Raw genomic sequence first — 109,901 nt, 5'->3', positions numbered from 1 at the left:
TGAAAATAGTATATCTACATGCTCACAACGCGTCACGATGTGATGCGTTGTGTGCTTGTAGATCTGCTATTTTCAAATAGCTGATGTAAAGTGGTCAAACTTAGCTTAATCGCTGGCAAAATCTGGCAACACTGCAGATTACCTGCATTACACCGGCAGTAGCCTACTAGGGCAGAAGTGAACAGATATTGAATGAAGTAGCACACAGAGAATAAAGCAATGGTGCCGCCTTGGAGAAGGGCCAAGAATAAGGTGAATAAACTGCTCAAACAAATTAAGGGAGCACTTATTTTCAACCTAATCTTCATGAAGTTGGTCCTCTTTACTAAAGCTCGTTAAAAGATGGCGCAATTTCCATCTACTCACTGCGTCTCATTGGTGGGCTATGGACAGCGATTGATAGAAACTAAAGCCTTTCTCTGCCTAAAAAGTTGGTATTCGGAATTGGAAGCCATTGTTCATGCATTAATAAAGGATTTGTATCTTGTTTGTAATTGCCAAACCTGCCTACGATGTCATTGGTAGGCAGGATTCCTAGCTGTCCACAGCTCTCCTCTGAGACAGAAATGGTACCATCTAATCTCCGCTACGCGTCGGTGCCTAATTACCCTGTCGGGATTTATAAATCCTCAATAATGACCGGTGACCCGTCAATTATCCAGCTTATTACATGGCTACTTAATAACTAAATTAATACATTTACCCAAAAGTAACAACAAAACGAAGTATTTCCTTGCTTACGGCAATGAAAGTATTCCGTAAGGGCGGACATGGTCGCCGCGGAAAGTGTTGATCAAATATAATCAATTTCCGGTTATTGCATTGTCTATTTCTCGCTTTCAAAAACATTCCTGACAGCAATGTTTAGGTGTAAATGACATTGTGTGTGTGTTTACATTGCTGTCATGTAGGATACGGCACAAAGTCAAGCAGCGCAGATTAATATGAGCAGGTGCTTGAGCCTTTGTTTAGACAGCGGTCTGTTATAGAGCTCATCGGTCATTATCGAGAAATAACACACCGCTGATTAAGTGATTGACCAATCAGAATAAAGCATTCAACCAAACCAAGCCGTGTAATAATGAGCATTAGTGAGGACTTCTACGAAGATACAGTAGGTTGACAAACGGTGAAATAATCCCTTGCATCCCTTAATTTTTTGAGTATTGTTGTATACACCCACATAAATGTATCCCTTAATTTGTTTTGCATTGTATATGCATTCCCCCTCCCCAGACCTGCCTCACACTGCCATTGTACAACAGATTTTTGACAAGACAATTAATTCACCGCGCCTCTATGACCATTACATGACTAGCTTCTACACTTTGTGAATTCTGCATGGCAGTCAGTTTGGTACTTAAAGGAAAATGTTGTTTTTAGTACAACCTGTGTGTTGTTTGCCATAATGCGTATAGATTATGCCAACATTTGACTCACTGGCTTCATAGTCGAGATTGTTCCACACAGGCGTCTTGTCTATTGGGGTTACGGAACACAATTGTTGTATAATTACTGTACTTGCCTTGCAGCACACCTGTAGTTTTGTTTGTAAGTTGTAAGAAAGCTACATACATAGAAAATGTGGAAATAAGGTTTGGCTTTACAAGCTTAAAGTTAAATTGGACTTGTTAACCACCTGATGACCCCAGTAGATAGTCATTTGAAAGTTTTGTGTAATGATGTCTCTGTGTCCAAAATCTCTATGAAGTTGGTGTGTAAAATGTTATCATAACTGATAGCCATGATGGCAAAGGCTGGGAAGATTTATTTTTTTTTAAATGAAAAAAAAACATGGATGTTACTTTGAACTCACAATGTTTTGCTTCTGCTACTGTTTACTGTACTTCTTAATACCTCCCCCTGGTTCAAAAACCTTAACCTTTCCTTCTTCCTCCCCTTTTCTCTATTTTATCTGCTGCTTCTGTACATAGTGCATATTTGTTATGTAATAAATGAGTATTATTCTCGTTTGAATATGTTGCGTCACAGAATGAATTGTCTCTGCCAGAAGTTGTTTGATCAGGCTACTTACACCTGGGCTATTATAAATTTAGTAACCTGCTACTGTTACTTAAAGCTGGAGAATAAGTGAAATAAATAGTGTGCACCAACCTAAAGTATTTACCTGCTACCCCTGAGAGAAGAGAAAATCATTATCTATACTTAACTTGGTTTCCTTTATTATTATTACGGGGCCAGGCACTTCAGTGCCAAGGCTCTGTTTTGTTATTGACATTATTCTGTCACTTCTTCTGCCACTTTTGGCAGTTCTGGTTTAACCGTGCATATGCTTGTTACGAAACTCGGCCATATGGTAGATGGTCATGAAAAACGATCAAGTCTTTCGTGAAAAGGTGGCGCTATAACACTCAATTGAAAAATGCCAACTTCTATACACACATGCGTCTCCTCATGCCTAACAACTTTCATACTCTGACCTTTAGATCTCCCACCATTTTGTTTGAATTATATGAAAAACAGTTAAAACTATCTCCTCCTGGGATTTTTGAGCAATCTTTTTTCCCATGAACTTTGGACCAATATCTAAAATCCCCAGTTGAAGAGAAAAGTAAAACTAGAAAATGGCGCTCCTCGGAGCACAAGTCTCCGCCAGCAGACCTGTGCTATTTTAATAGCACAGGTCGTCTTGGTAGAACGGGTCGTCTTGGTAGAATGCGCGTGGTTTTTGGTGTTCTGCAGGGGCGTCTGAATATGTAGTGTCTGCATCTAAAAAATGTTCTTCTTGAAGCAATGTGTCATATGGGAGTCGTCGTAATTGACTGGTTTGTTCAAATGCTTGTCTGTCTTCTTCATCTTCATTGTCCTGAACAGTTTCAGCAGTTGATTGGTGTGTTTGATCTATGTCAGTTTTCTCTAGTGCTACATAATGTATTTGATCAAGGTGGCCAATTGTTACAGTATTAAGACTTCGGCCTTGTTGTGGGATCAATTCAACTCTATAGTCCTCTTCTGTGTTACTGTTGTAGATGAGTATGCTTTGGCCTTCTGCGCCTTTGCTTGACCAATGTTAGGTGTTCTCAGAGGGACACACACACTGGAAGGTACTGAAGGTACTGTTCCAATCAAGACTGATTGATCCTGTCTTACCTCACTTCAAAAGGCCATTTATGTCTTTTGAAGTGAGGTAAGACAGGATCAATCAGTCTTGATTGGAACGGTACCTTCAGTACACAACAGTGACACACCTATTTATAGGATTTTATTTCGTCATGCGTCCCTCTAGCCAATCAAAGGCATTGGTGTCAACATATTGACACGTGTCCAAGCTAACACACGGCGGGACGAAGCGAAAACATACTCTCCACCTACGGCGGAGACAAAAAATGTAGCTTTTAAGAGCCTATCTCTATCACTTTGTCTGTCTGTATTTCTGTATCACTTTCTCTGTCTGTCTTTGTGTTATATGTGTTAAATATAGACACAATTTATAAAGAAGCTGATGAAAGGCTACTCTCTCCTGATTAGAGGGAATTGACAACGCACCTGGAAATGTATTGTACTGTGTATAGCAATGATCAGAATATAGAGTTTTAACGCTGTACTTAATCAACCGGGGTTCGACCCAGGGCTGTGGGTTTATTTGATTTAGTCAGTCTTTTGAATAAAATTCTGTTCAGTTTTAGTCACCTAAAACTTAGTCACCCATGTTATACTTTTAGTCGACTAAATATCATAAGATTTTGGTCGAATGTATTTTTGGCGGCCGTGATGTCATCAAAATGGGTGATTTTCACTTGCATGCCGAAAATAGCATATCTATAAGCTCACAAGCCTTTGAAACAAGTTAGACGGTTATTCTGCCTACTAGTACTTTTACATTACTTTTGTACTGTGAATTCCGGACTTTTGTACATTGCAGTATTGATACTTTTACTTAAGAAGTAAAACATTTGAGTTCTTTTTCCACCACTATGATATTACTGCAAAATTTCAGCTTATATCTTTTCCATAACCCCTCCCCTTTATTGTCTGGAAACCAGGGGGAATAAACGCCCCCCGCCCTCCCCGCTCTCGCATGGTCGGGACAATCTTCAGTACCTTGCTTTATGGGACTTAGCTGGATTTGCACTTAGTACGGCAAGCGGTAGCAACTCGGGTGTACTAGGCTTGGTGACTCTGACTTAGGTGCAAACCAGGATTCGAACCCGCGGCCCTTAGTACGGCAGGCGGTAGCAGCTCGGGTGTACTAGGCCTGAATGATTCTGACTTAGTCCGCTTCACTATGGTACCGGCTAATCCTCACTGCTTTCTGTGTTGGCTTTGACTGTCATGTCAAGGACCCCCAAATTGACACTTATTACCCCGCGGACCCCCATTTGAAAAGATATGCCAAGGGGAGGGGACCCCCATGAAGACTTTTATGGCTCGAGCAGTATTCTCAACCATTATAAATTTCAAGGACCCCCAGTTTGACAGGCGTTAGGCTACAGACCCCCATCTAATGGCATTTCTATCTCTGGGACCCCAATTTATATCGTAAAAATATATGTTAATTGAACATATTCTCTCTCTGAGTTACAGACCCATAAGGGTCCATTTGGTTCCTAACTACCATTTAGCTGGGTACCCCTCAAGGACCACCACTGCTGTAGGCTACCATATGCGTCACCTGGTCGGTACAACTTCCTCCGCCGAGTATGTAAGCTTATCTGCTTGCGCAGGGGGTTGTAGCCGGACTGATGAACCGTGGGTCTGGGGTTCGACTCCGTCTCTTCTGTCATATCAATATCATTCATAAAATGTATTCTGTGAGATGTTCAAATCATTACTATTCTAGTTTGTCAACGATGATTGTAGCCGATAATGCAACATTAACCTGATCAAACTAAGCACAGTCATTGTCATTGCAGAACGAGAGCTTTTACTGACTGACTTAATGTTCCTGTTTCTTTCCGACAGCTAAACATTGTCCACGTTTTATTCCACCCATCACATTTGGCTCTGTAGGCTACCGGCTATTTTCGCTGAGGTTATCATAGATTTGGCGCAATTTGCGGACCCCCTGGCTGTAGTACTATGAGGACCCCTGCTCTAGGATAACGTATGCTATGGTTTAAAACATTATCCAATTCGTTATTCGAATGCTTTGTCGTTTTTACATCATATCAGACGGCAATTCATTCATGTCTCTCTTGTTATGTAGCCTCTATTATAATGTGAACTCTTGTTTCCCCTAACTAATAAAATAGCCTACATTTTTCAGTCATGTCATTGTTATCCAAGTTACTTGCATTTAATCATCGTGGAAAAAGTATCATACCTAAAAATGAGTAAATGTACTTAGTTACTTTCCAGTAGAATTTTTTGACCCGTATGCAAATTAGCCATGCGGTGTTGTATGCAAATTAGCCATGCGCTAGCCATCACGGTCTTCTGTGTTAGACCGTCATGGATGAACTTCAACCTGGTGTTTGCACTTTCTCACTTTTTGCTCCATACATGTTTAGATTTCAAATATAAAGTGTTTACCCCATGGCCACGGATGTTACAATTATGTACGGCTCCTCAAAAGTACCTGTATCGTTCAATAAAACGCATTTTAATCCGATTGGTGGCCATTTAGAATTATAACGTATTAGAGTGCAATACAGTTGAAAGCATATGGAGAAAGTACATAATTGTAACATCCGTGGCCATGGGTAAGCACTTTATATTTGAAATATCAACGTTTATGTACGGACCAAAGGGAGAAAGTAGCCTATAAATACCATGTTGAAGTTTGATGTACTTTTATTTAGTAAGACATGAGAATCACAGTACATGGACGTAAAAATTCACAATACAAGGTCTACTAAACTGGAAGACTCATTAAGCACTTGGCTTGTTTAAGATGAGAACCCCATGCACACAAATCATGATGACATATAAGAGACAGACAGACAGATATACACACTACTATACAGAATGTCATACAATCAGCTTTCAGGTTACTGGTATGAAGAGAGAACAAATATATATAAAAGAGGGGGGGGGTAGGTTAAGACTTAGACAGGGGCCATTTCCGAATTGCAGCCTCCTGAAGGTGTATCTTTAGGGGAGTTTTGAAAGTGAGTAGGGTTTTACACTCCTTTACTCCTTTTGGTAGGGCATTCCACATTTTTGATGAATAGCATGAGAACGAGTTCATTCCCTGAGCCAAATCTGGGTTGAACATGATTTGTGGAGCTGCCTCTGGTGTTATGATCATGGACTTCATTAACATTTTGGAAGTATTTTGACAAATACAGGGGGATCCCAATGTTGTGGTGTATCTTGAAGACCAGGCCCATAGCAAGTTGCTGTACTCTGTCCTCAACCCTAAGCCATCCAATCCTAGCAAAATGAGCAGGGGTTAGATGGGTTCTGTGATTGAGGCCAAGAAGTAGCCTTACAAGTTTGTTTTGGGATGTTTGGAGCCTTGTTTTTAAGGCCTTGGAGGTGTTGTGATACCATGAAGTGCATAATGGCCCCTGCAAGAATCTTCAGAGTATTCTTACTGACTAGACGATCAATCCTCCACAAATAGCGTGTTGTTTGGTTGACATTTTTGATCACTTTTTCGGCGTTTTTGTTACCAGAGAGAGGTTTGCCTCCAAGATGGAACCCAGGTAGGTAATTTCATCCTTTCTTTTGATGACATCATTACCCACTTTGATCGTGAAACTCTCTGCCTTGCTAAGGTTAGGACTGGACCCAAAGAGGATGGATTCAGTTTTACTCAGGTGTAATGAAAGTTTGTTGTCAGAGAGCCAGATGCAGATTTTGTTGAGTTCAGAGCTGATAGTTTTCTCAACCTGCAGCCTGTCCCTGTCCGAGACTAGCAACCTGTCCGAGACAGGGCCGAGTCATCTGCGAACAGGAACAGTTTGCAGTCGCAGGCTGAAGGATCATTCACATATATCAGGAACAGTAAAGGTCCTCCAGTAAAGGTCCTCTTTTTTCTGGCCCCACAGTGGTGGAATGAACTTCCCACTGATGTTAGGACAGCAGAGTCACTGCCCATATTTCGCCGCAGGCTGAAAACCCACCTCTTCAGGAAACACTACCCTTCCTCTCTGCCTGCGCTTGGTTTCTATTGTTGTATTGTTTAGTCGATACACTTATTTGTTTTAGCTCATGCTCATTTGATTTAGCTATTTTGTCTCATCTGTTTAACGAAATAGGTAGCTGATATATTGCACTTTTACCTTAGCGCTAGGTATACTCTTGGTTGCGTGTTCTTGCAGAAAATGCACTAAAGACTTCTGGTGATTAGTAGTTTTCGTTCCCTACCTATGTTGAATACACTTATTGTAAGTCGCTTTGGATAAAAGCGTCTGCTAAATGACTGTAATGTAATAGTATACTTCCTTGAGGAAACACCACAAGTCACAGGGAGGGGGGGGGGGACTGGGTGCCGTTTACTTCCACCACTTGCTCCCTCCCTTCCAGGTAGGATCTCATCCAGTTCACTGACGTATCATCAAAACCTATTGCTTTGAGCTTATTGATCATGATTGGGTGATTACGGTGTCAAAGGCCTTCTGGAGGTCCAGCATGACCATGCCGCAATATTTGCCCTTGTCGACATCTTGTTTGATAGAGTCGTTCAAATAGAGAAGGTGTCAGTGGAGTGGTTTGTTCTGAAACCAGATTGGAATTTGTAGATTAGATTTTTCTCGGCAAGATACTTATCGACCTGTTCATAGACTATTTTTTCCATGACTTTCGAGATGGAGCGGTAGTTGCCAGGGTCTAATTTGTTTTTCGTTTTTTGTACAGAGGGGTCACCCTTGCTTTTTTGAAATCGTTAGGGACCCATCCCTGTATGATGGAGAGGTTTGTTATGTGGGTAATGATTGGAGCAATGGAGGCGGCTGAGTCCGAGGTTTGTTATGTGGGTAATGATTGGAGCAATGGAGGCGGCTGAGTCTTTTAGAAATTTGGCGGGGATATTGTCGAGGCCTGTGGCTCTGTGTTGATGAAGAGCACTCAATTTTTTAAACACCTCTTCTGTTTTCACAGGGGAGAGTCTAAAATCCTCTTTGCGTACACCCTGTTTTTCGTAAAATGAGTCAACATACTCTTCACCATAGCACCCAGAGTGAGGGGGTAGTTTTTCAACCAAATCTGAGGTTATGGTCGTGAATAATATGTTGAGGATTTTACTCACTTCAAGTTCATCCATGACGGTCACGTTTCAGGCTATCCACTCATGCAGGATCACTTTTGCTGTTCTCAAATAGATTACCCACAATAAATAAAATACTGGAGCATAGCTTGGGTCTGCACGTTTTTTTTATACAGTACTTTGCAATTGCGATGTTTCAACCAGTGTTTACTCAGACTATAACGCCAGTCCATGGCGTTATGATCAGTCAATCAAATACTAAAGAGATGAGGGCCACAGTCCGTATTTTGGCAGATCCAGTGCCAAGCTCCTTTTCAGGAAAAAAATCAGAGCTAGATGTGTTTTTTTAAATCTCATAACATGGGAGTGGATGGACTGACAAATAATTTTTTTATTGACTTGTCGATGGCAGGGAATGTGTTAAAGTATTGTAAGTGATCATAACAATACTAATGAATTACTTTTCTCTTTCACTGTAGAGTGTGAGCCTGACTCCCTAAACAACATGGACGTGTGCGTAAGTAAAAGTATCAATACTGCAGTGTAGAAATACAAGTAAAAGGTACTTGAGTACAAGTGTGCCAAAGTAGACTACTCATTATGCAGAAATCATTTATACAAAATAGCCAATCTATAACGGCTATTTTGCCGAAATGTATATAGGGCTGAAGTGATTCATGTATATTTTGCAATAACTAAAGTTTTCAATAATTGCAGTGGACTAAAAGTATAATATTTGCCTCTGAGATGTAGTGGAGTAGAAGTAAAAATATTGTTGTACTTAGTTACTTTCCACCACAAGGTCTGATACAGACGGGACAAGTGATGTTCCTTTGGTACATCATTCACCTATTAGGCAGAGGTAAGTACATACTCCACCACTGGGTGTGATACAAACTGTTTAATTTATCACTCTTATAACATATAACATCAGCAGTGAGTTAGGAGTGGGGCAACAGCTTGCACTGTCCTACAGCACATACATTGCAGGACGTTAAAGACAGAAACATCTTTACTTGAGTATTTCCATTTTTCTCTCAGATACAAATATTGAACTTTTACTCCACTACAATTATTTGAAAATTTTAGTTACGTTTGCTTATTAACCACTTCAGCCCATAAACCTTGGCTATTATGAAAATAGCAGATCCATAGCTTTGGTGCCAATACCTTGAATTGAAAGTTGAAACATTAAGTATTTCTACATTGCAGAGTCAAGAATTTACTTTAACCGCTGCTGCTGCTTTTAGAAAACACACAGGTATGGAACTCCTGGTTTGCCAATCTATGTTACTACTACAACATTACTACTAGTATACTACTACACTATGTTACTCACATACTAGAACTCACCTTACTAGTATACTATGCACCAGTAGTAGATCCTATCCCACTCCCTAGCTCCACCCATCTCTGCCCCTTCCTCCCAAGCCCCACCCCCTTCCTCACTAGCTCCACCCTCACCCTTTCCTCCCTCAATCTTTCTGTAATATTTCAGCTGCCCATTTATATTTTTTCTATAACCCCCTCCACTTTATTGTCTGGAAACCACAGGGGAATGATCCCCCGGGCCCACCCCGCTCACACATGGATGAGATGATCTTCGGTACCCGACACTGGCACGACTTATTTCGACTAGTACCTGGCAATGCCAGTCCTTGTGACTTGAATTTAGTCCGCTAGGCCATCAGTACCGGCTGAAATTCACTGCTTTCTGTGTTGCTTTTAAGGGTTTCTGGGTGTGTGGGTTCAAACCTCACTCACTCCTTACCCTGAACCTTTCCTTGTAAAGGAAAGATTCATGGTAAAGAGTGAATGGGGTTTGAACCCACAGCCTCTGGATTATGTAGGCAGTGTCCCACAGCCTCTGGATTATGTAGGCAGTGTCTTACACATTGAGCTATCGACTGCCTGCTCATGCTATGGTCTTCATTCCTCTTTGACGGACAACACACAACAATACAAAAAAAAAGATCTTAAAGGGATACTTCACTCTCGGGCCGGGGACACATTTAAAAAAAATATTAAAAATAAATGAAAAAAGTTATGGAAAATTCATGGCCCCCTCACGCATTAGAGTGTCCTACTAATGCGTGAGGGGGCCATGAATTTTCCATAAATTTTTTCATTTATTTTTAATAATTTTTTTAAATGTGTCCCCGTCGGGAGAGTGAAGTATCCCTTTAACAGCATATTTTGTCTATGGTTTGTAGTACTGTTGCTTGTCTAGATATTGAACGTTAATGAACCCCAATGGAAACAAGCCTTTGGCTTTTCTATTTGGCCTTCAATCCTTAGCACAGCACAGTGGTCCACTGGATTGAAGAGCCTGCCTGAGAAACCAAAGGTTATGAGTCTTAACTCTGACAATGTGTGAAATATGAACACATTTGGAATAAATATATATATTATTTTTTTTAAAGTTTTAAATATAAATCTTTTTCATGGGGGGCCCTGACACTACATAATTTCACAATGAGGTCCACTGCCAAATAAAAATAAATGTCAATTTGGGGGGTCCTCCACAAGAAAATGTTTTAGAACCACAGATTCCAAGAACAGCTGTAGGTGACTGGTTAGTGTGACGGCCTGGTGAGACGTAGGTCACAGGTTTAAGGCTCAACTACAGTAATGATTAGATCAAAATCCAGAATATAGAGCTTTAACTTGGCGGGGGGGGTAAAATGATTATTTAACACTTCACATTAGTTAATCAATTGGTATAGCCTTTTTTTTGTGTTTTACAACTTACATTTTGTAAAGCTTGACGTCTGCCTTTTGTTTCGTTTACATTTTAACATCATCTTAATGAAAGTGCCATAGCTGAGAGGTTATTGGGCCTGCAATATGGTGTATGCTTAGAGGCTGCTAGTTGTTATAGTGAAGAGGACACATTTCACATATGTGACTGTGGCTAGAAAAAAGTTCCCCAGCTAAATAAGTTTGATTTTAGTTTTATTCCCCCATATTAACACAGTTTTCGAATGTTGAGTAAGGTTTTAATTCCAACAGATATCCGTTTTAAAGTCATTAAATGGTTAAATTTGTATGGTAAAGTAGGCTGCTTTTGTGCGTTTTGGGGGGTGGAGAGTTGCATAGTGGTAGGCATTGTACCCAGTCACATATGTGCATTACTGTCATGTACAAATCAAGGGAGTCCACACAAAGTCAAACGTTTTTATAGATCTTAAACAATCGGGTGTGAGAAAGTCAGTAATGTCTGCAGTGTATGGATGTGTGGAATGTGCTGTGTGAGTGTTGTATAAAAAGGTGTTTAAGGCAACTTAAACAAAAGGGTTAGGCCCCACAGGCCAGGTGATGGCCTGCTCCACTCCGCCCTAATCACTCATTGTGTGTGTTGTGTGTATATACATACACACATACAGTGAGTGATTAGGGTGGAGTGGAGCACATATATTAGTGAGTGATTAGGGTGGAGTGGAGCTTTTTACCCTAAAAAAATAACATGGCCAAAACATAAAGGGGGCTGTTAAAGCGCCACCATGAGGCCGACTGGTGTAAAATGTTTTATAATAATTTTGCACTAAATTATGAACCTCCCCTCCCCTGCAAGTCTTGTAAGGTATGGTTTCTGAGAAAAAAATACGTGAATGGGAGTTTTTTCATTTTCCCATTAAAATGAATGTCAAAAATGTAATGCACTAATAAATCAATATCAATTAAACTATACGACGTATGCCTTAGCAAAGTACAAGCACAGCATTCCCGGTGAAGCCGGTCGTTTTGACATATAAAACTGTGGGAGAGGCACGAGTGTGTGCCGCAAAAACTGTGGGAGAAATAAAGTGTACAGGGAAGAATAAAGATGATCTATTACTATAGTCTCCACAATAATAAAGTCGGAAGAGTACTATAGTCTGGTTGCCCTACAGGGCAACCACACTAATAACTGGATGGAAGCTTGTAAACGGCAGTTTTCGGGCATAAAATTCTCCTACTATGTTCGTTACAAGTAAAAGTCCGGAATTCAAAATTTACTTGAGTAAAAGTACAGGCATCAAAATGTACGAAAATGGCAGTTCTACAAGCTCGTAGATCGGCTATTTTCAAATAGCCCATGTATAAAATAGTTTCATAATTTATATCTACAAAGTCTAGTAACTAAAGTTTTCAAATAATTGTAGTGGAGTGAAAGTACAACATTTGCCTCTGAGATGTAGTGGAGTAGAAGGAAATTCTCAAGTAAAGTACAAATACCTCAAAATTGTACTTAAGTACAGTACTTAGTTACTTTCCACCACTGTAAATACGGCTGAAAGTAATCATGTTAATTGTAGGTGTGTATAATTTGGCTATTACTGTTTGAAGATAACTGTACAGAAACTGTGAAGATAACTGTACAGAAACTGTTGATGGTTGCAAACAGTAGCAACTAAAGAAAACGCCAACAATTAATGTTGTTCAGTTGTGTTCATCAGTCACTGAAAATGGTCTAATGACTCCATTCTCTGACTATTCAAATAATTAGGGCATGTGTCTGAAATGTGTTAATTTGGTAAAACTCTGTCTATAGGCTACATGTGTCTGTCTGAAACACCAAACACAGCCACAGAACATGAAAGGAAAGAATGGACTGTTGAAGATGGAGTCTTCGGTGGCCATTATGTCATAACGTCTGCAAGAAGGCCTGAAAGAAATGTCTTTGGAATTGGTGTTATTTCTTTGTTGTTGTTTTGTCCAAAAAAAAGCATTTGACCCAGGACCCGTGTGGCTCAATGACTGTTTTTACACAAATGGCAAGAAGGGTGAATAGTTTGGGCCAACTGAGACAAGCCTTTCAACAAAGAACGCTGAAAAATCTCACAGAATTCTCTTCTGACATTTTGCCATCTGTAGACATCACTGCAGGCCAGTGGTGGAAAAGGTACTCTAAGTAAAAGTATCAATACTGCAATGTAGAAGTACTCTGTTACAAGTACAATTCCGGAATTCAAAATTTAGAAAAAGTACTGGTATCAAAATGTACCACAATGTTTGAAAATAGCAGATCTACAAGCTCACAACGCGTCGTGAGCTTGTAAATCGGCTACTTTCGAATGCCCTAGGTATAAAATGGAAAATACTCCAGTAAAGTAAAAGTACCTCAAAATTGTACTTAAGTACAGTACTTGAGTACATGTACTTAGTTACTTTACACCACTGCTGCAGGCTGATTCTGAGTCTCATGCTTCAATGACCTCCCCATAAATACATCAGTGTTATCAGTGCCTTATCATACACCGTTTTAATATTTGAATCAAACTCACGCATGTAAACATGTACAGTGTCTCCTTATCGCTGCCTACACAAGATTCTACTGCAGCCTTCTTTAGCTGTATCACAAGAGGATTTTGATGCAACACAAACGCTGTTCCTTCCAGTCTAGTTCTATGTCCGTGCTGTCCTCAAAATATACACAGACTCCTTACGTACTTCCTTGCTTCGTTGAATGACTCAAATCCTTTCCAAAACTGTGACAGATTGTTTTAGTATTGGGTCTCGTAAGTCTTTGTTACCCGCTCCTTCGGTCTCCGTGTGGCTGTGAGGGGGAGCTTGTGGGAGCGGGGGGGGGGTGGGTTAGATTTTCCGCAGGCTTCCCAGGACACACAGAGTGACAGCGGTGACCACCAGCACCCCGGCAATGAGCCCGATACGAACCCACGGGATGGACTCAAGCCTCTTCTGTAGTGAACCTGAGAGAGAGAGAGAAAGAGAGAGAGAGAGATTGAAGTTCAATGATAAGCAGAACAGCTAGTATACATTAACCACTTTATCAATAGCGAAAATAGCCTAGAATCTCGCAATGCTTTGCTCACGTAGCTTTGCTTTACTGCGTGAGCTTGAGAATCGGCTATTTTCACAGTTTTTTTTAAAGGTTTGAACAAAATTTAGTTTTGCCCAAAATAGGGACACCAGGGTTAATGTGGTTAACCATAATGACTTTGTTGACCAGAGTCCACCAAGGGTCCATACTTTTTTTTTTACATTGCGACGTGTTGTGAACAACACGTTTGAGTGAAGAATGCAGGATCCTTTGAGTCAGTGGTTCTCAACCTTTAGAATTTTAAATCAAGGACTCCCCAGTTTGATATGCAATATCACCGACCCCCATTTGATTCCTTTGTTTTTGTTGTTTTGTTGTTTTTTTATCTCTGGGACCGCAATCTACAATATAAAACCCTCAGTGTTTAGTTAACTCTGAGAGTGTACAAATGGAACCGTACTTGGTTCCATTTGGTTCCACACTGTCCAAGTGTACACTATCAGAGTTGCAAGCCCATTAAGTGTGCATTAGAACTAAATGATTGCATCCAAATTCCTCCCAAAACAAATGCTGACATTTATGTTCTACTCAAACATGAGGGAGCTAAAAGCAGGCACCTTCTTCCTCAGGAAATGATGTCGCCGTCTCCTCCTGCGCTTCCATTGGCTGTGGTGTGGTGCCCACTGTGAAAGGAACACATGACACATATTGTAGTGCAGGGTTATTGTACTGTATAGTGGAATTGGAAAAACATTTCAGTTAACTGAAATAAAAGGCTTTACAAAAACAAATGAACTAACTGAAACTGTAATGTGTTTACAAAACTAAGTAAAAGTAACTAAAATCATAGAGAAAGTGTACTTAGTTTTTTTGTTTTAGTCTTTGTCAAAAATAGCAGATCTACAACTACAAGCTCCCCAGATAGCAAAAGTTGTTAAATCAACGTTGAATTATGGTCAGAAATGTCGATTTTTGCTTAAGGTTAAAGACCTTAAATGTTTAAAAGGTGTCATTGTATTATGGTTGAATTTAATGATTGAAATGCCAACATTGAATCACAGCACCTCCACACATGTTTCTTTTAGGGCTTTTAAGTGTTGTTTCTGGATGTTAGTTTACAAAACATGCTTCACAGTAAAGCGGCAGGAGGACTTGAACCCTCGACCTTTGGATCATCTAGAGTAGACAGTGTATTAACACAGTGACCAACCATGCCGCCTGCACTGAATCTGTTTTCCTCCTGCTTTAACTAACAACGATACAAACAAAATATATCAAGATATGCAGTTGAATTTATGCAGTGTTATGTATCTCGTTTGTTGTGCTGTTGCTTGTCTGGATTGTTTATAGCGCAGTTTGGAGCACAGTGGAAACACGCCTCTGGCTTTTTTGTGATGAATCCATTTGGCTTCTAATGAGTCACAAGTTCAATAGCTCACCGTGTAAAGACACTCTCTACGTGATCCAAAAGGTCCTGGGGTCAAATCCTACTAATAGCTGATCAGCATAAGTTTTAAACACAAATCTTTCTTAAGGGGCCTTATGAGTATGTGTACTTTACCTTTTATTATTAACTTATGACTTTCAGTCCATTACATTTCAAAGACAAATATTGTGCTTTTGACTCCACTACATGGGGGGGAACAATACATACAAATACAAACATAGTAGATCTAATACAGTATAGTGAAAATAGCTTATCTACAAGCTCACAACACATCGCATTTAGACGCGCTGTGAGCTTGTAGATAAGTTATTTTCACATTAGTTTTTTTCTGTCATTTTCCCCCTGATTTTTATGAATCAGATTTGAATCACATTCCTAAGTGGTTTGAAATGAGATTCTAATAAGATTTCTGAACACTCGTACAATGAAGCTTGATTCATACTTTGTCATACAACGGTGTCATTGATTCAATATAAAATCAACTAAAATGTGCATGTAGATTACCATTTTAGAGGATGGTTGAATCAACATTGATTTAGAGTCAGTTATGGTTGAAAATCCAACAATTAGCGCTTTCTGTATAATTTCAATGTTAGGTTTCAACATGGATTCAATATTTCTGCCTAACCATATTTCAACATTGATTCACTCATATTTTGCAATCTGGGTCACAATAGGTCACATTGCTACATGTTGTGAGCTTTTAGATGTTCTATTTTTGCAATTTTTATGAACTTGTTGAATCTTGCCCATGACAGAAAGAAAGAAAGAAAGAAAGAATTACACTAAAACTAATAAAAACTAAACTAGAACTGAGCCTTTTCACAAAATAAATAAACTAAACTAAAAAAAACACATTAAAACCTAATCAAAACTAAACTGAAATTGAAAACAAGTCAAAGCGAAATACAAATAAAATATAAAATATTCAAAACTATAGTTTTTACTATAAAAATGCATTGTAGGTCAGCCAATGTGACAACCAACTGCAGATATTGTCACATTGTATTAACATACAACTCATAGTGTTCTTTAATTCATAGTTTGTGTAGTATTTATGTAGTTGTATTCCATTTCATTCTGTTTAATTCAAGCAGGTCACCTTGTTCTGCGTGTGTCCAATCGTCCAGAAACACTGGAGTGGGATGAGCCGGGCTTTCAGTGGTTCCGACCGCTGTCCGTCCCTCTGTCCCCATGTCTGCCCAGGCGTCTGTCTCTGTGTTGTGGACAACAGAAGAAAGACCATGGCGTGAAAAGTATTTGTTCAGGAAGGACAGGAGCATACAGAGGCCTGTGTTCTGTAAATGTTCGTTTTTTCTTCACACATTTCCATTTTTCTATATTTTTATTACATGAAATAAAAGTCCCCAGTATTCATAATAATAAAACAATGTAGACTACCTCATCACATTTTACATGAAGACACAGTATACAGCACATAGACAGACTGCAGTTCAATTACAGTCTGTGTAACGATACTACCGGATACTATACTGCAACAACTACTACGCCAACAATGACAATGATAAGAATTATAATAGAGAGTAAATACCAGTAGCCTCTTGTCCCAGTACAGCCACATTGATGATCTCTGGGAATCCAGGCTTGGCCTTTTCATTCGCTCTAATAATAACAAAATAACAATTGACTTAAATGTATATGGCAGGTATTTATATTAAATACTGTAATGAGAATGTGCAGTACTTCAGTTAATAATAATAATAATAATAAGGTCCCCACTCCTTTGGAGTATTTTTTGTCATAGTACATTGCACAGATTTTTTTTTTATTGAATACTTTTAGTCAGAAATGTAAACAGCGAGAGGTACAGTCAGACATTTAAGGTCCTTACACACCGGGGCGATTTTTTTCATGCGAATAATAAGTTTTCTTTTAAAACCTTATAAAGTCAATGCAAGCTTCCACACCAGTTACACGGAGCGAAAAACGCGTCTTTTAATTATTCGGAACGAGTCCGAATTTTGTGTATATTCGCATATTCACCGGTGTGTAACCGCCTTAAGGCTAAAAGGATAACACAAAAAAGTCCATTGTGGTGTATTCAATTCATCAACATAGCATAAAGAAATAACACAATAATACATGTCATCAACAAATACAAAACAATGTGAATGACACCTCCTTTCTATGGGAACTTGCATTTACCTCCCCTTGAGGTCTCCTGAGATAGATGGGTTTTCAGGCTTGTTTTGAAATAAACCAGTGATTTACATCTTTTAATGGATGGTGCCACATTTTGGAGGCAGAACAGTAGAATGAGAATGTTCCATTCTTGGCCGCTCCCTCTAGTGTTGTGGCTGTGGGTGTCACTCACTTTGGAGAAGTAGTTAGTCAGGTATGAGGGTATTGAGGGCACGGCCCCCTTGACTATCTTAAATGCTCCCAATAGGTAGGAGCATTTAATCCTCCTAACTATTAGTGCAGTTAGAGGTTATGTGTCTTGCTCAGGGACACCTTGACACATAGACCGGGGCCAGGGGGACGAACCGATAGCCTTCTGATTCCCAGACTGGCCTTCAGTTGATTCTGTAACATATCGCTATTGTCGGGCAGAAACCTTGTATCTCCAAGTTTTCTAATTGTAATGTTTTTTTTCGTAAATCTTGTGCGACATAAGAGTGTCGTACAAAAGTAGTGAAAAGAGCAAACCAACAAGAGGTGAGCTTGTAAATCGGCTATTTTCACTATTTTAAAATGTTTTAAAAATAATAATAAAAAAGGAATGGTTTTGGACATACAAGGTTTCCACCCGACAGCAACGACATTTGTCTTTGTAAATGGAACACCAAGGGGATGCTTGTGCATTGTTGCACTGAATCATCATTAATGACTCCTTCATTAAGACGCTCTCTTGTCAGGAGTAACCATTACCAGTTCAACTGGTACTCACCTGGTCTTGTAAAAGCAGCGGTACTCTCCCTGGTCCTGAAACAGCACTGGGTTGACGTACAGGACAAACTCTTCCACAGAGCGGCCCATCTCTACGGTGAACCGAGACGTATCCTCGTCTTCAATCATCACATAGGACTGGGGGGGTGAACAAAGATTTAACAGACGTTTAATGTACTGTAGTTATTGAAATAACAAACTATGAAATGACACGATGCAGTGTTTGAATTAGGGTTTCGACTGGCTAGGCCCAAACTCCTCCAGTTTAGTGAAAAATAAATTTTACTCATGGCTTTATCTGTATGTCCACACATCCTCCGCAACCACAGTGTTTTCTTTATGGCAAAAGATCTCATTTTCCCTGCAGCCATAGTTTGGGACGAAACTAAGACACTGACAAGAAAGCAGCTGAAGCACTCAAAATAGTTCCAACACAATGTCCTATCAGATCGTTGATATGCCCATCAATGTGTTAGTTAGTGATACAGCAGATTTAGGAGAATCATCAAAACACATGAGTAAGGGGGTTCTGTTAGGCAATAAATGTAAAACAGCACAGTTACATTTAAAATACTTTGTCTAAAAGGTCCGTTCATAAAAGTCCTTGCGGTCTTGTTTCCAACGAGGTCCTAGGTATTCAGTTCATAGACATATATAGTCTGTAAAACCTCCTTTTTTCACCTCAGGAACATCTCCACACTCCGCTCCACACTCACCCTGCCAGATGCTGAGAAACTCATCCACGCCTTTATCTCCTCCCGGCTGGATTACTGCAATGCACTACTCATCGGGATCCCTAGCAAGAGCCTCCAAAGGCTCCAATACATCCAAAACAGCGCTGCTAGGGTCCTGATGAGAGTGCGAAAATATGACCATATCACACCCATCCTCCGCTCACTACACTGGCTCCCCATCTCCTTCAGGACCGAATACAAGATTTCCCTTCTCACCCATCAGTGCATTTACGGCAACGCCCCCCCCTACCTCAAAGAACTCCTCACACCAAAACCCGCCACCCGAAGCCTCCGTTCCAACAACACCAACCTTCTTGTTGTGCCTGACACCAACCTCCGCACCATGGGCGACCGGGCCTTCTGTCACACAGCCCCATGTCTGTGGAATGCCCTCCCAGACCACCTGAGAGCCCCACAGTCCACTGATGCTTTTAAAAATGGACTAAAAACCTACCTTTTTAAAAAAGCATTTTTCTAATTTTTCATGGACTTTGTTTTTTGTTTTATTTTTTCGTACTGAGTTTTAATTTCTAAATGTTGGCCCTTTAGTTTAGCCTGGTTGGGTCTATTATAATTGTTCTGTTGCCTATGCTGTTTTTATACTCTGCTTTTAAATCTGTAGCACTCTGAGATTCGCAAGAATATAAAGTGCGTTATAAATAAAATGTATTATTATTATTATTATTATTATAGTGGCACCACACACAAAAAGATAACAATATGTACAACAACAACAAAAAAAGTCAAATAAAAAGCTATATGTACAAGAACGGGGGGGGGGGGGGGTCGTCTGTCTAACGGGAAAATAGTACTACCTCCTTTTTTGGCCTCCTGAAAGGTGAATTTTCAGGGCTGTTTCAAAAGAGCCCAGCGAAAGTGAGTGAGTGTATGTTACCTGGTTGTAAGAGACCAGAAGGTGATCGTTTCGGAGCCACCAGACACTCAGCTCCTTGGAGGACTGGGATCTCTGCACCGACAGGATGCAGGGCAGGTGCAGGCTGTCACCCAGCCACGCCGTGACAGATGTTTCCACACTGAGCTCTGACAGAGGAAGGAAAGAGGCTGAGTGGGTTCAATGAGGCATTGTGCTATCAAAGGTTATTAAGAGGCAGTTCAAAACACGCTTCTGTGACCTTGCTTTTTAACTGATCTCCTTCTGACTGAATTCTATCCTTTCTAAAGGTAGTATCGGTAGTATCGGTAGTTCTAAAGAACTACCGATTTCTAAATCGGTAGTTCTCACGATCTCGTTCTCAAGATTTTTCAAAAATGTTCCAAAAATAGCAGATGTATAAGCTCGCAGCGCGGCACATAGTGATACACTGTGAGCTTGTATATCTGCTATTTTTGAATAGCCAACGCAAAAATCTAAAATGACACAGATGCTTTGATGGTATCGTTTTAACTTCTTGACTACATTTTCACTTATTATTGCTTTGTTCTTTATTTGATCTTTGTTTTCATTTTTAATGTAAAGCACTTTGAACTGCATTCATGTCTGAAAGGTGCTCTATTAAAACCTACAGTAGCAACACTCATACCCCTCTCTCTCTCTCTCTCTCTCTCTCCATCCCTCCCTCCCTCTCACCATTCACTTTGAGCCATACTGTCGACACAGTGCGTCTTCCTCTGAGGCACTCATACATGTCAGCATCAGTCTGTCGGACTCTACCCAGAAACAGGGACCAGTCTCCTTCCTTCAGCCTCGGTTCTGGGGCAAACCGTACCCGACCCTGCAAGGAAAAGTTCAAACTACATTAAAGCTCAGTTAGACACTTTCATCAAGATAAGTCATTTATTGCAAATTTGACAACGATGATACAACAGATTAATCTGCACAAGCATGACACAGAAATGCACCAGAGTTCACAGTACCGTAATTTTCGCACTATAAGCCGCACCTGAATATAAGCCGCAGCAGCTAAATTGAATGATTTGTACATATATAAGCCGCACTGGACTATAAGCCGCAGGTGTAAAATCCATAGATTTAGGAGGTCCCCTAGTGGCCGTTAGCTGTAAAAATCCATAGATAAGCCGCACCGTTATATAAGCCGCAGGGTCCAAAAATGGGAAAAAAGTCGCGGCTTATAGTCCGAAATTTACGGTACACACAATTAGCATGCTGAGATAGCGAAGAGCTACAGTAAATACTACTACAGGAAGAGTCAGGGGAGGTGGAGGGAGTTTGATCACTGACTATTAGCAGCAGCAGTAGAGATATCAGTGAGCTATACTGAATGACGTGTAACATGAAAGAAGTAGTCACGTTTCTGCTTAATAAGGCCGCCTAGACTGAACCATTAGGATTGAGGGTGCATGCGTTACATTGTGGGTGCACCGTACGTGATAGGAGGGTGCACGTGGGACCGGCTTGACTTCCATGCCTGCCTGAACTACCACGATACTTGATAGTTTATTGGCTCACCATCATAGGAAACTATTTTGGTGCTACCATTGGTTAGGTAGAACCATTAGAGGTGCCTAAACCAAGCTAGAGAAGAACCAGTAGAGAATCTCTGAAGAACCATAACTTGTACTGTAATAGTGTTATATCTATATCTAATATAATATATTATATTATTATATTACACAATCTGAGGAGGCAGAGAGTACAGAACAGTACCTCATATCCCGGACCCTGGACCAGCTCTCCTGACTGGAAGAAGGCCACGTCTGATCCCACGGCCTCCCAGCGGATCTCACCCTCCTCTCCCTCCTCCAGTTGCAGCCCTTCCTCCACGTACGCTGAGCCGTTACAGGGCAAGGTGACCGTAGAGCCATAATCCACCGACAGAGACACAACCTGGGGAAGATGAGAGACTGGAGAGACAGACAGACAGACAGACAGACAGACAGACAGACAGACAGACAGACAGACAGACAGACAGACAGACAGACAGACAGAGAAAGAGAGAGAGAGAGAGAGAGAGAGAGAGAGAGATGAGCAGTGAAGGATTGGTGAGGAAATAAGGGTACAGATGGATGGGAGGGTGGTGGTTAGAAGAGGAGGAAGAGGAGGAGACAGGAGGAGAGAGGAGTGATGGTCCATTGTGGAACCTTGGGCCGTCAACCTTTACTTTATAGAGTGCAGTCAGAAGACAGGCCTTGATAGCCACAGCGTTGATATACTGAATGTAATAGATAAGAACTTCAGAATTCTCCAGGCGCTCAACCGAGCGCTTGTTTGCATGCAGACTTAGATGTGGAGCGAATTGCCTTCGTGATATATCAGGTCGTATTGTGTTAATATCATTAATTTGCTGTTCTTTTATTCACATAGTATAGAGGGAATCTCCCTTGTTTGTCAATAAAGATGCCTTGCGCATGTAAAAGGTAATTTCTGTGTATGTCGTCTATAAACTGGACTTTAGGGTTTATTGAACCAAGAGTGACAGGTCTGTCACGGCACATCAGCTGGTGACCCCGACCGTGACCCTGTCCAGTCCAGACGACCGCTGGATCCATAAGATCCAAATAACAATTCGCCCATACACTATGTGCTACAATTCCTTGGGGCCCCAGGAAGGGTACACGCGGTGCTATATGTGAATTGTATTATACCAAATTTAGGTCAATTATTAAAGACAATGTGTAAATATGATTGCATACATGTGAAGTCACCACTGAACAGCAGATTGAATGACCTTTGTGTTTAATACTTAGGCTCTGTACTTCCTATACCCCATGATGTCCTGTTAGCGTGGCTGGGTGGACCGAGTTGATCCTCCCAGCAACTGTCTCTGTATATGTTTATGAGACCACCGGAGACACCCCGACGTTTTTTTTACACGGATGTTGAACTATCAGCTGTTACTATCAGTTATTTGTCTTTATTTATATATATATTCATGTCAAGGCCTCTAGAATAACCCACGATTCAACTTGGGTGTTCGAGCAATGCATGGCTATATATATAAATATATGGATTTATTTTTGTTGTACCTCGAAATACCACTTTTTCACGCTTTGGTTTTCGGTGCGGGTGAATTTATCTAATATTAGTTTTACACTAGATGTAGGGGGTTTGTCTGTGTGCCTGCATGAATATATCCTTACAATTGTCATAATGTACTAATAGTTTACTGAGACACTACACTGTTTCTCTGTATTCTGTGGTCCAATAGTTTACTGAGACACTACACTGTTTCTCTGTATTCTGTGGTCCAATAGTTTACTGAGACACTACTTTGTTTCTCTGTATTCTGTGGTCCAATAGTTTACTGAGACACTACACTGTTTCTCTGTATTCTGTGGTCCAATAGTTTACTGAGACACTACACTGTCTCTCTGTATCCTATGTTCCTCTGTGATCTTATAGTGTACTGAGACACTACACTAAGTGGGCTTTACACGGCTCTCTAAACCGCAAATCACAACGGGTTCATGGGAGAAGATAGCGTGTAGCCTAAGTTGTGTACGTTATGTGTCGTTAGGTTAGGTTTAAGCTGAGACTGCGGCTAAGGAAATACTACAGGTTAGGTTTAAGCTGAGACTGCGGCTAAGGAAATACTACAGGTTAGGTTTAAGCTGAGACTGCGGCTAAGGAAATACTACAGGTTAGGTTTAAGCTGAGACTGCGGCTAAGGAAATACTACAGGTTAGGTTTAAGCTGAGACTGCGGCTAAGGAAATACTACAGGTTAGGTTTAAGCTGAGACTGCGGCTAAGGAAATACTACAGGTTATGTTATGTTTAAGCTGAGACTGCGGCTAAGGAAATACTACAGGTTATGTTATGTTTAAGCTGAGACTGCGGCTAAGGAAATACTACAGGTTATGTTATGTTTAAGCTGAGACTGCGGCTAAGGAAATACTACAGGTTATGTTATGTTTAAGCTGAGACTGCGGCTAAGGAAATACTACAGGTTATGTTATGTTTAAGCTGAGACTGCGGCTAAGGAAATACTACAGGTTATGTTAGGTTTAAGCTGAGACTGCGGCTAAGGAAATACTACAGGTTATGTTATGTTTAAGCTGAGACTGCGGCTAAGGAAATACTACAGGTTATGTTATGTTTAAGCTGAGACTGCGGCTAAGGAAATACTACAGGTTATATTATGTTTAAGCTGAGACTGCGGCTAAGGAAATACTACAGGTTATGTTATGTTTAAGCTGAGACTGCGGCTAAGGAAATACTACAGGTTATGTTATGTTTAAGCTGAGACTGCCGCTAAGGGGCGACCCCAAAAATACTACAGGTTACATGCACGTTATGTTTAGCTCCAGCATCCGAGCGAGGTGACGTGAACGGCTGGCTCTGCAGCCTAGGGTTGCCCCCTAAATAGTACTACAGTGTGTCATATATGTTGTCTTTATATGTATGTTATATGTATGTGTTCCGAATGAATGAAGGTCTCTATATGTTTGTTTGTTTGTTTTGTCTTGTATGTAACAAAGTTGGGATATTGTGTCATTGTTAAGTGTACATGTTTGTATCTACTGTAAGCAGGAGGTGTGCTGCACACAGACTGCTGGTCCGTTCTGTATATGTTCGTTACGCCACCGGACACATCCCCAACTGGTTTTTACACTGAACGCCTGACAAGTGGTGACTGACCGTGTGACTGCTGCAGCTGTATGTGTGTCCCACTTTGGGGTAAGTGTTGGAGGTGAATGCTTTGGAAATTGTGAGCGTATGAATGACAGGCGCACCCATTTTATACATTAGGGCTGTGGTTCAACATATTTCATATGTGCCACTCGATCGTTGCCGTTCCTGGGTCCATATATGTAATTGGGTTGGGGTGGCCTTGTAGAGTACTACTGATTCTGGTTACTGTGGTGCATTCACAAGTGCATGGCTGCGTACCATTTTGAGTCTGACTCAGTGGGGCACAGTGATTTACTTCTGAGTGAGCGGCGTGAAGGCCTGAGGACTGAGACACTAGGGGAATATTTTCCAGGGGGAGGAGAAAGAGAAAGAAACTCAGATATACCCCACATTCACGTAAGGTGCATCCAAGACACCTACTACTGTTCTTTTTTGCTGGATTAAATTTTTTTAGTTATATTGAAGCCTATACCCCTGAGAATTTACATACTGCAGTGATCTAACGTCATTAATTAACGTATTTAAAATAAGATGAATAAATAAACAGTGGCCACCAGCTTCACATAGAGGGAGAGAAATAGTCTTCCTTCAATCTATTAAAATAGACAGTTGAAAGAATGGGGGGGAAGGAAGGCGCTGTGACCTTCACCCATTACCAGATGCCTGTAGCAGTGGCACACACACACTGATAAGATTCCCACAACACTGTCAGTGGAAAAGGAAAACAATTTTTTTTTTCATGAGAATGCTCCCAGCTAAAATGTAGTCATGGACAGTGGAAGTAAATCTGGTTGAAATTAGTGACCCAACATAAGTGTGTAGATCAACTAAATTCTCTGTAGAATAATAAAATAAATGCAGAAATATTGTACTGTGACCAAGCCCGCTTATATCCTTAATACTTCTACAAGCTTGTAGATCTGCTATTGTTGTTACAGTTATGAACAGTCTGAAATGTGCGATAACTATTTAGTAATCCCAGAAATTAAGGACACTGATAACTAGGGAATGCCACCCTTAGATTAGATGATTGGAGTCAGTTATAAAAAATAAAATAAAAAAGCGAGGTCAGAGGTGAGAAGAGAGTAGAAATATGACGTTCAAATAAATTAGTTTCTTCAGATAATTCTGCAGAAATATAGAGAAAACAGTAGCTTGCATACAATAATATTCAAATTAATCTGTATGTTTAGGTATGGGGCAACTATATTGTGTAATTATATTTTTGCTCAAATCAATTATGGTGTACAAAAAGTCAGTGTATGAGTGAGTGACATAACTAATTATAACTTTAATAATAATAATCATAATAATAATAACAATAATACGTTTAAGAATGTAAGTGGGCAGAAAGCCCAAACGCTTGTAGTGTGAACTCTTAATTCCTTGTTTCATTAGCACGGCCAAGCTGCATAACATATACTGTAGTGGAGAGTGACATTTTGGAGTGCAGTGATCATAAAACATTAGTTGTTATAGACCAAACATGGCTTGCACGCGCACATGAAGGCCAAGAGCAGAACAGAGGCCTTACTGACATCACATGCACCATAGCGAGATTTGCCACACAGACTGCAGTATCAAAATACATTCAAGTGCCACAGACACAGTGCCTGTAGGTAATCCATACACTAAGTGACATATTCCCAAAATGGACCTTCACAGAAGTTAGAGATGTATTGATTCCACATTCGACGCTAACTTACAGCATGAGTGGCAGAGGTTCACTTCCAGCTGTGACCTGATGGGACATGGAACTGTACTGTGTGCGCTACAAGTGAAACACCACAACATAAACCATCGTTCTGGACATGACGTAGAGGGCCAGCAATAGATACAAGCTGTGACGTGGTTGAGACTCACTTCTGATGACACCTACGGGGAACAGACACCAAGCCTTGGGGAAGCTTGGGTTACTCAGACTTTGAATGTTTCAGAGACTTTACACTAGTTCACTACTATGCTATGGTCACGGACACATGACCTCTCGTCTCTTCAGCCAATGGAATATACGCAGCCGGGGTTGACCTCTTGCCCACTCTCTGTTGTTGTAGCCTCGACATGTGCAAATACATACATTTCTATCGATCTGGAGAGGACACAACACGATTTACGTTTATAGATACAATAGCAAGGGAGACACACACACCAGAGCTATTAGTGCTTGGTCGTATCGTTATCCAAAACATAATTCGTTCTGTTTTGAACTTATACAACAAATGACTAAAACAATTACAGAGTGAACTTTAATAATGTAATAAGTGAGAAAAACAACCCTGTTGAGGGAGGTCCAATGGACTTAATTGACAAGTGACAAACTCTTGGAATTATTGCTAAATAGAATGCCACATTCAAACTATATTTTTTTCAAAGTAATCTAAGTATGCAAGGCCTGTTGTTTTTCAGTTTTTCTAAAGCTGAAACTATGAAGGCACATGTAACGACTAATTAAGTTATAAGTGTGAACATATTATATTTGTTCAAAACCAAAGACAAGACTTAAGTGAAAAATTAAGGGAGGACATTAAGATGATTTTAGTGGCGAGCAGCTCTAATTTTTTCCATATCGACACTGTGCAGTAGATGTCCTTTCTTATCAAGATGTTTACAGTTCAGCTGTTTCACCCAATTCAGTGGCTGTGTCAACAAGACAGGCACAGATGAACGAGACTGAAGTGCACAAGGGAACCTCAGAGTTGTGATAATAATTAAGTATAAGTGATTGAAATGAGAATTATTGCCTGGTTATAGCTAAAATAGGGCTTAAATAGAGTTAAGTGTTTTATGTTTTTATGTTACGTGAATAATAACATTATTTAAGCGAAGAGGTTTGCATTCCAACATTAGAAGTGATAGATTTTTTTGGAGCGATAAATTGATCACACTGTGGCAGGGTGGACAGGGTGAACCATAGCAAGATAAGTTTATAGCAGAAACACTAGATATCATACCTACTGGGGACATTTAGGCCCTTACAAGATACCAAAAAAATTTGTGTATCTAAATTTGTTACGTGAATTGAAAGGTAGTTGATTTCTGTTGCAGTTGAGTTAAGTGGTTGTCAAGAGACTCACGAGCACGTTGGGTGATGCCTAGCAGAACATTTATGACCACGGGGGTAGCTGCACGGTCCATGGCCTCAGAAGGGTGCACACTTCGGGGCTGTGCGCGTGTTGGCTCCTTTTGTGCTCTGGCTTGATTTGATTCACATACAGCGAAGTGAGGTGTTTGTGTGTGCTGCTCAAAATATCTCCCCCTTATGGTAATGGTCAGTGCGTTTGGTGTACATTATGAGAACATGCCGGGTTTTGGGTGCAGAGTGGATGTCAAGTGATTTCATACATTGCTGACATTTGCTTTACAGTTTATTGCCAGTTGCGGTGGACTGACTGAAACCTACACTAGTGTCAAAAGAATGCATACTTTACATCATCGATTTTGGTGCTAGATGTATCCAATTACCTTGCTCATCATTGACCTAACGTTTATTTCAATTACCATGTGACCACTGATTGACCAAGGTGTGATTAAGGTTATGTAATTTTGCTGTCATTAACCTTCCATTTCTCTGAAACAGGTCATGGGTTGCAGAAGAGAAGTGTACAATTTTGTACAGCCCGAGGATAATGTCAATTGACCTGTGCATAAAGCACAGGAAAGTTGTTTTGTTGTGTTTCCAATTACATTTTGTGTATGGTATGTGTTGTTGTGTATGTCAAAAAGGGTAAAGGAGGGTGGCACCCTGGCCTCTGCACATTCCTATGCTGTGTGCCCTGCCGGGTGTCAGGTCAAGGAGGGAAATAATATAATAGCAGATTGATATTGAGATACATAGTATAATGTTAAGTGACTTGTAGAAACTTTCATGTCGAAGTGTTGTAATGTTGCCGTTAATTTTTGTTAAATGGATATGCTTAGACTTATGGCAGAGTGACCAATACAGAGACACTTAAGTGTAAGGAAGGAGAGACAGTGAAACGCACACACTCTCATACACAAGCACGCCACAAATTAGATAGTATAATAGTACAAATACAGTCGATAGTCCAGATAGTATAATTAAAGTCCAAAGCATAATACGGGCCAAAGACCTAAGTGAAAGACTTGCCACTAGACAATATTTACTACACAATTTTTTTTTTTATATCAAGGAGGGTGACTACACAATAAATTTGACTAGTACCCATATCACTCTCAGCCAGACAGGAACATACCATTGTTTCATGGGGTTTAATCAGAGTGATTCTTTAGAGACAGATGTAGTATTGAGAGACCAAACAGAGAGATTTTTACACGGCCCGACATCTATGCTGCCCAAGGCCACTGAACGACCCCAGAATACATAATAAGTTTGATTTTGATTTTGATAGTAATGTTGGGGGACGTAATCTGATCGTAGCGATCTCCCTGGCAGCTTTAGGCACATTAAATATGGGCTATCCCAATACACACCACAGAAACATTATATTGCCACCTGGGCCCCAATGCTGAACTTGACGAAGAACACCCCTGCACGATATCTACGCCCGACCTTTGACCTCAAGGAGGGTACGGATCTGACTGGCGCTTGGGGGTTGGGGCCCCTGTGTATAATACGGGGGGCTCCGGTCTCAGGCCCCAGGAGGGTACGGACCCGGGGGGCTCGGGAGTGGGACCTCCGCCTCTTAGCTCATTCAGTGCCAAGTACATTCGTTAATGGCACTGGATGGGTTGGGGGGGGGGCCTAGTCTTGGGCTCTGTCGGAACCTCCTCCTCCGGGCTCGGAAAAGTGACCACCTCAACCAGAGGAATTGGAGAAGAAACCAAAAATGCACACAGAGAACAAGATAAATGATTTTTTTTTTTTAAATATATATATATTACACATGTTAGAATAGTTGCTTGTAAAGGAAAACTCAGTGGGAATGCCCCACTGAGGGACCCTAAGTTTAGCAATGCAATATGGAATCAAATGATGTAATTGTCCCCAATAAGAGCTCATGTCCAGATGGTAGGTTTTGGACTGCCCCAGCCTAGTTCAGAGTTTCCCCTTCAAAGAAAAGGGTTTTCCTCGGCTCACATGACTCAAAAAGAGAATAATGGGACCTGATTTTTTTAAACATGAAATATGTTATGCAAGTGGATAATTTCTATAAAGTACTGTTTAAGTGTTTAATCTTGTGTTGTTGTGGGTACTAAATTCGTACCCAAGGAGGGCTTGATGGTCCATTGTGGAACCTTGGGCCGTCAACCTTTACTTTATAGAGTGCAGTCAGAAGACAGGCCTTGATAGCCACAGCGTTGATATACTGAATGTAATAGATAAGAACTTCAGAATTCTCCAGGCGCTCAACCGAGCGCTTGTTTGCATGCAGACTTAGATGTGGAGCGAATTGCCTTCGTGATATATCAGGTCGTATTGTGTTAATATCATTAATTTGCTGTTCTTTTATTCACATAGTATAGAGGGAATCTCCCTTGTTTGTCAATAAAGATGCCTTGCGCATGTAAAAGGTAATTTCTGTGTATGTCGTCTATAAACTGGACTTTAGGGTTTATTGAACCAAGAGTGACAGGTCTGTCACGGCACATCAGGAGGAGACAGGAGGAGAGGAGAAAAGAAGGAGTGAAAGGGAAGAGGAGAGCAGATGAGGGAATAAAGACGGGAGGAAAGGAGTGAGAGAAGTGGAATTAAAGTAAAAGATTAAAGAAGGTTAAGTATAATGAGAGGAGGATTTTAAATCTTATTTAAACATTTTATTGTTTAAAAAACATGCAGATGCGTAGAAAACATGTATTAAACATTTATTTTAGAAACATTTATTAAAGAAAACAACGTTTCCGTCACCTTCTTCAGGCGAAATCGACAAAAAGAAAACAAAGTGAAAAGCAAGTAAAAGATGCAACGACTCACCACTGCAGATCTGTCCAAACTGAAGAGAAGCCAACGTCACCACAATGCCAAGAAGAGACATCATCTTCTACCTCTCTCTGTCTGCAGTATAGAACATAATATGAACAAAATATTCGGTCAAAGTGGCTTGAAGACAACAAATGACAATCTTTAATCCATGGTCTGGTAGACAGCTCGCCCTGAAACATGACTGTCATATCATGACCGTCATGGATGAACTTCAACCTGGTGTTTGCACTTTCTCCCTTTTTGGCCCATAAACGTTCAGATTTCAAATAAAGTGCTTACCCCATGGCCATAGATGTTGCAATTATGTACGGCTTCTCAGAATTACCAGTATCTTCCGTATTGTTCAATAAAAAGCGACCCTTTTGGTTGGAAGGTGTATTGCACTCTGATACATTATAACTCCATGAGAAAATGGCCACCAATCGGATTAAAAGGCTTTTTATTGAACAATACGGACGATACAGGTACTTCTGAGGGCCCGTACATAATAGGAACATCTGTGGCCATGAGGTCAGCACTTCATATTTGAAATCTGAACGTTTATGTAGATGTACGGGCCAAAAAGAGAGAAAGTGCAAACACCAGATTGAAGTTCATCCATGACGGTCGTGACAGATCCATGGCTAGGTAGAGACAGCATGCCATGATTGCGGCAAAGGGCTGTGTGTCATTCATGCTGCATGCATTGCATCCATGATCCTTAAAATGTCCAACGTGCGTAAAATGTCCAGCGCGCGTAAATGTTCCATCCATGCGTCCGTCGCCAAGAAGTCAACAGCCAAAAACGGGGACACCGTGTGGTGTGCGTGTGGACGGTCGTTTCTGGTCCTTACCGAAAATAACCACTAGATCATCAGATGATAGATCAACCCAATCCACACGGCGTGTCTCTCACGTACACGGGTCCACAATAACAGATGATATGCCGTCTTTCTCTCTGTTTTAAACTTATGAAAGTAAGTGTCTTTTGTCACTTGTCGCGTTTCCAGCCGTGGTGCATTCATTACAGTATATTACTGTACGAACTCGAGTCCCGGTTTGTGCTTAGTTAGCAGCCAGCGCACAATATTTTGGCAGAGGACACACGGGGAAACACGCGCGCAGCGCGTCTCGGGTGTCCATACATCCATACAGGGGGATTTGGCAGCACGTCAACAGAAGGTGGTTTCATTTTAACATATAATTTAACTTATATATAGACGAGGAGGGATGGAATTGCAAAGGAGATGTTTTTAGCCTGATTATTATCAGCCTGAAGCTGCGAAGAGGCAGTTCACTCAGAGAGTGGGCGGGGTCCAGGCTAAGATGTTTTAACTCTGTGAATGAGCCCTGAAGCGCGTGCGCACACACACACACACACACACACACACACACACACACACACACACACACACACACACACACACACACACACACACACACACACACACACACACACACACACACACACACACACACACACACACACACGGCTATGAGACATGAGTTATGTCTTCAGGTATTATAGCCTTGGATCAAGACTAACATTTATGAAGTCTGACTTTTACTTTAGTATCATAGATATGTAAATGTCAAAATCGATCAAAAACATCTATATTTCTCTTTTTTTACGACTCGTTTATATGATGTTTTTACACATTTTGTATATTATTGTTTGTCTTTAAATGTCTCGATGAATTGAATACACAGGACCCCAATGGAAACAATCCATAGTGCTTTCTTGGTTTTATCCTTTTAGCGTCCTTTGTATAAAACTGATCTGTGCTTTTTTTTTATAACTGTTAAGTATTCAATCAAAATAAGACATTGGATAGTGAGGCAGAAATCACTTCAAACGCAGGAGAAATCTGTCAGCATGAGTGCATTCAGTGGTGTAAAGTAACTAAGTATTTACTCAAGTACTGTACGTAAGTACAATTTTTTTTTTTTAGTATTAGTTAGTATTTCCAATGTTCAATAATTGTACCTCTACTCCACTACATCTCAGAGCCAAATATTACACTTTTACTCCACTACAATTATTTACTAGTTACTTTGTAGATTTTGATTACTACAAAACATACAATAACCAATAATCAATAATTGTACCTCTACTCCACTACATATCAGAGCCAAATATTACACTTTTACTCCACTACAATTATTTACTAGTTACTTTGTAGATTTTGATTATTACAAAACATACAATAACCAATAATCAATAATTTTACCTCTACTCCACTACATCTCAGAGCCAAATATTACACTTTTACTCCACTACAATTATTTACTAGTTACTTTGTAGATTTTGATTATTACAAAACATATAATAACCACTGCAGCCCTATATACATTTTGAAAATAGCCGATCTACAAGCTCACAATGCGTGTAGATCTGCTATTTTCAAAAGATTTTTAAACATTTTATACATTTGAAAACTTGTGAAATGGGACATCCTGCATAATGAGTACTTTTACTTGGTATTTAAGTACATTTTGATACCAATACTTTTGTACTTTTACTTGAGTACATTTTGAATTCAGGACTTTTACTTGTACAGAGTATTTCTACATTGCAGTGTTGATACTTTTACTTTAGTAAAACATATCAGTACTTTTTCCACCACTGATCACTGATCACTGATCAAATGATTTCAGTGACCTCATGTCTTTCCTTCTAGTGCCACCCTTAGGACAAAGGTTCAAGTTGCAGTTGACTCCGTTCACACACAAATAAACACTGACTATATTATATAAGGCCATCCAGGAGAAGAATTACTGCTGTCTGCAGTTTGAACAATTTGATGGGGACAAATGTTGCCTGTAGGATCTTATTCAGGTGCGATTAAACCCATAGATAAACTATAGCATTAGCATAACATAAATAAAACATAAAATAGGAGATCTACAAGCTCACAGCTCACCACAACACGTTGTGTTGTGAGCTTGTAGATTTTCACTATTTTGTACCCGGGTATAATTTTCACTATTTTGTAACCTATACAGAAACTCCACCATGCTACAGTCCAATGGTTCTTAAAGTTTTCTTCCTTTTTTCAAGGACCCCCATAATTCAGAGAGTACTTGAGTTACAGACCAGACCTGTATCATGGGTCCATTTGGAACACCCTCAAGGAACCCTGGGCTGAGGGTCCCCGGACCCCACTTTGAGAACCACTACAGAATCCACAGGGTTTCCACAGAGCTTGCAGGACGACCCAAACACTAAGCGTTTGGCTCAAATGGGCACACAGGAAAATGTATAATTGATTTATACTCATTTGTGCAGCGGTGTTGCACACCGAAAATAGCAGATCTACAAGCTCAGCGCAACATGTTGACGAGCTTGCGCAACATGACGCAGCCAAGTATAAGTTTCTATTGTAACACTTGTGATAGCCAAACTGTCTCGAGGAACACTTAGTCCAGAGAGCCATAACAGCACTGAGGTGTTGAGCCAAATAACAGTCCAAATAACAGCACTTGATATAATCCTCAAAAATATCATACAATTTAAATCTTCATAATGAAGCTGAATGAATGAATTAGCAATGAAAAACATGTGTTTTGTTTCTGAAAGCTGTTTTGTATCTATGGGAGTGGTTCCATGTCATTTGGACCGTGACCGTCACACCACAAGCTCTAACTGTACATGTTTAAATCACAGCAATTTCAAGTGATTCAGGCATTCAGCTACAAGAATTTTGACTAATCACCCCTCATGAAACATTTAGAAGGACCTGATATGAATCCATACAGTACAAATCTAGAGACATGGAAACACAACACAGGAAATAAAAAAGCTGCAGGGTTGCAGAAAATATGAAAAAATATGTTGCTATAATCAGTGGTTCTCAAACTTTTTCATGTCAAGGACCCCCAAAATTAAATGAATTTTGGCCGCGGACCCCCCATCTCAAAATAGTTTGTTCCCCAGAAGTTGTAGCAGAGTAAAAAGTGTTCACTACATAAACATATTCAAAGATTTGCACACATTTTCACGATTTTTCAAAAAATAGCAGCATAGTGTGGCACTCGGTGCCGCGCTATGAGCTTCTATGTCTGAGCTTGTATATCTGCTATTTTCTTTTATAGCCAAAGAAATCTAAAATGACACAGATGCGTGCGTCCCCGGTCTTAATGGGTTAATGGTTGCAAACAGTAGCAACTAAAGAAAACACCAACAATTAATGTTGTTCAGTTGTGTCTAATGACTCCATTCTCTGACTTTTCAAATAATTAGGGCATGTGTCTGAAATGTGTTAATTTGGTAAAACTCTGTATATAGGCTACAGTAGGCTACATGAGTCTGTCTGAAACACCAAACACAGCCACAGAACATGACTGGAAAGAATGGACTGTTGAAGATGGAGTCTTCGGTGGCCATTATGTCATAACGTCTGCAAGAAGGCCTGAAAAAAATTTCTTTGGAATTGGTGTTATTTCTTTGTTGTTGTTTTGTCCCCAAAAAAAAACATTTGACCCAGGACCTGTGGCTCAACGATTGTTTACACAAATGGCAAGAAGGGTGAATAGTATGGGCCAACTGTGACAACCCTTTCAACAAAGAACGCTGAAGAATCTCACAAAATTCTCCTCTAATGTTTTGCATCTGTGATGCGACATTTTAGATTTTCCGCAGGCTTCCCAGGACACACAGAGTGACAGCGGTGACCACCAGCAATGAGCCCGATACGAACCCACGGGATGGACTCAAGCCACTTCTATATAGAGAGAGAGCGAGAGAGAGAGAGAGAGAGAGAAGTTCAATGATAAGCAGAACAGCTAGCATACATTAACCACTTTATCCCCATATTTGTCATACACTGTATGACAAATAGCGAAAATAGCCTAGAATCTCACAATGCTTTGCTCACGTAGCTTTACTACGTGAGCTTGAGGATCGGCTATTTTCACTTTTTTTTTTAAAGGTTTGAACAAAATTTAGTTTTGCACAAAATAGGGACACCAGGGTTAATGTGGTTAACCATAATTACTTTGTTGACCAGAGTCCACCAAGGGTCCATACTTTTCATTTACATCAAATCTGTTCGCTGAACATACAGTAGCTGATCTACAAGCTCACAACAACATAACACATTCTGAGCTAGTAGATCTGTTATTTCTTACCAAATGTTTGCCTATTATGACGTGCCCAGAAGTGGGATACTAGGGTCAATGTGGTTAGGAGAGACTAGCCCACATCCACACTCAAAACCAGCCGAAGAAGCTTCCACAGACATGCAAAAGTGTCACTTTTCAGCTACAGTCACCTTTTTGAACCCAAATAGGGCAATTGTGTGACACCTAACCCGAAAGAAAACAACATGTTGTCACCTTTTTCACCTCGGGGCTGTTTGCATGCCTGTTCCAATTTATTTCCAAATTTCTGTACTTTTACTTCTACTCCACTACATCTCAGGGGCAAATATTGTACTCCACTACAATTATTTTAAAACTTTATTACTAGTTACTTTGCAGATATAAATTATTATATTATAAAACACACATTAACCACTTTAGTCCTATTTTATACATAGGCTTTTGGAAAATAGACGATCTACAAGCTCACAACGCGTCGCATTGCGACGTGTTGTGAACAACACGTTTGAGTGAAGAATGCAGGATCCTTTGAGTCAGTGGTTCTCAACCTTTAGAATTTCAAATCAAGGACTCCCCAGTTTGATATGCAATATCACCGACCCCCATTTGATTCCTTTGTTTTTGTTGTTTTTTAGTTTTTTTTTATCTCTGGGACAGCAATCTACAATATAAAACCCTCAGTGTTTAGTTAACTCTGAGAGTGTACAAATGGAACCAAATGGACCCGTATGGGTCCATTTGGTTCCAAGTGTACACTATCAGAGTTGCAAGCCCATTAAGTGTGCATTAGAACTAAATGATTGCATCCAAATTCCTCCCAAAACAAATGCTGACATTCATTTCATTTATGTTCTACTCAAACAAAAGGAAAGGAACATATAGTAAACACATATAGTAGTGCAGGGTTATTATACTGTATAGTTAACTCAAACTAACAAAATAACCAAAAGTGGAATTGGAAAAACATTTTAGATAACTGAAATAAAAGATAAATAAAAGGCTTTACAAAAACAAATGAACTAACTGAAACTGTAATGTGTTTACAAAACTAAGTAAAAGTAACTAAAATCATAGAGAAAGTGTACTTAGTTTTTTTGTTTTAGTCTTTGTCAAAAATCTTCAAAAATAGCAGATCTACAACTACAAGCTCCCCAGATAGCAAAAGTTGTTAAATCAACGTTGAATTATGGTCAGAAATGTCGATTTTTGCTTAAGGTTAAAGACCTTAAATGTTTAAAAGGTGTCATTGTATTAAGGTTGAATTTAATGATTGAAATGCCAACATTGAATCACAGCACCTCCACACATGTTTCTTTTAGGGCTTTTAAGTGTCGTTTCTGGATGTTAGTTTTCAAAACATGCTTCACAGTAAAGCGGCAGGAGGACTTGAACCCTCGACCTTTGGATCATCTAGAGTAGACAATGTATTAACACAGTGACCAACCATGCCGCCTGCACTGAGTCTGTTTTCCTCCTGCTTTAACTAACAACAAACAACGATACAAACAAAATATATCAAGATATGCAGTTGAATTTATGCAAACAAAATATATCAAGATATGCAGTTGAATTTATGCAGTGTTATGTATCTCGTTTGTTGTGCTGTTGCTTGTCTGGATTGTTTATAGCGCAGTTTGGAGCACAGTGGAAACACGCCTCTGGCTTTTTTGTGATGAATCCATTTGGCTTCTAATGAGTCACAAGTTCAATAGCTTACTGTGTAAAGACACTCAAGTTCAATAGCTTACTGTGTAAAGACACTCTCTACATGATCCAAAAGGTCCTGGGGTCAAATCCTACTAATAGCTGCAGCATTTTGAAGAATCTTGAAATTAGTTTGACAACTTCTTAATACTTTTTGAAAGTTTTAAACACAAATCTTTCTTAAGGGGCCTTATGAGTATGTGTACTTTACCTTTTATTATTAACTTATGACTTTCAGTCCATTGCATTTCAAAGACAAATATTGTGCTTTTGACTACATTTATACGAAGGGGGGAAACAATACATACAAATACAAACATAGTAGATCTAATACAGTAGTGAAAATAGCTTATCTACAAGCTCACAACACATCGCATTTACAGTAGACGTGCTGTGAGCTTGTAGATAAGTTATTTTCACATTTGTTTTTTTCTGTCATTTTCCCCCTGATTTTTATGAATCAGATTTGAATCACATTCCTAAGTGGTTTGAAATGAGATTCTAATAAGATTTCTGAACACTCGTACACTGAAGCTTGATTCATACTTTGTCATACAACGGTGTCATTGATTCAATATAAAATGTGCATGTAGATTACCATTTTAGAGGATGGTTGAATCAACATTGATTTAGAGTCAGTTAGGTTGAAAATCCAATGTTTAACAATTAGCGCTTTCTGTATAATTTCAATGTTAGGTTTCAACATTTCTGCCTAACCATATTTCAACATTGATTCACTCATATTTTGCAATCTGGGTCACAATAGGTCGCATTGCTACATGTTGTGAGCTTTTAGATGTTCTATTTTTGCAATTTTTATGAACTTGTTGAATCTTGCCCATGACAGAAAGAAAGAGAATTACACTAAAACTAATAAAAACTAAACTAGAACTGAGCCTTTTCACAAAATAAAACAAAATAAATAAACTAAACTAAAAAAACCACATTAAAACCTAATCAAAACTAAACTGAAAACAAGTCAAAGCGAAATACAAATAAAATATAAAATATTCAAAACTATAATAGTTTTTACTATAAAAATGCATTGTAGGTCAGCCAATATGACAACCAACTGCAGATATTGTCACATTGTATTAACATACAACTCATAGTGTTGTTTAATTCATAGTTTGTGTAGTATGTATGTAGTTGTATTCCATTTCATTCTGTTTAATTCAAGCAGGTCACCTTGTTCTGCGTGTGTCCAATCGTCCAGAAACACTGGAGTTGGATGAGCCGGGCTTTCAGTGGTTCCGACCGCTGTCCGTCCCTCTGTCCCCATGTCTGCCCAGGCGTCTGTCTCTGTGTTGTGGACAACAGAAGAAAGACCATGGCGTGAAAAGTATTTGTTCAGGAAGGACAGGAGCATACAGAGGCCTGTGTTCTGTAAATGTTCGTTTTTTTCTTCACACACATTTCCATTTTTCTATATTTTTATTACATGAAATAAAAGTCCCCAGTATTCATAATAATAAAACAATGTAGACTACCTCATCACATTTTACATGAAGACACAGTATACAGCACATAGACAGACTGCAGTTCAATTACAGTCTGTGTAACGATACTACCGGATACTATACTGCAACAACTACTACGCCAACAATAACAATGATAAGAATTATAATAGAGAGTAAATACCAGTAGCCTCTTGTCCCAGTACAGCCACATTGATGATCTCTGGGAATCCAGGCTTGGCCTTTTCATTCGCTCTAATAATAACAAAATAACAATTGACTTAAATGTATATGGCAGGTATTTATATTATATACTGTAATGAGAATGTGCAGTACTTCAGTTAATAATAATAAGGTCCCCACTCATTTGGAGTATTTTTTGTCATAGTACATTGCACAGATTTTTTTTTGGATTGATTGATTGAATACTTTTAGTCAGAAATGTGAACAGCTTTTATTAAGGCTAAAAGGATAACACAAAAAAGTCCTGGGGACTTCTTCCATTGTGGTCCTATGTATTCAATCCATCAACATAGCATAAAGAAATAACACATGTCATCAACAAATACAAAACAATGTGAATGACACCTCCTTGCTATGGGAAATTGCATTTACCTCCCCTTGAGGTCTCCTGAGATAGATGGGTTTTCAGGCTTGTTTTGAAATAAACCAGTGATAAGGATGGTGCCACATTTTGGAGGCAGAGCAGTAGAATGAGAATTTTCCCATGTTTGTTCTATATTTGCGTAGTACCAGATCATGGCCGCTCCCTCTAGTGTTGTGGCTGTGGGAGTCGCTCACTTTGGAGAAGTAGTTAGTCAGGTATGAGGGTATTGAGGGCACGGCCCCCTTGACTATCTTAAATGCTCCCAATAGTTAGGAGCATTTAATCCTCCTAACTATTAGTGCAGTTAGAGGTTATGTGTCTTGCTCAGGGACACCTTGACACATAGACCGGGGCCAGGGGGACGAACCGATAGACTTCTGATTCCCAGACTGGCCTTCAGTTGATTCTGTAACATATCGCTGTTGTCGGGCAGAAACCTTGTATCTCCAAGTTTTCTAATTGTTATGTTTTTTTCGTAAATCTTGTGCGACATAAGAGTGTCGTACAAAAGTAGTGAAAATAGCAGACCAACAAGCGGTGAGCTTGTAAATCGGCTATTTTCACTATTTTAAAATGTTTTAAAAATAATAATAAAAAAGGAATGGTTTTGGACATACAAGGTCTCCACCCGACAGCAACAACATCTGTCTTTGTAAATGGAACACCAAGGGGCATTGTTGCACTGAATCATCATTAATGACTCCTTCATTAAAAGGCTCTCTTGTCAGGAGTAACCTACAAAACTTGTAAAAGCAGCGGTACTCTCCCTGGTCCTGAAACAGCACTGGGTTGACGTACAGGACAAACTCTTCCACAGAGCGGCCCATCTCTACGGTGAACCGAGACGTATCCTCGTCTTCAATCATCACATAGGACTGGGGGGCGAACAAAGATTTACCAGACTTTTAATGTACTGTAGTTATTGAAATAACAAAACTATGAAATGACACGATGCAGTGTTTGAATTAGGGTTTCGACTGGCTAGGCCCAAACTCCTCCAGTTTAGTGAAAAATACATTTTACTCGTGGCTTTATCTGTATGTCCACACATCCACCGCAACCACAGTGTTTTCTTTATGGCAAAATATCTCATTTTCCCTGCAGCCATAGTTTGGGACGAAACTAAGACACTGACAAGAAAGCAGTTGAAGCACTCAAACTAGTTCCATTCTAAAACAACACAATGTGTTAGTTAGTGATACAGCAGATTTAGGAGAATCATCAAAACATTTGAGTGAGGGGGTTCTGTTTGCAGGGCAAAACAGCTCACAGGGTACATACATAAGACAAAAATGTTGGGAACCACTGGTGTAGCTTATTGAACTAACTTTCAAACTTTGATTGACCCAGGCTACATCTTGAACCACTCAAGCAATTAAAGAATGAATAGTCTGGTCTTGGTCTGCACAGAGAGAACTTGCAGCACCACCATAAGAAAGAACACAAGCAGTGAGTGTACAGTACAGTATGTTACCTGGTTGTAGGAGACCAGAAGGTTATCGTTTCGGAGCCACCAGACACTCAGCTCCTTGGAGGACTGGGATCTCTGCACCGACAGGATGCAGGGCAGGTGCAGGCTGTCACCCAGCCACGCCGTGACAGATGTTTCCACACTGAGCTCTGACAGAGGAAGGAAAGAAGCTGAGTGGGTTCAATGAGGCATTGTGCTATCAAAGGTTATTAAGAGGCAGTTAAAAACACGCTTCTATGACCTTGCTTTTTAACTGATCTTCTTCTGACTTATTTCTATCCTTTCTTAACCCCTTTTAAGACGTGAGGCCGATTCTACAAATGCCTTCTAAATCGGTAGTTCTCACGATCTCGTTCTCAAGATTTTTCAAAAATGTTCCAAAAATAGCAGATGTATAAGCTCGCAGCGTGGCACATAGTGACACGCTGTGAGCTTGTATATCTGCTATTTTTGAATAGCCAACGCAAAAATCTAAAATGACACAGATGCTTTCCCGGTATTGTTTTAACTTCTTGATTACATTTTCACTTATTATTGCTTTGTTCTTTATTTGATCTTTGTTTTCATTTTTAATGTAAAGCACTTTGAACTGCATTCATGTCTGAAAGGTGCTCTATTAAAACCTACAGTAGCAACACTCATACCCCTCTCTCTCTCTCTCTTCATCCCTCCCTCTCACCATTCACTTTGAGCCATACTGTCGACACAGTGCGTCTTCCTCTGAGGCACTCATACATGTCAGCATCAGTCAGTCGGACTCTACCCAGAAACAGGGACCAGTCTCCTTCCTTCAGCCTGTATTCTGGGGCAAACCGTACCCGACCCTGCAAGGAAAAAGCTCAGTTAGACACTTTCATCAAGATAAGTCATTTATTGCAAATTTGACAACGATGATACAACAGATTAATCTGCACAAGCATGACACAGACTCTGCAGATAGTAAAGAAATGCACCAGAGTTCACAGTACACACAATTAGCATGCTGAGATAGCGAAGAGCTACAGTAAATACTACTACAGGAAGAGTCAGGGGAGGTGGAGGGAGTTTGATCACTGACTATTAGCTGCAGTAGAGGTATCAGTGAGCTATACTAAACGACGTGTAACATGAAAGAGTGAGTGGTGTTCTGCTTAAAAAGACCATTAGGATTGAGGGTGCATGCGTTACATTGTGGGTGCACCGTACGTGATTGGAGGGTGCACGTGGGACCGGCTTGACTTCCATGCCTGCCTGAACTACCACGATACCTGATAGTTTATTGGCTCACCACCATAGGAAACTATTTTGGTGCTACCATTGGTTAGGTAGAACCATTAGAGGTGCCTAAACCAAGCTAGAGAAGAACCAGTAGAGAATCTCTGAAGAACCATAACTTGTACTGTAATATATGTAACTCTAATATAATATATTACATTATATATATATTATATTACACAATCTGAGGAGGCAGAGAGTACAGAACAGTACCTCATATCCCGGACCCTGGACCAGCTCTCCTGACTGGAAGAAGGCCACGTCTGATCCCACGGCCTCCCAGCGGATCTCACCCTCCTCTCCCTCCTCCAGTTGCAGCCCTTCCTCCACGTACGCTGAGCCGTTACAGGGCAGGGTGACCGTAGAGCCATAATCCACCGACAGAGACACAACCTGGGGCAGATGAGAGACAGAGAGACAGAGAGACGAGATGAGCAGTGAAGGATGGGTGAGGAATACAGACGGATGGGGGGGGGTTAGAAGAGGAGGAGGAAGAGGAGGGGTAAAGTGATTATGGCATAAAGACACAGACTCACAGTTTGTGAGACTGTGAATACAGGCGGGGAGAGTAGAGGAGAAAAGAATGAGTGAAAGGGAAGAAGAGAGCAGATGAGGGAATAAAGAAGGGAGGAGTAAGAGAGTGAGAGAAGTGGAATTAAAGTAAAAGATGAAAGAAGGTTTAAGTAATGAGAGGAGAATGATTTTAAATCGAGTGTTATTTATGCAACATTTATCAAAGAAAGCAACATTTCGGTCACTGATGACCTTCTTCAGGCGAAATCGACTTATATAAAAAAGAAAAGAGGGGAAAAAAAGAGAAAATCAAGTAAAAAATGCAAGGACTCACCACTGCAGATCTGTCCAAAATGAAGAGAAGCCAACGTCACTACAATAGCAAGAAGAGATATCATGATCTCCTACCTCTCTCTGCAGTATAGAACATAATATGAAAAAAAAAATCGCTTGAAGAGTAGGCTACAAATGACAATCTTTAATGGTTGACAGCGAGCCCAGACCGTCATGGATGAACTTCAACCTGGTGTTTTGCACTTTCTCCCTTTTTGTCCCGTACATCTACATTAACCTTCAGATTTCAAATATAAAGTGCTTACCCCGTGGCCATGGATGTTACAATTATGTTCGTGCCCTCAGAAGTACCCGTATGTTCCGTATTGTTGAATAAAAACCATTTTAATCCGGTCAGTGGCCATTTTCTCCGTATTTTCGCTGGGTGCTTTCAACTACGCGACCCTATCGGTTGGGAGGTGTATTGCACGCTGATACAGTATATCTCTATGAGAAAATGGCCACCGATCGGATTAAAATGCTTTTTATTGAACAATAAAAATACGGGTACTTCTGATGTCCCGTCCATAATTGTAACTTCCGTGGCCCTGAAGTCAGCACTTTATATTTGAAATCTGAACGTTTGTGTAGATGTGCAGGCCAAAAAGGGAGAAAGTGCAAGCACCAGGTTGAAGTTCATCCATGACGGTCGTGACAGATGACCGTCGTGTGATCCATGCCTAGGTAGACAGCATGCCATGGTCGCCGCAAAGGGCTGTGTGTCATTCGTGCTGCATGCATCCATGATCCTTAAAATGTCCAACGTGCGTAAAATGTCCTCCAGCGTGCGTACATGTTCCATACATGCGTCCGTCGCCAAGTCAACAACCAAAACGGGGACACCGTGTGGAGCGCACAGGCTTTTGGCAGAGGACACACGGGGAAACACGCGTGCAGCGTGTCTCGGGTGTCCATACATCCATACAGGGGGATTTGGCATTAAGTCAACAGAGGGTGGTTTCATTTTAACATATTAACTTATATAGACGAGGAGGGATGGATTTGCAAAGGAGATGTTTTAACTCTGTGAATGAGCTCTCGCGCACACACACACACACACACACACACACACACACACACACACACACACACACACACACACACACACACACACACACACACACACACACACACACACACACACACACACGTCATGTCTTCAGGCTACTTTTCTTACAGATCTCAGGTCATATCATAACACTCATAAGTCACATTTGTTCAGAGAGTAACATAGTAGTAACTCAATTCACCAGATTTAGATTTCATTTAGGTGGGAGACCAGTAGCCTCGGAAACCCATGCCTTTTGTTTCAGGAGACCAGTGACTGATGATCTCTGATTGGTTTAATTACAAAGGTGTAGAGCAGCATGAGGCTGCATGAGCAGGTTGTGAGTAGCCTGGTTCCAGACGAATCTGCCTTTGCAAAATTGCATCGCACTTTAGCCCTCGGCAGTGTGTCGTGTGATATTGTCTGGCCACGCGAGGCTAGCTAGGTTGTGAGTTCAAGCCAAGACTCCCAACTTAAAAGTGGCTTTTGGCAAAAGAAGAAATTGGATAGTGAGGCAGAAATCACTTAAAAAAGAAGGAGAAAGCTGTCAGCATGACATGCGTTCATGTTCAAATGATTTCAGTGACCTCATCATGTCTTTTCTTCTAGTGCCACCCATAGGCCCAATTGGTTCAAGTTGCAGTTGACTTTGTCATTGTGCTTCACACACAAATAAACACTGCCTATACTGTTTAACACAACCCTAGAACACTAACAATGAAAATAGTCACACCATCACTAACGTTGTGTATATTTTACCCGATATAATACATCTCATAAAAAATATTTCTCATCAAAATGTACAACAATACATGGCAAATTGAGGTACTCCTCTTTATTATTTCAACATGAAATTTCACACAAAAAAACAAAAAAATATATAATTGGGGGACCCTATAAAAAAGCAACACATTCTGTGAAAAATGTGGGTATTGTAAGAAACATATTCTTAAAAAATAATGGAACTGGGAACTTTTCCTTTGGTCCACCCATTCCTGGGACATGTGAGCCTTGTCCAGTGAAGGCACAGCCTAATTGCATCAGCTGACCATTGTAGGAGTATGGGATTTGTTTTTTTACACTCTATCACTAACCATGGGTGAAATTCACCCGAAGACCTGCCTGTAGAAAAAAACAGGGATGGGGGCAAGGAAACAAACCTTCCTTCTATGAGGCCAGTTGACGTCTTTTTTTCCTTTTTTTTTAATCCTGAACCGAAGGACCTGCCCACCGGGAAAGCATCTCTGTAATTTTTTATTTCTGTTTCGGCTATTCAAAAATAGCAGATATACAAGCTCACAGTGTTTTTATTTGAAGCAATGTATTCTTCAGAATGACCAACCATGAAGCAGAGAGTTTAACCACTGTTTATGAGAACATCATTACTTTATTGGCAGTTTTTAAAGGCACATTTACATTTATTCACATGATTTGATTAGCTACACATTTCATGTGCTCTGCCTTGTGTAATGTGCAGTACAAAAGTACAAAACTAAAGTACAAAAAGCATCTTTGAAGCAATACCTTGACAAATGTTGATATTCAATACCACAGAGAATGGTTTGGATCGCTACACATTCCCGACCTGCTGCCTCTTCTAAACACACAGATATTTTGTGTGGTGTCAGTGCTTATTCTGCTGAGAAATTTTAACAAGCAAGTCACTGGAAGTACAGTTCACACATGAATGTGTAGAGGATTTGAGGATTACAATCACAGGTCATTAAGTTACATACCATTTGAACAAATATAAGGCTTTGACAAGCATAAAGAGCAACGAAGACATTAAGAAAATCTTAACAAACCATCATAATGATCAATTGTTGTGAATAATAATTGTGATTACAGTTTAAAGCTGAAATAAGTAACTTTCCTCTACTACCCCGGATTAGAAATTGGTTTCCTGCGTAAGTGCTGGCATTTTTTACCATTTAGCATTTACTAATAGAGCCTGCCTGCTTACTCAGGGGATAAATTAAATCTTGACTATCAGGTCAAAATTTGTGTCAGATCATGTGTCTAAGTGAGACATGACCTTTGACATGATCTAAATGTCTCAATAGAAGAGCAGAGAGAGAGTAAATACAACCACCCCAATTGTGTAAGTTATATTGTATTAGTATACTCTGCCATACAGATTGGACAAAATTACATTTTATTCATAAAAAAAAAAGTTGCATACTGTAGTACCGCTTTAAGTAAAATAACCCTCTGGTGTCTCACATTTTGTTTCATAATGCTATTGCAATGGGTCATGGGTGGGGATTGCCAACTTGGAAGGAATAAACTGGATTATCATTTACAAGCAGATCTACAAGCTCAAAACACGTCACGTACGTTGTTTCTATTGAGCCTGTTAAAGATATAAAACATTTCCTTACTGCAATGCATGCCATCTATCTCAGCAGCTTGTGAGGTTTCACTCTTTTGATGGAGCTTGCTCTTTCTGTGAATGGGTCTCCAAACAAAATTGCTCAGTGTTCATTTAACTCCTACAATTCGTAAGGGTCCTTTGGTTCCATTTGTATACATGTTTAATTTATAATTCATCAAAGTATGAAGCAGAGAAGAGGAACTACAAACTTGAGCTTGTAAATCTGTACATTTCAGTGAGCATAAATGAAGCATAAGGGTCAATTTGAGTACAAATCTATATGAATTTGGTTCCATTTGTACACATTAGATAACCTAATAAATAATTGTAAGTGAAGAAGACAATATGCGTGAGTCACAATGGGCCTTTCTTCTACAATCTTAAACAAACACTGAGGATTTTACTGTGCACGGTGTGTAGCTACATGAGACCAATTTACACCCAAAATGATGTCATACTAATTATTTATAATTTTTACAACAAATTCAGCTTCAATAATTCTCAACAGGGAAAGAGGCAGAAAAATGTGGGGGTGACAAGCTGTGTAGATTGATGTGATAGCAGTCACATGAGCTTATATATCTGCTACTGTATTTTCACTATTTCTTCACTATTAAACATTTCAACATTTTCAAAAGATATAAAAATCATATACAAATATAAAATGAAATAATAAAATAAACAAAATATAAACATGACAATGCAGCTGAATGATTGATAGTTCCTAATCTACAATTCTGAGAATGTGGAAATGGAACAAAATGTACGACTTGAACTCTTCAGCAGCAGTGTGAGTTTTCCTCACAGGATGCCACTGTGCCACCTATATCTGACACAGAGACACTGAACCAGACCTGCACATGAACCCAGCATAGAGGGGTTCAGTAAATGTGGACTGGAAGGTGTGCAGGTGTGTCAGTGTGTCAGAGGACACTCTGTAGAAGGACAGAGTGCCAGCAGGCCAATCCAGATACACTCCTACTCTGTTGGAGTGAGATGGACGGACAGGGAGTTTACTCTCCTTCCCACTGTGACATACAGTGTACATGCTGTCACCCTCATCACATAGCAGACTCCAGGACTTGTCATTGCGTCCTAACCTACAGTCATCACCCTCTCCTTTCTTATTGATTCCTCTGCATGTCACTGCTATACCAACCTCTCCACTCCCCTCTACCTCCCAGTAACAGCATCCAGTCAGACTCTCTCTACACATAACCTGTGGCTGGGAGTCAAATCTGTCTGGATGGTCAGGATACAGCTGCTCCTCTGCCACACGTGTCACCTCCGTGTTGTTATTAGACAGAGAGAGGTTGCTGTGTGCTGTGTTTGGATCCAGTGAGAGTTCACAGGCATCTGATGAGAAAAACATGATACAATAAAGCATCAGTACACAATCAAATAAAAATTAATCACAATGTAGAAATATAATGTATTCATAGTAATAATAAGAACAAGAACAGGAATAATAAGAACATTTCAAATAAATTCATCATCATCATCTTCACATGAATATCATACTAATGTACTATTTCATAGTTTTGTGTCATGTCTGTAAATTGACATCACTGTCCATGTTGGACGTCAGATATGTTTCTAAATTCCTCTTTTGAACATATCTGCAACACTAAACATCGAAGCATTACTACCCTTGCATGGTATAACATAAGTTATGAATTCTGAGTATCTATACAGTATGTAGCCTACACATGAAAGGTACACTAGAGAGGCACCCAATTAGGGAAGGAGTACTCCTTACGTCTCTTGACAATACAGTACTGTTTTGTTTGTTTTTTACAAAAACTGTACACAACAATAAAAGTATTGTTACTTAATAATAATAATAACTCAAGTAGAAGTAAAAGTAGCCATCCAAATAATGACTTACTTGAGTAAGTGTAAGAAAGCATCTCGTGGAAAGACTACTCAAGTACTGAGTTACTTCATACAATCTTATGTATTGTTTGAATAATCAGAGCAAATTAACATAATCAAAATGTTCAAAATATACATTTATAACCGCTTGTCACAATGCTCCTATGCCAACATTTACAGGGTTCTACCCAGGATTCGAACCTGGGTTGCCTGCAGGACAGGCCAATGTTTCTACCATTCATTCACGAGGCAATCCCCACTTGCTTGTCCATGGCAGATATTGCGCTTATGAGTTTCAGGCAGTACTACTTGTCTACAAGTAGGTGTCCTACCTGCCAACAGGGTCTAGATTTCTCAATGGAAGAGTAGGGCGACCACCTCCAACCACTGCGGATGTAGGCTACTAGTCATATTGTATTAACATAGCGCTTTATTCATTTTACAAAATAGCAGATCTACAAGCTCAAAACGCGTCGCATAGCGTTGTGAGCTTGTAGATCTGCTATTTTTGCCTGGCAGCATTTTATTCAGGTCATGTCACTATATTGTCAAAATGTGTGTGTGTGTGTGTGTGTGTGTGTGTGTGCGTGTGCGTGTGTGTGTGTGTTTGAACAAAACGTTTGGAAAAAAGGTTCTTATTTTTACAATTTCCTGAAAAGTAACAGTTTAGGACATATAGGTTTCCACCAGACAGTGATGATGTGTGAGTTATATGTGTTAAAGTTACAGGATAATACAGTGTTTATGACAAGTTGTACTGACATCACATTGACAACATACAGACAGACAGTGGATGAAACTAACTTATTATTTTGTGCTTCATGTTTAAAATGTTGAAATACCTCCAAACAGACAAGACCTCAAGTCCCCCAAGGGGGCCCGGGCCGCATGTTGAGAAACACTACATCAGGTCACTTGTCAATACAACAGTACAGTGGTGGACAGTAATGAGAAGTGCATTTACTTGAGTACTGTACTTAAGTAAATGTTTTGAGTATCTGTACTTAAAGCTGTAACTTTTCTCTTCTACCCCGGATTTGGAGCCGGTATCCTGCGCAAGTACCATTAAGCTAATAGAGCCTGCCTGCTTGCTCAGGGGATAAATTGAATCTTGACCATCGGGTCAAAATTCGTGTCAGATCCTGTGTCAAGGTGAGACATGACCTTTGACACGATCTAAATGTCTCAGAAGAGCAGGGAGGCAAAATACACATCACATATGTATGCACATATGTGATGTGAGCAATGGGGGTGGTTAAGTTTTTTAGTTGAATTTTGTATTTTTAGTTTTTTTGTTTACCCTGTATGGTGACTCGACTTGGTATCTCCCACTTCTGTTTACGTCCCACCAAACCGTTCATTCATTGGACGCAGTGAACCACGGGACAAAAACCAAATAAACTCCACATTTGTCTTTCATTGTGATTTAAAGCGCACATTGATGGGAACCAGAGGCTGCTTTCATGTTCTTTCACCCCTGGTTAAAGACAATGGTTTAATCCAGAGTGATTTGATAGGTCGTAACCACAGTGGGTCGTACGGTACCAAAATTACAACAAGATATCGGGAGAGAGAGAGAAAAGTTTCGGGAACCAGCAGCAACACGAGGAAAGGCAACGCACATTGCAGAGGAATATGAACTGATTTTGCTTCTCATGATATAGCAGGAATTATGTTGAACAGTTAATAGCGGGTGGCTCTTATAAGAGCCTTTTTTTATGTTTTTGTTACCCCGAGAGGGCACAAAATGGACCCTCAAGGGCCGGCCGTCACAGCGTGTCCCTGCTTTTGCTCGTACAGTGCCAGTTGTCTCCCCCCCGCCAACTCGTGGCCCAGACAGTCCCGCAACACGGCGCTGCTGCTTTGCCAATGTTTATAACAGAGTTTAGGTATTTCTGATTTATATATATTATATTCAGTCCACATATAAATACAATACATATTTTAAACATAATCATCTTTGTCATCACAGTACTTTATAGCAGTCTCTGCATTCAGGCATGCACAGAGACACATTAAGTATGCTTAGCTTTTGAGACAGATGAAGTGTCACAATATATTCCAATGTATATAATTGTATTATGCTTATATCATACTGTACAACACAATAAAGCCAGCGGCTTGTTGTTCACATGTAGGCTACTGTAGGCTACTGTATGACTAGGATATGTGCAATCTCTTACATGTAGTTACTTTATCAGCTGAAGCTCTATAATTCAGCATTATCATTATTATGTCTCTCTTCAACAAACTGAGACAGCAACACTTTTGAGTTAAATGTGTGTTAAATGTGTGTGTGTTAAATGTGTGTGTCAGGGCTGTGAGTGGCCGGCGGGCGGGGGGCGAGAACTGGCACTGTACATGTAAAAGCGCTAGGGACGCGTCACAGGTCCATTTGGTTACACTCCCAGAGTTAAATTAACACGGGTAAATGAGCACTGGAGGGGTCCCTGTGTATATCTGTTGTATGCAGTTCGGCCCGGGAAATATAATATGTGACAAACTGCGAGAGCCCAACATTTTAATGAACAGCAGCAGCTGCCTTTTTCTCTTCATTGAATATTATTGGCTATAATTCATGAACAACTATTCTACCTTTTCACAGCAGTTGGGCTCATTCTGTTTTTCAAAGTGACTGTCCCACTCAGCAGTTATTGATTGTATTTAACATATTAATTTGGAATGAGCAATGCCTCTGATGTGAGGACGAGAGGTGTGCTGATTAGACAGACTGACAGCTGCCGCAGCACTTCATTTAGCCTGCTTTATCCTGTTGGATTCATTCAACATATACAGTATGCTTCATAAAGCCTACAATGTTGCTGGCCGCCACATAATCTAATTATTAGGCTAATATAAAAACAAGAGGCTTCAGGGGGAAATGATCGATCGCTTTGTAACTCCAAGTAAGTTTCAATCACTTTGGTTTATGAACAAAGGTTTGATCTGAAATGGTAGTTGATAGCCTACTGGACACATGGTAATCCACACGGCAGTAGAAAACATTTAGCCTCCCTCCCGAAAGACTGTTGACTTTATTATTTACTGTAGCGCCAATACTGTCTCATCAGAGTCTGTCTGTCTGTCTGTCTGTCTGTCTGCCTCTCTCTCTAAGTAAATGTAGGCTACATTTCAAGTTGTGCAATTTGACTATTGGCTGATTATAACTGGCATAAGGAATTAATAATCAGACTTTGAAGATGACAGAGAGAGAGTTTGAATGGCAGACATCTCTTCAGAATTACGTGCAAGACCGGGTATCATGCATCCTGGGCAGCGTGCCCATAGAGTTATGATATATTGTGTGCGATGCTTAACCGTCCGACCACAAGGAAATAAACTAAAAGGAAACCCCCTTAAATAAAAAAACAAACGGTCCCTAAATCAATAAAGTAACGACAGTAGTTGCTAAAGCTGTCAAATACTAGTAGGGAAGTAAAAAGTAAAAATAATTGCAAGAGATATACTGTAGTGAAGTAGAACCTAAAAATTGTACTCAAGTACAGTACTTGAGTCAATGCACTTTCCACCACTGACTACATTTCCTAATAAGCAGATGGGGGAAGAGTAGCCAAAAACTGTGCTAAAGTATTGTTACTTTAATAAAAACGAATCAAGTAGAAGTAAAAGTAGCCATCCAAATAGTTATTTCAGTAAGTATCTAGTAGAAAGGATACTCAAGTACTGAGTTACTTTTTATGATCAGATTTAATGTTTAAATACTGAGAGCAGAATTTATGTAATCAAAATGTACAAAATATTAATGTGTAACTGCATGTTCAATAGAAATAAACAAAATATTGAATAGCATTATGCAAACTCAAATATGACCTAAACCTATCCCTTTAACCACTTTCAACCTGGAGGAGTCACTATGTTGGGCATGTCATTATAGGCAAAACCTTTCAAAAATAACAAATAGCATATTTATTTCACTCAGTCTGGCCTGTGCCCTGAGATGAGTTTGACACCCCTGATTTAAACCTATATCAACACTTGTTTCATTAGAGAGAAGCTAACGTTAATTAAAGTACTTCTGTTTTGTGTGCTCTTATAGGCCAGAGGGTTTGCATTCAGAGAGGAAGTGATGAAAGCTTTGAGAAGTAGGTACTCTGTAGCTTGATGAATATATCAACCTTAGTGTATAATTTTAGAATCCTACAGTATGTGGACACCACAGGTAGGCAGGGTTCACCCCAATACTAAGCTGGTCATTTGTAATAAAACCCAGGAAGTAAGATTCTGTATTATTTTGGTTAATAGCAATGTATTATAGTTGGGGTTATTATCGTCTTAATTCACAGTAGGATGTGAATGAATTAATGTCACATGCTGCTGTGTATATGAGCTGTTCATCTAAATGCATCAGATTTCACAAATAAAACAGAATACACACTTACACTTCCTCAAGCCTGGTTTCAGCCTCTTCTCTCCACCATGTTCGATACTGGGGGTGAAGGAGAGACAAAGTCAGGCCTGTATATTCTACTACTGTAACTAGATAATAGAAACAATGATTGATAACAATGTTCACCATCAAACATTAAACATTGCTATACATCATCATAGTATGATTTCTATACTCTAAACATACTAGAACACATTTGAGTGGCAGCAGGTCTCTCCATACCAGAGAGCCTCCAGTGGTAGAGCAGAGAGTTGATCAGTGTCTCCTAGGTGATTGTAGTTTAAGTCCAACACTTTCAGACGGGAGTTGCATCTCAGAGCGGAGACCAGATAAGAACAACCTTCCTCTGTGACCAGACAGCCTGACAACCTATAGTGCGAGAGACACACACACACACACACACACACACACACACACACACACACACACACACACACAGTTTACATTCATTTAACTCTGACCAATCTCCCTGATTTTCTATCTACAAAAAAGGGATATTTTAATATGGAACTATAATTGGAGACAATATATTTCTATTAGAACCCACAGAGACACCCATGCAGTGCCAAGTCAGTGTTATGGAGGGTCTCACAGCACACCACTGCTCCAACTGGTCCACACTTTGCACAAATATTGCTCAGTGGTCATTGGGATTGCTGCTTTACGCACCGTTAATGTATTTTGTAAACACGTTGTTACATATACATTTTTTTTTTTTTTTTTGCCCCACATTTTGGCCAGTAGGCGGTCTGTTGCACCATATTTGGTTACATATTGAATTATGTTAATTAGTTGTAGGCTATACCTGATGTAATGACAGCTATCAAATACAACTCACTGATGTCATTCAGAGGGTGACACTGATTACATCCCACATGTTCTTCTAATGGTTTTGATTGTCTGTCAGTGTTTATGTCATTCATAAAATCACTCTGCAAGTGATCCAGACAAGTTCTCTGTTGTCCCAAATGCGTGTACCATTTGTCATTTAATATCATGTAGACAAGGTTACTGAGCACAATCATTTTCCAAAATTGGATTCATTTATTCCCAACTTCTTCCCAACCATTGAACGTTTTTATTGTGGGAAATGAAGATGGAATAACTCACAACTTTGTTTATTCTCCTCTATCTAGCCTATAACTCATTCATTCAAACCAATGTTACATGTGCATGCACACATCATTTGTTTTCCTTGGATTCACAACACATTCTCTAATTACTTTTTCCTTTTCAGAATTAAAACTACATTGCTGCCTACATGTATACAAATACAAATACATGATCAATACAAATTACAGTCAAAGCTGATGGGGACAGTTGGGAGTACAGGGGAGGCTTGCACATAGGAAGGGGCCAAACTTTTTTTCTAGTTCAATAAAATCAATGGTCCAAACTTGTGAAACTTAACAAGTTGTCTTTGCATTTGACAGCTTGATAGATATTATTATACTACATACTATTGTCTGTGCCCCCCAACACACACACAGACCAAAAAAGAAAAGTAATTAGGATAAGCTCCATGTATAATTACTCCAGAATTGTCATCTGTTGAACAGGTTCATGAATACTGACCTGAGGGTCTCCAGTGTACAGTGTGGACTCCCCAGTCCAACGCAGAGCGCCGTCACGCCTGAATCGCCCAGATCATTATTAGTTAGATCCATTTCTTTCAAACCAGAGGAGCTGAGAACTGATGATAACTCCTCACAGCATCTCTCTGACAGGTTACAGCCATTCAGCCTGAAGAAACAGTAGTGATGATGATTGTTAGTATTTTATGAAACATCACATTATACATGAAACATATCCAGTTATTAGTATTAGTGGAAAAACATTTCAGTAAGTATTTGTATTATTTTATCATTACTTCTGAGGATAATAATAAAATCAGTTGAATGGGGGTTATGGTTATCTCCGATTCTGTTAATTTGTTTGTATGTCTGTCTATCTGTTAGTAAAATAAATCATGAACAGATGGCCAAGATTTCATGGAACTTAGAGGGTAAATTCAGTAGACTGCCATGACAAGATGATTAAAGTTGGGATCAAACAGCCTGGCTACTGCTGGCTATTGTGCACATTATATATTATAGATATGTCTGGATTATGGTGTGTCATTGGCACTGCAGCTAGCCACCACAATAATGTATAATACAGAACATGAGCACGTGGTGCTCGCCTTATCCGCTTGTCTAATGTAGCTGGTATGATTGACATCAATTGGAGCTTTACAAACACATACACGCACAATATATTCCACGCACAGACGCGCATTTTCGCGCCTAAAGTAGTTAGGCCGTGACTTTCTTTCTACTAACACTGAACCACCTGCTATCTGTAAGGGTACTGAGGAGCTATGACCCGGGTGTGGGAGGTAACGCTAGCTGAGACCTGCGACCCACACTGACTTCATTTGGGAATTCCACACTGACTTCATCCTTAGATTTTATCACCTTTGCCTTGCAAGTTGTTTGTCTCAATTGTGTTGATTTAAATATTTTTTGTTATCTTACCTCCGACTGTTGACTGTTGTATTATAGTTACTATAAAAGGAAAGCAGTCAGTCCCTAGTCAGTGCAGTGTTGTGTGTACCAGGTGTGCGTGCAGCTGTGCACCACGTTTAAAACACTGAACGGACAGACAGACAGACAGACAGACAGACAGACAGACAGACATAAGAAGAACAAAAGCTTTAGCTGCTGTTTGTGATTGTAAATATAAATATTTCCATCCCCCATAGCAATCCACACAGACCGAAGATAAACGAGGGAAGAAAAACAGGCAGACAGAGCTTACATGCATCCCCCTAATCATTCTGATTAATGGATGTGTTTGATATTGAATCGGAAGCCTTGTAATGTTATTTAGCGTTTTTTTGGGGCATGGTTAAATCAATACATTTTATTTCATGGTCAGTCACTTCATCCTGCCACTGTATAATAGTTGGTCAAATATATTAGCCTTCCCAAACGGCAGTCTCACCTGCCTTATATGCACGCACACAGAAAATGTATAATAGTCTATGTAAGAGCAAGGTTCCTAATTTTCTTGGATAAGTGAACTAGTTTAAGAGTGCCAATGATTAAAAAAAAATGTTTCATCAGCCCTCGGAGAGATTACAGCCACTCAGCATGAAGAAACATTAGTGTTCAAATCAATTAACTACTTTAACAAACAAGACAGTTTAACAACATTTGAGTACATCTGGGGTCCTATCACGGGTCATATTGACTGCTGTGTGACTGGTCTGCTTTGTATAGGCCTAATTGTCTCCGCCAGGCCGAAGGCATGGCGAGAGAGTATGTTTTGCACCCTGTCCGTCCGTCCTTCTGTCTGTGAACAGCTAATCTCCGGCACCGTTGGCTTGATCGTAGCGAAACTTTGCACACACACTCCCTGGATGCCAATTCCGAACCTCTGCCCCAAATGTTTCCACAAATTTACCACTTTAACCCCTCCATCGCTATTTGGTCATTATTGGCGAAAACTATTTTCAGAAAATGCAAAAATAGACGATCTACAAGCCTACAACAAGTCACGAAGCGACAGGCAGTAGATCTGCTATTTCTACCATTTGTGATTTGCTATAGGACTTAAGTAGTTAAATTATTGTATTTACTTTCACATAACATTAAAAAAAATGACATTAAAGGCCACACCATGAATTTCATTTTTTTTTGGGGGGGGGGGTATTTTTTGGGCTCCCCAGTGTCTCTTGTACCCCAAAAAATATTTTTTTTTAACATTCAGTCATTCATTCTCATTTCAGAGATTTTCAGAATGGGCGTGTCTGAACAGGCCATTTCAGAATGGCAATGCAAGTGACATCACTTGCCTTGCCATTGCATTGATGATGGCCAGACAGAATTGCTCAGTAGCCCCCCCTGCCCAAAAGGACGTTTTGGTATTGCAGCTGAAAGTGCTGTATAAGCCAGAGACAATTGACTTGGGATGAGTATATTTGAGTGATGATTTAGGCTCAAACCTTTTGAAAAAGGTTTGAGGGACATACACCATATGATATTAAATATCAAATATTTTTTTTAAATTCATGGTGTAGATCCTTTAAATGTATCCAGTTATCAGTTCACCTACAGAGCTCTATTGGAGGCTTTGACCACTGGCAGCAGCCCCAGAAGAGCCTTCTCTGAAGGATAGTATTTCTTCAGGTCGAACACATCCAGCTCCTTTCCTGTTGACAGCAATATGAAGACCAGAGCTGACCACTGAGCAGGAGAGAGTTCTTCTGTGGAGAGGCTTCCTGAGCTCAGGTACTGTTGGACCTCTTCCTCTAGAGAATGATCATTCAGCTCATTCAGACAGTGGAACAGATTGATGCTTCTCTCTGGAGAGGGGTTCTCTCTGATCTTCTCCTTGACGTACTCGACTGTTTCCTGATTGGTCTGAGGCATACTTCCTGTCTGTCCCAACAGTATTTGTAAGAGAGTCTGATTGGTTTCCACTGAGAGGCCCATCAGGAAACGGAGGAACAAGTCCCAGTGTCCATTTGGACTCTGTAAGGCCTTGTCTACAGCACTCTGGTAGAGGTGTGTTGTCTTAGATCTAAATAGCTTGGACCACATGGAGGTTGACAGTAGGTTGACACCGGTATTGATGAATGAGACAAAGACATGAAGAGCAGCCAGAAACTCCTGAATGCTCAGATGGACAAAGCAGAACACCTCTTCCTTGGCCCACCCACCCTTTATCTCTTTAAACATCTGTGTGAACACTCCTGAGTACACTGCTGCATTGATATTAATGCCACACTCTTTCAGGTCTGCTTCATAAAATATCAGGTTGCCTTTCTCCAGTTGTTTATAAGCTAGTTTTCCCAGAGACAGAATGATCTGATCTGGACTACAGTTAGGATACTTGTCCGTTGTCTGTTTGAACTGAACCAACATAAAATGGATGTACATCTCAGCCAGGGTTGTTGGCAGCGTTTCTTTCCCCCCTGTTTTCAACATGTCCTCTAGAACTGCAGCAATGATCAAACAGAAGACTGGGATGTGACACATGATGTGGAGGCTTCGTGATGTCTGGATGTGTGAGTAGATTCTTCTGGCCAGGCCCTCATCATCACTGAATCTCTTCATGAAGTACTCCTCCTTCTGGGGGTCATTGAACCCTCTCACCTCTGTCACTCTGTCAACATACTCTTTAGGGATCAGAGTGGCTGCTGCAGGTCGTGTGGTTATCCAGATGCGAGCAGAGGGTAGCAGGTGTCCACTGATGATGTTTGCCAGTAGCACGTCCACTGAGGTTGCCTTTGTTTCGTCAGTCCATGTGTTATTGTTCTCAAAGCATAAAGGAAACCTCCACTCATCCAGACCATCAAAGATGAACATAACGTTGGAAGTATTGAAGCTGCAGATTCCCGCTTCCTTGGTTTCACCAAAAAAGTGATGAATAAGTTCCACTAAGCTGTATTCCTTCTCCTCCTTTTGTATCAAATTCAGCTCTCCGAAAGTGAATGGAAAGATGAAGTGGATATCCTGGTTGCCGTTGTTTTCTGCCCAGTCCAGAGTGTATTTCTGAGTTAAGACTGTTTTACCAATGTTAGCCACTCCCATTGTCATCACTGTTTTGATTGGTTCATCTTGTCCAGGTTTAAAAATGTCTTCTAATTTGATTGGTCTGGCTGGTTTCCTGGATGCTGTTTCAATCTGTCTGACCTCATGTTCCTGATTGACCTGTCCACTCCATCCCTCTGTGATGTAGAGCTCTGTGTAGATCTCATTCAGAGGTGTTTTTTGTCCTTCTTTTGTGATCAACTCCAACATACACTGAAACTTCTCCCTCAGAAGCGACTTAAGTTGTTGTTGCCACTCAGCAGCAGGAGTTTCTAAATGACAAAATAACAGAGGACATCAATAAGTGCATGTTATGGTAAATGTGTTTCTCAAATGAGAGGTCTTGGTGTCAGATTATATAATACATTGACAATGATGAACCACTTGAGCCTTATATAATTTATCATACTTTAAATATCTGCAAGCTCACAACATGGGGCTAGGCGTTGTGAGCTTGTAGATCGGGTATATTCGCTATAAAACCAAAAAACAACAACAACAGTAGTAGTTAAACAACAGTTGAAGATTCGGGCTTCCTATTGTTATTTATAAAATATATATACATTTTCTTATTCATCTTTAGTATTATAATATCACAATTAACCACTTAAACCCTATATATAGTACTTAGGGCGGCTTCACACTATGGTCTCGGGTGCGCACTCCAGACCGCTTGGCAGGTGTCGCGCTAGTGTGAATGTTGCGTATCGTTCCCCGAAACGGATCACCGTTCCGTTCCCGAAACCACCTCCGGAGACAGTCTCGGATCCGGATCATGCGTATTTGGGTACGGTACGCTGCAATGTGAAAGCAAGCGTACCGTTAGACGGAAGTGGCCCGCTATTTGTAATAGGTGACGGTATATAAACTCGACAAAAACAGTCAACAAAAACACGTCGCAGATCAATCCACAGGGGTTCAACCATGGCCGGATCCCGCAGTTAATTACTGACCGCCGCTCCCTCCCGCAAGAAAAAATTAAATCCCATTCTGTCCGCGTCATCCCACAGGTTCATTTAACATTTACTACCGCCGCATCCCGTGGGTTAATTTCATCATTATATTATAAAATGAACCCGCGGGATGATTAAAGATTTAGTACCGCATCATTCCGCGGGTTAATTTTATCATTAAATGACCAAATGAACCCGCGGGATGATGCGCTAAAACCCTATATATATATATATATATATATATATATATATATATATATATATATATATATATATATATAAGTATATCTTGTGGATATCTTGTGGAGTTTCAGGTACTATGCATCCCAGAAATATATAGCTTATAAGGCTTTGTAATTTGAAATTTGTAAGTAAATATGGTAACTCATTTAGATACGTACGGCCTACGTAGGTTTATGGTTTCCCAAGGACTATAGCCGTTTCACTCATGATGCAATTTCTCTTTCATAACAGATACATACATGTGCCAGATAATCCCCACACCAAGAGAGTAAAAAAAGAAAAGACGTTGGATTGATGTACTTTATTTAGACATGAGACATGAGAAACAGTACATGGAAGTACAATTCATAATACAAGGTTTCAGTCATTCAGTCTGACTTCACTGTATAGGCTACTATAGTTGCCTATTCATAAATGATATATTTTTGTACTTAAGCTGTCGTGAAAGTTTATAATATTTAGAGAAATTTAAAGTTTCAAATACAAAAGTAGTAGTAGTTGTGAAGGTTAGCAAACTGGACATTTAGAATGAATGTTTCCTGTATCCTCATCTTGCGCTAATGCACACAAGTGTTTCACCAGGTTTTATTTGTGTTGTTTCTCATAAGCGTACATCCATTGTCCGTCAACAACACAGCAGTCTGTGCCTTGACTTCTGTGCGCTCACTGCGCTGAGCGCTCAGTGCGTTGACTCACTCCCCAGCCGCAACCCTATATTTATGCGCGACCAGCACAAACATTGTCGCATAGTTGATGATGTCTGTGTCCACAGGGGAACCACTATGTGCATGCCGCCACCTATAGGATCGGGGGTATATATGCAAGTGTTCTCTGGTGCGCAAGGATCTTGGCCAATGTGAATGCAGGCCAGCTGGTAGAGGCCATTCGTTCTCGGGAACGGTTCGAATGCAAACGGACCCAGTGTGAAGCCGCCCTTAGTTGATAGGAGTCCCTCAGGGCTCCATAGTAGGCCCACTCGTTTTCGCTCTAAACTAAATATCTTCACAGAAAGTAGCTAATACAAACTCACAACATGCCACACTGCAACGTGTTATGAGCTTTAAGATTTGCTATTTTCCACTGAATTTACGCCCCAAAATAGGGACACTAGGTTCAAGTTGTTTAATCACAGTGAATATATTATACATTTAGCCAATCAAGAGAGAGAACCCTACAAATATAATTTATCAGCTATAATTGTATAGTGTTCCAGTTCCAATTGTCATCATCAAGAAATTCATCACAATTCATCATCATGAAATTACACTTGTTTATCCTGTATGAGTTGTCAGGAGTTCTCAAGAGTTTGTCTGACTGCTGAATTGTTACTAGTCCACACCATGGAGGACAGCAGTACAGTGTCCTTGTTTAATGTGTTGTTGTTGTTGTTGATAAAATAATAACAGCACAATCAAATAACACTTTTGGTGGTAAACTTTAAAATAAAACCCATGTTATTGTGGATTCTAAATAAAACCAAAACTGAAAACTGTTTAAACATCAGTTAAAATAATAACATAATAATAAACAATAGATTGGCAGTAAGAGAAGAGAAACAGACATACCAGGTTCTAGATCACTGTTCACGTTTGATGTTGGAACAACTCTTGTTCTTAGGGGAATTCCTATACAAACATGCAAGCAAAAGCACACGCACACACAACATATACATACCACACAGAGACACAATACAAATGTCAGCATGAACAAATGAGAAGCAGTTCTCTGAGTATGATGCTAAATTTGGAGCTCTGCATCCAGCAGAAATACAAGTTAATTAAAAAAAATAAAACACAGAATAAACGTTGTTCCTCATGAAGAAATGTCCTTTTATCAGACCAGTCTCCATGTGGAGGTCTGAGCACAGGACCTGTCCTCCTAAACATGTCTTCAAATATCTGCATTTGTGATGCACATTTGATCAAATAAAACACAAAACAACCATGTTTTATGAAAGCTCTGTACAATTAATTTTGAGTGATGTTGTTTTTGTTGTTGTCATCAGAGTGAGATGGCAGCAGTCAAATAAGAAATACATAGAAAAACATTTACTATAGTCACTTGTGCATTTTATAGATAGAAACCATTTGCTTTCATTTTTTCATCAGTGGCTGCATCATCAGAATACAGAGAAAAGATCAGTTTCATTTCACGTTGTTACAGTCAAGTTATGAAATCAACACCAGCTTCATTTTAGGGCTGCTGCAACTATCAATTATTTTCTTTGCCTATTATTCTAGAGATTCCTTTTGTAATTAATCTAATAGAAGGGCATTTTTTTAATATAAATGTATTTTTTTAATACAGCAACAACCATTATTTTATACTTCATCGCACAACAATGTTGAAAATGGCAGATCTACAAGCCCACAACGCTTCATGGTGCATTGTGAGCTTGTAGATCTGCTATTTTCACTATTTTTTGTTTGTATGCTTTGAATTGCTTTAAAATTTTCATCTGTAGCCTAATACGCCCAAAATAGGGATAAATTATTAATCAATTATCTTTTATTAAATGATTGATTATTGATTATGTTTTATAATCGATTAAATTGATTAGTTTGATTAACTGTTGCATTCCTACTTCATTTGTTGTTGGTTTTGCCATGTGAGGAGACGACCCATATGACCCAATGGACTGTCAGATATACCAGCCACTGAAAGGTCACTTCACACTACTTTACTACTCTGTTTTATCACCTCTGGGTCCATATTTATCAAGCCTCTCATGGTAGGAAAGTGCTAAGTGCCCAACAAGGTGATCCTACTTTAAGACACAGGAGGAGGAGCATGTTGTTAATATTCATTTGTTAGGATGGAGCTCCTGTCTCCACCAGAATGTAGGAGAGCTCAAGAGCTGATCTTACATGTTAGGAGTAGTTCCCAGCAGATGTGGTCACATTCTGAGGACGAACAGATGTGTTGCATGGGAACACTTGATAAGATCAAGATTATTCAATGACTTTTGTACATCGTTTGGGTAAATATGGTCCTGATTAATGTTATAATAAATATTCATAGGAAAACTAAACTGGAAGGACCATTTATGTCTGCTCCCCACATCTCTGCTATGATTGTAGCAAATAGTCTTGCTACACACCACACACACACACACACACACACACACACACACACACACACACACACACACACACACACACACACACACACACACACACACACACACACACACACACACACACACACACACACACACACAGATCATTGTCCCAAGCACAGATGAAGATAAATATGTGAATTGAAAAGTGATACCACAAAGTGGTTGTGGATGCAATTAACTACATGATCCTTGATGTTGTGGCCAAATGATCCGGTATATTTTTTGGTGGTTGGTCTGCTTTTGCAAATTGTAAATCAATGAGATTTATTTATACATTTTGGCAAACACACTTTTGCCTATAACCATAGGCTATTTAGTTTAGTATATTTGTTTTATGGGGGGGGGGGGGGGGGGGTTCCAGGGGAGTCCCCAGCAAAAGTATAATATAAGTCACAATCATTTTCACCACTTTATCCATTATTTTATACTTTGGCTATTCAAAAATAAGCTCATAGTGCATCACCTCATGATGAGCTTGTAGATCTGCTATTTAAAAAAATTGTGAACTTGTGCAAATCTTTGAATATATATATGTTTTAAAGCGAACATTTTTAACTCAAATGTTTGCTTCTGGGGGTCCCCCTGGAACAAAATATTTTGAAATGGGGGTCCGCGGCCAAATACATATAATTTTGGGTGGTCCTTGACATGAAAAAGCTTTCAGCACCACTGATATAGCAACATAATTTTTTCAGAAAACTGAAGACATTTTGTAGAATCAGTCTCAGGTATTAATGGGTTAAAAAGAGTCTTTCATTGTCAAGATCACACAGCTCACAGCCTGTGAGGCATCACCGCTTTGTTGAAATATGCAACAGTGTAGTGACAACAGCTAATCAAACTAATCGATTTAATTCATTATAAAAAAAGTTGATAATTGAATAAAACAATAAATTAATGTCATTATAGGTGTAAAGTTTCAAAAATAATTGTAATAGTGGGAATAGCAGATCAACAAGCTCACAACACATCGCGATGCGACGTGTTGTGAGCTTGTAGATCTGCCATTTTCACTATTTTTGCATGACACTGACCGTTGTGTGTTGAAGTATAAAGTTATGATTTGTTGATATATAACGTTTCTCAATTAATGGATTAATTGAAAAAGTAATCGATAATAGCTAAGAAAATAATCGATAGTTGCAGCACTACAACACTGTGATTACTAACAACACCAAGTATTCTCACTTTATAGCAACTCTCTGATTGAATAATTGATGATTGGAGGTTAATTATGAACACACACACATCATGTGTTATGGTTGTTATGCTCATCCCTATGGATACTATTATTATTTTCATTATGAAAATGATATTTATAAATATTATTATGGGAGTCCTGCACACTGTCTTCACTTAAAACAGAAATAGTTTAATGAAGATACAACGTTTCAGTCACTCGGACTTTCATCAGGTATGATATGAAACGTTCATCTTCATTTAACTATTTATGAAGCATAGTGTTAGTTCATACAGAGCATAGGAGTCATACACGTCTCAGCTGTAATCAGCTGTCAGTCTGCTGATTGTTTACAATCAGCCTAGCTTCCTACTCTCCAATCACAGCTATGCCGGTCATTACTAAAGGAGCCACACTTCTTTACACTCCAATCAGAGCTCACGCACTTTACAGAGCGGCTCCTTTAATTAGGGTTTCTCCATTCACTAGATCTCTGCTTCTCTTGCTGCTTGCCACACGTCTGCTGCAGTGTTGCCAGGTCTGCTTGTTATAAGCGACTTTGGGCTTGTTTTTCTGTAAAGTTGCTTGTAAATATTGGTAGTTGCGGGTTGCTTTTTTTTTTTTAAACCTTTGGTTCTCAAACATTTTCATGCCAAGGACCCCCAAATTAATGTGAATTTGTCCATAGACCCACATCAGAAATTATAATTTTTGCCAGGGACCCCCGTATCAGATTTGTGTTAAAATGTTTCAAAAGATATTCCATATTTTCCCTTGTTTTGAAAATAGTAGATCTACAAGCTCACAACGTGTCACATCATGAGCTTGTAGATCGGCAATTTTCAAATAGCTGACGTATATAAGTTTGAAGATTTTTGGGCTTGTTTTCATAGACCTGTTTGCTTATTTCTCTCACAAATCTGGCAAGACTGGTCTGCTGCTGCTTTAGCTGCCTCCTCTACCCCAGCCTCCACCTTTTGATCAGAGTCTGCCATAGGCTCAAATACTATTGGGATTGTATGTCTGCTGATTCAAGTCAATCTGTCAATGTATTGCTTAGGCCCGCTCTTGTATACCTGGGGGGTTTTGCTTAGTATTCCCTGATTTTGCTCAGCATGCTGCTAAAACAAAATTTAGGGAACATCCCAAGAGCGGAGCCATTAACACCAAGTTTAACTGTATTCCACTTGTTCCAGTAAATGGTTAAATCTATGTTGACGTGAGTGTTCCTGACTGAACTGCTGTAAGTGAACACAGTTTGCATGGACTCCCCTTTTTTAAAATCTCTTCTCAAGTTCATAACTCCTACTTATTACCTGTCCATTTCTTTTTCCAGGACTTTTTCTACTAAATTATTATTATTATAAATTAGTTGGAGGTTCAACTCCAGACCAAGTCACATCACAAACTGCACAAATAAAGTTCTCACACTCACCTTCAGGATCATCCAAAGGCACAGGCTCAGACCCACGTGAAGAAAACATCTTCTTTATACGACCTGAGATGAAATTGAAACAGTGATAACATAAAAGTGATATTAGGTTTCATGTGCACGTACAAATGTTCTTTCTTAATCATTATTAATTAAATACAGTTTTTCAGGAACTACATACTACAGATCCGCAAACCAGGTTATAGAATGTTCTGTATCAGAGACATGCAGAGGGATTTGGAGAGGCAGGGGCTGGAATTTCAAAAGGGCACCTATTGCTGGCGCCGGCCGGATGTCTTTTTTTTACATTTCTACCCAGATTTAGAGGAATATCTCATTTTAAATTAACACTATGAATCAAGGGTTATACTGAAAAAAATAACTCCACAAACATGAACAATATTAATACAAAAGTTACTGTCACTGATGATCTATATGAGCAATTCAGCATATTACTCTACAACAGTGGGACACAACCTTCTTGCCCTGATCACATTGACAAAAAAACTATCAGAACAGCCACAACAACCACCCAGCCTGCCCTAACAATCCAGTATAGCCTTAAATTACTGGTTAACAATGTAAAATGAGCAGTTTCAGTTATTAAGTATTTAAGTAGCCTTAGATAAAGCAGGGTTCCTGCACCATTTTGAAAGTAAAATGTAAGACTTTTTAAGACCCTTTTAAGACCTCAACAAATGTAATTTAAGACCCAAATAAATGTCGCAACAATGTTTTCCTATTGAAATTGGCTAATGGGAGTGCAGGCCAGCGGGTGGTAAAACTCATTAGTCCATTAAGACCGGGAACGCATCTGTCATTTTAAGATTTTTGGCTATTCAAAAATAGGAGATCTACAAGCTTATAGCGCGGCACCGAGTGCCGCGCTATAAGCTTGTACATCTGCTATTTTTGAAAAATCGTTTTGAAAATGTTTGCAAATCTTTGAACATGCATTTTTTAAAGCGAACATTTTTAACTATGTTACAACTTCTGGGGGTCCCTGGAACAAAATAGTCCACGGCCAAATACATATAATTTTTGATATATATATATATTTTTAATCAAAGGCTGTGAGTGTGTTGTTTACTGTATGAGCATATTACAGATTGATTCTCATCTTATCTCTGGCTGGTAATATAAAATAAATATCACCCTTTTTAAAATAGACATTTGCATTTTTCTAGATCAGGCCTTTAAAAATCAATAAAATGAGTGTGTCTCAAGCATTAGGGTGTGTGTGTGTGTGTGTGTGTGTGTGTGTGTGTGTGTGTGTGTGTCCTACATCAGTGGTTTTCAAACTTTTTCATGTCAAGGACCCACAATTCACAGAATTCACAATTATTAGCCCGCAGACCCCCATTTGAAAAGATAAGCCAAGGACCCCCATAAGAGAAGATTTTTACAGCTCTCCCTGGTTTTCCCAGTGCCCCCCCCCCCCAGACAATTAACAAAAATAAAATGTATAGGTTAATCAAATATCAAATATGTGGGCCCCTCTACTCTGTTTTTTGAGGCCTTGACAAGGGCTCATGGGGCCCTTCAAGCTCCCCCAGACCCCAATGGGGGGTCCATTGCTACACGTGCACAGGGCACCACGAAGGGCTAATCCGCACGCACACGCACACGCGCACAGCCGCACACACACACACACACACACACACACACACACACACACACACACACACACACACACACACACACACACACACACACACACACACACACACCAATATTTGGCATTGCATGTAGCTGTTGAGCAGTAACTTTGCAAGTATGTTGTATGTTATGTGTAACTTAAAATCAGTAGAGAAACTTACCACGATATTTCACACCCAGCATCAAACCCACTGCAAGGATGAGAGCAACAATAATGCCTCCAACAATCCTTCCCACAGGTGTCTGCTTCACAGGTTCAGGTTCTTAGGAGACAAAATAAGCAATTATATTAATGGGTTTAATTTGCTTTCAATGAACTTAACAAATAAAAAGGTTGTAAGCATAATAATAATAGCCTACATTGTGTTGTAATATGTGTAAAATGTGGTAGCCTAGCTGGGTAGGGAGAAAATAATATGACATTGACAGGAACTAAAATAAAAATGTAGTTCAGTGAAGTCAACCGAGCCAGGCTACTGGCGGCTTGTAGGTTTGTCTACATATTGTTGTTGATGAAGATTAACATGTCAACATGTTCTGGTGTCAATTTGTGTGCCTAATGTACTAGCTTATTAGCCAGACTCACTCATTCCGATCAGTTGACAGAGTTAGACCTTCCAGATCAATGCAGACCAATCAGCTGCAAGTCTGAAACTTCTCTACTGTGTTATGGTACCTGCCTGAGTGTGTTTAAAATAATTATGTCTGTTCCATTATTTAAACAAATGACGTCAACTAAATGCAGAGCATGTATTTATTATTCTTTAAATCATGTCTTACTACTTCAACCACGCAGCATCAATGGAGGCATCAAGCACATTGGGCCTCATTCACTAGGCTTCATGGGTACGCACAGATTTTGTACTCATGAGCATATCCGCACCCTGCCACATAGAACAGAGTCTGATTCATATTGCTTTTTTGTCCGTGGATTGTGGCAGACGTACATTCAAACTCATGTCTGCTCAGGGGCAGACTTATATGCCTCAAACCATCATGAGATTCATCATGAGATGCACCTGGATCCGCAAAAATCAAGGCTCTGCACCCCCTTTCATGAATCACACGTCAGACCACACTTTACACTCTAATATAGTCGAAAATGTACGAACAGCTTAAGGGTCATTTTTGGTCTGACCTAAGTCTCTTAGTAACAGAGGGGGCGACAAAAATGGGGTATTGTCCATCGATTCCATCATCAGTCATCTGGCGCTCAATACCGCAATACCTTTGTGGACCTTTGTCAACTGTAGGGGCAGCAGTCGTGAAAAAAGGTAGCAAAATAAACTTTTCCCTGGCCCCTCTTCCCTCTTTCCTATTAGGCTAGCGGGCTAATACTAGCTGTTACCAAGTGAGTTTGCAGTCATAGCAGCTGGAATCTGTCCTTGAAAAACCTGTCCTACCTTATTTGTTCAGTGTGTGGTAAGCTACAGTACAGTACAGTACACACTGGATACAGTCTACACAGAACGTGTCTGCCCTCTAGCGGACAAATAGGTATATAGCCTCTTGCAGTGGTGGCTCCTGGCAAATATATATATATATATAAATATATATATACATATATATGTATAGAAGCTAGTTAACTTGACATTGTCATGTCGCATTTTCTAATGTAATTTACCTATGTGCAGAGTCCAAATACAGTATGTGTTTAGTCTCTGAATGGATAAAATTGGTATCCCAACTCTGTTGAGAGCTGGAGAGACCCCTGTTACTGAACAAATACTCTATAGCAGGGGTGGGCAACTTTGATGATGAGAAGGCCACTATATTTCCACGCTCACTCCAGAGGGCCACATTGCATACTGTCGGGCCATTTTATGTCACACAAAAGTATAGCAAAAATAGCCAATCTACAAGTTCAAAATGTGTCGCAGTGCGACATGTTTTGAACTTGTAGCCTGTTGCCCATGTATGCTCTATACCAATGATTACTATCAGAATAGAGCTCCAGGGTGGGGGTGGGTTATCAGTGAGAACAGTCATAAAACAGGTTTATCAAGCTGTGGGCTAGCAGACAGGAGCACATTGAGAATGCATCGAAATGGCTGTATAAATGATACTTAGTGAATGAGGCCCAGAACTGATATTCTGAATTCAGCCTCATAAGTTACATGACATGCCACATTCTGTTCCAACAATGTAAAGTTAGTTAAAGTTGGGTCAATTAATTAAATATAGTTACATTGTTGAATTGAATTGAGCAATTGAATTGAATTCAACTGTTGAGAGGGCACAGGAGACAACAAGAATTACCAACATGTTTCATCAAAGTGTCTTCTTCACTGTGCTTCACACAGACACACAGGAGTTTTATGATTTGTCAAAATGGCAGTGTTGGATCGATTTCTACACATCGTGGAGTAAACTACATACCTTTGTAAAGCAGGTTGTCAAGGGGATCACTCTGCTCCACACTGAACATGTTTTTCATTTCACAAGAGAATGTTTTAACCTTCTTCCCTTCCTCATTGTTGAAGATAATCAACTGATTAGAATTCTGTCCAGAGTCAGACACCATCCATTCCCCTTCATCTTTCTTCCAGAGATAGGTGACCGGACCTGACTCTCTGATGTCTCCAACACAGACCATTGTGCAGCTGGTAGAGTTAGATGCACACGGTGCCCTGATAGCCAGAAATGGCTTTTGGACTCTCTCTGTTGGGGAAAAAGAATGAACACAGCTCAGAATTACTGGTCAAATGGTCTTACATTTTGATGAGGAAAACACATGTTGGCTGTTTGATATTCCTCAGGTAATGGTTATGGTACAGATACACATAGGGGGAGCAAGCAGCAAGGTTATTATTACAGTTTGAATTTTTTTATACTTCACATAATTTTTCTATGGAAGCATTGTAAACAATTTGAATCTGCTGCATAAAAATTAAATTAGACCAGACGAAAGGCAGCCATTTCTAATGTAAAAGGATTGTGGGATTGAAAGCAGAGCGGTCAACTTCATGCAAATGAGAAGCTAATTTCACAGAAATCACACAGGGTAGCAACCACATAGCAACCATCCCACTTGAGATTAATAGATGGTGCGTTCTTTTTCTTTTTTGGTGCTTATTACCCCTTTTTCCCCAATTTAGTTGTTATGCCAATTGATTCCTCCCCACACACATGTCTGTGTTGTCACTGCTGTTGTATCCTACTGACTCACCTACCAGTGAGGAGCCCCCACCGGGAGGACATAGGGCCTTCGTCCTACTCCTCCCGCCCAACACTCCCTGCTGACAGGTGCCACCCCAGCCCGTAGGAATACCTGCAGTGACAAATATCACCCTCCCCGCCTGGCGTCCCTCCCGCTCGCGGATCAATTGTGTTCGTATAGACGCTCGACAAAGGCAGATGCACCAGGGTGAATTCAACCCACAACCTCTGCGGTGGTGGGCAGGGACTTTACCACTGCGCCACCCGAGCAATGGTGTGTTTCATTGAGGTGTTTCTGTGTGCCAGCATTAATTTGACTGTAGAGGAGTTTTCCATGCTGGTATAATACCCACAAGTAATATGAATTACAATTTTATATTTTAAACCCACCAAGACCCATCAAGGTATATAACAGTTTGGCCGATGCATCAGCCATTATTTGACAACATCGGTATTGCCAATGTTGTACATTTCAAATGTGCTCAAAAATAGAAGATTTACAAGCACGCATCCCAACGCAGTATGAGGTTGTAGATTGGGTATTTCTTAACTTTTTAGAATATGGCATAAGATAAACAAAATAAAGTTCAGTTTATGTATTTTCTTTTCACAGTAGTTGTTTGCTTCTTCATTGTAAAGTTAAATGTTCTCTTCATATTAGAAGTTTAATACTTTTCTCAAATAAAAACTTTAATTATGTTTTTCAAATTGATAAGAAAATTGTGTATTTTTTTGGCAAAGTTATCGTTCAAAACATTGATAATGTGTGGTTTCTCAAAAAACTGAATCTGTATTGTACCCAAAACTCTGGCATCAGTCAGGCTCTACAAACGATCTCTATGAATAGGTACAGAGAAAAACTAAATAAAGCATGGTGAAAGATGCTGGAGATCATTGGTGCAGCAGAAAACAGTTGGTGGTGAATGTTATTCACTCTGCTCACATGTATCTGACTGTATCATTAGTCAAACTGCAATGAGTCACGATTACCTGTTCTTCTCATACGCACCAAGTTCAACTTCAGGATGTATTTGACTATTTACAGCTATGCAGAATAAAATTCACATTCACGCATAAATAAATACATACATACATACATACATACACACACACGTTCGTAAATAAATACATAAATATAAAGTTGTACTATTATAGGTAATATAGAAATAATTCTCCAGACTAAACATAATCTGTGTCACTGATCTTCCATCTTTGTAGATCTCTCTCTGTCTGTGTCATATATGAATCACCATCATTCATTGTGAGGTGGTCATCCGACAGATTTAAACACGTTCTCTTCTTAAATTGCATTATAAATAAATAATGTTCATAAGAAAAAATCATTCCATTAACTCTAACCATTCAAATGAACATTTTCTCTTCTGAGGACTGGACAGACAAGTATTGAAACATACTACTATAATAGAAGTACAACAAAACCATAACATTTATCCTTTACAAACATTCATACTTACTGATCACTTGAACCTTGTAAGTCTTGTTTAGCAGTCGACCGTTTACCTCCACAGAGTATATTCCACTGTCTTCTATGGTCATGTTGTTGATGACCAACTTTACAGTGTCTTTATTCAATGCAGTGCGGTGTCTATATGTCCCATAGTAATCCACATCAGGACCAAAGACCTGATCCCATTCTGCTGCCTTATTGGGGAAATGTTTCCACAGTATGCCAGTGATGGGTTCAGTAACAGAGTTAGTATCTGGAAGCAATTCAAGGATTCCTCCCAATGGTGTGTATGTCACATCTTGTTGGTCTGTGTAGAGAAAAAAAAAAGATATTTCAGTCAAGTTGAATAGTCATAGCAGTCTGTAATGACATTTAGTAGAAAGAATGGTTTAGCAACAAAAATAAGTAACTATACTAGACTAACACTGTCTCCTATGGCTCCATCATGAAATTCTACCGATGCAAACAAGCCCTTCTAGGAAGACTGGGGTACAAATGTATAAAGTGTTGTGTCTGGTACAAAGGTAGCATGATGCAATTCAAAATAGAAAAGTGTCACTTTAAAACCTATGCCTGGAAAAGAGCTTAGTCAATGGAAACATAATTTTCAGTGAATCCTACATTTTAACACAGCTGCATAGTAATACATGTTTTATTTCAGTGAACAATCTGAACATTAGATAGCTTGATATCAGACTAATCAGTTAACTCAGTGTAGTGGCAAAATTACATTCAAATTCGGAAACTCTGTCAAAAGCTGGAGGTGTCAATGTGCGTTCCTCCTCCACCTTCCTGCATCGCTACATGCCGGTGGTGTTGAATACAGGTCCAGTGGGCACTTAAACCTTCTGATAACCTCGCAAATCCAGCAACCTCGGAACAGTGGCCACCAGGTATTTCTGGGCACCAAAGCCGTCTGGGCCCCAGGATCACTGGGCACAAAAACAGGACCACAATGGAAAGTCCCCAGGACTTTTTTGTGTTATCCTTTAGCCCAAGTTAATTAAAGGCGTAATAACTTAGCCCTGTGTTTGCATAACAAAACAATATTTATTTTTTTACTAATCACTTCCCTGTATGTCAGCTGATCTTTCCTTAAAAAAAAGTGATATATTTTTGCCATATTGCCCATCCCTATGAATAGTTATATCAGCATGCCCATGGGCAATTGCAGGGCATATACTGATGACATCAGGGATGAGGGATCTCCAAAATTATATGGGAATAAAAGGCAATTCAAGGACTGACAAATACAAAGATCTCCATATATGGCCATAAAGGGGACAAGGAATGACAGACACACAGACATGGGCATATCAGTCACATCGGCGCTGGCACATAGGTGTCAAACTCTAGACGTGAGGGCCGCGTAGGCTATAGCAGACGCAGACCGAACTTCTAGTTGTTTATAAGGGGAGCGCCACATTTTTGGAAACTCCAGCATCTCGGCATTGTAGTGGGCACTGGGCATTCATTTACACTGCGCTCGGAAGGCGCTTTCCTCTGTCTGCATGGTGTCTGCTGAGAGCTGAAATGTTTTCATTTCGGGCGCTTGGAAACGCTGCCAGGCAAAGCATCACAGTTTTCGGCCGAGAAAAAAAACCCAGTGAACACTTCGACTCGACATAGTCTACTACTTAGTTACTGAGGACCAGACGGCAGGTCTACCCAACCCACCACAGATGTACAAACGGGCCAGTGGCAGTGGCCAGTGGGGTTCCATAATTTGTACAGTCTCAGTTAAATCAACATAGTATACTTATTCAATATATAATTTGGTTGGGTTTCCAACCAGGTTAAGACTGACATGGGCAGGGTGTGTCCACGCTGTAAATGTTTTAAACTAAAGTGTCTTCTCCTACCTGATGTCAGGATGAGTTCAGCTGCTGCCATCAGACAGACGAACCATGAAGCTCTGAGGAGATGAGCTTTCATGCTGATGATCAATAACTAATCAATACACTAACAATAATACACAACACAACCACACACAACACGTTAATGGCGGACTGTGGAGATTTGTTCTATTCCCTCTCTATTCTTGATAGACCTCGCCTCTTCCTAGCCCTGAAACATGACTGTCATACCATGACAGTCATGGTGCCGAGTCCCCCCGGTTTATAGCGGTGTTCGATTTTTTTACATTGCCAACTCTAACATGTACATAAACGTTCAGATTTCAAATATAAAGTGCTTACCACCGATCCACGGATGTTACAAGGCGATCCGGACCACGATAAGTACCCGTATCTCCTGTATTGTTAAATAAAAAGCATTTTAATCCCATCGCCGGCCCTTTTTTGTGTGTGTGTGTGTGTGTGTGTGTGTGTGTGTGTGTGTGTGTGTGTGTGTGTGTGTGTGTGTGTGTAATGTATCAGAGTGCAATACACCTTCCAACCATTAGTGTCGCATGGTTGAAAGTATCGGAGACAATTTGGAGAAAATGGCCGTCGATCGGATTAAAATACTTTTTATTGAACAATACGGGAGATACGGGTACTTATCGTGGTCCGGGTCGCTTTGTAACATCCGTGGCTCGGGGGTAAGCACTTTATATTTGAAATCTGAACGTTTATGTACATGTGAGAGTTGGCAATGTAACAAAAGTCGAACACTGCTATAAACCAGGGTCCAGGGAGGGGGACTCGGCACCATGACGCATGTGAACCATGGCTAGCTAGCCTCTTCCTTTTCTTTGTTGAAACTGAAAGTAAACTAAAAAACAAAACACTAAATATGAACCACAGTTTACTACAATAACCCTGTTGTTTGGAACAATGAAACAATATTTGTTAAATCACAAATAATTTGGGAGGATAACCGTGTTGTTAAAACTCACTAAAACAAACACGATTTAAATTTAAAAAGTGAGAAGTAACGTGTCCTAGTGTGACGCACCTCCCCTGGTCTGTGAATCTGGGATCAGTTCAGTTCAGTTTGCAGGTTACTGAGCCGCTCTGGATCTAGAGCGGATACGGAAACGATACGCGTGCGTGCCTGTGTAGGAGCGCAAATTACCGGATACAGTAGGCGGGCTATAGACCGGATCACACTGCTTAATTCGGAATAGAAACCAGGCTTTCCACAGGTACTGACGAAAGCCTGGTGACGCCAATTTAACTGAGACAATCCCTCTGCTCCTCTGACAGCAACAAAGACATAATAAGCAGTGGTGGAAAAAGTACCATAATGTTTTACCTAAGTAAAAGTACCAATACTGCAATGTAGAAATACTATAATATTCAAAATGTACTTGAGTAAAAGTACATAAGTATTGGTATCAAAATGTACTTAAAGTACCAAAAGTAAAAGTACTCGTTATGCAGAAGGTTTCAAATGTATAAAAATCCTTTGAAAATAGCAGATCTACAAGCTCACAATGTGTCGCGAAGTGACACGTTGTGACCTTGTAGATCGGCTATTTTCAAATTGCCAAAGTTTAAATAGACCGCCGAAGTCTGACGTCATTTACACATCCTTTGTTTGTCTACCTGGTTCGCAGTTTTCCACCCCCGTTCTGAATCCCATAGACGTATTTAATATCGCGTCAAATAAGAACTGTGTTCCAAAAATAAACAAATGACCCCGGCGTGTTGACTCTTATGGATATGAAGCATCAACTGACGGTGAGAAAACGCTAATGTTACTTCCGCCGAATTAGTTACATTTTCGCCAGAAACAGACTGTATCAAATATAAGTGACTGACTATCATAAACGATACAGAACCTCCTCCCTGACAATAACGCCGACACGCAGTGTTTTTTTTTGGACCACAATTCTTATATGAGACGATTCTAAGATGACCCAATGTTATTCTCCATAGAGAAATTACTTCCGCAAACCTGGGGATGAACGAGTCACGTCAGGACTTCGGTGCTCTATAGGGCTGAAGTGGTTTTGTAATGATAACCAAAATCTACAAAGTAACTAAAGTTTTCGAATAATTGTAGTGGAGTAAAAGTACAATATTTGCCTCTGAGGTGTAGTGGTGTAGAAGTAAAAGTATTGCAAATTGGAGTAAAGTAAAAGTACCTCAAAATTGTACTAGTACAGTACTTGAGTACATGTACTTAGTTACTTTCCACCAATGATAATAAGTGCTCACTAAACAGAACCCAGAACAGTTTGGGTGTTCTTTGAGAAAGGGTGGGAGGGGACATGATATAATGCAACACAAAACCGACCCCAGAACAGTTTGACAAAAATCATACTAACATGATCATACAACAAAAGTTAATTGTACACACGTGGTCGAGAAACCAGGGTGCGCAGTAGTTCACTCTGCAGGTGTCCCTTTTCACGTTTTCATGCATTTTCTGCATTTTAAATCTATACAATTTGATATTGAACAAAATGTAACACTTCATATGAAGCAAAATAGGCCTTAAAGATGAAAGATGATTTTTACTTTATAATTATCAATGTTTTGGTCCTTATAGACGTAGACCTGCATCAGGATTGAATTCTGGAGCACAATGACTTTAACAAACTTCTATGTTACACCTCTCACATGGCCATGACATTGTCAGACTGGTCACGTCATGTGGGATCACCGTTAGGCTACCTCTCACAGGCCATGAGGTGTCAGGTAATCTGTACACCTGCTGAATACCATGAATCAGAGATCACACCCATCACCAAAAAATGACACACCACAAAAAACTTTAGGATAATATATTATCAATATAAACAATATCAAGAGTACAATCATATCAGTAGGTTAGGAAAAAGTATAAATGACATAAGTAGCCACATCACATACAATAATAATGCATATTATGTAGAAATAGAACGTTGCACTACAAAAGCTGAATTTGTGAAAATCCAGATTGATGCTTCACATTCAATGTCCCAAAAAAAACTGTGATTAACTGCAAGGCTTACTGCAAGTTTGCACAAGTAAATCTGCCAATGATAAGTACGATGATTCTCAATTTCTCATAAACTTGACTGAAGGCCAATGCACACATGGTGTCTTGTTGCCACGCGGTAGGAGAGTAGTCAAGATGCACACGTCATGTATGACTTCTACCCCAAGCTCACACGTGATCGATTTTAAAACGCACCGAAACAACCAGACCCATAATTATCTACTTTTTTTTACCCCCTCCCCCTTTTTGCAAGTTGAGATATATATATATTTTTAAATGCATATTTTGCACATAAGAATTGAACATGCATAAACCATTCAGACACGCCTCAGCCCTTCACCTACATTAATGGGAAGTATCACTGTGGTAACTGTGCCAAAGACTACACCTCACACACAGTAAAAAGGGATGGACCCTCCATAAGGAAGGGACTGCAGTCACTGCACACTCCATCCCTTTTTACAGTTTATATACCTGCCGACTAGACTTTTTTTGGATGTGCAGGAGTCGTCTTTTTATATATACATATACATATACATATACACATACACACACACAGTATACATATATATATATATACAGTATATATATATATATGTACGTTGAGTTGCCCTTGTGGCTTATGTCAGCAAAGAATAAAAATTTAAAAAATAAGTAAAAATGATGAAGTGTCCATGAAGCAAATAATAACCAGGCTACAGTAAGTCATACTATTTTGGGGTATGTATTAATGTAATAAGGGGTACAACAGTTTGTATTGCTGTACAATAAAATGTTTTGAGTTTGTCTAATATTCACTACTAATTACTATTTAACTTCAATGCAAGTAAGCTGCAGTTTAAATCAATTAAGTTAAGAGGTGCACTTTTCACAGATCCACTTGTTTGTATGTGATGTACTTGAACAAAACCTATTAGCCCATTTTCCTTCGCTGTGCTGGTATACTGCACAGTCCAAGTCAACGAAGTCACCAGGCTGTCCACTGGCCCAGTTCCTGCAGAGTAAACAACATCATGTGTTTAACCCATTGACTGTAAAATAAATGGACAAAGTGACGCAATTGGTTTCTACAGACCATAAATGAAGCCGATTTTTCGGCTATTTGAAATCTGCCATCTTTAATATATACAAAAAAGCAACCGGAAATCAATCCCTAAATGAATGCTATTGGTTGGGTAGCTTGTCAATCAAGAGCGGGGACGGGGAATGAATGCTATTGGTTGTGTAGCTTGTCAATCAAATCATCCCGCCCCTCCTAGAGCATAACCTACTTTATCGTCAATTTTTAAATAAATGGGACCATAATTTACCAAAACGCATATCATGATGATTGAAAGAAGACTAGCGACTGGAAGCACATAGTATTTATGACAATGTTTATTAAGGTAAGAAAATCAAGTCTAAAGTTCATCAAAAACCCACCCACTTTGTATTGAGAGAATTTTATTCTGACACCAGCAGGGGTAAAACAGCGAAACTACAGGCCATTCATATGAACGGTCACTTGAACTCACTTCCTATATGGACTTAATTTCAAAGCAGGAAGCTGCACACTTGGTTTAACCACATCAGCTCAGTCACTCACATACTGTGATTTAATAGAATTAGAAAAACATCAACATTTATTTCTCACCCCGTTGTCAGTGGTGTTCCATCCACCCATGTCCATTTGTCACCCGTGGTCTTTTTCAGACCAATCCATTCTTCACCCCCATGGTTCCATCCTCCGATGAATTCCTGAAGATTAGACAATAATTGAATAATAATTAATTTAGTTTAATGCATGCAGGTTTTGACGTTCTCTCTCTCTCTCTGAAGACATTTTAAGGCGGCGGTTTGTAATTTTTTTTGCCATTTTTAACCGTAAGCCTAAACCCTAAACCCCCCCCCCCCACACACACACACACACACACCTGTTCTTCTTTACTGTTGATGATCACAAGATGTCCTCCTGTCTTCTGACATTGTTCTCTGCTTTCCTCCCAGGTTTTCTTTTCAGTAGATCTGAAATAACAGCTGCATCCAAACCTCCACCATCCACTGGGACACTTGACTGAACATCAAACAGAAATTTTAGTGATGGATTTTCATTGTACTGATAATAAATTGAACACAGAGTGGTTATAATAAGTCTGTTATAATTTGTCGTTGGCAAAGCTATATATTTATTTATTATATAAATGTTGTTTCTGCACCTCTTTTAGAATGTGTATGCATGTTTAACTAGTATTTCATAAACACTAAATGCCACATTTATGTGTGACCAGACTGATTTTCTCCAGAACTCTGCTGCTCATCACAATCATGACACAAAGCTAAACACTGCCCCCTTGTGTCTCAACATGACATAACAGGAGTCCTTTACCTTTCACTGCCTGACACTGTTTGAGTGGACATTTAGGATCAGTGATACAAACACACCGTTAAAGACAGAGACACTCTGGACAGAGTTGAGTAGACATTTAGGATCAGTGATACAAACACACTGTTAATAAAGACAGAGACACTCTGGACAGAGTTGAGTGGACATTTAGGATCAGCGATACAAACACACTGTTAAACACAGAGACACTCTGGACAGAGTTGAATGAACATTCAGGATCAGTGATACAAACACACTGTTAATAAAGACAGAGACACTCTGGACAGAGTTGAGTGGACATTTAGGATCAGTGATACAGACACAATGTTAAACACAGAGACACTCTGGACAGAGTTGAGTGGACATTTAGGATCAGTGATACAGACACTGATCCTAGTTACACTGTTAAGAGACACCATAAAGTAATGTTGTTGCTTTTATATAACATTTCTACTACCAACGTCTCAGAGACTTTGCCATATTAGTACAGTCAGTGAGTGATGTAATCGAAGGACATTTCATGCATGTCTACATTTGTATTTAACTGTGTAGTAAATCCTATATATTTTGTTGTACGGCAAACAGTGAAGATAGCAGATCTACAGACTCACAACACATTGCAATGTGGTTTGTTGTGAGCTTGTAGATCTGGTATTTTTGCTGAATGTATTAAAGCCTATGTAACTTTTGTTCAATGAATAAAATGTAATTTTGTCCAATCTGTATGGTAGAGTATGTTAATACAATATAACTTATACACTTGGGGTGGTTGTAGTTTGTCTCCCTGCTTTTCTATTGAGACATTTAGATCGTGTCAAAGGTCCTGTCTCACCTAGACAGAGGATCTGACATGAATTTAGACCTGATGGTCAAGATTTATCCCCTGAGAAAGCAGGCCGGCTCTGTTAGCTCAGTGGTAAAAATGTCAGCACTTAAGCAGGAAACCAGGTTCAAATCCGGGGTAGAAGAGGAACGTTACATAATGCTGCTTTAAGACATGCCCAGAATAGGGAAGCGAGGGTTCGTGTGGTTATAGGAAAACTGCAATTTAAAAAACAAAAAAAAATGATTTTTCGTACATGTTTCTATGAAAGTGATGATAAACCAGCAGTGACGAGGGTTTACTTACAGTTTTTAATACTATATCCCTAACAACAATAATAATAATACACTAATTAATATTCCTTAAAAAAGGTTTGTAACCTCTCTCACCTGCTGTCTCTAATTCACGTTCTAATTGCTGTATCTTCAGGGTCATGTTGTCATGTATGGTCTGGAGCTGGTTCTTTTTGAAGGTCAAGTCGTCATATCTGGTCTGGAGCTGGTTCCTCTCGAGGGTCAGGTTGGATAGTAACTCGGAATTGGCTGAATTACCTGCAAATTAATGACCAAAAGGAGATGATATTTGTTGCTACTGTTCATGCTGAGGTCAAGCAGCTTGGAGAAGAAGAAACCTCATTGCTCCTGATCAGGTGTGTTTTTATGTGAATAGGTCTCAACATGTATAAAGTACTAGTAAACCACATACTATCAATAGTGAAGCATGGTAGGGTTCTTGTGTGAGACACAATGTCATTTTATTGTTGTTAGTGCATGAATTTGACCTTTGACCATCTGATACTCACAGTCCATGGCCCTGTCTACGGTTCTCACTGTGAATATAGCAAACATCAAAGTAAGAATCACTGCACACGCTCTGACGATGTCTCTCTGGATGGTGAGTTCTCTCTGGAGGTTGAGGTCTCTCTGGATGGTGAGTTGTCTCTGGAGGATGAGTTCTCTCTGGACAACTGGAGGATAATAGTACAATAGAGTTAAACTTTAATATGATCAGTTTCAATATTTCATTTAAAAGAACACAGAGTGAATATTATATAATTATGTGATTTGATGCAATGGACTCAGAACCCCTTCATCTTCCTGTAGAAACATTCATATGTCTGATACAATAATCTAGTTGAACGTGTCTTCCCAATACGCAATTGCGACTTTCTCAAAAAGGGCGCATATCACATGTGTTTGCTGCATGTCACTCCCCTACTCTCTCTACACTACACTGTACCCAGTGAACAACTTAAGGGTTTGCTTGATAATCTACCCTGGCAAATGTATAGCATCCTATCAGAGTAAAATATAATTTAGTGATTTAGAAAACAATTCCATCCCCATACACTTCCAGCTGCAGTTAAAATTAACCAACCTCCAATGAAAATGCTTTTTTGTAGCCTTTACTGTTGAAATGTTTAAAACTCTATTATCTAGACCAGGGGTCTTCAACAGGGGGTCGAGGACACCTAGGGGGTCTTAAGAGTTACTATAGTGGAGCTGCCAATTTCTTGTGTGACAGTACCTTTTCTATTTATTTTATTTTCAAAAAGATTAAATATCTGAAAATACACCAACATGAATCCAACATATTATTATAAGAATAAATAATACTTGCTGTCAAACTAATCTATGAAGTTTGACAGCACTGCGGCATCACTAGGAGACAACCTACAGTCACTTAAAAGAAAAGCCTGTGGAATACGTCTAGCTATTGCTAGTCTCAAATATCTCGACGCAAGCAGAGGTGGACAGAGTACTCAACCCCAGTACTTGAGTAAGAGTACAGAGTACTCCTGGTTAAATTTACTCCACTACAAGTAAAAGTAGCTCAGTCAAAATGTTACTCAAGTAAGAGTAAAAAAGTACATGCTTTTAAAAATACTTAAGTACAAGTAAAAGTAAAAGTAAATTTCTTATTTTTCACATCAATGAATTGCTGTAATGTTTTATATGGCTTTTTAAGTCAAATTAGAGCAGCATTGGTTCAAACGAGTAAACTAAATTAATATCTTTATAGCCTAGTGGTGCAGCACAAAATAACCAAATAACCACAACATATTCAATTTAAATATACTGTATAATATACTGTCTTGAACAAACTAAAATATGTCTAAAACCTCAGCAATTCCAATGCAACAAAATAAGTCCTCATCTAAGCAGAAGCAGTGGGGGCGGCCATAGCTGAGTGGTTAGTGAGCCCGCCTAGGGAGCCAGAGGCCCTGGTTGCCCCAGGTACGATTCCAGGCCACGCCAGCATGTGTCGATGAAATGAAATGTGTCCCTGAGCAAGACTCTTAACCCCTAATTGCTCACAGGCCCTCATTGGAAACAAGCCCGCAAGGACTTTCATGAACGTCCTGTTAAAAGGAATTATCTAGTGATGTTAGGTTTTCAATGTAGTTAATGGGTGCCAGGACCTTCACATTGATTGAAATTTTTATTAGGCAAAAGAATGTAAAACAACACAGTTGCTTTTGTCTAAAAGGTCCGGCCAAAAAAGTCCTTGCGGACTTGTTTCCGTTGGGGTCCTTGAATTAATTTCATAGACATATATAGTAGCAACCAAACAGTTCAAAAATCAACATGAAAATACAGATAATACAGAAAAAATACCACTATGTACAAAAAAAAGCATGAAAAAAATATGTACAAAAAAAGGGGGGGGGGAGCATGGAAAAATAAAAATGATATACAAAAAAAGCATGAGGAAATAAAAAATATGTACAAAAAAGAGGAGGGGGGGGGTCGTCTGTCTACAGGGAAACTGGTACTAGCTCCTCTTTAGGCCTCCAGAAAGATGAGTTTTTAGGGCTGTTTTGAATGAGCCCAGCGAACTGCATTTTTCGAGGGATGGGTTTAGACTATTCCATTCCTTGGTGGCTGTGCTATAGAAGGAGAATTTGCCCATGTTTGTTTTATGGGTGGGTGGTACCAGATTGTTGTTTACGCTCCCTCTAGTTTCGTGGCTGTGGGTGTCACTAACTTTTTCGAGGTATTTATACAGATATGCGGGTATAGGGGGCATTTCGGGCAAATCTGCATTTACAATTTTGAAGACCAGTCCCAATTTTAGTTGTTTAACCCTGTCTTCCACCCTGAGCCAGCCTAGGCTGGCAAAGTGAGTGGGAGAGAGGTGGGTCATGGGCCCCAGTCCGAGAAGTAGTCGAATCAGTTTGTTTTGGGAGGTTTGAAGCTTAGTCTTCAGTGACACTGAGGTGTTGGAGTACCAAGAGGAGCTAGCCTAGTCAAAAAGGGGCTGAATCAGGGCCCCTGAGAGGGGCCTGAGGGTTGACAAAAGAGGAAACTCTGCCCATAAATCTGGTTCTCTGGTTTACTCCTTTGACCACCTTTGTTGCCATGCTTCTTTCACCTGTCAGGTATTTGTCAAGAATACATTCCAAATAGGTAATCTCTTCTTTGCTAGTGATGATTGTGTCATCGACTTTGACCTTGACATGATCAGGATTCTATGGGTCCTAATAAAATAAAAACGTTTCCCCAATCAGACAGTATGCCATACTGTCTGATTGCATTGTTTTCAAGGCACTCTTTGCCTTTCAAGAATATTCAAGGCAAAAAAGTACCATATGTCACTGCTATGTGCTAAATACTAGTAAATGCAAGCTTCAGCCATACACCATTGTGTATGTATGCATGTTTTGCAGTTTGACATTGGCAGTTGTTTGCAAAATGTGAAAAAGTAATAATAAAAGTATGCTTTGGAAAAGGGTATGAAATAAGTGGGCTGTACATGATTTGAACCACCAAAAAATACCCAACTTATTGTTTATGCCATAATTACATCCACAGGTTTTATAGCAATTGTTCAAATGAGGCCTTAAATGTGAAATGTTCTACAAGCATGTTCAAATTGGATTCAGGATAGGTGGGCACTATAGGGACATCTGGGCACCTCGAATTGGCTATTTTGTTGGCTATAATGGCCATAATGTTAAAAAAAAAAATATTTGAAAATGGTCTTAAGTAATGTAAAGTATACATGATGTGAACATGCACAGTACATCATTATTAGACTTAATGTTATCCTTCAACCAACCATTTTCCCAGCGCTATTTTCCCATCAATCAGCTGACACACACACACACACACACACACACACACACACACACACACACACACACACACACACACACACACGGGGGTGCATTTACTTGCTCACCTGCTGCAGGTCTTTCAGAATATCCCGCACAGTGTTTTAGTCAGGGGATATTAAAAACATCTTGGAATAAATTCCTTACCAAAATAAATTTTCACCAATGTGTTTTGTAAAGGTGTCTAGTAACACATCTCACAAAGACTGAAATGCAGTTTCCCTAGGAGAATTTTTGACAGCTCCTGAAAGTTGGGGTACCCACCAATATAACCTTATGTGGGGGGGGGGGGGGAAATCAAATTTTAATTCTGTTTTAATTAGCATGTGAGGGGTCAAACTAGGGTGTTTTTATGATTCTGAATCCATTGCAAGCATTTGTTTTGCACCAAAACCACTCCTTGGGCTAAAAACGGCCATAGCCATCCTTTTCCAGGTATACTTTTTGTGTAAAAAGCCCATTGAGATTGGGCCGTTTTTAGCCCAACTGCCCAATGAGTGGTTTTGGTGCAAAACAAATGCTTACAATGGATTCAGAATCATAAAAAACACCCTAGTTTGACCCCTACTTAAAACAGAATTAAATTTAGATTTTTTTTCCCCCACGTGGTTATATTAGTGGGTACCCCAACTTTCAGGAGCTGTCAAAAAACCTCCTAGGGAAACTGCATTTCAGTCTTTGTGAGATGTGTTACTAGACACTTTTACAAACACATTGGTGAAGATCTTTTTTGGTAAGGAATTTATTCCAAGATTGGAAATCTTTCTGCTAATATCCCCTGACTATTGGGGCTGTTATCATCTCAGCCTTGGATTTTCTTTGCAGTATTTGAATCATTAAACACTGCACTGTTCAGCTGACAGTCCATGCTGTTGCAGCTCAGTCCGTGTCTAACTATAAGCTAACGTAACCTCACATGCAGTAACTTATTTTCGGTAGAGCAATGTTAGATACACCTTTATTTCGTGTCGCCAGCATGTTATGAAACCTCCCTCTGATATACTGCTCTGGTCCAGAGCGTTGCAGGGAGTTCTAACATGTTACAGACCGTCTGACACAAGGTGCAGATTCAAAAGGCTCTGACACATCTCCACTCATGGACTTCCCACTGTTTGTTTTAAGAATAAAGTATTTTCTTTTTAGGGCCGGGGCATATCTCTCTCTCTTCCACCCCACGGCCACAGACAGCGCACATTTCTCCTCACACGTCAATGAGGAAACCACCTCTCTCGCGCGCACACACACACACACACACACACACACACACACACACACACACACACACACACACACACACACACACACACACACACACACACACACACACACACACACACACACACACACACACACACACACACACGACACCCCCCAGGGTCCTAGCGCCCTTCGCATACAGCACACAAACACATAGGCAGGCAGACAGATGCACTGCCTGGCGAACGCACAGAAAACAGTTTTTTCCCATCGTTCGGCCGTGTGTGCCCATTACCTAAAAGTAACGAGTACTTTTCAGCCTTTTTTGAAATTTACTCGAGTAAAAGTAAAATATTTGTCTTGGAAATGTACTCAAGTAAGAGTAGTAAGTATCAAAGAAATCTAATACTCAAGTAAAGTACAGATCCTCAAAATATGTACTTAAGTAAATGTACTCCGTTACTGTCCACCTCTGGACGCAAGCAACGGTCAACAGAACTTATGAGACAGTCAGCTAAATATATGGTGATCTAGCTTTGAAAGCCTCTTATCAAGTTGCATGCAATACAAAAATAAGTTGCAAATGCGTCACAATCTTAAATGTAGTGGGGGGGGGGGGGGTCCCTGCTTCATCAGTCTCTCAGCTAAGGGGTCCTTGGCCTGACAAACATTGAAGACCTCTTATCTAGACTATTATATTAGTCAGTTTGTAGTCATGGATAATGTTTTGTATCTTGTACTGATAAGAGCACCTCAATTACACAGACATCTGTTATATTCTAACCATAGTAATCATAACCAATGATTTGGAAATCATAAGATCAACCTTGTCAGATTGTATGATGTACACATAGAAAATAGTGTTCAGAGAAAACAATATTTGAAGTATATGTCAGATTAAAACATGTTTGTAGATTGTTGTGTATTGACCGTGCAGCAAAAGAGCAGACTACACAGAGTGGTTTATTAAAACAGCGAAATAAATAACACTATCAATCTATCCTATATAATCCATAAACATTTAGGGGTCAACCGTTCAACCGTTTTTCAGGCCAAGGAGCTTATAGAGAGATGAAGCAGGGACGCCTAATGCTTTGTATAAAATTGTTTTGCATATTAAACTAGGCCTCAGTCCATCCATCTTCAGATTTTTTAAATTGTTATTACATTTAGCCTTCTAGTGTGTCATACAGCTGAATGGCACGTATTATTTCATAGAACTGTTCTGTTCTGTGGAAGTCTGTTCAGCTACAAAAGAAGGTTAAGTTGACAGGCTTTTTAATGGGTTAACTGTCAACATTCTTAGGGCTTATCTATTAATCATTATCATATTTAAAAAAAAATATATTTTAAAAGAATTTCACGATTTTTCAAAAATAGCAGATCTACAAGCCGCGCTATGAGCTTGTATATCTGCTATTTTTGAATAGCCAAAGAAATCTAAAATGACACAGATGCGTTCCAGGTCTTAATGGGTTATGTTATTTACACTTTTGCTTGACTTGGTATACTAGTGAGCCTGTGGTCCCTTAATTCTCCCCAGTGAAGGTGGCAACGCAAAACACAAGAACATAAATGTCGGCTGCATCGCTTAAAAAAAAGAAAAGACAAATGTCTTGTATGAAAAATTGGAAAAATCAGGGAATGATTTCCTTTTCTTTTCTTTTTCTTTTTTTACGTGCCAGAGTGGCTGGATAGTCTCCGTAATTTATGACACAAAGAGGACATGTGCATGATGACATTTGCAGTTGGTAGGTGCCAATTGTTCCCTGACTGCAGGCTACCAGTCAAATAAAGGCTAAAAAAAGCCCCCCAAATAACATAAAAATATAAATAAATGTCACATCATGAAATGAGAGATTGTCATTCGACAAGCTGCTGTAGTAATGATGTGAGAAGAGATAGAAACATTGTAAGAGTGTTACTGTGTACCTTGATCCTGTGAGCCAGAGCCGTGGTCTCTCAGACCGTCTGCTCCTTCATTCTCCACGTTCTCCTCCTCTCCTCTCTCCTCCTGCCTCTCCCTCCTGACTCCTCCACCAGACCTCACACGTGTTGATGTGCCTGGCTTGTCAGAAGTATCTGTAGACATCTTAATGAACGACACAAACAAAGTGACTCTGGGCCTGACATAATAGGTGAACATTTGGTGAAAATAGCAGATCTACAAGCTCACAATGTATTGCAATGCAAAACAAAAGTGAGCTTGTAGATTGGCTATTCACTCTATTTGGCGTACAACAAATTATATAGTTTAAGTGGTTAGTAAAAGTATATACAGTAGTCGGTGTTGGGTGGAAACCTTGTATGTCCAAAACCGTTCCATTTTTATTATTATTAACAAAAGATTTGAAATAAACATTTTAAAATAGCCGACCTGCAAGCTCACAACGCATTGCGATGCGTTGTTAACTTGTAGATCTGTTATTTTCACTACTTTATGGGACACTCGTATGATGAAGTAGGGTCAATTTACGCAAAAATATTAAAAGTTGAAATATGGAGATACAAGGATTCTGCCCGACAGCGACGATATGTTAATAATGTACATATTAATATTATGCATTAAGTGATTACAATATAATGCACTATTTTTCTAAAATGTGTTTAAATGTTATCTTACTCACTTTGTCCAATATCTGTGGTCCTACATTGGGCTTCAGTGTTGCACAATAGACTGAGCTGCTTTCTGTTCTAGTCTCACTTTAACACTGGCAAACAAAAGCAGGTAGTTTTGGACACTTGTGAGCGTGCATGCATGCATGTGCCCACAAACACTGTGCAGAAAAAAACGATAGACTCTTTACCACAGAACGGCTCTACAGTATGTGCGTGTAAACAAGGTCATGAATTGACCAAGAGTTGTGCCTTTCAGAGGTGTGAAATCCTGGGTGGGGAAAGTGAATGAAAAGTCAGTATGAATTATGAAGAGTTCATAATAGAGGTGACACTGTGGTATTGTATATAATAATGATGACTAGCAATGTATGATGTTAATTGACAAATCATGATTATGAAAATCAGGTGTAACACATTGTTTAGCTTTTTTCTTTTTTTTCCAAATTGAATGACATCTCCTGCCATACGTCCATTTTAAGGCTTTGACCAAGAGCCAAACCACAGAGGAGTGTACATGTTTTGAATAGTGTTCATAGAGTGCATCGGCGTAGTTAGATGACATTTTTAATTCAGTTAATTGGGTTAATGCTGTGGTGACCTTTGTAGTTGCTACAGCTAGAAAGTGTCAGGCAGCAAAATCCCTGAGTGAGCGATGTGTTAGTTTAGTGACATTGAATACTCACAGTGCACCGGCCAGGCATATGATCACAACATCACAGAGCAACAACTCTAAGAGGCTTTCTCACTGTTTTAGAGCACTGTCCTCACAGAGATAGAGAGAGAGATAGAGAGATAGAGATAGAAATAGAAGGATGTTCACAACGGCAGCTGGGGGAATTTCAGAATTTCATATTGTGATCACACATTGACCACAGTGCGCAGAGAGTTTCATTGCTGCAGAATGCAAAATGGTTATTAAGTTTGTTAATACAGTGAATGCATGACATATGACTGAGAACGCTAGCCTATTGTATGATTTTACAGAAACTCCTGCTGAATACATATGAATTTACATAACATTTAAAAATTCTTGAAATGTACTTTGTGTGCATGCTTTTATCTGCAATGTTTATTTTTGTATATTTAAATGTTTATATTGTGCTCAATGTATAACAGAGCATATTTAGGGGCAGGGTGGTTATCTGGGGGAGAGACACAGGAGAGAACAGGAAATACTGTGTGAATACATGACATTTGACTGAAAGTACACTTTTACAGACCCTGGCCCAGTTTGTTGTGATGATGAACTCTCTCCAGTGTTCCAAGAAAAGACGTGTCTGTACGGTAGTCTCGGCCATGCCTTCGGCCTGGCGGAGACAATTATAAAAAGTTCATAATAGTGGTGACACTGTGGTATTGCACATAATAATGATGACTAGTCATGTATGATGTTAATTGACAAATTATGATTCTGAAAATCAGGTGTAACATTGTTACAGCGGAGTGTACATGTTTTGAATAATGTTCATAGCGTGCATCGGCATAGTTAGATGAAAAATGAAATGCAGTATTTGGGTTAATACTGTAGTGACCTTTGAAGTTGCTACAGCTAGAAAGTGGCAGGAAACAAAATTCCTGAGTGAGTGATGTGTTAGTTTAGTGACATTGAATACTCACAGTACACTTCCTGGCCTAATGAAGGCCACAACCAGCAGCATTTAGAAACAACATCCCTAGACACAGAGCAACAACTCTGAGAGGCGTTCTCATTGTTCTAAAGCTGTCCTGCAACTGAGTACAGCTACTAGTTGTGCAGCAACTGAAAGAGTCAAAACACAAGACTGTAAAGGTTGAATTTATCACATCAAGGAATTATACTGACCAAAATATACACTTGTTCAGTTTTATCATTTAATTCTGACTGATATTTTTGTGCTGCAACAGGAAAGACAATGCCTTGTTGCCTTTGAACAATAGAATGGTTCCACTTTGAAACAGAAAAATGTCCTCGACAGCAATTCACAACAAGGAAATCTAAAAACTCTCTCTCAGAGAGAGAGAGAGAGAGAGAGAGAGAGAGAGAGAGAGAGAGAGAGAGAGAGAGAGAGAGAGAGAGAGAGAGAGAGAGAGAGAGAGAGAGAGAGAGAGAGAGAGAGAGAGAGAGAGAGAGAGAGAGAGAGAGAGAGAGAGAGAGAGAGAGACACACACACACACACACACAGAGAGAGAGAGACAGCCAGACACAGAGAGAGAGAGAGAGAGAGAGAGAGAACAGGATGATCACAGGGTTTTAGCAGCAGAGGAAAGTTTCAGAACAAACATTGTTTGGTAAATGGTAAATTTATATAGCGCTTTTGTCCAAAGCGCTTTACATAGATAGGGTGAATTCACCCATTCACACACCGATGGCGGAGGAAACCATGCAAGGCACCAACCTGCTCATCGGGAGCAATTACGGGTTCAATGTCTTGCTCAAGGACACTTCGACACCAACTCTGGGGGACCCGGGATCGAACTGGGAATCTTGCGTTTCCCATCTGGCCACTCTACCGGCCACTCTACCCCTGAGCCCAGTGGCTCCCCATGTTCAGTGCTTCTCCAACTACAACTCTGGATGAACATCATCATCATATTATTATTATTATATTATATTATTACTAAGGTAAAAGTGCAATATATCAGCTACCTATTTCTTTAAACAGATGAGACAAAATAGCAAAATCAAATGAGCAGGAGCTAAAACAAATAAGTGTATCGACTAAACAAGATCCAATAAAACAATACAACACTAAAACAAGCTGGTAGTGAAGGACTGGACACTGTCCCCATTGGCCAGGCCCATAATCTGACCCTGACTGGAATAAGGCAAAACATAACACTGTTGTTTAGAATAGAACAGCAAAAATGTGTGAAAACACACAATACATTGTAGAGGCTATCAATGTTTCTCAAACTCTCTAAAAACAAAGATTTTTAAATACATTATTTTATTACATATCATGTCCTGATGTGACCTTTGCTTCTATATGTACACTGAGCCGCGAGCAGCACCTCCCTCTGTGTTTCTAGTTTGAGATAAAAGAGGGAAGTGGAATGGATAAATCTGAAAACAGAATGTGTCCGTGTTCAGACTTGTCCATGTCAGTGGCAAATGTTCATAACATAATGTTCTTATTTTCTTCATGTAATGTGCGATGAAAGAACTGACTGCACTGATAAAACCCAATTATTGACATTTTCCAGGTTTTCTTCAGAGTAGGTAGGGCAGTGATTTAAATAACGCAGTAATACTATCATTTAAAAATGTGTATCACATTGGCATAGACACTATGGCACATTAAGAGTACACTAGGCCTATATACATTTAGGGCCAGGTCTACGTGCTGCTGGTAATTGACCGCTCATGTATGTCTGTGGCAAATATTGAATTTTGACAAAAATGTCCATCACAAGCCTGCATGGTGATGAGCCCTGGGATGAACTGACATCCAGGCTCCCCAACAGCAGTGTGTTGAGAGAGGATGACACACAACGCAACACAACACAACACAACACTGTGTCCTTGAAACACAATTTTCACATTTTCATCAAAACTTACACAAACAAATCAAATACTATTATAAGTGTTTAGCCTACAGTATTAAAGTCTGCAGTAATGTTCTGCAAAATACTTACTCTTCCACCTGCTGGCAAGTGCAGTATATAAAACTTTGCCAAATGTAATAGTGTTAAATAAGTGCTTCTTAAACTTTTTCATGCCAAGGACCCCCAAATTGATATGTATATGGCCGCGGACCCCCATCTGAAAATAGTTTGTGCCAAGGACCCCCCAGAGGAGAAGATTTGGGACGTGTGACGTGCTGTGAGCTTGTAGATCTGCTATTTTGGATCAGCCAATATTTAAATGGATAAAATGATTGTGATGCTATATTAACTACTTTTCCTTGGGACCCCCTGGAACCCCCCAAAGGTCCCCTGGGGGTCCCCGGACCCCACTTTGAGAACCACTGAGATAAGGATTCAGGCAGGCTTTTTGGGTTTGGTTGTTTCTGTTTGTTAAGTACCTACCAAAAACATTATACCGATCCAGAAGTCAAGACAGTACAGGTCCATGATTGTAATAGTAATGTATATTGCTGGTTGCTTATATGGACTTGTTTGATTGTGAAGCGTGTTTTGCCCTGACACAGGTCATATGGCTGAAAGTTTGGCTTTTATTAAAGTAACTTTCATTGATCCAATTGTGCGGAACCGTCTTCTACCCCTTATACTAGAACCACAGGTAAAGAAATAAAGATGTGAATATGTGATCGAGCGGGCCTTTCTTGTTTTGTCATCAGGACTGTGATGCGTTTGTGGGAGGTGACATCACTCACAGAGAATGAGAGCTCCACTGCACTGTCTGTCTGTCCGTCTGTCTCACGCATCTCTCTCTCTCTCTCTCTCTCTACCAAAAACAGTATACCAATTAGAAACACATTAAGTGAATAGCACTGAATAAGTATGAGCTTTTACAAACTGTTTGCTGAACCACATCTCCCTTCTAGGCAAGACAGTACATGTGTAATCCATGATTGTAATAGTACTGTAATAGTAATGCACTGAGGTAAGGAGGGGGGGAGGGTGGTATGAGAGATACAAGAGAGAACAGGAAACAAGAAACACACACGCACACACACACTACAGCCGTAAAAGAGTTCAATGTGGCCGACATGACACATCAAACACATACTGCTCATAAATCATCATTGCCATCTATACTCAAACACTGCATTTGAGTTTATTAGTTTTTTGACATAAAGTCATAGAACATCACATGCAACATAAGATGTCCTCCATTTTACCTGTCTGTAGACAGATTAACCGCCAAGACCGTAGTCCTACGGGCCGTTAAATCCAACTGTTAAGCGCCGAGACCGTAGCCCTACGGGCTGCGGTCTTTTCGCGCATGCGCGGTCCGGGTGCACTTTCGGAATTTTTTTGATCCACTTCCGTTTCCGGTTTGATGACAGGAAATAGAATTATTTGGGATCCGGTTTTGACGATCACGCCCGCTCCCATTCTACAGACGAAACTGAAACTCAATTCTCTTCCTGTAGTTTTTTCTCCTCGCATTTCACTGTTTAACGTAATCCGCTCTAACTCAAACATGGATGCCCCGTTTGACACGTGGTTTTCACTGGGAGATACAGGGAGATCTCGCGGATGTAAACAGACCGTGTAGCGCTCAATCTTAAGGATTTTAACAAGATCTATGGCGACATGAAAAAAACAAAAAAACAACAAAAACACCTTGGCACTGGTGAGTACATTATGAGATTAGCCCTTGGCAGTGGATGTGTTAAAGCACAGCTCAAGACCTATTTCTTCACTCTTGATTTTAGTAGATTTCTTTTTAAATTCTGTTATTATTCATGTCTTCACTGTTTTGCTTGATTCACTGCCCTTTTTATGGCCTTTATTTTAATGCCATTATTTTAAATTACTTTAATGTTGTTTTAGCTTTTTCTCTTCTTTTTGCTTTGTTAAATTATTGCTTTTTCTGTAAAGCACTTCCGCTATGTTTATTTTTTGCTCTGTAAAGCCCTTTGAGCTGCATTCATGTCATGAAAGGTGCTATATAAATCAGGAGGGTCCCTCATATAAATACGGTTTTATTATTATTATTACCTGGGTATTGTTTACATCTGGGTCTATATATGGACAGCTATATGACTGACCTGTACAGTAATTGTTTACTAAAATAACCAAATAACCAACCAAACCAAGGGACGGTTGCACCAGTTGTGTGTAAGTGTGTACTAAGTCTAGTTGTCATGTACGTATGTATTACATACATATTTACACATCACTAAATTAAAACTGGTTGCACCACACAAACTAGTTCTTATGTAGAGCTTAGTTGTTAACTAATACTCTTAATTGAGTAATTCAAATTTTTCAATATTTCTACTCAACTACATCAGGGCCGGGGAAGGCCTAGGTGGTCAAAGGGCTCTATAGGAGAGCTGGGGACACTGGTGGACAGAGGGCCCATGTTTCGCGATGTTTCGCGGGGGTCCCAAGACTCCCAGGGGGTCCGCGGCCCCCATGGGGTCCCCCATGTATTTATTTATTAATTTTTTATTTAAAAAAAAAAGTTAACTTTTTTTGGGGAAATTTTAATCCCACGATATTGGAACCCCAAAATAAGCGAGCCCTCGCTAGAGCCCCGTGCGTGGCTAGAGGTCTGGGCGCCCGTAGGGCACCCGGACCTCTAGTTGAATACATTTTGTATTCACAGTAACATGTTGATGAGCCTATAGCTGCAGGGTCCGACTCCCTGGTAGTTACAGACTCCTGGACACATGGCCCTATTGGCCAAGCCCCTTAATCTGATCCTGACTGTACAAACAGGAATAAAGCAAAACAAAACACTGTTGTTTAGAACAGCAACGAATGTGTGAAAACACTGTCAATACATTGCAGAGGCTATCAATGTTTCTCAAACTCCATAAAAACAATGATGATTATATTATTCTATTACATAATCATGTCCTGATGTGACCTTTGAATCTGTGTACCTGACCGAAACATGACATGAGCTGCATGAACACTGGTCTGTACACTGTGTGTTTGTGAGCATTGATGAAATGTGAAGCTGTGTCTCCAACACTCATCCTTCAAATTACACTCAGAAGTTGTAATTTAATACATGCAATGACTTGATTGTATTCATTAGTTTTTCTAACAATGAATGGCATCCCCTTTTTAATGTGCCCCAGTGATCAAGCCTGTGTTGTGTGAGTTAGCACATAACATAAGATTGTTGTGTTGTTGTGAAGTGTTCATGTCTTTCAGTTGACTGGGGCACAATCTGTTCTGTCTTCACAATTTTGTCCAAGGGGATGATTTGTCAAGGGGGTATGACGGCCTGTAGCGTTCATTAAAACTGGAAATGAAACCTGTTGGATCAGACTGTTGCAACATCCGAGACCACAGTCCTGACTCTGTTTATGTTGCTAAGGAAGTACTGAGCAGAAGCTAATACATCGATTTTAAAATACATTTTTAGTGTAAATGTCCTGTCCATCGGTCCTGTGTCACTGTGTGTTGGGGTTTATCTTGCAATAATCACTGAACATGATCCTGTACATATTATAACCAAATGTAAAAACATCATTGAAGAGTTCAAACACAACTTGTTGGAACCCACACAATTTAATTCCATCAAATGTTGCACACGTAACAAAACATAAAGCACCAAATATTAAAATATTTTAAGGCAGGGGTCTTCAACGTTTTTCAGGCCCAAGGACCCCTTAGCTGAGAGAGAGATGAAGCAGGGACCCCCACTACATATTGGATTCATGTTAAATGTGTGTGTTCAGACATTTAACCACTTAAACCCTCAATACTTTGTAAACTTGACCTTTTGCACAGTACTTGGTCTGCTCTTTTTTCCCTCTACACCACTTCTTAGCCGAAAATAGGCAATCTACAAGCGTATGTCAGCTATTTTGGCTATTTCCCCCCCAAAATAGGGACGCGAAGGTTCAAGTGGTTAATGTAAAATTATAAAAATAAAGACCCTATCAAACAAATAGCTGAAAACCATTAAATCATCTCTAATAGTTACTGAGAAATATCCCCTTGAAACTTGTTAGCATTTTGTAGCAATGCTAGTGGAAATGAATGGGTTCAGCTAGCCAGTAGATAGTGTCAGGTTTGTCTGCTGTGTCAGTAATTCTGTATACAAATTTAAAGTTGGGATGCAAGTGGCAGCCGGGTATGGTCTATAGGTCAATGGTTCCCAAACTGGGGGTCGGGACCCCAAAATTATTTTGGGGGGACCCCAGATGATTAGCTTAATGTGCAACATTGTTTTCTCAGTCAACAGTAAACAAACCAACACATAGTATACTGTAAGTGTAAACACAGGGTATCTGCACATTTATTTACAATTTACAGTTTAACACATTAAAACCGGAAAAGCATCTGTGTGTCATTTTAGATTTTAGCGTTGGCCAATCAAAAATAGCAGATCTACAAGCTTGCAGCACAAAGTAATGTGCTGTACAGTACACCTGCAATTATTACACATTTTTGAAAAATCTTTAAAGTGTTTTAACACAAATTCTCTTCTGGGGGTCCCTGGCACAAAAGATTTTCAGTTGGGGTGTCCGCGGCCAAATACACATTTTAGGGGTCCTTCACATGAAAAAGTTTGAGAACTACTGATTTAGAAGATAATTGTAGAATCGGCCTCAGGTCTTAATGGGTTAAGCACTTTTAAGATAGCCGAATATCTATCGGTGGAATCGAGTGCTGCCTCAACCAGTGCTGCCTCAACTCCTACCATAGACCATATTCACACGGCGGCCATATTGCCATTAAGTCAATGAAATGCCACCCCAGTTGCCACAGCAACGCAATGTTAAATTCCAAAATGGCCACCGTGTGAATATGGACTATTCAAAGTGCTCGTCAGGGTGGGGGGTCCCCAGTTCAAATATGAATATTAATGGTGGGTCACAGCCTGAAAAGTTTGGGAACCCTTGGTTTAGATGCCATCTGTGAGCGGGGGAAGCAGGGTGTCTGCAGCAGATCAGGTAATGATGTCACAGGGGCAGGTTATACTGCATATACTATTTATTGTGTGTTCTAGCCGTGTCTGTCTGTTTACTGAGGCTGAGGTTCTGGATCAGAGCACAGTAGCAGAGAGCTTTGACATTCTATTTAACCTGCACACTGACACAATGGGCTCATGTTTCAGTGCCTGATGGCCAGGCCTAGTGATCATAACATCACAGCAACATCCTCAGACACAGAGCAACAACTCTGAGAGGCCTTCTCACTGTTTTAGACACTCTGCTGCAAACCAAAGTGCAGCTACTAGGTGTGCATCAACTGTGAGATAAAAAAAGACTAAAATTAGAGTTTTATACATCAAAGGAATGATACTGAACTGATCAAGTTATAGACTTGCTAAGTTTAGTGCGTTACGGAATCCTGAATCATCTTTCACAAGATGAACACCCACACACAAACGCGCAGTATCTGAGGGGGAGAGAGACAGGCAAGAACAGGAAACAAGAAAAAAAAAACACTACAGCTGTAACAATGTACAATATGTACGTCTTAACACATCAAGCACAAACAGCACTGCTCATAAATCATTACCATCTACATTAGAGAAACAATACTGGAAGATGTAACTTGTGATATGGCAGCATTTCTTTCTTTCTTTCTTTAACAGCATTTACATTGCTTTTTAAAGTCAAACCACAAATAAAAACAAGCAGGGGCCTGTTTCACAAAACCTCGATAGCAGATTAATCTATCTTGGCTAAGCCATGAATTGGTTTCATGAAAGCCGATCTCGGCAGATTAATTTAGCCAGTTAACCTGGATATGTTTATCCATGACTCGGTTTCATGAAGGCAATGCCACATTAGTTGCCATGGAAGTTTAGCTGTGAGATTAGCCTGGGCCAGACCATGCCAACAGCCAGGTTAAACTAATCCTGTTGCATTTACTGTTCATTAAGCATCAATCTGATCACAAACCAATGAGGTTTTTTACACTTTTTCAATTCTTATGTTGCCTTATTTTTATTAGCCTGCATTAAAACATTATATACTGTAGGTACACATTTCCATTAAAGGACTACTTAAGCCCTATATACTTCATTATACATCAAATAACGAAAATATATAGGCTCACAGCTTGCGAGCTTGTACAGTAGATCGGCTATTTGCTATAAAAAAGGCATTTTGAAGAACAAAAAATATACTGTTAAACGTGACCATTTTCTTAAATAATTATTTGTGAAGTCGGACTATGATAAACCATAGTTTACCGCGTATAGGCGATCTATTTTGCTAGGCCTGTTTGTGGGATATATAACGAGAGTTATGCATATAACTAAGGTTCTACGAATTCCGGATGACCGCCAGAGGCAGTGTTTTCAACACCTGGATATACATCACGCGCTCGCGTATGGGTCGAATATTAATACCAACAAAGTCACTCGTGACCTGTGTGCACGCACGCCACCTATATAGGGGCGGGGCACACAGCGTTCATCCTCATGAAATCTTTTCGTCGAGAATGAGATTCCGAGTGACAGTCAACTCTGGCGGTCATCCGGAATTCGTAGAACCTTAGTTATATGCATAACTCTCGTTCTACTTCATTCCTACTGACCGCCAGAGGCAGTGTTTTCAACACCTGGATGACTAATACCAACATAGTCACGAGGAATCTGCGCTTACCGAAGTCGGTTTGCAGATAGACTAAACAGACAACACCACAGCCGTCGCCACAGGATGCGAGACGGCCAGGTTGACTATATATAGGAGCGGGCAAAAGCCCATGAAAGATGAAGCCCAATCGGCTGCATCTCCTGGCCTGCTCCAAGCCTGTATCACTGAGGGAGAGGCTCTGGCAACACCCACAGTCAAGAAAGGCCTTGGGGGAACCTAGAGGCCCCCTGAAGACGTACATTTGCCTGAACGCAGCAATGAAAGTCTCCATTAAGCCAAGGCACAGCTGTGCCCTTCCTCACAGACAAATACAACCAAACTCCAGCCATCACGGCTATGTCCTGCCACAGAGCCCGGACGGGACACAATAGGCAGGTACTAGAATGCAGTTGCTCCACCTCTGGTTGAGGAGCAAACTAACAAATCAACAGGCTAGCTGACGTGAAATGCAGAAAGCCTCTGAGGACGTGAGGAGGGGTCGGCCCTGGCAATGGCCAGGGCATGAAGCCCATCTACTCACTTTTGCAGATGAAGCAGTGAGGACAAAGAGTACTAGCAGATAGTCATCTGAGAGCAGCCCGATGTACCGGCTGGGGACAAAGCTTCCAATACCACAGGCAAGCATCATGAAGGCACCCATGCCACCTGTGGGGGCCACACGCGGAGAGCATCTCAATGGTAGAGAGGCTGAACCCTCTATCTAACATCATCCGCAGATATCTAGGGCAGCATAAGCACAGAGCAACGCTCCAACCTATGCAGTGGCCCTTGTCCCGACTAGAGCACAGTCTACACTCGCTGGCGTGCAACGCCCTGGTGTACGATGCACAAAAATCCAGTAATTTTTGGACAATAGTTTTGAATTTCAGTGGTCAATGACGCAGCCGAAGGTTAGGAGTGAGGATGCCACATGCACCTCCCCCCCTAACTGTGACAGGAGATCTTGTCTCTGTGGAGAGGCCAAGGCACTTCATTGAGAAGCTGCAGTAGGCCAGAGCATCTTGCCCTAACGGACTGGTCTGCCCCGGAAGGGAGACCTACAGTCAACAACGCGTTATGCCCTCAAGGCTAACGGTACTACCGCTCTGCCATACCTATGCCCGTGATCCGAACTGCTATCGGATCCAAGAGGCTTCCAGTGGGAAACATGTCCGCAGCCTGGACTGTACACCCAACAAGCTCATTGCTATGAAATTTGCAAGATGAGGCAAGGTCCACGAAAGGAGCTTCCAAGCCTCCTGCCGAGACTGACTGGGTCAAGCGCCCCAGAAGGCAGACTGTTGACATATTGTGTTATTGAACACGCCATAACATCCTGAGGGCCAGGTGCACTGCACGCAGGTCCAGTGCATTAGCGACACTGGCTGGAGACCCTCACCATTCTGTTGCAGTCTTGGGGTTCGAAGCCCAAGCCACAAAATATATATGCACATTTGTACAAGCGTGAAATTTGTCCGCTGTATTTATTTACCCATCCTAGAACTACTAGGAGCAGTGAGCAGCCATTCTCCGGCGCTCATGGGGCAATTAGGGGCTCAGACAGGGACACACATTGACCCACTTCTGGCCTGGCGTCAAACCCGGGACACCCAGAGGCTCTGGCTCATTACCAAAGTAGACAGTGCCAATTCTCTAAAGCTGGCTCCAGACCAATCCAAATCGGCCCGACTTTGGGCCGATTTGGCTTCGGGAAGCGTCGGCCAGTCGGTTAGGGGTCCGTCGGCCAGTCGGTTAGGGGTCCGTCGGGACCTTTTCGGCCGACCCAGAGCCGACCGAACATGTTCAGCTTTTTAGCCGACTGGCAGAGCAGTGGCAGTGACAACAAAGGGCTGTCGGTGTTGCCAGATTATGTGAGAGAAACAAGCGACCATGTCTATGAAAACCTACATTCACTGTTTCTCGTTGTTGCTCCCAGAGAGAGAGAGAGAGATTGATTGATTTGACCTAGTTTTGCGCAGTTTTGGTGCGCAACACAACCCTCGTTTAAGTGAATTGCTTTCACCTGCTGCTGCTGTGTGGAGCGCAGTGGTGGAAAAAGTACTCAAATGTTTTACTTAAGTAAAAGTATCAATACTGCAATGTAGAAGTACTCCGTTACAAGTAAAAGTCCCGAATTAAAAATGTACTTGAGTGAAAGTACAAAAGTATTGGTATCAAAATGTACTTAAAGTACCAAAAGTAAAAGTACTCAAATGTTTGAAAATAGCAGATCTACAAGCTCACGCGTTGTGAGCTTGTAGATCGGCTATTTTCAAATAGCCTAGGTATAAAATAGAGCTAAAGTGGTTACTGTATGTTTTATAATGTAATAATTTATATCTGCAAAGTAACTAATAACTAAAGTTTTCAAATAATTGTAGTGGAGTAAAAGTAGAATATTTTCCTCAGAGATGTATGGAGTAGAAGTAAAAGTACTGAAAATTAGAAATACTCCAGTAAAGTAAAAAATCCTCAAAAGTGTACTTAAGTACAGTACTTGAGTAAATGTACTTAGTTACTTTACACCACTGGCGGAGTGTGCGCTACAGGGCATATCTCCAAGCCAGGGTGACCTACCCAGGCTCATGAAATTCATATGCAGGCATAGTAGCCAATTAGAATGAAATCCGCAAAAACGGACTCATATACTGATACAGAACCATATATTGGCTATTATATTATGGCTGTCGGGTGGAAATCTTGTATGTTCCTTTTTTATTATTATTTAAAAACAATTTAAAATCGTGAAAATAGCCAATCTACAAGCTGTAATTATTAATAATTAAGAAATACTATATTTTAAAGAGTGAAAAATCAACTAAAGTCATTATTAGTGCAAGTTCATTCACATTTCATTTGAATGAAAATAACTTGTGGGTAAAATACATTCTGTGAATCTAATGTGATTAATGTGACCCCTACTTCAGTCAGTGAAGTCCAGGGCTGAATGTGACATATTGAGACCTATATAACTAAATATTGGTCATTTGCCAACACATTATTTTGTGAAATAAATGGGTTATATTTCACAGATAGTTATACTATTCTTATAATATATTAAAATACAATGATCCTTAACCTTCAAGTTAAATGCATTATTTCCGTGGACTTAAAAATCATTTTTGGACTTATTTTTTTGGATGGCCTTCCTGCCCTGGCAGGAAGACCGGGCAGGGCCTTTGTGCCCTCCAAAAAATTACAACACCAAAGGCCAAGTGGCCTTGCCCCTAAAATGACGAAATTCCAGGCTTGAATGCAATAGATGTACTCTGAGTCTGTTACAAGTAAAAGTCCAGAATTCAACATTTACTTGAGTAAAAGTACTAAAGTATTGGTATAAAAATGTACTTAAAGTACCAAAAGTAAAAGTACAAAAATGTTTGAAAATAGCAGATCTACAAGCTCAGAACGCGTGCATCGCAACACGTTGTGAGCTTGTAGATCTGCTATTTTCAAATAGCTTATAGGTATAAAATAGGGCTAAAGTGGTTAATGTATGTTTCATAATGATTTATATCTGCAAAGTAACTAGTAACTAAACATTTCAAATAATTGTTGTGGAGTACAAGTATAGACAATTGGAAATACTCCAGTAAAGTAAAAGTACCTCAAAATTGTACTTAAGTACAGTACTTGAGTAAATGTACTAGTTACTTACACCACTGCACGTCAGTGAAGAAAAAACGCTGGGAACATCCCTAAGTGGCTTTGCAGGGAAACAAGCCCAAAGTCGCTTATAATAAGCAGACCTGGCAACGCTGGCACGCTAAAAGTCAAATTAGCACATGAATGGCCAGTCGGCTGACAGACTTAAATGGTAACTTTTGCCAACCGAATACCAGTCTGTTGCAGTCTGGAGTAGTCTGCAATAGTCTGGACGAGTCTGTTTGGTGCGGAGTTGCCTTAATCATGCAAGCAACCGCCTAGAGTGATAGGCGCTGTATAGGCGCTGGGTAGGCGCTGGGTAGGCGCTGGATAGGCGCTGGATAGGCGCTGGATAGGCGCTGGATAGGCGCTGTGTCTGCGCATCAACACTCGCATGCCGGAGGGCCAGGGCGAGGTAGTCAAGGGAATGTCCAATACGTCACATTCCAGCCGCTGTGGCATGGCTCTAGTTAGCAGACCAGCTAAAACTGTGGCCATGAGCAACGGTCATCCAGCTCAACAGCTTCATCTAGTGACACCACCAGAGAAGCAATGTTCATAGTTTAGGCGTTTAGCAGGCGCTCTTAATCCGGATCGACTTACAGTAAGGTAATGTAAGTAAAGTAAGCAATGTTGGCATCAACCACTAGCCTTAGGTCTAGGCCATATTGGGCTGTACTCCCCATGGCTGACCAGTCCTTGGTAAGAGGTTCTGGAACTGGCCCACATGCCAAATCTCATGATGTACGGCACCGAGGGTGTACAACGACGATAGTTGTTGGACGCATCCATTTAGGCCAAGCCGTTATATGGCCAGCTGGGCTATGTACTCTCAACGCTTTCGTCCAGCGACAAGCAGTAGCGGAGCTACACACTCCCAATGCCAGCGGTATATTCCAGTGGGCGCACGCCGCAGTGGCGTGGTCCCTCCAAAAGCGGCAGAGCGAGACACACTCTCAACGCTAATACTTTCCACTCCTTTCTTCCAGCGACAAGCAGTAGCGGAGCGAGACACACTCCTAATGCTTACGCTATATGGCGGTGGGCCGCCCGTCATGGTTTCTCAAAGCGGCAGAGCGAGATGCACTCTCAACGCTAATCCTTTTCCCTTCTTTCGTCGATTGACAAGCAGTCCCCGAGACACACTCCCAATGCTAGGGGTATATTCCATTGGGGGGGGCACACCGCAGTGGCGCTTACAAATGCAAAATACAGCATGCAGCTGGTATAACATGACTGTCAGTCATTATTTCTTGTTTCCTTTTTTCCTGTCCTCATCATGATTTGTGTGCATGGGGATCTCATCTTAAACAAGCTCAGTGCTTAATGAGTTTTCCAATTTAGTAGACCTTGTACTGTGAATTTGTACTTCCATGTACTGCTTTCAATACAGTGGCCAAGAGTTCGTCATCCTGACAATTCCTCTAGCTGAGAAAGCATCCAGAGGGCTCAATGCTAGCATCCCTGTGGGAGGCAAATCCGCCCCAACCAGGCCAACCCAGTCGACCTTTCTGCCAGCAGTATGCCGCTGCAATTAGCCAAATATTCACAGCCATAGCCTGTGTCAGGCACCATAGTCAGGACATGACCGGCACAAGTAATGGACCTTCCCTTCTGGGACCAGCAATTGTTGCAATAATCCATGGGCAACAGCAACAGAGTGAGACACTCAATACTACTGATGACGTAGCCGTAGCAAAAGCGAGAATCATTCAGGCTACAGTGTCAAGGACACAGTATGATAGTCAAGAAGTGGCAAAGCAAAACACACTTCAATCGTCATATAGAATTCTTTAAGAAAATTTCACTACCAAGCACATAGTATTATCTGGATAGCAGCAGAGTGACATACACTCAAGCTACGATATCAGTATTCACAGTATACTGCATATGTTGAATAGCAGTAGTGAGTACCAGGTACACACAGTATTAGTGGGTAACAGCAGCAGAGTGAGATACACTTGTGCTATTGGTAACGTAGCCATAGCAACAGAGCGAGAATCGTTCAAGCTACAGCGTCAAGTACATATGTACTTGTTAATGTATTGTGTCTTGGACACAATTAACACAATTAACATTAATGTTAATTAATGTTGTCTTGGACCCCAGGAAGAATAGCTGCTGGTTTCCCTTTTTGCCGCAGCTAATGGGGATCCATTGCCATTCATAAACAAAGCTTATTGATTATCAGTACCCAGAGTACAATGTTACTAATATGTAACTTTGTCGTAGCAAGGAGCGACAACCACTCAAGCCACAGTGTCAAGTCATGTGTCAAGTACCCACAGTATGAAAACCAAGTGATGGCAAGGCAAGACACACTTGAACCATACCAGTATTATAATTCCATTTTACTACCAAGCACAAAGCAGTATAACCTGAATAGCAGCAGCGAGTCACACTCAAGCTATGATACACACTCAAACTGTGAGGTTAAGCACACACAGTGGCAGTATTGGCATATATGCTGCTTAAGTCAGCTGTCATTGATCAGCGAGACCTCTTTTATCCCATTAAGACCTGGAACTGTGTCATTTTTAGATTTGAGCTAAAAAGCATTATTTACACTTTGGGCTATTCAAAAATAGCAGATCTACAAGCTCATAGCGCGGCCCAAGTACATGTAGTAATAGGTACACAGTATATCGTCCAATAACGACAGAGTGAAGCACACTATGGATGTCCTTTATTAGCTGCAGCTAAATTATATTTGGACTGGTTAAATTGGGGTTTGAACCAGGGACCTACAGACTTGCAGGTAGACAGTGTACTGACTGAGCCGGATAGCAATCAAGCTAACACGCGCCATATGTCTGGTAGATAGAATGTCTGCGTCAAAGTGAGAACCACTTTCAGCAAAAACATTCACAGAAGAGCGCTCATACAGTGGTGTAAAGTAACTAAGTACATGTACTCAGTACTGTACTTAAGTACAATTTCGCTTAGGTATTTGTACTTTAATGGAGCCCAGTTATCTGCCACTGCGCGCATTAACGCCTTGGTCGTCTCCTCGAGGCGAAAGAACACCTTCTATGAGACACATTAACCAGTCAATCTGGCTCCACCGCCGTCGTGTCATCGAGGCGAGAGACGGTCTTCTCAAAGCGGCAGAATGGGATACATTCTCAACGCTGAATACTTTCCCCTCTTTTACTTTATTTGTCTGTAAACAGCACAATACATGCACTCACCGTCGCCAATGCACAGCTATGGCTCCATAGTTATCCGTGCCAGGTTCAACAACAACGGTGGAGTGGGGAAAGTCAACGGTGTTATTGTCGTTAGCTCCAATGCTAGCAAGCAACCGCTAACTCCATTCACCGTCGCACTTTTTTTTTTTTTTGCTTTTTTTCCCTTGTTCCTTTCCGACAGCCCCTATAAACGGGGTAACGTAATTCCATGGTAGCAGGCTACGCAGTCTCTGGAGGACGGACCGTAGTCCGTAGCCCCAACCGTGTTGGTTACGAAACTTCACGCGCAGCTGCAAGTATCGACCTACGCTCTTGGAGGCGAAAAGATGAAAGAGGATGAACGCTGTGTGCCCCGCCCCTATATAGGTGGCGTGCGTGCACACAGGTCACGAGTGACTTTGTTGGTATTAATATTCGACCCATACGCGAGCGCGTGATGTATATCCAGGTGTTGAAAACACTGCCTCTGGCGGTCAGTAGGAATGAAGTAGAACTGCATGCCACAATTCACTGGAGAATACGCACAGGAATGTCTATCAATGAGTTGTGGATAAGCTCCTGTCAGATTATTTCCTGGACTATGGATTCTTTATTGATCTATCCTGGGGAGTTATTGAATTATTTTTGTTCATTTGTATTGATTCATGAACATGTGGAGACGCAAACGGATGCATGCCTGTACAGTAAGTACAATATTTAGCGCCGCGGAGATGTCACTTGAATTTAATTAGCCAACTGCCAGTGATCTATTCAAATAGATTTATACAAAACTAGGCTTGATCTTCAGAGCTTGATCGTTTGTCCTTTTATTTTTCAATTAAATCCTCCTATCCTCCTATAATAATGCCCCAAAATCTCTCTGTTCTGCCCGGTTCTCCTCAGCTCAGTGGCTGGAGCAATTGATCTGCACTTGCACACGGCCATTGACCATTTGCATAGCACCAAACAGAGATGACCGTTTTTTCACTTTCCCAACATGTACTCGTGTCACAACGTGTCATGACCCAGGAACCAATGGAATGGACCCATGGAACCTGTATGGAACCAATATTTCTTACTTCCGGCTGCTTCAAAACGCCACTGAGCAATTTCATTGAAATGAATAGCTGGGGGCGGGGCAATCCGCCCTCTAGTTATATTATACCTCTATGTCCGGCACACACAGAGAACGCGCTTAAACTTATAAAAGACTTCATTTACGGGCCGTGTACACTCACACTGCGTTTTAAGAGCAGGAGGGGGCTTTGGATATCATCTTAAGTGCACTAGCACGCACATTCACACGTGCAATGTTCAAATCCAGGTTGTGGATTAGCTCAAACAGCTTAAAGTTTAACATCAACTTCTCATGGTTGTGGGAGGGAGAGAGCACATCCCGCGCTACGGAGCAGAGCGTCAGGTCCGGCCGTCCTATGGGGGACCCCTATGGGGGACCCCTATGGGGAACCCCCGCGAAGCATTTGCTGTGGGTCCGACCTGCCTCCATGCTGTGAATCACAACGTGTGGAGCTGCCTGTATTCCCAATATGACATTGTATTTGGGTGATTACATAAATAGCAACTCTAACCTGCTAGGAGGCAATAGCACCAAGATATCCTGAGTCGAATATAGATGCCAGGGCCCTGCATAGACTCTGCATAGACTTTTGGGAGGGCAGGAGCCCGCCCTAATGTACAGGGTTAATCATTAAAAAAGCCTATGAATTGAATGTACGGTTAGTAGCGAGTTCACACAGTTGAGCGTGACATGCATGAGACAGTGGTTAGCCATGTCCTCAGAGCAGACTTCACACCACTCACATCCACCCACACAATAATGAAATACTGAGAATCTGTTGCTGGGTTTTCTTAGAAGTGTTTCATACTTGCATCACACTATGAAGACCTTTGAGTTAAACCTCGTTCCCTTGTTTCTTGGTAAAACCAAAAACCACACAGATAGACATACAGACACACACACACACACACACACACACACGCAAGCACACACAGGAAACAAGAAAAAAAAGAAAAAACACCACAACACTACAGCTGTGACAATGTACAATATACTGGATAATGTAGCTTGCGTAATGGCCACATTCACAGTTCACTTTTTCTGTGTTTTTTGGTTAAACTAACATTAGCATTTTTGTTGAAAGACAAAAAAATATGTTAAAAGATCAAAACAAGCAGGGCTGTCTGTCCATTTTCAATACTTTATTTATACTTCTACTCCACTACATTTCAGAGACAAATATTGTACTTCCAACGGCACTTAATTATTTGACAGCTTTAGTTACTTTCCAAATGTAACTATTAATACAAAGCATACAATAAGTGATACACGATTATGTATTATTATAAAGGCCTAAGGAAAAAAGAATTCAGTGTTGTTTAGAACAGCAAAAACAGTGTAAAAACAACAAGGATATTGATTTTTCTCCAACTCTCGAAAAACAATGATTTAAATACATTTTATTACAATGTGTCCTAACGTGAGCTTTCCTTTGATGTGTGTAATGAGTTGAACACAAGTTACACAACACAAGTCATGAGGTGTATCAACACTGATATGTACAGTGCTTGAGAAACAGCTTCACATTTCATCAACACTCACACAAACACTCATCCTTCAAATTATAGTGTGCAGCCTACCTACAACACCATTCTAATTTAAAAATAAAAGTGTACTTTATGTATCCCCTGGGTTCATTTATCCTTTGCATTTAACTACTCAGGAGCAGTGAGCAGCCACAGTGCAGCGCTCAGGGACCAACTCCACATGTAATGTCAGTACCTTGGTCAAGGCCACTGGCAGGAGTACTTATCATGCATGTCTTTAGTTGTAGGAGGGAACCAGAGAATCAGGAGGAAACACAAACACTGGGAGAACATGCAAACTCCACTCAGAAAAAAACCCACCCCAGCTGGGGATCTAAAATGAAACCCTCTTGCTGTGAGTCAACATAACCACTACACCACCATGCTGCCAAGATTTTGTATCCAAAACAGAATTTGTATCTAATGAAAGTATAAAACTACTTAATTTAACAAAATGTGATTTGAATATCTGTCCAAGTAACCAAGGCAGTGTTGTGTGTTTGTGTTAACACAGGATTGATGTGTTGTATGAAACCGGTTGGATCAGATACAGGCTGTGTGCTGTGTGTACATGTCAGTGCATGCTGCACATGTACTGATAGCTTATAGAAAAAGACACAGCTCTCCTTCAGTGACCTCTCTGCTCTGGCTTCCAGTAAAATACAGAATAATAGTAGGAATTAAAAATGTCTCACTTTTTCACTTCCAAAAGCTCTTAATGGTCAAGGCACCACCATTAAGGAGCTCATTGTGCATTATAAGCCTGCTAGAACACCAGTTCAGTAATCAGTATGCAGGTTTGTTTGTGGTACAGACTCTTCAGAGAATATCTAAGAGTAAAGCAGGAGGCATTTACTGTTAGTATCAGCAGGGTTTGACACTATGGTCTCAAAAGCACTTGCCCATCATGCAAGTACAGGAACTTATTCTACTTTCTCAAAATTCATGTTCCCAAAAAATAGAGGAGCTTGCTTTAAGGAAGACCCCTGCCTTAAAGCATGGAGAGAGACTACGTCTCCTTTTATGGTTACCACAGTGAGGGAGAGAGCGAGAGAAAATATGTGTATGCTTATTGACTTACATACTATCACTGCCATACCCTATGTGAGCGCTGTGTGACTCATAGTGAGTGACTCAGTTCAGCACTGTGAACTGGGCCTACAGTCACCCCTTTAGGTCAAACATGGAATAGCAAGAGATGGAGCTAGGAGTACCTAGCATGGTTAAGTAATACCTAACATTACTCGTTACTGGGTAAAATAATAATATTACAGTAATATATTAAAAGTAACTGGTTACTGCTGAACACTGCTGGCAGGAGTAGGCCTACCTTGCATGTACCTTGGTCAAGGACACTGGCAGGAGTACCTAGCATGCATGTTTTTAGTTGTGGGAGGGAACCAGAGAACCAGGAGGAAACACAAACACTGGGAGAACATGCAAACTCCACTCAGAAAAAACACCCCAGCTGGGGGACCTGAAACCTTCTTGCTGTGAGAGAAACATAACCACTACGTCTCTAATACATCTAATACAGAATTTGTATAATGAAAGTATAAAACAACTTAATGTTAACTTGTGTTAATGTTAACGACTTAACAAAATGTCCTTTTTAATATCTGTCCAAGTAATCAAGGCAGTGTTGTGTGTTTGTGTTAACACAGGATTGATGTGTTCATGTCTTTCAGTTGACTGGGTAACACAATGCGTTCTCAGTCTTCACATTCGTCTAAGGGGAGGATTTGTCAACAGGAAATGAAATGTGATATTTTGCCCTGCAGCGTTCATTAGAATGCTTGTATGAAACCGGTTGGATCATATATACAGGAACTAAAAAAAGACAAATCTCTCCCTCAGTGGCCTCTCTGCATTGGCTTCCAGTTACTGTACAGTAAAATACAGAATAGAAATGATCCTCCTCACTTACAAAGCTTTTAATGGTTCAAGGTACCAAGATTAAATATCTCATTGTGCCTTATAAGCCTGCTATAACAACAGTCCAGTAAGCAGGTTTGCTTGTGGTTCCGAGAATATCTAAAGAACGGGAGGCAGAGCAAATATCAGCAGGGTTTGACACTAAGGTCTCAAAAGCACTTTCCATCATGCAAGTACAGGTAATCATGCTACCATAATTGGCGGCCACACTCATGGAGTGTACACGAGTGTATGGGGCCACTCTCCAAGCAGACACATGGCCCAACTAACTCCACATTTTCCCCCAAAATTCCTCAATATTCTGCCTGTAACACCAGCTGCTTCCCATACCGTTACTGTACTTGCAGGATGTACAATCAATAACAAACGCATTATGCCCCAATACTTATGCAAATCACTTCGCCAGCTGCAATTTACTTCCGGAGGGTTCTTTTAACAGCCAATCATCATCATCTGCCACAAAACCTCAGCACCTTCGTTCCCCTGCAGAGCACACAGAAACAAGCGCTGCCTTGGTCTATGCAGCTCACCCCCCCCCCCCCCCCCCCCCCTCAGATCTACAAGCTAACAACGCTTCGCGCGTCGACACGCTGTTGCCTTGTAGATCAGTTGTACTGCCAGCAGCCCCTCCCCCTGCAGAGCACACAGGCCATCTACACAGCGCAGCGGTCACAACCGCGAGCGAGTGAGGGAGAGAAAGCCACACCATCTTTTGGACAACAGATCTACAAGCTTCAGAAAGACACACATGGACATGGAGAGAGGGACAGAGACACAAAGAGACAACACGAAAGTTTTCCTCTACAGCGGTCACAGCCGCGAGTGAGGTAGGGACAGAGAGACAGACAGAGAGGGGGACAGAGAGAGAGACACACACTACACAAAACTTTGCACGCAGCCATGGCACGCAGAAAAACTATGCTGAGCGAACGCACACGCAACGCCAAGAAACTGTGTGTGTGTGTCGCGCGGCAAAAACACAGCGGCCATTTTGACCAGCTTGAACAGGGTCACACTTTTCTGTATAACACCCTCCACCAAAACATCGA

The 109,901-nt window shown here is 40.3% G+C and overlaps 4 protein-coding genes across 5 annotated transcripts; all 4 read right to left on the bottom strand.

Moving 5' to 3' along the window:
• Positions 1 to 12,466: 12,466 nt before the first annotated feature.
• LOC308080776 (polymeric immunoglobulin receptor-like) lies at positions 12,467 to 31,802 on the bottom strand. The gene is made up of 9 exons (XM_080422754.1): positions 30,414 to 31,802; positions 21,595 to 21,791; positions 20,557 to 20,701; positions 19,864 to 20,009; positions 18,236 to 18,372; positions 16,877 to 16,947; positions 16,427 to 16,540; positions 14,495 to 14,560; positions 12,467 to 13,806 (listed from the first exon to the last, which is right to left on the bottom strand). The coding sequence occupies exons 1-9, from the start codon at positions 30,475 to 30,477 to the stop codon at positions 13,691 to 13,693; spliced, it is 1,056 nt and encodes a 351-aa protein (XP_080278880.1). The 5' UTR covers positions 30,478 to 31,802; the 3' UTR covers positions 12,467 to 13,690.
• Positions 31,803 to 36,867: 5,065 nt separating this feature from the next.
• Positions 36,868 to 43,019, bottom strand: LOC308080251 (uncharacterized protein; the record flags this gene model as incomplete). The annotated part of the gene is made up of 6 exons (XM_080422027.1): positions 36,868 to 36,914; positions 40,012 to 40,147; positions 40,747 to 40,913; positions 41,423 to 41,567; positions 42,211 to 42,390; positions 43,014 to 43,019. The coding sequence occupies 6 exons, from the start codon at positions 43,017 to 43,019 to the stop codon at positions 36,868 to 36,870; spliced, it is 681 nt and encodes a 226-aa protein (XP_080278153.1).
• Positions 43,020 to 45,258: 2,239 nt separating this feature from the next.
• LOC308080765 (NACHT, LRR and PYD domains-containing protein 3-like) lies at positions 45,259 to 73,356 on the bottom strand. Its single transcript, XM_080422736.1, has 11 exons — positions 73,205 to 73,356; positions 71,350 to 71,649; positions 69,095 to 69,376; positions 66,877 to 66,978; positions 65,060 to 65,122; positions 60,889 to 60,948; positions 56,647 to 58,399; positions 54,124 to 54,291; positions 52,771 to 52,917; positions 52,541 to 52,587; positions 45,259 to 47,621 (listed from the first exon to the last, which is right to left on the bottom strand). Exons 1-11 carry the CDS (start codon positions 73,275 to 73,277, stop codon positions 47,089 to 47,091), a joined length of 3,528 nt encoding a protein of 1,175 aa, XP_080278862.1. The 5' UTR covers positions 73,278 to 73,356; the 3' UTR covers positions 45,259 to 47,088.
• A 2,654-nt stretch (positions 73,357 to 76,010) lies between these two features.
• On the bottom strand, positions 76,011 to 89,261 carry LOC308080780 (asialoglycoprotein receptor 1-like). 2 transcript variants are annotated; one of them, XM_080422762.1, is made up of 10 exons: positions 88,950 to 89,261; positions 87,521 to 88,639; positions 87,341 to 87,424; positions 86,646 to 86,805; positions 80,202 to 80,366; positions 79,789 to 79,950; positions 78,128 to 78,267; positions 77,848 to 77,951; positions 76,629 to 77,208; positions 76,011 to 76,214 (listed from the first exon to the last, which is right to left on the bottom strand). In XM_080422762.1, the coding sequence occupies exons 4-9, from the start codon at positions 86,803 to 86,805 to the stop codon at positions 77,067 to 77,069; spliced, it is 873 nt and encodes a 290-aa protein (XP_080278888.1). In that variant the 5' UTR covers positions 87,341 to 87,424; positions 87,521 to 88,639; positions 88,950 to 89,261; the 3' UTR covers positions 76,011 to 76,214; positions 76,629 to 77,066. The 2 variants fall into 2 exon arrangements, with proteins under 2 accessions (XP_080278888.1, XP_080278887.1); XM_080422761.1 differs by having other exon boundaries at positions 87,341 to 88,639.
• Between the last annotated feature and the right edge of the window lie 20,640 nt (positions 89,262 to 109,901).

The sequence above is a fragment of the Gymnoscopelus braueri genome, assembly GCF_963280865.1.
Source record: "Gymnoscopelus braueri genome assembly, chromosome: 24".
Taxonomy (NCBI): Eukaryota; Metazoa; Chordata; class Actinopteri; order Myctophiformes; family Myctophidae; genus Gymnoscopelus; species Gymnoscopelus braueri.
Note: the sequence above shows the minus strand (reverse complement) of the source record. Positions and strands in the feature narration are given on the sequence as shown.

What these genes read in the sequence shown, in the direction of transcription:
- LOC308080776 (XM_080422754.1), bottom strand. Translation starts at nt 30,477, where the DNA reads ATGATGTCTCTTCTTGGCATTGTGGTGACGTTGGCTTCTCTTCAGTTT. An exon ending in TTCTGGTCTCTTACAACCAG is followed by an intron (nt 18,373 to 19,863) that starts GTAACATACACT and finishes TCACCCCCCCAG; the next exon opens with TCCTATGTGATGATTGAAGA. An exon ending in TTGGACACACGCAGAACAAG is followed by an intron (nt 14,561 to 16,426) that starts GTGACCTGCTTG and finishes TTCCTTTCACAG; the next exon opens with TGGGCACCACACCACAGCCA.
- LOC308080765 (XM_080422736.1), bottom strand. Translation starts at nt 73,277, where the DNA reads ATGAAAGCTCATCTCCTCAGAGCTTCATGGTTCGTCTGTCTGATGGCA. An exon ending in TGAACTCATCCTGACATCAG is followed by an intron (nt 71,650 to 73,204) that starts GTAGGAGAAGAC and finishes TTCTCTACACAG; the next exon opens with ACCAACAAGATGTGACATAC. An exon ending in GCTGGGTGTGAAATATCGTG is followed by an intron (nt 65,123 to 66,876) that starts GTAAGTTTCTCT and finishes ATTTCATCTCAG; the next exon opens with GTCGTATAAAGAAGATGTTT.
- LOC308080780 (XM_080422761.1), bottom strand. Translation starts at nt 86,805, where the DNA reads ATGTCTACAGATACTTCTGACAAGCCAGGCACATCAACACGTGTGAGG. An exon ending in ACGTGAATTAGAGACAGCAG is followed by an intron (nt 78,268 to 79,788) that starts GTGAGAGAGGTT and finishes TTTGATGTTCAG; the next exon opens with TCAAGTGTCCCAGTGGATGG. An exon ending in TCAACAGTAAAGAAGAACAG is followed by an intron (nt 77,952 to 78,127) that starts GTGTGTGTGTGT and finishes TCTAATCTTCAG; the next exon opens with GAATTCATCGGAGGATGGAA.